A 144,179-nucleotide genomic window follows, 5' to 3' on the forward strand; every position below is an offset into this window, starting at 1 on the left:
AAGTAAAGAGTGCAGCTCTGTGTGGAGGAAGAGCGTCCTTAGCTCTGTTGGCCTCGAACGGCTTGATGCTGTAGTCAGTTGCCAGTATTAGAACTAGTAATAGTAGGCTACGTAATTCATGGAATGGCATGTTATGAAAAACAAACACAACTACAGATTAACTTCTGCCAGCTTTTATGAACTTCTGTGATATTTCACATTGTCACTAATCAATCATCACTGAACTGTATTCAAGGAAATCGACCAAAAGCATGGCCCAAACATCCTGTAAAAATGAGCAAGACTATCTTTTACAGAAGATTTTCAGAAATGGTATATGATTTTAGAATAAACAGCGCACAAATGAAAACAACACACGCTTCTCCATCACATCACAATGGGTAGGGAATGTAGATCACTCAAATAGAGTGCGTTGTGCTAACCGTATAATGTATCCCTCTATGTTAAAGCATAATTTAAATCTTAACAGCCCCCCCCCCCCCAATTACCACCCCAATACCAAGATTCAACGAAAACTTGAAACATTTATTTAAAAGCTTTCTACAAAACTAAACAAATTTCGTTGCAATAGATAATAGCTTGGTATAGTCTATCTTTTTAGGGACACATCTTTCTTTAAGAATTTTTCGAAGAACACTAGGTATTGGGGCATATATTCGTGTACCTAGTGGAGTGCCATTGTCATCAATCAAAACAATATTATTTGAATCAAACTTCGGCACTAAACTTCTTTGTTTTTGTTTGACACCAACTATTACCGCTTTCTTCTTTTGACCATTAATAGCTATCATTACCTTGTCACCTAAAAGAAAAAGAAGAATATCAGTAATTTATTTAGCTGAGCAAATTCAATACGGTCTAAAATTAAATAAAAAAATGGAAGAAGAATCGATTTATAGTTTTGAAAAGGATTAGGGTTTAGTTCGTGTTTGTCAATATTTAAGCTTATTCTAGACTTATTGGCATCACTATAACAAAAGACAAATAATAAAGCAGAATTAAAAAGTAAATGCAAGAAAACCCGCCTATTAAAGTTCTCCACTTGCTTAATATCAGATTAATTGGTCAGAAATAGAGACTACTTTTAAACTTGGATCGTGTCTTCTCAGATTCATGTCAGCGTCTCTACCGTATACGTACTTTTAATTTTGGACAGATGAGATCCAAACGGCATCTGAGTTTCTAAAGCTCAAATATTTACATTTTTTGACAAAAGCAACTCTTGTTTCTTGAAATATTTAAGCCTCCAAGCCAAAGAAAATATTGTCCTTGGCTTCCCAGAATACTTGAAAAGTTTTTACTCCATACCTAATTTTCACTTTGTGGCCGTGTGAGATTCAGAAGAGAAACAAAAAGAAACATTTGTATAATACAACGAAAACAATTTTGTTGCTGGAAATATTGGAATCCCTAAGACAAAAAAAAAATACCGATCACTTCTCCCACGCCAGCAACTCTATCAAGTGGGAATACTTTAATACGCTGAAAACCTACCAACACATATCACACGTCTTAATTTTGTCATTTGTTCTTGCTATTTTTTTACGGATGAATATATAAAATTGAATATATATATATATATATATATATATATGAATATATAAAATTGAATATATATATATATATATATATATATATGAATATATATGTATATATATATATATATATATATATATATATATATATATATATATATATATATATATATATAAATGAATACATAGAATAGTAACAGAATATTGGGAGACGGTTCATGCAAACGGGAACTGAAAGCTCTAGTGTCCTTTTTAAGTAATAAAAGAAATTTAAGAACAGTAAAGTGATCAGCACCTGAGAACCCCTGAAAATGGTGTTTTATCAATGCCCCACTCAGTGCGAATCACTAAGGTGTAGCCTTTACCAAGCTGAAGACCAAAAACAGTACAAGCAGAAAGTTTGAAGCAACAAGGTATTACTTGAGCTCTAGAACGCTCTATTCCGTTACTGTGATAATATTTGGAATGTGGTAGTCTTGAGTATACAATTGCATCCATAAAAAGTATTTAATCTGACTTGTCACAGCCCGCGGGAGGGTGGAAGGGTTTCTGGTAGCTTTTCATGGGAGAACGTGTATCGGATTTGAAGAACTTGACTCTGAGAGGGTTGTGACCATTATCATCGTTTAGTCAGAGGCTCTTATAATATTCAAAGTATAATTCCCCCCCCCCAGGCATCTATTGCCGGTTGACTGTCAAGGCGTACTCACAATTGCAGAAATCTAAGCTTCTGACTTTATTTTTCAACTTGCCAGAGTCAATCAAGGGAATCACTCTTTTATACTGAAAAATACTACGTTTACGTTTTACGTAAATACCACGATAAAAGCTTACGTTTTTATCCCTTTTGCCTGTTGAGGATGAAACGGGGCATCCCGACAAGGACAAATTACTTAACTCCATTTTGAGCACCCCATGCTTGAGAGGAAATGGCTAGTCCAGTCAAAAAAAAAAACTAAACTTTAGGAAAATCAATTTGCCCCTCTATTTTCCTTTTGGATATATTATTGGGGTACTTGCTGAATGGGGATTCGGAGCAGGGAGGATTTCGGATATCATTGTGTTAAGCTGACCTTTTTAAACATTTTGGTGGAAAAGTAATTTTTGCCAATTTCCCGAGGTCACGCCAAATTTCTGCATCACTAAGTGGTATGAAAACTGACCTATAGTTCCAACACGGGTTTTATTGTAAACGTGGATACATTTTGGTGGTCTTCCTTCCAGCATAGCTTGCTTTCCGAGTGCACTGTTGTCAACTACACGCAGTCTTGTCATATGCATTATCTGTAAAATATAATTAGATAGTAGGAAGGAAATAAAAAGCAAGACTTCGACAGTATAAAAAAAGGTTTCCTTTTCGCCATAAAGAAGGAAAAATAATCCAAATTTAACCATTTTAGTACTGATATTACCTGAAAATGAACTTATTTTTTGAACATAGCAATTAGGCAGCATTTGCCTTAAAAAAGATTTTTTATTTCATTACAATCATAAAACAAAATACAGAATAAACATTTTAGAAATATTATTAACAGTAGCAAAAACCCTACAAAAAATTACTAAACATAGTGCATAGAGTACATGACATGGCCTAGTCTTACTGAACTGTGCTAGATTTTCTCTTTCGTTTTTGTTTTTTTTATACACAACATTGATCATGGCTTATCGGTGAAATGTAAGGACATTAACTACGTTGTCGCAATGATGTGGGGAGCTCTGCCACCTTAAGTTTCCCACATTCTTTTATTATACTTCAGAGCTGTTTATTCAGAAATTTCAACACTGACTTTCTTACATTGCAGATAGATAAGGATGCTTTATTTCTCACCGTTAGTGGCATCGCAATTTTGTCTTTTCTTTGAAGGCAATTTTCCACTTCTAGTGTGGAATGGAATATCAGAAGATTGTTCATGAGGCAAGGTGTGAATATCACAAAACGAAACTCTAGACCACAATTTTGAAGTTTTTCCAGGAGGTAGAATCCCTTGGACTAATCTGAAGAATGAGGGGTCCCGTCCTCACCCTCTCCCTACCCCCCCCCCCCCGCCTCGGTTTGAAATTTGCAAAAAAAAAATGTCAATCACGAATACCGAATAGAAAGTGAAGCTTGCTTACAAGTCCAGCTAGAGAAAGTTATTCCAAGTACCAGCTGAACAGGCAGGATATTTGAAAACTGGCTATGCTTCCAATATCAAAACCTATCTAAAGAACTAACATTATTAATTGGGTTCATTCATAATTCACTTTATGATTTATTTACTTATTATTTACACTTTATGAATTATTATCACTATTTACTTTATGGAGTTAGTGATTTAGAAAATAAAAACAATAGAGAAATTTACGTGTTGTTTTAAAGCAGTGAGTGTAATAATTTGAATACGGTGCTAAAACCACAAACCAACCAAGAACACTTTCAACTATCAGCCTGGATTTGCTTTCTAAGTCTTGTCATCTTGCCAATACTGATTTAGCAGCTTTCTACTAGTCACAAGAATCAGAAGAAAAAGTGACCTAACTCGCAAATAACGCCCAAATATTTCTTACTCTAAATGGCGAAACTAACAGTTATACAAGATGGAGTGCTGCACTAGTTTACAAATTTTAACATCCCAATATTCGAAAAATTTTAAGGTAGCTGACAAATAGGTCTACTATCCCCAGTCCTCCAAAAAAATTGAGTAAGCTTTTCAAAGAGACAAGTTTATTATTCCATAATTGACCTTATTCATAACACCAAAAAAGATCAAGGAATGCTTAAAACTTATGATTGGGGTTTTAGGGATAAAACTATGTTTCTTCCCTTGACAAAATCATCGAGGGAGGGGAAAGAAATCAATTTAAATTCAGCATCACAGCTTCAAAACCTGTATTTGTGTGTGTATTTTTTTTAACTTTTATTACTCTTTGCTTTGCTAGGTTTAAGGGTAAGGTAAAAAATGCCATCCTGTGCTTTTGCACACCTTTCCTGTTTACTATTTCCAAACTTCTCCTGCTACCCATTTAGAGCTGGGTCGACTCTGGCTGAGCTTACAGAGTCACGCCACTGACCCCCGTTCCGAACCAAATGATGATCAGCGCATTAAAAAATTCAAACCAGCAATAATTTTCGTTTGTGAAATTCCCTACTGAATGTTTTACGAAAATTTCTCAAGCATCATAGATAAATCAAGGAAGGCAGAGCTAATACAAAAAATTGAAACAAACTATATTAGGATATTTAACAAGAGCTAAAAGCTCATATGGCACTTGTGACGAGGTCGGAAAAGCCAAGAGCCAAGAGCTCCTATGGCATGAGCTCTAGCAAGATTTTAAGAATCTATAGATTGCTTTAAAAGGAAAATCAGAGGCTTAATGCCGGTCGGGATTAAAAATAAGAGCTCTGAGTCACGAGGTCCTTCTAAATGTCAAAGTCCATTAAGATCTGATCACCCACTCGCAAGTTAAAAATACCTCAATTTTTCTAATTTTTCTTCTCCCTTCAGCCCCCCAGATGGTCCAATCAGGGAAAACGACTTTATCAAGTCAATTTGTGCAGCTCCCTCACACACCCACCAATTTTCATCGTCCTAGCACGTCTAGAAGCACCAAACTCGCAAAAGCACTGAATCCCAACCCCTAACTCCCCCAAAGAGAGTGGATCCAGTCCGGTTACGTCAATCACGAATCTACGACATTTATAAGCATTTTCCAAGATTTCCGGTTTCCCCCTCCAACTCCCCCCAATCTCAACAAATCTGGTCGGGATTTGAAATAAGAGCTCTGAGACATGAGTTGCTTCTAAATATCAAATTTCATTAAGATCCCGTCACCCGTTCTTAAGTTAAAAATACCTCAGTTTTTCTAACTTTTCCAAAATTAACAACCCGCAGCTCCCCAAAGAGAACGTTCCAATTATGCCAATCACGTATCTATAACTCGCGTTTATTCTTTCCTTCAAGCTTCGTCCCTATCTCTCCACTCTATGCGTTTTGCAAGATTTCTAGTCTCCCCCTCCAGCTCCCCCTAATGTCACTGGTACCGGTCGGGATTTAAAATGAGAGTTCTAAAGCACAAGACCCTTCTAAATATAAAATCTCATTAAGATCTAACCACCCATTGGTAAGTTACAAATACTTCATATTTTCTAATTTTTCAGAATTGCTCCCCCCCCCCCCCAATTCCACCAAAGAGAGCGGATACGGTCCGGTTAGGTCTGTCACTTATCTTGGACTTGTGCTTATTCTTCCAACCAAGTTCCTTCCTGGTCTGTCCGCTTTAAGCATTTTCCAAGATTCCCCCCCCCCCTCCCAATGACAATGGATCCGGTCGGGATTTAAAATAAGAGATCTGAGTTACGCGGTCCTTCTAAATATGAAATTTCATAAAAATCCGATCATTTCTTCGTAAGTTAAAAATACCTCATTTTTTAATGTTTTAGAATCTACCCTTCCCCCCCCCCCAACTGCCCCAAAGAGAGCGGATCCGTTCCGATTATGTCGTGTATCTAGGACTTGTGCTTATTTTTCCCACCAAGTTTCATCCCGATCCCTCCACTCTAAGCGTTTTCCAAAATTTTAGGCTGCCCCCCCCCAATGTCACCGGATATGGTCGGGGTTTAAAAAAAGAACTCTGAGACACGATTTCCTTCCAAATATCAAATTTCATTAAGATCGGATTACTCCTTCGTAAGTTAAAAATCCCTCATTTTTTCTAATTTTTCAGAATCAAACCTCCCCCCAACTCCCCCAAAGAGAGCGGATCCGTTCCGGTTATGTCAATCACGTATTTAGAACTTGTGATCATTTTTCCCACCAATTTTCATCTCGATCCCTCGGCTCTAAGCGTTTTCCAAGATTTTAGGTTTCCCCGCTCCAACTCCCCCCAATGTCACCTGATCCGGTCGGGATTTCAAATAAAAGCTCTGAGACACGATATCCTTCCCAACATCAAATTTCATTAAGATCCGAGCGCTCGTTCGTAAGTTAAGAATACCTCCTTTTTCTAATTTTTCTGGTTTAACTGCCCCTCCCACTCCCCCCAAGATGGTCGAATCGGGGAAACGATAATTTCTAATTTAATCTGGTCTGGTTCTTGATACGCCTGCCAAATTTCATCGTCCTAGCTTACCTGGAAGTGTCTAAAGTAGCAAAACCAGGACAGACAGACAGACCAACAGACCGACCGACAGAATATGCGATCGCTATATGTCACTTGGTTAATACCAAGTGCCATAAAAACTATAGCAATAATTTTTATGGGAATAAAATGTTAACTAAATTTGGTCTTCTTAATGGAAAAATTAAGTTCCAGTGGACAAGACCACAAGAAAATTAGGGGGTATAAGCTACAGTTCCTCCCCCGATTAGCTTCCCTTGATTGACTAGCTGAAACATAGATTAGGATTCATGAATTTTAGATCTAGATCTTGAAATAAAAAAGGAATTCAAGCTCCAAAATGAGAGCTTTATCAGCAAAATCGAGGAGTCCCCTTCCATAGAAAAATTTAAATATATATTTTTTTTTAATCTGACCAAAATCGGCAAAAAATCAACTTTTATACCCAAAGACATGCTTGTCTAAGCGTCAGATTCCTTCTTAAACATGCTCTGATCACCCTATAGAGGATTGGTATGACTATTTTTATGGCGAACAGAGTAGGAATGCATAACATAGACACTAAAATTGTATACAGAGAAAAATTTACATGATTGGCAGTAGACGTTGTCGAAAATTCATTTGCCCCTTGTAAAACTTTCTGGGCTGTCCTCAAACAGAGATTGCCTGATAAATTCCACATACCACCAAGCAAGCTGACTTCACAAACTGAAAAAGACAGGAATAATTTTAATACTGTCAATAGCGCAGTGCTACATTGTGTATGTTGTATTACACTTCAGACTTCAAAACAGCTAAAAATCTGGCTGCATTAATTTCTAATTGCTACTGTTAAATCTACAAAACCCAATAACCTAGCTCGTTTTTGCTAGTCCTAAATGGAGTAGTGTACCTCTTTTTGGACAGACAAGGCACTTGAGAAGCTAAACAAATGTGCCCCTGTACTTTCTGTACAACATACATTTTCTGAAAAAAAAACATATTCTATAAAGTTCAAGAACTATAGTTCCAACGTCTTAAAAGGGACATCATGCCTCCTCCTAAGCTTTAATACAAAATCAAAAATTTGGATTACAAATAAAATAGTATAGTTATGCTTGAACAGTTGAATGAATCATAGGCACACAAATTCAGCCCTTTCGTGAGAGTTAGAATTAAGCATCGGCACTGTTTCTGTTTTTGAGAAAAACAGAAACAGAAAAAAACAGTTAGAAAAAAAACAGAACAGAAACAGAAACAGGTCAAACAAAAACAGGTGACCTGTTTCTGTAATCTATTCTGTTTTTCGAAAAAACAGAAAACAGCTGTTTTTTAAAAAAAAACAGCTGTTTTAACAGCTGTTTTTCCTGTTTTTTCCTTACTTCTTCTATTTCTAATAGGAAAGAAAACATCTTCTTGTTAAATCCTTGTAGTCACATACAAAAGATGAGCAACTTCGTGTAATTCAACACACTAGCGTATTTTTAGGGGGGGGCGAAATTTGTCATAAAATGTGTCCAATCGGGTGATACCAACGCTATATTCCTTTCAAGCTTAAATGTCATTTATAATTGACAATTTACCCTAGTTGCTCTTAGACCGTTGCTTTAGCGGTAAACCATTGCTCAAAGCATATACCAACACTATATTCACCGCTTAAAGCACGGATGCTTTCAAGCCGAGGCTACTTAGACCGCTGCTTGCTAATATATACCAGACAGACACAGAGTCATCCCATCTAGCTTATGTCCACCGCTTAAGTTAGAGGCTATTTAAACCGTCGCTATAGCGGTAACCCATTGCTCTAAGCAAATACCAACGCTCTATAACGCTCTATGGTTAGACCATTGCTCAAGTGGTAATAACCCTCCGCTACACACATACCAAGGTGTCTAGGTTCACCGCTTAAAGTACGGATGCCTTCAAGCCGTGGCTTGTTGGACCGCTGTTCTAGCGGTAACCCATTGCTCTAAGTAAATACCAACGCTATATTCCTCTTTTATATGGGATTTCATTGAGCCCATGTTTGCCGCTTAAAGCACGAATCCTTAAAGCCGTCAATGGTTAGACCGTTGCTCAAGCGGTAATAGCCATCCGCTACACATATACCAACAGTAGAGACATTGTCATATGGGGTTCCCATCTAGCCCATGTCCACTGTATAGCGTTCAAGCTTCTCTCTCTTTCTCTATCTCTCTCTTTCGCTCAGATTTACCCCGCCGTGAATTAGCATGAGAGGTTGACTCTAGTTGAGCATTGTGGAGTGACATGCATGAGAGGAAAATTTTCAAGTAGTCAACCCGTAGTCAACGGGTTGACTCTATTTCGGCATTGTCAAGGGACATGCATGCACGGAGAGGTGTAGCATAAATGGGAGACAGTCACAACGGCAATCAAAGGGGTAAAATTAACCTTGACTGGGTTGCCCACTTAATTGGACAATCTGTCTTAGCTTTTTTCTACAATTGGCCATGACTTTGACTTTTCCCACAACTATTCCCTTTTTGTTTAAATTCAAAAATCAACGGTATCATGGTATCATGCCCGCTAGATGTGCGTTTCGGCACGGTAGGTACGGGTAGGTATCATGCGTTTCGGTATCATGCCCGCTAGATAGCGCGGCATTTGAAAAAAAAAACAGAAAAAAAAACAGAAAACAGATAAAAAAAAAACAGAAACGGAAAAAAACAGATGAAAAAAAAACAGAACAGAAACAGAAACAGGTAAAACAAAAACAGGTAGCCTGTTTCTGTTTTCTGTTCTGTTTTTTTGTAAAAACAGAAACAGAAACAGGCAGAAACAGGCAAGAAAAAACAGAAACAGAAACAGAAAACAGAAACAGTGCCGATGCATAGTTAGAATATTTTTTCCCTTAGCACGTTTTGCAAAATATTGATTTGTTCTGAAAGGGGCAGGGTTCTAATTCACGAAAATGTATGAGGTGCGAGAATTCTATATATTTTCTTGAAAATAAAAGAAAAAATTACTTTTTAAAATCTATGGGGGGGGGGCGAGACATTTTTAGGGTCCTCCCAATTTTGTAACGTAAATACCAAACAAAGATATTTTTCAAATATAAGAGAATGGGAAGACGATTACTCCCCACCCGCCTTAAGGATACTGTGGATAAACCTTGTTAGGGGGGAGGGGGGTAACCTGTGTGTGCGTATGTAAAGCCTAATGCTACCTGCTAGGTTTATATTTAAACTATGTTCTTTGTACTGAAGGATGTATTTTTCTCCAAATTAAGGGGTTCTAAGTTGACTATCCTGAAAATGCATTACCTTATATACATTAGGAGGCAAAGACTTTATTTTGTACGTGAAGCCTGAGGCTGCAAAGCATTAAACTAGAGACACCTATTAAGTGCTTGATTTGCCAGACTCCTTTAGCTTATCCACCACATTTAAACGCTTTCTTATTGGAATAAAGGTGTATTTCCCTTGTCCAATTTACTACAAACAATTTTCTTTTGACTAGATAAAAATATAAATATTGATCATTTAATAGTAATCCAGTTCTAACAGTTTATATATATATATATATATATATATATATATATATATATATATATATATATATATATATATATCATGAAAAGAGAAATCACCAATGCAACAGCACAAACACAAAAAAAAAAAAAAAAAAAAAAAAAAAAAAAAAAAAAAAAAAAAAAAAAAAAAGAGACAGAAGGAGAAAAGGAAGACTGTTTTCCTAAATTAGTGATTAATATAGACCAGCACTTGAATGAGGCCTTAACCCTACTCATCCATACAATCACATAGGTCAAACAGCATAGCCACACACAATCAACCATAAAGAATAATCCATGGACAGGCAGTCATGTCGTCAATAAGTATAAGTCGTCATTTACCAAACAATAGAAAAAATAATATAGACAAATAATTCAGAGGCAACACCCAACATAAGGGCTCATCAGGAGAATACACTGGCCTATATAGGGTTTCGCCACTCTAAATTCTCTACCCAGCACAGTGTTGTGGCTACCACAGAATATCCATGGCATCCCCGCGTCAGGTATCACCCCCAAAATACATGCCTATGAAAAAAAAAAAAAAAAAAAAACAGCAAATGTAAAACAACCAAGTAAAACCAAAACAAGCTTATCCTGTTAATATATCCAACTTGTATACTCTATGAAAAATTTATGCTGTGTGGCACTGTCTACTATAAACCACAGACGAATGATTCCCTTGATTGTACCTATCTGTGGTGACTCTTCCCAAGTGGTATTATATTGCATCTATCCTAGCAATCTCCTAGTCAAAAGGTGTGTCAAAACTCTTTTACTTAATTTTGTGTGAAGTTTTATTCTCTACTTCAACAATGAAGCCAGAGAGATCTAACATAGGACCTTATTTTCTCCAAACTGCAAATTAAGGCTATTGAGGCAATAGTATTTTACCTAATGCCTAGCAATTTTGTTATTATACCTTAGCACTTGGTTCAGTAGAAGGAACAAACTATATTCTTACCTATTTGAAAAAAAAAGAAGAAAACTGACACAACTAGCCTAGCATCATTTCTAGCAAGTCAAGTGAAACTTCATAGGTCAATACTAAACTTAGAATTTAATGATAGCCTTTTGGGTACTTGTATGATATACACCCTACTGCTCAAGTTGTTCATGCATTGACACACTGTAAACCAATTTCTTTTGCAAGTTTCTTTCAACTTAGCATGAGAAAAGACAAACATTTTTTCGGATTACTTATTTGTTAATACCATTTATGTTTTCAAGAGCTAATGAAAAAAAGAAAAAGATTTGGGATGGGAGAAACATATAGTAAATAAAATTCGACTATTTTAGTAAGCAAACAAATTCATGTAGAATCTTATATCTTTGGCAAATGGCCTTCTTATCAGTTCATATACAGAGGCTGGCAACCATTTACAGTTAAAGAAAAAAAACTTTTAAAATCATATTAGCTCAGCAGAAAAGTTAATGAGCTGTGAAGAATATTTTATGATGGTAGTGGAAAGAGAGCTTGGCTAGGGCCACTTTAATATTCGAGGAAAGTTTACTTTCTGATAGTCTTCATGTGCAGCCTTTCACAGCAAATATGATGCAGTTATATCATAAAAAAGTTTTCTGTTCTTTTCTTTCTATTATTGGATATTTATTCAATTCTAGACAAATATTATTTTTTTTTTTTAGTTTGGAGCCTGTTCAATTCGAATCATTGTACCCTTTTGTTCTCATCTTGACAGTGAAAAACCTTAAGAATTATTCCGAATATTTTCCACTAATTCCTTATGTTTAATATTTGATCTGTATTGGAATATTTAACATGTTTTGACTATATGACACAATATTTTTTGCTTCTTTTGTACATCATATTTTATTTATTTCGTACTTAATTTAGTCACTGCACTAGATTCTAGATTATTTCTGTTTGAAACACAAAACAAATTTAGCTCTCTCAGTTCTTTTCAAAATAAATATTATCTCGACCATTACTTCACATGTGCAAAATGTGCAATTACTATGCTGAAAAACAAAAATACGACCATCTTTGCAAAATTTTATCATACCCACAGCAAAGTTCTGCACATAATAAGATATGTATGTAATTGGATATATTTTGATTTATAATAGTAAAAAAAAATACATCTATATAATACAAAAGACCTAGGGTATGTTATGTGGGCGTATATTTTCAGTTGTTTTGATTGATCTGTTAGTGAAAAGATCAACTTACCCCTTAATGTTCTCTTAACCTCTCTTTCAAAATATACAGATTCTTACCAAAGCAAATTCCTTTTTGGGCCCTTAAAAGAATCACCTTGCTCCTTATTTTTTCATAGCAGAACTAACACTAAATAGTAGCCTACCATTGATTCAAAATCAAATACTGATTTTATATTTTGCAGATATCTATTCCCCATACACTGATTATTATAATCAAAACTGATCAAATTAACAATTTAGAAATCTTGTTTCTATTATTTTAAATTTTTTCAATAGTTCATAGCCAAATTCTTACCACAAATTACTATCACTACTACTACAAACAACAACTCACCACAGCAACAGCCCGCCTGAGGCCAACACAACTACGCACGCTCCTTCTCCATCCCCATCTATTCAAAGCCTCCCTCTTTAGACCCTCCCAGGAAGTTCCCATTTCCTTTAAATCTTTCTTTATGACATCCTTCCATCACAGACGACCTGCTTTCGCTTAGCCATAGACAGTTGACAGAAAAGGACTTTCTTTGGCAATCTGTCATCCTTCATCTGAAGAACATGTCCTAGCCATTTCAACCTTTTCTTTATTATAGCCCTAGAAAGCGGAATTGAACCACATTCTTTGTACAGCCTACTGTTTGAAATATAGTCAGTCAGCCAGGTACCCAGAACAATCAGTTGGCAATTTCTATGGAAACATTTATAAGACATATTCATTTGAATAACTGCTTTCATTTGACAAAATTGACAGAAAATGAATTCCATACTGCTTAAAAGCAACAGAATCGACTTTTAAACGAAGTTGAAAATAAATCTAATGCCAAAAATTAAAAAAATGGCAAAATATTAATCAAATTTTGTATTGAATAAAGTTTTATCTTAGTCATGTCATACTAAAAATTAGGAATAGGGTGCCACTATGGAAGTGGCACCATATGGAATTTCCAAGGCTTCATTATGGAATTTTCAGGTGGTTATTAATGTAAAAAAGACAAATTGAGTGGTATGCTAATCTTTTATCTAACAAATTAACTAAGACATTAAAAAAAAAAAAAAATTCCAGCATAACAACTTGGCTAAATCTAGATTGAAATTTTTTAAGAATTAAGAAATACTTTTTTAAATTAAAAAAAAAATCCAAATATTTCTACAAATCCTAATATTTCTTGAAACCCAACTCGAATTGTTGGACTTTAGATTTCACAACCTAGAGTCAAAGAAAAGCAGACTCAAACCAAAATTAAGGAATAGCTTACTTTTTTAGGTTTAGACAGGTTATAGACATGTCTTCTATACAATTTTTTAAGCCTTAGAAATACAGAAGGCATAGAAATACTAGCTTGAAAATAAATTTTTATGGTGTAATGAATGCTCTGAATTAATTCCTAATATTTTCATTTACTTAACATAGCAACTATCCACATAGCAAAAAGCTTCAAAGAAACATCAAAGAAATCATTGCATTTATAGAGACCTATAACACACTATTATATCACACATTAAATTATGGAGACTAAGTCACATGATTACATTCCATATGATTATCCAATTTCATCCCTGTACTTGAGGCAATTTCTCCAGTTTTTTGCTTCCACTATCTGAATAGTTTTTAAATATTTACAAATTAAAAAAGATTGAAGAGAAACAAAAAAATATGCTAAAAAGAATAGGCATGTTGAATACACTAGGATCTGCCCTCAAGTATTTCCAAGCATTTTGACACATGTTAAACTGGGTTCTGACTTACATCAAAAACAGGTAACTTTTTAAGTCTGTCTAAAATAAAAGTTTTGTACCCTTTTCTGATAAAATTTCAAACTTCTAATCATAAAGTTAGATTTGTAGATTTTTTCCTTCATACTGAAACCCTTTTTGAACCAAAAGTCTTTAAATTAAGCCTTCTGAAGCAGAAAAAGTGGTTTTTTACAAAAACTGTCAAATCATTGGTACCTTTACCCTAATAGCTGCTCATATAAATTTTGTTGAAATGCCACTGCTGTGGTTTTACCATATACTATAAAAGAACATGAAGGGTGGCATTCTGTATCAAACAAAACCATCCTGAATCCTAAAAATAATTGTGAGCCATGAATTCTTACAGCTGCTGTTTTCATTTAATTTTTTTTCTAATTCAAAGGCATGCAACATTATAAACCAAGAAAATGTAAAATATTTTCGAACAAAGTGGATTAAAAGCAAATAGAAGTAGAAATGCCTCAAACATGTATTAACTACAATTCTGGTGCATATTATGAAGTAAGAATTGGTTTCTTAACATGGTTCCTTTGCAAGAGAGTGACTCAGCATTAGATTCCAATGATCCCAGGGGTATGTATTTTGAAGTATCTACACCACTACCTCTTTCCCCTTGACCTTTTCCCTTACCCCTTTCCTTGCAAATTAAAACCTTGAGAAATAGATATAATGCTTTTAAGAGGAAAAAGTATTTTGAACTAGTGTTGGGCAATATTGGATATTGATATATCAGACCAAATATCAATATCAAAACTTAAATATTAATATTGAAAACAATATTTGGATATTTTTGGCTTTTTCTGGTATCTACCAACAAATGTCCAACAGAGAAGATCCAATACAGAAAATTGTTTTGCAAATGACCAAGAAGAAGAAGAAGAGTAATTTCTTCAATCTGTTGACTCATACATGCTGATGAACAGCATGCATAGCTGTATCCATAAGTTGGCATAGCCTGTTATAAAACTCAGACTACATTTAGTGAGGGTGGATTCTCTAATGTTGCTGAGGACCTCCAAAAGGCTAGGCTAGATAAAATGCTTTCTAGGCTTATAGGTCTTCTTTAGATCACATTTGTCATGATTGTCATATCCTTTGATTTGTGTTTCAAGAAATTGTATATTTCCCCAGTGGAAATGGCCTTGCTAGAATCAGTATCAACACATGCAATTGCTGTGATAGTCCATGTGATTTAGGCACAACAGAATCAAGCCAGTTAGTGGGGATCACTTGACAAACTTTCAATGGTAAATGCAAGGTAGGCTTTTCCAGCAGCCACATCTTTCATGGCTCTCCGAATTTTTATTAGAAAATCTGTAGTTCAAAAACACTGGTCTAGCCAAATTGTGGATGTCTTGTAATATTGGTCTCAGAAATTCCTGCACAAAGCTGTCATAAAATTAATGACCATACCCTCCACCAGTGCCCTTTTTGGCTGTAGACGCAAAGCCTGATCATTTGATCAAAAAATTTGCAAAACAAACTGTAAGGAAGGAGCAAGTCAGCCCAGTAGCAACCAAAACTCTGAAACAAGGAATTTTAATAACAGTACACATATCAGAAGAATTGGCCTTTAATGCTGATTCAAGATATGTAAATTCATCAAGTTTAATGTAACTATTGACAGCTAAGAGCCTGAGAAGACATTGTAAAGAAACAGTGGAAACATCCCTAAAAAGGCAACAGATCTTAATGAAAACCATCAGATTGCACTATCAGATTCAGGAAGATTAGAGAACCCTTCTGTAAAGGTTTCTAGCTTCCATTTGCAAAAATGTGGACTTTTGTATTTTTGCCAGGGTGATTGTATAAAAAAAAAACTTCTAGTTCCTCATTTTGTAGACAAAAAAATAAGAAGAACTAGACCCCCCCCTCCCATGCCCTTTTTTCCCAAAGCCATCAAACCAAAATTTTGAGATAGCCATTTCAATCAGCATAATTGGAATGTCAAATAATCATGCCTCTAGAGATGACATGACCCCCCACAGATCCCTTGGGAAAGGTTGTAAGTTATGAAATGTGTTTAAGTTTTACATACAGTATTTGTTACTGAGAAGTAAATAAACATTTTTCAAGGAGGGGGTCCATGGGGAGGGAAGTTTCTGGGATGAACTTTCAAAGAGAACCTTTACACAGGGGAATTTACAGGAATTCCTATACTAAATTATTTTTATTTGACTCACTTTCTCTTTGTCAATTTTACACATTTAAGATAAATTTTACACATTGAGATAATCCAGAGAAGTTGCCTGAGTAAAATTTTCAAAGAGGTTGAAATTATTTGGGGGATTTTTAAGCAAGGGGGGGTTCTGCAGGAGGAATTCTCAATGAAGGGATTTTCATTGGGACATTGGGAGGGTTTCCAGCATTGTTTGAAAAACAATTAGAAACTAAAAGAAAAACAAGTCTTTTTTCAAATTAAAGTAGGCCTAGGATGAAAAGAATTTTCTATGTGGAATTGTCTGTAAGAAAGTTTTGGGCAGGGATAGAGTTGTCTGGGGAAGGAAGATCACTTTCCAAGGAGGAATCTTCATGGGGGGGGGGGAGAATATTATTTTTAAAACAATAATTAAATTTTAAAAAAACAAATTTTTCAACTAAAAGTAAGGAGCAAGATTAAAACTGAAAGCAAACGAAAACCCCTTATATTAGGGGAATGCTGCCCCCTCACTCTTTATGCTAAATTTTGAATTTTTGTTTTAGTTCTTTAAGAACAGTTCCTGAAACACTGGGGCCATATAACTAGAGTTAAAAAGAAAATAAAAAAAACCTTGGCTTGAAGTGTGAGGTATTGAGAAGGGGTTGCCCCCTCATATACAGAATAAATTCTGTTTTTTAAGTTTTGATATTGCTTTTTACTTTCACTTAAAAACCTTTTTTGTTTATATTGAATCTCATGAAAGGCAGAATCAATTGACAGGGATCAATATTGCAATGTTACTGGTTTTGAGTAACCAATAGTTTACTTTTCTTTATCTTGAGCCTGAGTAATTTCAAATCTAGACTTTAGTGATATTTGTTAAGGCAATCAAAGTCCTTTTCTGTATTTTATTTACAGTTTGTAATATGTTTTGCAAAATGCTCTTTAGTTACAATATTTATGATTGAACTTTGGCAAAACCAAGAGTAATCTGAGCCTATATTGTTAGGCTACATCAAATTATTGCCCAACACTATTTTAAGCCTTGTATCTTTGCTTAATTGTAATTTATAAGGTTTTAAAGTTTTTTAAATCTGTTCTTAAATTTGGAAAAAAATTCATGGGTTTAACTAGGGCTATATTAGGCTACCTTAAATTGCAACTTGGAGCAAAGATATTCCTTGTAGAAACTCCAGAGTTGATAATACATGACACATAGTTGAATACATACACTGGTTTGATGTTGCTGATTCAAGTGCTTACCATTTATACTTCTATTCTTTTGTTGACTATTCATTGTCAAGACAGTTCTTAAAGCTGTTTATGGTTTGGGCAGCAATGGCATCTGGCAGTGATTTGTTCAAGAGGTTGGCAACACAGTTGGTAAGAAAATGGGCAAGCTGCCACTTTGAGGAGAAATGCCTGGATAACTGCAAGTTATGTCCCCTTGTATGAGAGTCCTGAGATGCCAGAGGAAGAAGATCAGGAAGTGCCTTTGAATTAATAAGTTTATGAGGCAGAATGGCATCACCCTGTCTTCTTCTATAAGCCACAGTTGGGACTTTCAGCTTGCATAGCCTGGTAGGGTAATGGAGCTCATGCAGTCCACTCACCACCTTAGTGGCTCTTCTCTGGACATCTTCAAGAATTTTAACATCTTTTTTGAAAAAGCAGGATGCAAGGACCATGCCTGTCTCAAGCCTAGGCCAAATAAGTCCTTTAGACAAAAGGCTCAGAATTTTAGGAGAATGGGAGGAAATTGTTCTTTTTATGAGCCCTGTGATGAGCTAGCTGCTGCTGCCTTCTTTGTATGAGTGCTGAATTTAAGATGATTGTTGACAATTACTCCTAGGTCAAATTCTTCCAACACTGGAGAAAGGAACTGACTGTAAAGAAAGTAAGTTGTATTGATATTCTTGTGCCCAAAGTGTAAAACATGACATTTTAACACATTGAAAGTGAGTAGCCAAGATTTCACCTACATGCTAAGGAGATCAAGGTCTTTTTCAAGTTGGGAAGTATCCTCAAGAGTGCTATCTGGACCAATTACCTTGGAATCCTCCACATATAGTGTCATCCTGCTTTTAAGCACTAGAGGAGCATCATTTATGAGAATATTGAACATGGTGGGGCCAAGAACACTACCCTGTAAATGCATGTATTTTGCATATGTATTTTGCATATGTATTTGCACATTTGGGGGAGGGCAGAGGGATAGAATACAGTGACACACTTTTATAAATAATATAAGTAAGCATATTAGAAATTATTTTAAAGTTGTTTCCATAAATTATAGCCTAGGCCTGGTGGTAAACTAGTACTAAGCCTTGATATGGCTTAGCTCTTCATGAGATAATAGGAATTATGCATTTAAAACTGGAGTCAATAGGCTACAAAAAAGTTAGCCTACCAAAGACCAAAAGCTAAGGTAAAAAGCGGTTTTGTTAATACATTGACAGGGTGATCCTATGTCACCAATGCCTTTAAACCCCTAGAAATAAGAAAAGAACAGAGATAGTAGCTTTCCAGGATATATTTCAGAATGTGTCATTGAACTGACAACTAGCCTACTTTCAAAGATAGCAAGAAGCCCCTTCAGCTAGAACTCTATGAACATTTACTTATAAAACCTCATGTTAAAATATAATTACTATGACTAGACCTTTATCCTAGCAGATAATCTACTTCAACAGCATTCAAGATTTGACTTAATTCGGCTGAAAAAAAAAATACTTTCCACTTATTTTTCTATCCGAACAAGATCGTAATATCTTTAAGTAGTTTTTACAGGAAAAGGTAGGTAGCACTAATTACTAATGTTTTGTGGCAAGTCCAGACAATAGTTTTCTGATGAAAATAGCACACCATAACCTCTATAGCTATTGCTATTTTGATGAAGCTGATGGTGAACAGTCTGGAGTTTGCAAAGTAAGAAGGTTCGACTATGTATTTAGTATCACGAGTGTCATTCAGCAGCATATCGACAAATATTTGCAAGGAGCAGTTTGAATAACGAATTATATACCTTTAGATTTAGTTGTCATAATAAATTTACCATTTGATACAGTTTTGTTTTCCTTTACATAATAGGACCAACAGTCATTCCAAGTCATTTTAAACTTCATAAAGTAACCAACTTTTTTACACAAGTCTTTATTTTCATGAATTTTGTCGTTGTTAATATGCGCACCACTTAGCATATTGAAAACTTCTCTTGATCTTAAGTGACAGCTGTGAAATTAGTGTAAACTACTTATGCTAATTAATAAAGTCAGTAGAACTATTTATTGAATAAAGGGTATCCCATCTTGCAAGAGTGGTTACTTCAGCTGGCAACAAATAACTGTCAACCTTTTATCCACTAGAAAAATTCTAGCTGATCTTTTCCCAGTCCTGTATTTACATTCGGGTATGCACATAGTGAATACACTTCTCTCTTGATGAATACATTTCAAATTAACAGAAAAAAGGAAATATGATAGCTCTAGATCTAAAAAGGCAGAATTAAAACCCTGGGCTTCATCTTAACCTGAGCTCCAGACTGTTTTTCACGCTGCAAATTCTGTCAAGGATCGAGTCTGATGAACCACACCAAAAGTTCAATTCAAGGAAAATGAATTAACAGAGTGAAAAAGCACATGAGTAAATGGGTTCACAAAAAATTTTCTGGAGGAACTCATCAATGAAACATAAAACATGTAAGCTCTTTAGGGTGAGACCAGTCAGAACTACAAAAATGGGAACACTCAATCAAAAACCTGAAAGCACTTTTTTTTTAACAAGCTACTTTGCTTGGGTAATGAAGCAAGAAATTGTTACAGATTAATAAAAAGAAGTAAAGTTTCTCACTAATTCATATCTGTACAGTTCCATAACTTTTTTTCTCACTTGTCTTAAAATCCTACCGATTTGTATGGATGTGGTGAGCAGAAGCTCGATAAGATTGAACTCAGCTCAAATAGGATTCAAAAGAGCTGAACCGCCTGAAGTAAGGTCTTAGACTTAATCCAGGTAAGGGTTCAGTGTCTGAACGCCGTTCATGGATAATAGAGCTCATATATACACCTGTTTTCATCATAGTTTATCACATTTTGCGAATATAAATATACCGTCATTATAGCATAACAATAGAAAGGGACAAAAGCGGGCTCACAGAACCGAAAATAAATACACCATGAAATTTTGCCAGTATTCAGAAAAGAATATGATACTAATATGGTAAAAAGAAAGTCTAATAAAACTTCAGCTTGATCCCCCAAAGAAAATTTGCACACCTTCTACCCCCTTTCCATGTAGATTTTCTGCAGATGGCCTTAGTATAAACTCATATACTGTCTCTATAGAAGAAGAAAAAGTGTTATTAACACATTTTAACGTGCATTTATGCATCAATTAATTCCGCACATGTCTAATTTTTGAACACGAAGACAGAGTAAAGTTCAATTTTCTTTTGTGAAATGAATGTACTAATACTAACATGGCCTTTGTAGAGCAACATTATTGAATATTAGGTTTATTTGCTCGTTTATTATTCTTCGTTAGTAATATACATATCTTGCTGTCCTATTCAATAATGATAAACCATTATTTGATAACAAAAAATTATATATATATATATATATATATATATATATATATAATTCAATCTCTTTTATGTTAGCAAAATGAATGAATTTTTAGAGGTTTTGAGAGTTTAGGGTGCAAGACTAGAATTAAAAAATAATGTTAAGAAAACTAAGTCGCTAAGACTAGGAATAAGTGAAGCTGAAGAGATGATGTTGGTCAACGAGTAGATCAATCAAGTAAACAGCTTCACTTACTTAGGTAGTATTATCAGTGAAGACAGTGGGTGTAGTGAAGGTGTTAAAATAGAATAGCCAAGGCTAACGGTGCTTTTCACAATTGAAAAAAGTTTGAAAACACCGGAAGATAAGTCTGCGAATCAAGGTTGGAATATTGGAAGCTACAGAGAAGATAGAGGTAAAGTAAGGCTCTGAGGCGTTGGCTGTCCGAAAGACCAAATAAGATTGTTAGATGCTTTCCTGAAACATTGTTTACTAACTCTATTGGGTACCCGTTAGACCAACCGTATTTCAAACAGTAAGCTATATGAAAAATATGGTTCTATCATCCTTTCGAGGACTATAATGAGAGAAAGTTTGAGATCGCTAGGACTCGTTCTGGGATGACAGAATGCTAAGATAGCCCTTGTCGGCCAACCGTCTAGGGACAAGCGAAAAGCAGGTGGTTCCCGAATGGGGTGGGAGGATGTAAGAAGTAGTAAATAGTAAGAAGAGATATAAGAGTAATAGGAACTTCTTGCGATGGTGTAAAGAGGATTTCAAATATTTTGGGACGGAAGAGGAACATGTGTAGCTCTTTTGGCATCAGGCGACTTGCTGTTCCAGTGAATTATTATTAGTAGTAGTATTAATCTGTTTTTATGCAGTGAGCTATGAAGGTTATAGCTAAAAAATAACAACAAATAATAATAATACATTTCAACCCTCGATGCAAAACATGAATGCACTTAGAAGAGTAAAAAAAAAAAAAAAATGAAAGCACTGGCAAAAATTCACAAGACAAAACTCAACTATTTAGATGCACCTAAGCTACACAGTAAACCGGAACATCCACGAGACTTTTACAACACTTACAATATCTATGAACAAGCTGGTTCATTTTCGAAGAAATGTAAAAAAAAACACCTACTGGAAACGTACTGCTTACGAGCCCAAAGCGGCAGCTTGAGAAGCTATCCACAAAAGTGGAAGAATATAACTCAAACTTGCTTCTGCTAAAAAATAAAAGTGAAAAAACTCCATAGTGGAACCAGAAAGAATACACTTAGGACTAAAAAACTTAGGAGACATGGTTGTTTTAGATTAAAAAGCTCCTAATCCTTCAAGCAACTAATGCAGAAATTTTCATGTGAAAATCTCCATGACTTCACTGCATTGATGGTGGTTGTCTTTTTTGATTACTATACCGGCGTTTTCAAGATACCTATCTAAATTCTCGAATTTGAACAAAATGAATAATACAAAGGGGCTTAATCAATTATACAGATATCAAACATGTGACTTTAGTATAAATATATAAGCTACCAGAGAAAAATAAGGCAGAGAAGAAATTTTTCTTGGAAGGACGATTTCCCATATTCACTATGCAACAAATTAACTAAATTTTTTTAAAACATACATTCTCAATCTTGGTAGAAAATTATATAAGTATCAGCAAAACCCGAAACGTTGTTGATTCTACATTCATTGGATAAAGTCAACACTGTTAGTTTTGTGGACGTAAGGAGAAGCTTACAGAGTTTACTGTTAAACAAATTCCCACAAAACATCTGAGTTTCTGGTGTCAGGTGAGAACCGGTTTTCCTGCTGCAAGCACCATTACAAGTAGTACCTTAGAAAAATCAGGGGAACTAGAACTATTACCACCTTCAGTGAACTTAGTCACAAAAGGAAATTTTGTTTTTAGTTTCCCAAAATTGTAGCCGACCGAAACGGATATAATGGAAAATCTGTAGCTAAATTGTACTCAGTTTTTACTTACTACTCAGTTTTTTTTTCTTTCAGGAGTTTACCCTATTCGTGATAACGAAGATATCCAGTCAATCTGATCGTATTATTTCCGTTTGCCCGTTTTTATTAAATCTGCTTCCGTGGTTTATGAATCAAAACATCATATCTGTTTACGGAATCCCAAAATCGCTTTAAAATTGTTGCATCTTTCTGGCAAACTACCCCACAGTACATATATCTACCCATCCGCATTGTCCTTACTCGTTTGGTGTAATTTTGTTGTTGTTGTTAGGGATTTCCCTTGTTTAAAGTGTTTGTTTCTTTTTGTAACTCCACAGTTTTGCCGTGGGTTATAAATAAATTATATGACCATAGTTATTGCACAAAGGCTCCAGGACTCGATTTCCAGATTCATACTCTGGATGCGATTTCAGGGCAAATAGGGTACCGAAGACAATGCTACGACAAAAGCGTGTATTTACAGAGCAAATTTTATAAAGACACAAAAAATGCTTTATTTGGACGGTTTTGTAGATAACAGAAAAAGTTACGACAACAACTTTGTTAAGTTAATTTAATTATTTTGTAAAACTAAATTTGTATTGTATTTCCTGAAAATTTGACAACATCAACTGAAGTCAACAGCAGTTTGGATGGCAACATCTGCACTTTCAATTCCAAAACTTGGCATTACTTCACCAAAAGCAGCAGATAACGCTGTTTGTGTCTGATTGTCCATTAACTCTCCATAGTTCTCTAAAAAAGACATACCAGTTTGTGTTTGACTGTCACAAAACCAAAGGTCTTCAAAAAGAGTTCCCTTTTCTACCGGCGTTTCGAAATCAGTCTGGGTCGACACCCCGGGTAATACACTATAGCCATCACATGGGGCTCCAATAAAGGTGCAATTATCTGTCTCCGTACTTACTGACGACTGAAGTGTTTTCTTGGGTACTTGATCAGTCTCTGTACTTGTGTTTTTCTTCGCTTTATTGCTGAAACATGTCTTAGATAGTGTACTTGATTTCATTTTTCCCTTATTAGTTCTTAGGAATGATACTTTTTTCACCTTACTACTAATGGGGATTTGAACATGAAGCACACCATTTTCGAGTTTAAAATCACTGATTTCTCCACTCGATTTTATAACGCTGCTTTCACTTTTATTGCCATCGGCACAACTTAGGTTAGACTCATTTGATGAAGCCACAAATGCTACACTGTTTTCATTCAAGGTAGATACTTCAACTTCTTGAGCGACTGAGACTAATTCGCAATCCCTTGACGAAGAAGAAGAAACAACAAGCTTCAATCCTGAATAAGGCTCATGGTAAACTAAAAAAAAAAAAAAAAAAATGAATACATAAAAGAAACCGCAGTAGAAAATAGAAAAAAACATGGTTAATTTAATTGCTACGTTGGAAATCAGATAGAAGGAAAAAGAAATATACCATTGGCTATTCATTCAATGCACTTTCAAAATATAGCAAGAAACACTATGACAATTGAATCCCCTCCCCCAGTTCCATACAATAAACAAAAGCTTGCTGATCTTGAAAGTGCCCAAGTCTTGAATGTGATCTGGTGCATATCTCAGAAGTAGTCAGTTCATAATGCCAAACAAAACCAATATTAAAAGTCAAACTTTTCTACATAACCTTGGGCTATTTTTAAAGATTTATTAATACAGATAGCGTTAAGCATAATGTTAGTCATTTGTAAAAAAAAATCAAGAAACTAGCCACGAGGAAATGGGGCGAAAAGGAGAAAATGAAAAATTGAAAGAAAATAGATACGATTTTTTTTTTTCATCGCCAAAGAGGTAAAAAATTGGTTTTACTGAAATAATGTGTTAACAACTTTATGCTTGAATGCTTGTATGTTAGTTTTTTCCACTACCTCTGATATTAAGCTATACCACTCTCCAGCAACCTAATTAATAAATGAATCCTGTTTATTTTTCTTCAATATCTAGTTAGATAAGTTTTACATTGATGTTGTCAAGCTGTAGGATAATGATCTAAATTAAGAAAAAGGTCTGTTTGAATATCATCAATCCCCTTAATAGTTGTATAAGTTTTAAGTATACTGAATCCATACAAAAAGAAAAACTTCAGCGCTTCAATGAGAATAAAAGAATATGATATCTATCACTCCTGACTGCTCTAATTTAGAATTGGACTAAAAACCAACAAGCCCAGTCCATTGTGCATTCTAGAATCTTTGGTTATTTGCTTTAAGGTACAAAACTACATACCGATATACCTCATCCACAAATATGGTGGAAATTTGACAAATAATATTTCATCTACCACTAATATCAGAACAAACTTTTACCCGGCAACTTCAAATTGTTTCAAAAGTAAATTATAGTTGCGTGTTTTGAAAACTAATCGTACTTCAAGTTCACATCTTTTAAGTATAATATGTAATTTCAGATATCATTGAGAAACATTAACCCATCAAACTTTTCAAGAAAGAAGACGCATCAAAATGCAGTAGCTGAAGGTTATCAGTCTTCTCTCCGTCCCGAGGGAACTGCTACGCAGGTTCTTCGAGGAGTGCAATTAAATAGAGGCAAAAGATGTAGCGTGTCTTTGAGGATTTCAAAATTTTCTCTTATTAAAGTATTCGAGATAAACTTGCCTCCTTTATGCAAGGTGTGTCCATAAAATCTTCGGAGTTGAGTAACCGGATGTCCTTTTCTCTGAGCTTCTTGTCCCTGTAATTGACTATTTACTCTAGAATTGCAAGGACTTTGGCATCCAAATCTGTAGCAAATGAGTAGCAGATCTTGATTTTGCTGATGGAATTATCCTGAGACAAACAAGGGCAGATTCAAGGATTTCTTACTGCAATCCAAGAGAAACCGAGTCTTTTGGAAACCAGCTCGGAAAGAAAAAAAAAAATTAATGACAGCAAGTAACTCACCGCTGTGCACACAATACGGTGGTAAAGTAATGCAGCTGGTTGGAGAATTAGGGTACCATGGATATCAAGTCCAACAAAAGTGATCCTGCAATTAGGAGGTTTAGTCTAGGATTGGTGACCACTGGACCTTTGAATTAGCTAAAACCAGTTTGGGTAAACAAAAAAAGACCCCTCTCAACCGAAAAACGATGACTGTTCATTCAGTAATGTCTTTTGGGCATTCATTTATAGCTTTTAATTCTAGAATATATATATGCAACAGGAGAAAAGGATCCTTACCTTAAAAAATAACTACATTAGCAAGATATCAGGTATAAACTGGAAAAACTACCTTACCAGCCTCATAATTAGCTTTTAAATCACCCCAGGACCTAGTAAGAGGTGTCATACGTCAACAAAGATAGCAGTACTTCCGACCTGTTATTTGATGACCAAATAAAAACCATGAAGAACGTTACCAGAAGGAACAAGGAGTAGGACAAGCCTTACAGAATAAGGATATTTTTCTTTTGTTCTTATGCCTATCTTCCAACAGGCCTTTGACGAGTAAGTAGTATTTAGCTACATTCAATCAATTATGATACATCTTTTCTTTCTATAAAGACTTTTGATTTGAAACACCGTAAATTATTGGTAAAATTTTCGTTTCTAAGCAGTTCCAAAGTTAATGCTAAGTTATAGATACACAATAGTTTCTGGTCAAAAGAAGAAACAAGGAAAAAACAACAAAAGTCGATCGTCAATAATTACTCATTCAAAACAAGGGTAGATAAATTAAAAAAATGAAACAGAACTCACGAGTAGTATGTTCGTTTAATATTTCACAATGAAGGTCTTTATCTGGAAAACGTCCATGATTCTTCCGATGCCTATAGCAAAAAACAAACAAAAAGCTGACAAAGTAGAATTTTAGACGAAAAAGAAAACAAAAAGATGTACTACTATTTATCTAGTAATAGCGACCAATAAAAAGCATTTGCAGCCTAAAGTCATAACTGACTGACGAAGTAATAGTACTTATTCATACTTACATTCAAAAAAAAAAAAAAAAGCATCAAAAAACTCACAAGCTCTTCAAGCCCTCAGCAGAGAAAATTTGTTCCCACAAAAATCCTTCTCTATATACATACTTTAATCAATCCCTCTAGCTTACCTTAAACCCCCCCACCCCTATTGCAATACTCTAGCATTAAGTATGAGGAAAAATTTACTCACTCATAAATAAGACATTTATTTTAAATTTACTCTTTTTACGGCTGTTCTGGTTTTATTCAGGCACATCTTTACCTTGGGTTTTCTTTTGTGACAACATGACAGAAATTTTAACTTTCTATTTGTTTGTTAATTCAGTTTGTTGTTTCTGCTCAGCCTTTTTAGAGTTGAATCTCCCCCCCCCCAATAAACATATTCATATCCTCTTCTGTTAAAAGACATATTTGTCTTGAAAAAAATTCTTATTCTGTAAATACCAATAAAAAGAAACTTAACATAAAATATTTCTAGGACTTTCCTAACTCCATTACATTTGTTAGTAGCATAGGGAAATGAACTGTACTTGTAACACACATTATTACTCAAATATGTGTTTATATATATGTGATATATATATATATATATATATATATATATATATATATATATATATATATATATATATATATATATATATATATATATATATATATATATATATATATATATATATATATATATATATATATAAAAATAAGTTGTCTGTCCGTTACGCCAGATTATATCTATATATATAAAAATAAGTTGTCTGTGTGTGGATCTGTGGATGGATCAGGTGACGTCACCTGAAAAAACTGGATCAGGTGACGTCAAAACTGAAAAAACTAAAAAAAGGCAAAAACTACAAAAAAAAACTAAAAACTAATAAAAAAAATAAAAAAGCTAAAAAACTAAAAAAACTAAAAAAAGGCAAAAACTACAAAAAAAACTAAAAACTAATAAAAAAGCTAAAAAACTAAAAAAACTAAAAAAAGGCAACAACTACAAAAAAAACTAAAAACTAATAAAAAAAATAAAAAAGCTAAAAAACTAAAAAAACTAAAAAAACTAAAAAAAGGTAAAAAACTAAAAAAAACTAAAAACTAAAAAAAACTAAAAAAAAGGAAAAAACCGAAAAATAAGCTAAAATAAAGGTAAAAACCAATAAAAAACTAAAAAAAAACTGAAAAAACTAAAAAAAGGCAAAAACTACAAAAAAAACTAAAAACTAATAAAAAAAGTAAAAAAGCTAAAAAACTAAAAAACTAAAAAAACTAAAAAAAGGTAAAAAACTAAAAAAAATAAAAAATAAAAAAAAACTAAAAAAAGGAAAAAACTGAAAAATAAGCTAAAATAAAGGTAAAAACCAATAAAAAACTAAAAAGAAAAAAAGGAAAAAACTAAAAAAAATTCTCATCTAAAAAACTAAAAAAAACTAAAAAAGGTAAAAACTAAAAGAACTAAAAAAGAAAAAAATAAATGACGACACTCAAAGAGAAAGCGACCAGGACAAAAGGAATGTTCGATTAGCAATCAACAAAGCACTGGGACACAGGGAGTATAAATGACGACCAGGACATAAGTAAAAAAAAAAACTATCTATATATATAAAAATAAGTTGTCTGTGGATCTGTGGATCGTGGATCAGGTGACGTCACCTGAAAAAAACTGGATCAGGTGACATCAAAACTGAAAAAACTAAAAAAAGGCAAAAACTACAAAAAAAACTAAAAACTAATAAAAAAAACAAAAAAGCTAAAAAACTAAAAAAACTAAAAAAAGGCAAAAACTACAAAAAAAACTAAAAACTAATAAAAAAGCTAAAAAACTAAAAAAACTAAAAAAAAGGCAAAAACTACAAAAAAAACTAAAAACTAATAAAAAAAAATAAAAAAGCTAAAAAACTAAAAAAACTAAAAAAACTAAAAAAAGGTAAAAGACTAAAAAACTAAAAACTAAAAAAAACTAAAAAAAAGGAAAAAACTGAAAAATAAGCTAAAATAAAGGTAAAAACCAATAAAAAACTAAAAAAAAAACTGAAAAAACTAAAAAAAGGCAAAAACTACAAAAAACTAAAAACTAATAAAAAAAGTAAAAAAGCTAAAAAACTAAAAAAACTAAAAAAAGGTAAAAAACTAAAAAAAATAAAAAATAAAAAAAAACTAAAAAAAAAGGAAAAAACTGAAAAATAAGCTAAAATAAAGGTAAAAACCAATAAAAAACTAAAAAGAAAAAAAGAAAAAAACTAAAAAAAAATTTCATCTAAAAAACTAAAAAAAACTAAAAAAGGTAAAAACTAAAAGAACTAAAAAAGAAAAAAATAAATGACGACACTCAAAGAGAAAGCGACCAGGACAAAAGGAATGTTCGATTAGCAATCAACAAAGCACCGGGACACAGGGAGTATAAATGACGACCAGGACATAAGTAAAAAAAAAAAAACTAACAAAACTAAAAAGAAGGTAAAAACTACAAAAAAACTAAAAAGAAAAAAAAAACTAAAAACTAATAAAAAAACTAAAAAATCTAAAAATCTAAATAAACTAAAAAAGAAAAAAAAAGGAAAAAAATAAAGGAGAAAAACAAAACTAAAAAACGAATGTATATACAGACCGGTACACCGGGATACAAATGACGACCGGGACACAGGGAATATAAATGACGACCGGGACACAGGGACACAACTACAACGGGGACACCGGGGGAAACAGGGGGATATAAATGACGACCGGGACAAAAAAAAACTAAAAAGAAAAAAAAACTAAAAACTAATAAAAAAACTAAAAAATCTAAAAATCTAAATAAGCTAAAAAAGAAAAAAAAGGAAAAAAATAAAGGAGAAAAACAAAACTAAAAAACGAATGTATATACAGACCGGGACACCGGGATACAAATGACGACCGGGACACAGGGAATATAAATGACGACCGGGACACAGGGACACAACTACAACGGGGACACCGGGGGAAACAGAGGGATATAAATGACGACCGGGACACCGGGACAGGGAATGGTCGATTAGCAATCACCATCAACAAAGCTCAAGGGCAATCATTAGAATCATGAGGTATAGATCTGAATACAGATTGTTTTCCCATGGACCATTATATGTTGCATGTTCAAGAGTCGGTAAACCTGACAATCTATTTATATGCAAAGACAATGGGACAGCAAAGAATGTTGTATATTCGCAAGTTTTACGTAGTTAAAACCATATATATATATATATATATATATATATATATATATATATATATATATATATATATATATATATATATATATATATATCTATCTATATTCACAGGTGGGACATAGGGACACAACTACAATGGCGCGAAACTATTATGGCGCGTAACGACTTACGCGCGCGGGGGGGCTTGGGGGGGGGGGGCGCGAAGCGCCCCCACCAACTAGGTGTTGGGGTGGCGCGAAGCGCCACCCCAACAGCTAGTATATATATATTTATATATATGTGATATATATATATATATATATATATTTGTATATATATATACATATATATATATATATATATATATATATATATATATATATATATATATATATATATATATATATATATATATATATATATATATATAAACAGCCAGATTTTGCGCCGACTGGCTCAAAATTAGATATAATGTAAATACAACAACAAGCAAAAGGCCAGGGTTAGCTGCCTTACTTTTATGACACACTCTCAAGGGACAGTGTGATAGGCTTAAAAAAAAAAAAATAGTTTTAGCAGGGCAGCAATGCCCAGTAATCTCAAATTTTATGCTTTTTAGCTTCTAGCAATTTTATTTTGCAGTATTTACAAAAAAAAATCGTGAACTGATGAGACCAATATCCGTGCACATGTCCTTAGTAATGCCAAGTCCTGAATCTAGAATATTTTAGCTCATTTCTAAGCTTCTATAAAACTTCTTAATTAAATTCTTTTGTCATTGACGGTGTTTTCAATAGTTTGAAGACAAAAGGGTTATCAGTTTAAAAAAAGGACAATAGTATGGGAAAGCACTTTCTCAAAAAGTGACGTCTCAAGTATTCCAGGTCAATGAAACATTCGGTCATGAAATGTATAGCCTCAATTCTAGGATGTGACAGTGTTTTAGAGTTTCTATCCCCTATACTAACGACAAAAAATTCTTGACTTTGTAAAAAAGAATCTTAAAAAGAATATTAAGGCTTAAAACCTGTTTTGATTCATCCACAAGCTTCTTCAAGGCAGCTACTAGGATTCTAATTTAGAGTTTTAGCACTGCTTACTTTTCCAGATTTAAGAAAGATTCGAATATACAACTTCTCATGCCTTTCCATGCCCATAATAATGTTTCCCCTCATTTGGATACTCTTGTTGCTTTTGCTAACGAGAGCGCTCTTACTATTGTTTATGGAATAGAATCGGAGGTTTCTTCAAATCTAGTGAATATGTACGAGAGGTTACTATTATGGTTCGAACCTAACTATCTTGTCCTAAAATATTTCTAAGACCCATAGTTTTCCTGAGAATTTCTGAAGCTTGTCTGAAGTTACCAGAAATCCATATACAAAATAGTTCAATCACCAGGCCAAAGAATGTCAGATTTCTAGTTACTCTTCTTGAAGAAAATGCATCCTTGAAGCACCTCAATAGTTCGATGAGAATGAAGGTCTGCAGGTATTTTTCGGTTTCTAAGAAAGTCTAAATTTACTGTCCCTGGTTAGATCTTGAGAATAAAGGCTCATTCTTCAACTATGTCATATGCCTCTTATTGTACAATAGTATGGAATGCAAGTGTTTACTCTATTCTGAAGCCGTACTGGACGCTCAGCATTTAATTTGTTTTTTGATCTTCCCAGCCGTCAATGCTGAACACCCTATCAATACCGGACAACGAGGCGTAGATACTTAACAAATATTGCATAAATAAAGTTTATGCAAATATTGTGATTAGATAAACAGTGACATTAAATGCTGAATTATTTCAAATATGGTTCTGAAGCATGGGCACTCCAGAAAGCCGATGAATATTTGCTATATGTTTTTCCAAAAAATTGTCTACTGATTGTTCTGGGTACCTGGCTGACTGACAGTATTTCAAACAGTAGACTGAACGAAAAGTGTAATTCAATCCCACTTTCTGGGGCTATAATGAGAGAAAGGTTGAGATGGCAAGGGCATGTATTGCGGATGAAGGATGACAAATTGCCAAAGATTGTTCTTTTTCTGCCAACTGTCTAGGGCTAAACAGAAAGCAGCTCAGTTCAGCAGCTAGTGTTCATTCAGAGTTCATGGTGTGAGGACCTTTTTTGGATATAAACTATTACTAAAGGATTATAGTCTCTACCTGACCTACAGCTAATATTTAATTCAGTGACCAAGGGATTATAATTTGAATAAGCGGATTATTTTTCTTCTTGAGTGAAAATTCCCTTGGGAACTATGGATTTTCTTATTGATATTCTCATGATCAGTGACCTGTATAACATATATAATTAAGGCTATCCGATATTTATAGACTTTCCGATATTTATTGGCAATTGACAATTAATTGGGTGGGAGGAGAAAAGTAAGCAGAAGAGGGGTGAGTGAGTTGTTTGCAAGAGCCGTGGTCCCCGCCGGGCTTGCCCCTTAAATTGCGGGGACAAGGTAGACAGCCTCCAACACTTCCCTTACGATTGCTTCCCTTATCCCAGTTTCAAAATGAGTCAAAATGTACCTGTCAACACCAAACCAGGGGATCTCTTTCTAGCTAGGTTCGCAGGCTACCCATTATGGCCAGTTCGGATTCTGGAGTCTGTCCCCACTTCGAAAGGGCCTAAAAAGTATCACGTTTTCTGCTATGGAAAAAAACATGATCGTCAATTAGTTACTTCTGAGCAGCTTGTCAGTTATAAAGATAATGTAACGGAAGCTTCAGCCAAGAAAACAAGAGGAGTAGATATTGCATTTGATGAATTACGTGATTATCCGGATGTTTATAAACAGTATCTGAAGGGTTCAAATACTGCTGCTGATTGTGCAGCAGAATTGCGAAATCTTGTTAATGCTACCGAGCAGGATTTGCTCGCTACAAAGAAAAATTTATCAGAGACAATTGAAAAGAAAATAGCCGAAAAACTGAAATCGACCGGGTCAACTCCAGCGGCTAGTACTGCCAAGTTTCCGACAGAGACCATGGTTTCAGAAATACACGATGCGATCATTATAGAATTTAGCCCAAAGTTTAACATCATTGAAAAACAGCTCAAAAGTTACTTGCATGCTATTGAAATCCTTGAGAACAGGGTAACTCAACTAGAGGCGAAAGTTGACGATTATGAGCAGGAAGCTAAGCTAGATTCTCTCTTATTTAACGGTGTGAAACAGAACCCATCGCAAAATCTAAATCCAGCAATTAATCATATCATACGAGACCAAATGGGCCTGTCTAGTATCGCAAATTCCGATGTTGTGAGTGTTCATCGGTTCCGTCTGGGTTCTAGTAACTCACAAAGACCGGACAAGGTGGCTCCCGTGCTCGTGAAATTTCGTTCTAAGGACATTGCTAGCGCCGTTTTCAAAGCAAAGAAGAATCTTGCAAATAGTGGAATTTTTGTATCTGAAAATCTTACAAAGAAAAAGCGTGAGTTACTGAATGATGCCAGAGATAAATTTGGAAACCGATGTGTATGGTCTGATCAGGGGAGAGTTTTTGTGCGACAGTCTAGTGTTAGTCCCATTCAGCGTATTTGGGGTATCGATGATCTTTTGTAATATCAGTGATAGTGATAATCGTTTTCATTTCCGTTCATTTTTTTTTTCTTTTTCTTGTTGGAGTTTAGAATATTTTTTAGTTTTTTCGTTATCCCTCTTCTGTATATTTCCTTACCGTCAAATGCGGTCTGTACTATATTATGAATGGCTGTTCAAGTAAATAATGATATGCAGCAGTCCCGTTTGGACTTGTTGCAAAGTTCGCCGTTTCGTATTGAAGATGTTTTGTCGTTATCGGTAGCGAAGGATTTTGTGGGTCATCCATTTAAGCCGCTGCGGAGTAGCAAATATATTCGGTTAAGTGATATTGAAATGCCTGGACAATCTGAGTCTTTGACTGTGGCTCAGTGGAATTGTCATCTGAATTCTAACCACCATGAGGTCGCCCGTCTGCTAGATCTTTATAAAAATAAAGTAGAAATATTAGGGATTTGCGAGTCGTTCGTAACCGATGACACTTTCCTCTCGTCACATTTTTTTCCAGGCTATAAACTTGTATCAAAATCAAGGAGTTCAATTAGAGGAGGAGGTTTGACTTTTCTGCTAGCAAATTCTTTGGATTACGTAATTCGAGATGATTTAACTCTCTGGAATGAAGGTAAGCTCGAAACTTTATCAATAGAAATAGAGTTAGAGAAAAATAGAAAGTTCATCATTTCTTTGGTTTACCGGCCGCCCAGCGCAAACCCAGATGATTTTTTTGGAGAATTCGATGGATTTCTTCAAAGAATGTCAAGTACTAAACTCCAATGTATTTTTTTAGGCGATTTTAACTTTGATCTTTTAAATCTAGAAGGAGTAAACCTTGATTTTTTTAACCTTATGCTTTCACATAACCTTTATCCCGCAGTTTCAATCCCAACTAGGATAACAGATCATTCGGCAACTCTGATTGACAATATCTTCCTTTCTTCGGATGCAATTGTGGAGTGCTGTGCTGACGTTGTCTTACACCCTGGGTCGGACCATCTACCATTATTTTGCACCATTAAAAGATTTGGCTGTAAACATAAAACCACTACTAAGTTTCAATTTAGAATGATGAAAGTTGAAAATCTCAGGAAATTTAAAGAAGAAATCAGCACAGTATCATGGCAAGAAGTCATGGCGGAGAAAGAAGACCCCTCGACTGCTTTTGATAAATTTATGAGTATTTTGTCTCCCATCTATGATCAGTGTTGCCCATTAAAAACTGCAACTAAGAAGAAAAACCAACCGCGGAAGCCATGGATTACGGAAGAGATACTGGAAATGATGAAGAAGAGAGACCAACTATTCTCAGATTATCTCAATTGTGAGAGTGATGACAGTTGGGAAGAGTACAGAAAGGCAAGAAATAGGGTGAATTCTGCACGTCGAGCTGCAATGAGGGAGTATTTCGGAGAGAAATTAAAATCGCAGAAAGGAAACATTAGAGGGACCTGGCTGACTATTAAAAGCGTTCTCGGCAATGGTAAGGATTCAGCATCAACTGAACAGTTAGCCATAGGTGAAAGAATTGTGAGTGGGAGGCAAGAAGTTAGTGAAGAGTTTTGTAAGTTTTTTACCAAAATAGGATCGCAAATAAACCAAGAGGCAAAAGATCAAAGCGGACAGCTAGATACTGAGGAGTTTGACGATAACCGCGGTCTTCATCACTCATTTTACTTTACCGAATGTACTATGGATGACATTACCCAAGCAGTGAAATCGATCAAATCTAATGCAGCTGGTGTTGATGGCCTAAACATTAAAGCATTTAAAGCAGTTGCTGCGTATCTCTTACCTGTGATATTATATCTAGTCAATTTATCTATTCAAAAAGGTGTGTTTCCTGACGAACTAAAGCGGGCAAAAGTTATACCCCTCCATAAAGGAGGCGATAAAAGAGATATTTCGAACTGGAGACCAATATCCATTCTACCGCTCTTCTCAAAAATTTATGAAAAAGTAGTGTATAAGAAAATATACGAGTACATGAATTCGCTTGGGTTTTTGTCAGATTCGCAGTTTGGTTTTAGAAAAGGTCATTCTACAGTGCATGCCGTTCATCACCTTTTAGATTGTGTAAATAGTGCGTTAGAAAATAATTTGATCCCTCTAACTATTTTTATTGATTTGAAGAAGGCGTTTGACACTGTGGATTTTGAAGTTCTACTGAAAAGACTGCGGAACCTTGGAATTAAAGATACAGCATTAAGTTGGTTTCGGTCTTATCTGTGTGGAAGATCAATGAAGGTGGTGATGAGTGATATATCTAGTGCAGCTATGCCTATAAATTGTGGTGTTCCCCAAGGATCAGTCCTTGGCCCGTTACTCTTCTTGGTATATGTGGATACTCTTCGATTTTATCTAAATGATTCAGTTTTAACCTCTTTCGCCGATGATACAGCTATCACAGTGTTTGCCCGGACTTCAAAAGAGGTTGTGCAAAAAGCGAACCACGTCCTTAGTCGGCTTCATGTTTTTACAGCTCTAAGCTCACTTTCAGTAAATCCAAGAAAAACAAATTTTATGGTGTTTAGTAGAACTGGTGTACCTGAACTTCTTGAAAATGTGCTTTATAACGGTGTTGGCATAACACAGGTTTTTTTTTTGTAAATATCTCGGATTTTATATTGATTGTAATTTGTCTTGGAAGAAGCATGGTGAAATAGTGTCAGCAAAAGCAGCTAGAGGATTGGGAGTGATGAGGAGGCTGAAAAAAGTGTTCCCGGTAGCAGTTGTCAAATTGTTATACAGTGCTATTGTGCACCCCTACATCACGTACGGTTGTTCTGTTTGGGCAAGCAATTTCGTGATGAATTATAAAAGAACTCAAATATTACAAAACAAAGCACTGCGTCTGATAGGAGAATTTCAAAACTGTCAGAATACTGCAGAGTGTTTTAGAAAGAACGATATTTTGAACATAGGCGAGATACGCGATTACCAGCTAGCGATTTTTGTTTTTCAAAGTGTAAATAAGGTAAGCCCTGAGTACTTTCATGATTTTTTTAAAACTAACTCGTTTTATCACCCTTATTTTACCCGAAATTCGGAGGATTTGACTCACGAGAGAAGAAATACAACGAGAGCAGGATTTGTTCTCAGGAACATAGGTGTCAGCGTCTGGAATGACCTTCCAGAATTGGTCAGAGCGGCAGTAAGTCTGGCATCATTCAAGAGAATGGTTAAATTCCATTTTTTAAAAAGGAGAGAAGTGTGATAAGAGGAAAGAGTATTTATTTATTTAGTATTTAATATTAATTATTTAGTTTTTTTTACCCCCCCCCCCCCCCAAGGATTTTTTTTCTTCAAAATCATTTGAGGAAATGATTTAGCAGATCATGGTGGTTAGAATTGCGGCCACAGTCAGGACTCTTCTGTCTTAAGAGTGGCCGTTAATGGTAAATTCTTTGTTTAATTTATACGTTTTTGATGAAAATAAAAAATGTCTATGTCTATGTCTATGTCTAGGGGTTGGGTGGGAAGGTGTCATGAAGAAAGGTTTAAAAGAAATGGGAACTTCCTGGGAAGGTGTAAAGAGCAGGCTTTCAATAGATTGGGGTGAAAGAGGAGCGTGCGTTGTTGTGTTGGCCTCAGGCAGCTTAGTACAGCGGTGAGTTGTTAGCAGTAGTAGTTTTGTTCAGTATTGGAAATAAATCTGCCAACTTTAGCTATCTAGAAAACCAAAAAATAGCTTCTTAAGACACTAATATCCTTTACAGTTAAGAAATCAGACAAGTAAGGCTTTTTTGTAATACGAGCACAAAAATATTCAAAATCTGGGATCTATTTTTTTTTTAAATAACTTCTTATTAAGGTACAAAAATTTCGTCCTCGGGATAAGATTAAAAAAAAAGCTTTTAAAGAAAAAAAGAAATAAAAAATCAACTCACTTCAGCAGAATTCGAAGATTTTTTACAAAGGGATGTCCTAGTTTATTGCAATGTGATTGATAGCTGTCAACGCTTATAAAACTCCTTCCACATTTACATTCAAATGTGATACCACAGTTTAACTTGTGAAATGATAATCGTTCTGACGTAGGAAATGTGCTACGGCATTCTTCACAAGTATACCGTTGATTCAGATGTGCTCTTTTGATATGCTGAAATTAATATAAACTTATTATAAATGGCGTGTACCAAGACTAGTTCCCAGGACACACTGAAAACACGGCTCTTTTTCAAAATACAGACCCTGCTATCTATATTCCGACTATGCAAAATATAAATAGGACTCTATACATTGGACTAAAAATAGGAAATGCATATTACTATCAGTTAAAATCTACCCTTCAAGGTATTAGAGCCTTTTTCCTAAGGGGGAGAGTATTGCGTTTCAATTTTAGCCGCTGGAATTATGCACCCTAATACCAAATATACCAATCGTCTACCCCTATGTGCCTACATATTCGGTATCAGGGTGAGGGGAGGCGGGGGGACTAGACCGAAAATAACACATCAAAGAATAAGATTTGACTGATCGTTCCCTCACTATAAATCTATAGCCAAATACTTATGAAGAATTAGGTTTCATTTAGAACCTCTAGCTTTTTTAATGTCTGAGACAAATCAAACAATCTCTTTATTGCTATTAATAGCGAAAGGAGACTTGGTTATGGTTTTATAGATAACTTTATCAAATACTTTAAGTTTAATCTGCTGATGCTAACTTGAAGATTTTTAATAAATAGCGTCGTTAAACTACTTGCATGAGAGAGATCATATGTAAAGCTTAGAAACAGAATATTCAAATAAAATCTTTCAAGCTCGTTCACAGATCAATCCATATGCTTTACTCACTGTGTAGGATAGAATAAAATTAAAACACTATGAATAGCTTCAAAGACCTTTGAATTTTTTTTTCCTTATATTTTTTTCATTCAGTTTTTTCGCTCTTTTTTTTTCGTCCAGGGTACTATGAAATTATTCTCGTTGCTGCAGAGAATACTGAACATACGGGCTCTCTAAATAAGCACAAAGCAAAGACCTGCCCCTCATTTGCATTGTGGGCAAAGACCTGCCCACACAGTGATGCCAAAGCTGAAAATACAACTACTATATGGAAAATATACAATTAGAGGATTTAATTCGCCTATATAGATCTATACAATTGAATGTTACTTGTACGATTTGATATTTTATTTCACAAAAGCAAATTGAGTTTCTTCGGTATAATTTTCTCAAACAACCTTCACTTCTCTGCATCACCGAGAACATCTCTGCAAGTATGCAGATTTGCATGTACATTCTGCCCAGTCTCAGTCATTCTTCTTAACGTGTCTCTAAGATAGGTTTCAATCTTTTTAAGGTAAAAAAACGACTTTTAGCCGTGCTAGTAGAAAGTTGAAAAATATTAATAACATTTACTACTACATGGACGTTGAAGGAGAAATTATGTCAGAAACGTCTACGGCATCTATTTGATTTCTTGGTAAAGTTGCATACTGTGGGCCGGGCTCCATAGTACTTGAGCCTGATCCAACTCTAATCTGGAACTGTGATGCCCAAGCTCCTATAATACTGTTAAACAGCTCAACCTTATTGAAAAAACCCAAACAGATTTTTTAAGCTTTTGCTATTTTCTGAAGAAAGGGGTTTATCAATAGGGAAAAGGCCTCCCTAAACCAATGAATTTATCTTCATATTTTATAGCCTATTCTCTGGACTTTTAGCTAGGCCGTCAGTAAAACTTTGAATAAGGAACAGTAGTCTTAATAATAGGAAATTTTGTTCAAATTTTGGCAAAAACTAAGAAGGAACTTGAACACGTTAACAGTCTTATAGTTAAAAAAGCTAACAAGAGCTTTTTAAAAACATAAAACGTAACGCATTACGGAATGTCAAGTAGAACACTGTCTATTCAAGGTACCTCAAGCTAAAAATAGTAAAAAATATAGAAAAATAGGGAAAAATATAGAAAAAAGGAAAAAAATAGAAAAATAGCAAAAAATATAGAAAAATAGGAAAACATATAGAAAAATAGGAAAAAATATAGGAAAATAGAAGAAATATAGAAAAATAGGAAAAAATACACAAAAAAAGGAAAAAATACAGGAAAATATGAAAACCCTGACGATGGGACCGCCAAACAAGGGAGAAGTGGGTCGTAAGTATGACAAAGAAGCCAATAAACTGAAAAAAATAATGAAAACAAGGCATATTTTAACAATAATGTGACAGTACATCCTCAGTGGGGTTAAGTCCTGTAGACGGAAGTTATATTTATCTGATGGAAAAACAAGCAACATGGCTTTGGAACTGGTTGACTGTAAAGTGGAAAACGCGGTAATTTTTTAGTTTTAAACTTAACCAAATGTTTGTTTTTCAAAGACTTCAAACCCAGAGGTGCATATACTGATTTTTACACAAATCTCTCAGGTCAAAAAAATAAAAAGGCCTTTATGATCGCAAAAAATACTCAACACCTATTTTAAAGCAGCAAAATGGCAAAAAATGCGAAATAGATGACAAGATTTATCAAAACACCCAAAATCTTTGAAGTATTTCGGCTACATCACTATTTTCCATTCTAAGACGAATTTTCAAATATTCTCTAAATTATTAAACAATAGACTCATGAGAAAAAAAGATCCTCAAAGATTCGTCAAATGAACCTTCATCAATGACAGCACAATTTCCGTGTATCTGTTTATTTTTGTTTAAAGATCCGTTGGACGCATTTCCGTATAGCCCACTTCAAAATAAAAGCGTTGGTCAAACATATACAGTAGCGGACATCGTAGATCCAACTTTATTTGAAGCAATTTGGCCTATTTGTATTGAGAAAATATGACCATATTTCAGGTAGATTTGTCCTGATATGAAATTTCATTTCGTGAATATGTGAATTTCATTCACAACATATGAATGTCGTAAATTTCATGTCGCGGGGTTGCGTTGCAGTAATTAAAAGAGTTTTAAAAGACATCATTCGTAAAAGTGTGCTTGACACATCATTCCTTTAGCCTAAATGTGTTCCAATGGTGATTCCAGTCCATTTCTTTATCTAATATAGTTCTCAGTATATTTGGGATATTCTGCTCTTTCCAGTGTTAGTTATTTCTTTTATCAGTCAAAGACTTAGTTGGGAAGTGAAAATTTTGACATTAAACATTTTTCGTTATTGTAAGCAAGTTTTTCTTTTTTATGAGATGAGCGACTTTGTAGAAATGTAAAAAATAAAAGGTAGGAAATATAATTTTTAGAAGGAATTTGTAAACAAATGAAGATTTTGGAGGGAGTACAGGACAAACCCAAAGCCCATTCCCCCCCCATGTTTGCCCGGTTGCATGTATACTGTATGTTAATAGATGGATTAGGTAGGTCAGAGGCAGTTCTAGGGAGGAGAGAGAGAGAGAGGGGGGGCACTAGCCACGGGTACAAAAATTTTAGGGACCCAAAATTTTAGATAAATAATCTAACGGTTATAATCATTTTGTAATATCATTTTTATTAAAATCAAGCAGAGGGCGCAGTTGGCAGTAAGTATAAGAAAATTGGATCCTAAATTTTAATTTTTGTGATATTTTCTTTACCATTAGTTGAAAATAAAAGTTAGTGGACCGAATTTAAGCAATTTTGAATTAAATTTTTAAAAAAAGTAAAAAGACCGAATCAAAAGCATTAGAAGTAATCAATTAGGACGAGATAATTAATAACTTTGTTGAGGCTAACGTAAGACAAATTAGATTTAAATAAAAGAAAAATTTTGTGAATAAATAAAAATCTTGTTAATAAACGAAATGCAAAAATGCCAGATATGACCTGGTACTGCTTCAAAGAATGGCTCTCTCTTAACAGACTCAGTAAGTTACAAAATAGTTCATATCAAAACAAATTCATGAATTGGCTCGATTTGGCATAAATACATTTTGTAATTTTACTATTTCTATTGTAAGTGAGCCATTTTTCATCATCATCATAAAAAAACAAAAAAAAAACTTACTGCTGACTTAACTTAGGGTACTTAAAAGATTTGGTGACCAAACAATGATGTTTACCTAGCAGTATTGGCAGAATAATAGTTGCTACATTACCTAAGAATAATGTCTTTTTTTAAACAATATCGAACTAAAACTTGTAAACTAAGTTATTTCTTACGTTTTCTAAATTTGATCTGCTGTAAAAGAAGTCTCCTCCTTTTGGGAAATCTTCACTGTAGCGACAGTCCTTAAATTTGCAGTATAACCTATCCTGTTTAACGATGGCACAGTCCTGTAAAAGTATGTATAAAAAAATTTCAGTATATAACAAACACCATGAAATTATCAGATAGGAAGAAAAATAATTCCCAATTTAACACGATCCAGTAAAACTTAATCAAAATTTTAAAATAGAATATTTATTCATTTGAAAGAGCCTTCATAGATCTGTTTTCAGCTAAAAATATTGAAGAAAGATCTTTTTGAAAAAACAGACATGCCAACTTCATTTTCCATTTTAACCTAAAGAAAAAAAAAATCCTATTTACTTTGTGGAACACGCTTAGAACACAAGCAATCTTCCGAAATCCATCAATAGCACCCATTAAGGAGTTTCAACTGCCTTGTACAGTGAGAAAATGAAGCTAATCGAACAAGAAGAACACGAAAAAAGAACTAGCATGACTAAAAAAGAAGATAGACATTGGTGCTGGTTTGGAGAATCTTGGTAGGCAATAATAAACAAATCTATAAAAGAACATTTACTGGAGAACTTACCCAACCATGAACGTTTTTGACAATTAGGAAAACCCAGTAGCTCAATTTTTAACGAAAAACACCTCCATATATAGTTATTTAGCTTCACGCTCACCGGGCAACCGGGCACCAAGTTTAAAAATAAGGATTTTGTGTCCGAAATCAGCAGAAAATGAGCAAAGAAAATTATCACTACAGAGATCCAAAAACTGTGACTTTTCTGATTGCTACAGCCAAAGACAAACACTACCATAAGACTAAATTATGCATACAAATGGATATTATTAAACCATTTAAAATTAAACACTTTAAATTATTAGTTAATTGACTTTAAAGATTATACAGTGTAGAAAATTTATATTTTCTCCGTAAAAGATTTTTGGGACAGATCAGTCTCGCTCATTTCTCATGAGTCATGAGTCCGTCTTCGCGCATGCGCAATGACAAACAATAAGAAAGGCCTATACTGCCAAGAACAGACTGAAAACATTCATTTTCATACCAGGGTATCTTGGAAATGTGCATAAATAAACTTATTTTACTTTCAAAATTTTATTTAATTTGTATTTCATCCTTATTTAAGTTTGAATAAAATTCTCTTCACAGTAGTTTAGAATTAGTATATCTTTGGCTAAAAAAACTGGAATATCTTAATTTCTTCTTTACAAAAAATGCAGAAGAGCATAGGACCCGAAGGATATTTATCCACAAAGCTGGGAGGACCATTTTGAAAAATATCAAAAAAAGGGGAATCTTTGAAGGATGGATTTTCGTCATAAGTTTTATATCTTTCTTAAGACTTTGGGTCTTGCTTATGTATTTCTGATTCCACAATGTGGGGGAGAGGATTATTTGGCCTAAGAAGATTTGCGCATATTATGTAGTTAACAATGTAAAAAACATAGATTGATCAGTCTTATTTTCAAACAGAGCAGAAAGGAAATACCCATAAAGTTCCCATCAAAATGATTTAATCCATTGCAATATCTGACATGAATCATTTGCGAGGGCAAAAGGCCTAAGCTACTACAATCTTATACAAGCAAAGTTTGACCATCAAACAGCCTGCTAGCTGGGTTTCTGCAAAAAAAGAGCCCATAAGGTGGGATATTTGTATATATATATATATATATATATATATATATATATATATATATATATATATATATATATATATATATATATATATATATATATATATATATATATATATATATATATATATATATGTATATATATATATATATATATATATATCCTCCAGAGCCATTTATGATCTATAGTGTGTCAAATCGACGTTTCAGTTGATGTTTGTTTTGTTTTTTTTACCAAGACAGGTAGGAAGCCTGTAGCCCATTCTTGTAGCAACGGGAATCCAACCCTGAACCCCATATTTCCAAGCAGAAGATCAATCCACGTTCTACCAAGAGGCATATATATATATATATACATATATAGAAAATAATGCCTATATACCACATTATTTATCACAGACTACCTGTGAAACAAAACACAAAGGGCATTTACTCTTTTTAAGTACTTTTTAGAAGAGTAAAACTCTTTTATGGATTATTTTGCTTAGTATTTTAAGTGGCGACCCCCTCTCCTTTTCAACGTTTTATTAACAGTGTTGACCTTGAAGTAGTATTAATTTAAAAAACCTTTTCCACAAACAAGTTTTTCAAGAAAAGTAAAGAGCTCAATCAAGCCAAGAATGAGCAAAAGTAAAGTCGAATAATATCCCAAGCGTAAAACTACCATGAATCACTACCAATAAATAAATGAGACTCAAAACGAACAGAAATTACAATAAATAGCCGATTCAAACACAAAACGAACAAAAATTAACATGAGTAGGGCTGAAAATCAACATGCCTTCTTAAGACCAGTACACAATATGCGATTTACTGAACAAAAAAAAACAAGACAAATGATCGTGGATGGTCAGTTTAATTGGCATATACTGACATTTCTTCCTAAGATTTTGAGAATTTTTTATTTATGAAAGGATGAGAGGTGAAAACATTTTAAACATATTTTGTTTTCAGTGGCCATATCAAAATTTCAATCAGACACATTTTGGGAAAATACGAGGTGTGAAAGGGGGAGGGGGGTTCCATCCTCTGACCACTCTGAATCTTAAAAAGGGACACAAGAACTTCTGATTAAGAATCCAAGAGGCCCCCTTCGAAGTTTATACAATCACCCTTTATATATATACCTTATATACCCCTAGGGCATAAAACACAACCCTTGCCCTGAGGGCTGTAGGGGGGTTGTTATCCTCAGATACATAATTTCTTAAACTTTAAACTATGTTGGACAAAATGGATATTTCAAAATTTTGATTGGATTTGTTTGGGGAAATGGTGGGCGTGAGAGGGGGATTATTTGCCCTCCAATCACTTTCGACTATTAAAAAGAGCAATGAACCTTTCAATTTCCTAACGATTGAGTCTTTTTTGAAGATTCTACAACGACTCCTTCGATACGAAGTGCCCTGGTCTAAAAAAAAAAAAAAAAAAAAAAAAAAACATTGTGCCAACATCGCTCTTTACTTAGGCAGCTATGAATGCAATACTATAGTCAATAAAGAAATTGATCCCCCTCCTCCTTCCTGAAAAAAACTTTCTAAATAGTAGCTACCATAAAATACATTAAAACATATTAATACCATTTTGATTTTCTTATAGAAAATTCATGCTTCCTCTGAAAGTTGTTTTTGTTTCTTGCAATCCATATAATGACAGAATACGTTATTCTTTAGAACACCAATACAGTCCTAAAACAGAAATATGTGGTATTAAATAAGCATGACTAAAAAGACATAGACTATTTTCTAGACTAACTTGATCTATAAGGCTTCTGAGCATAAGACTCAACAATCAACCAAACCATGGTATATTTCAGAACAGAATTAATAAGCCTTTTTTAACCTATGGCACATTATACATGCCATTGGTACGTATGGAGGCACATAAAGATCTAGGATAAGACCTACAGCAAAATATTCGGGGTGGGGGGGGGGGCAATGTGGCAAGGGCGCTAATAACTGACCAAATTGACAAATTTGTTTGAACAAAAAGGTGAAAAACAGGAAAAACAGGGAATGAAGGCGCCAGAAAAAAAGTCTTGGGTGGCCGGGATTCCCCGCCCTGGGATCCACCAATGTGAACATCCCACTCGTCAATTAGGCAATATAAGCCTCAAATATTACGATGTTTGGTTCCCCTTTTTTTACGGTCTTAATTTTGAGGCTAGTATACAGACATTCTAAAAGCGCTTCATCCTTTTTGCTCATAAATTTACATAAATAACTGGAAGAGAATTTATACATTTTTTTTTTCCAAAAAAGATTGGCCAGTTTGAGCAGTAAGTAAGTAAGTAAAATATTTATTACCCGTATTTTTCACATGGAACAAAACGGAGTACAATGAAAAAAACAAATAAAAGAAAAGAAAAAAAAGAGAAGAAAAACGGAGAGAAATTTAAGACACAACATGGAAAAATACATAATCAAGAACTGTAGAAATGTTTAAGCCAGGGGTGGTTCCAATTTGCCTGGAAATTAGAAATCAACTGGTTTACCGCGATACTTACCGCGAAATTTACTCTTCATATATCATGAATGAACTGCATCTTCTTTGAACTTTAATGTCTATTCAGAAGGCTATTTTTACAAGCTGATGTTTTAAGGTACAAATTAATGAAATCCTAAAACTTCAAAAATTCAGAAAACATTGCTAAAAAATAAGAGACTAAACTACCAATAGGAGAGTGCTGGTATAATATGGTATTCCAGTAACGGCCTCACTACCTAAGTCATTACCCTTTTAGGTTTTGGATTGTTATTTTTATCCTGATGAGGATAGGCTAGGTATAAAAGGTTGGGACTGTTCTGGTGCTGTCTGATAGTTTGAGGTTTCTGCTCCGCCATAAGTTCCTTTCTCTGTCCCTATTGCCGGAAGGGAAATCCTGCTTGCGTGGCCTCGTAGTGGCATCAGGTTGGACCTTTTACGAGTTTCTTTAACAAAATTTTAAACAACAAGGTATTTGCTCTGACTTCTGATTAATAGCTAATTCATTGTCTGTTTTCGTGGGCTTTTTTGGGCTGAAAAACCCTTTCCTAATGAAGTTATCTATTATGGCTTGCCTCCCCACAGTACCATAATATTTGTTGGTATGGATATATAATGAGCCAAAGGTAATAGACTTGAGATTGTCTGTACAGACATATACTTAAAAGCACAAGCTTCTCATATAATTGGAATGAAGGTACAGGTCTTCAAGAACACATTGAAAGTCTCTCCGACACCTTAAATTTGTCTTGACACAAGTTGCATAATAACGTAACAAATCTAATAACTTTTGCTTGTACAGTAAAATCCAAACAGCCTTCAACATAGCCTAGAATTACATTTTAAATTGTATCTACCAATTAAATACATGTGGATATGGCTCCAGGATTGGGCAACTTCTTCACCATTTTTTTTTCGTGAAAGTTTCTGTGGAAGAAAATATCAGCTCTAAAAGTTGAGTACTCTTGCTTTTTTTATATCAAGCAGTGAAAACAAAGGTTATACCTTGTTCAAGTTTCAACAGCTTTCAAATACAAGGGGAGTTTATTTGAGTATGGTAATCATGGTTTACTTTTATTTGTCTTATCACATACAATTGTCTTCTATAATTTAAGTTTATGTTATTACGTTAATAATATTATGTTTTATAGGCTTAGAGTTCCATAGCTTTCAAATATAATGAAATAATTAGAATTGATGTAATATAAAAAGGTATAACATATTCCTTATGTCATATGAAACTCCCATGCCAAGCTGATCCCAAGTCTAAGAGCATATATTGTGGCTTTTTAGATATTGCAGTTAGCGCAGCAGCAATTCTGGCCTCTCTTTTGCATCCAAGGCGAAATCTCTATTCGCCCCCCCCCCTGTCTCCTAAAAATTTTCAGGCCAAATGTGAACAATTTTTTTTTATTAACACAATTTTCATTTAATCATGAAATTTAAATAAAAAATATCCAAAAAAACATTAAAATTGATTAAATTTATTCTACTTACTTCTATTTTCAAGGAATGGTGATGAATATATGGAGAACATGAAAATTCTGGATTCAATTTGCTTATACTTGTTGCCAACTGCACCCTCTACTTTATCTTGGTAAAAAAAAAAATAATAATGACTATAACCATTAGATTATTTATTTGAAATTTTGCACCCATAAAATTTCTGTGCCTGGGGTAAGGGTCCCCTCTGTTCTCATAAAACCACCTCTGAATTAGTGAAAAGCTCACCAGGGAAAAAGCACCGATTTTGCCAAAATTCTACCTTTTGAGTGATGTGCATTCTATGTTTAAGGTCAATCTCCTAGGTTGAAAGCTAATTCTATTAACATAGCATTGAAACACGAACCGAGATTTCCTCCTTTCTCATTGGCTTAATTGCTCTCTTGAGGGTTGTACCAGAATATTTAAACTCTGTTGACTTCCTTGAGATATTACGACCGAATTTAAAGGGATTTTAAATTTTTCACATGTCTAATTGGTAACAGCTGACCATTGGAATTTGGTTGGTTACAAGTCAGATAACAGTTTAGCATTTGAATTTTCACAATGGGCAGAAAAAAAACAAAAACAAGAGACATTGGTAAGTTCTATCTCAACGTTATAGTAGAATATATTACTTTTATTCATTTACAAGTTACATTTTCAAACAGTTCGTGGTAACAAACTGCAGTAAGGAGCAACCAGGCTCAATAGTAACCAAAACTCTAAAAACCGAAGTTTTGGTACAAATAGTTACATCAAAAGAATTGCATTTTAATGCTGATTTTAAATATATAAGTTTCATCAAGTTTAGTCTTACCGGTCAAAGGTTATGAGCCTGAGAAACTGTGCCTCATTTTAGGAAATAGGCGGAAATACCCTCTAAAAGTCACAGAATCTTAACAAAATCACACCATCAGAGTCAGCGTATCCGAGAACCCTACTGTAGAAGTTTCAAGCCCCTATCATAAAAAAGGTGGAATTTTGTATTTTTGCCCGAAGGCAGATAACGGGTACGTATTTTTTTGTTTTTTTTTTGTTGTTTTTTTTCCTCAGGGGTGATCGTATCGACCTAGTTGTCCTAGTATGTCGCAAGAGGGTTCATTCTAACGTAAATTAAAAGTTCTAGTGTCCTTTTTAAGTGCCCAAAAAATTGGAGGGCACCGAGGCCCCCTCCAACGCACATTTTTCTCCAAGGTCACCGGATCAAAATTTTGAGATAGCCATTCTATTTAACTTAGTCAAAAACCTAATGACTATGTCTTTGGGGATGACTAAATCCACCACAGTTCCCGGGGGAGGGGTTGCAACTTATAATCTTTGACCATTGTTTACACATAGTAGTTGTTAATTATGAAGTGTACAGACGTTTTCAGGGGGACTTTTTTGTGTTGGGGTTAGGGTGGGTCGGGGGGGGGGGGGGCAGGCTACGTGGGAGGATCTTTCCATGGAGCAATTTTTCATAAGGGAAGAGAATTTCCATGAAGGGGTCGCAGGACTTTCTAGCATCATTTAAAAAAAGACAATGAGAATTTTTTTCAACTGGAAGTAATGATAAAAATTAAAACTTAAAAACGAACATAAAATATTACTTATATAAGGGGGTTCGTCTCTTCCACACTACCTTGCTCTTTACGCTAAAGTGTTTTTAGTAACTCTAACTAGTTATTCTACGGCCTTTGTGATTCAAGGGTCATTCTGAAAGATTTGGGACAAAATTCAAGCTTTAGTGTAAAGAACGAGGTATTGACGAGGGGGCAAACCCCCCTCATATACGTAATAAAAATACACAAATATATAAGTTCGTTACATAAGTTAATTCGTAAGGTATGCATGTTTGCTACTAACAAAAACGTTTGTAAAAAAAATAAAACAAATCTAGTTGTCTTTTTAAGTAACCAAAAATTGGGAGGTAACTAGGCCTCCTCTCCCACCCCCCCTTTTTTTAGCGAAATCGTCCGATCAAAACTATGAGAAAGCCATTTAGCTTGTAATTAACATAAAAATTGCTTCTCCAGACTAAACATCCGTATGATATATGGGTAGATTATTGCAAAATATATCGTGCAAAGAATACTTTCCGGCAGAATATGCTTCAATCTTTTGACGATGCCAACTCCACGTGCAGCTTTGGTAGGGATAATGTCGCTATGATGCTTCTACGATAGATTAGAAGCATTATGGAAACCGAGGTACCGCAGTGATATAACTTGTAAAATAGGCTTTTCTCCAAATAGAACTTTACTACTTACATCAACAAAATCACCCACTCTACAGAATGTCAGTAAAAATTTTTCTTTACATTCACACACAGCAAACTTACACTTGTAAACATCTCTAATCTTTTGAGAGTAATATGAGCTTTTGCTATCAAATTATCTGCGGATTTTGGAAATTTTGTTAGCAATAATGTTAGTAATATATGTATCCTTTAGATAAACGCTTCACGTAAACTAAATAAAGTAAAGGGCCCAGCACAGACATTTTGCTATTTATAATGTTAGATATTGTCGTATGAGTGTCTACACCAGGAAACTACTTTACCCCATGAAATACAAGGCTATCAAGCATGGACTCTTGATCATAATTATCAAGCTTTTTTTCTATTCGACCAATTCTCTCTTCCAAATTTTCAATTTGAAATCTCAGACTACCTAGTAGAGCCTGCTCAATTTTTGCAAACTTTGAATTAAACTCGAGCGTGATTGAATCATAAACCTGGCTAATTATCAGTTCAGTACCTTCTTTGTTCAATGAATTTGGGCCATTGAACTTTTCAGTAACTGAAAATAAATGAAAGTAAGGAGCAGCATTAAAACTTAAAACGAACAGAAATTACTCCGTATATGTAAGGGGCTTTTCCTCCTCAACGTCCCGCTCTTTACGCTAAAGTTTGACTCTTCTCTTAACTCTATTTTAAAACAGTAAGAAACTTTAGCGTAAAGAGCGGGGCGTTGAGGAGGAAAAGCTCCTTTCATATACGGAGTAATTTCTGTTCGTTTTAAGTTTTGTTGTTGCTCCTTACTTTCATTTAAAAAAACTTGTTTTTTTTATTTAATTTCTGGACGTTTTTGAATTAATGCATGTTTTGATCTTGGCTCTCCGCACATAAATAATTAAAACGAAATTTGCATATTAATTAATTGCAATTAATCGGAAGATTTTGAGAAAAAGGAGAGAGGGAGGAGGCCTAGTTGCCCTCCAAGTTTTTGATTGCTTAAAAAAGCAACTAGAACTTTTATTTTTTTACAAACGTCTTCATTGGTAAAAAATATACGTAACTTACGAATTAACTTACGTAACGAGCTTCTATATTAGTATGTTTTCATTGCGTATATTAGGGGGTTAAACCCTCGTCGATACCTCGCTCTTTACACTAAAGCTTAGATTTTGTCCCAATTCCTTAAGAATGACCTCTGAATCACAAAGGCCGTAGAATAAATAGTTGAAAATACTAAAAATACTTAAGCGTAAAGAGTGAGGTATAACGAGAAGGTAAACCCCTCATATTAGTAATAATTTTTGTTCGTTTTAAGTTTTAATGCTGCTCCTTACTTTCAGTAGAAAAAACTTTTCATATTTATTTTTTCGTTATTTTTTTCAAATAATGCTAGAAAATCCTTCGTCCCCTTCATTGAAATTCTCTTCCCCCATGAGAAGTTTCTCCATGGAAATATCCTCGCAAGTACCCCCCCCCCCTCAACTCTCCCCCCTAAGCCAAAAAAAAATCTCCCTGAAAACGTCTGTACACTTCCCAGTAACCATTACTATATGTAAACACAGGTCAAAGTTTGTGACTTGCAGCCCCTCCCACGGTGACTGCAGGGGAGTGAGTCGTCCCTAAAGACATAGTCATTAGGTTTTTCGAATATGGTGAATAAAATGGCTATCTCAGAATTTTGATCCGGAGACTTTTGGGAAAAAATGAGCGTGGGAGGGGGCCTAGGTGCCCTCCAATTTTTTGGGTCACTTAAAAAGGGCAATAGAACTTTTAATTTCCGTTGGAATGAGCCTTTTTGCGACATTCTAGGACCACTCAGTCGATAAAATCACCCCTGGGGAAAAAAAACAACAAATAAACAAATAAACACGTATCCGTGATCTGTCTTCTGGCAAAAAAAATGCGAAATTCCACATATTTGTAGATAGGAGCTTGAAACTTCTACAATAAGGTAACGGGAACAATAAGGTAACAATAAGGTTCTACGTTAAGATCCTATGACTTTTAGGGGGTGTTTCCCCCCATTTTCTAAAATGAGGCAAATTTTCTCAGGCTCGTAACTTTCGATGGGTATAACTGGTCTTGATGAAACTTATATATTTAAAATCAACATTAAAATGCGATTCTTTTGATGTAACTATTGGTATCAAAATTCCATTTTATAGAGTTTCGGTTGCTATGGAGCCGGGTCGCTTCTTACTACAGTTCGTTACCACGAACTGTTTGATTGGTTATATTTTCCAGCAGATGACTTTTTATTTTCTCCAGCTGGGCTTCAGTTTTAGCTAATTGTTCGTAAATCGGGGCGATACTTGAAGACACCGAGTTAGACCATAATTTATCTCTTGCTTTCAGGGCTTAAAAGGTCTTAGAAAAAGTTTCGTAAATTTCTGTGGTATTAACAAGTTTTTGTGGCACTTTGTATTTACGAAGTGACATATAGTGATCATAAATTTTGTCGGTCTATCTGTCTGTCTTTCCCTGTTTTACTAGTTTAGACACTTCCAGATAAGCTAGGACGATGAGATTTGGCAGGCGTATCAGGAACCAGACTAGATTAAATTCGAAATAGTCGTTTCCCGATTCGATCATCTGGGGGGAGTGGGGAGAAGGTTAATTCGAAAAAAAGACCGGGATGAAACTTGGTGGTAAAAATGAGCACAAGTCCTAGATACGTGATTGACATATTCGGAACGGGTCCGCTCTCTTTGGAGAAGTTGGGGGGAGGGTTAATTCTGAAAAATAAGAAAAATCAGTACCAGACAAGATTAAATTAGAAATAGTCATTTATCCGATTCGACCGTCTGTGGGGGGGGGGGAGTGGAGTGACGGTTAATTCGAAAAAATGAGGTGTTTTTAAGTTACGAAGGAGTGATCGAATCTTAAAGAAATCTCATATTTAGAAAGATCTTGCAACTCAGATCTTTCATTTTAGATCTGGCTGAATCCAGTTTCATTGGGGAGAGTTGTGGGGGGGGAGGGGTATCAGAAATCTCAGAAAACGCTCAGAGTGGAGAGGTCAGGATGAAATTTGGTGGCAGAATAAGCAAACATCCAAGATAAGTGACTGACATAACTGGACCGGATCCGCACTCTTTGGGAGAGTTGGGGGGGGGGGGGGGTAATTCGGAAAAATTAAAAATGAGGTATTTGTAATTTATGGACGGATAATCAGATCTTAATGAAACTTGATATTTAGAAGGATCTTGTGCTTCAGCATTCTTATTACAAATCCCAACCAGATCCGGTGAGAGTAGGCGGAGGTGGAGGGGGAAACCAAAAATCTTGGAAAATGATTAGAGTGAAGAGATCGGGATGAAACTTGGTGGGTAGAATAAGCAAATATCGCAGATACGTGATTGACGTAACCGGACTGGATGCGCTCTCTTTGGGGGAGTTGGGGGGGGGGGGTTAACTCTGAAAAATTAGAAAAAAATGAGGTATTTTTAACTTAGAAAGAGTCATCAGATATCAATGAAATTTGATGTTTGGAAGGATATCGTGTCTCATAGCTCTTATTTTAAATTCCGACCGGATCTGGTGACATTGGGGGGAAGATGGGAGGTGAAACCTAAAATCATGGAAAACGCTTAGAGTGGGGGGATCGGAATGAAACTTGGTGGTAAAAATAATCTTAAGTCCTAGATATGAGATTGACGTAACTGGAACGGATCTGCTCTCTTCAGGGGAGTTGGGAGGAGGGGGGTTAATTCTGAAAAATTAAAAAAATAAGGTATTTTCAACTTACGAAGGAAAGATTGGATCTTATTGAAATTTGATATTTGGAAGGATATCATGTCTCGGAGCTCTTATTTTAAATCTCGACCGGATCGGGTGAAGAGGAAGTTGGGGGGAGACCTAAAATCTTGGAAAACGCTTGGAGTATAGGGGTCGGGATGAAACTTGGTGGTAAAAATAAGTACAAGTCCTAGAAACGGGATTGACATAGCCGGGACGGATCTGCTCTCTTTGGGGGAGTTAGGGGGGGGGGGGGTAATTCTAAAAAATTAGACAAAATTAAGTATTTTAACTTATGAAAGAGTGATCGTACCGTAATGAAATTTCATATTTAGAAGGATCTCGAAACCCAGATCTCTCATTTTAAACCCCTACCAGATCCAGTGCCATTTGGGAGGGGGACAGGAAGTATTGGAAAACGCTTAAAGCGGAGAGATCAGGGTGAAACTTGGTGGAAAGAATAAGCACAAGTCCAAGATAGGTGACTGACATAACCGGCTCGGATCCGCTCGCTTTGGTGGAGTTGGGGGGGAGGGGGTAATTCGGTAAAATTAGAAAAAATGAGGTATTTGTAACTTGCGAACGGGTGCTCAGATCTTAATGAAATTTGATATCTAGAAGGATCTTGTGCTTTAAAACTCTCATTTTAAATCCCGACCAGATCCGATGACATTGCAGGGAGCTGGAGGGGGAAACTGGAATTCTTGGAAAACGTGAAAATCAAGGTATCTTACGAATGGGTGATCGGATCTTAATGAAAATTAATATGCAGAAGAATCTTATGTCTCAGATAATCCATTTTCAATTAGAATTAGATCCAAGGACATAGAGGGCTGGAGGGAAAAACAGAAACCTTGGAAACCGGAAATCTTGGAAAACGCTTAGAGTGGAGAGATCGAGATGAAACTTGATGGGAAGAATAAGCACAAGCTATAGATACGAGTTTGACATTATTGGTACGGATCCGTTCTCTTTGGGGGAGCTGGAAGTTGTTAATTTGGAAAAATTAGAAAAATTTAAGTGTTTTTAACTTAAGAGTGGGTGACCGGATCTTAATAAAATTTGATAATTAGGAGAAACTCATGTCTCAGAGCTCTTCTTTCAGATCCCGACCAGATCTGTTGACATTGGGAGGGGGGAGTTGAAGGGGGAAACCGGAAATCTTGGAAAACGCTTATAAACGCAGTAGATACGTAATTGACGTAACCGGACTGGATCCGCTTTCTTTGGGGGAGTTAGGTGGTGTGGTTCAGCGCTTTGGTGAGTTTAGTGCTTCTGGACGTGCTAGGACGATGAAAATTGTTAGGCATGTCAGGGAGCTGCACTAATTAACTCGTTACAGTTGTTTTCCCCGATTCGACCATCTGGAGGGCTGAAGGGAAAGGAAAAATTAGAAAAATTGAGGTATTATTAACTTGCGAGTGGGTGATCAGATCTTAATGGACTTTGACATTTAGAAGGACCTCGTGACTCAGAGCTCTTATTTTAAATCCCGACCGGCATTAAGCCTCTGATTTTCCTTTTAAAGCAATCTATTGATTCTTAGAATGTTACTACAGGTCATATCATATGAGCTCTTGGCTCCTCTTGATCTCGTCACAAGTGCGATATGAGCTCTTAGCTCTTGTTTTTGACGAATAGTATATAAATATAAGTAGTTTCAAAAATTTATTAAATACCCCTAGGGATTTCCTTCCTCTCTTACTTGTATTTATGACCCCAGGGCAAGGGTACCCAATGTTTATAATGTACCTTCTCGAATATATTACTTTAAATGACATTAATTTAGTAGTATATGCATTACTCCGTAAAGCAAAGTATATGATTACCCCGGTTCCAAACCAGGGTAATCAATCATTTATGAACGAGCCTATAAATCGTCAACTATGTGAGATGATGGGGAAAAACCAAAATATTCTAAGATACGGCACTATTAGGAATGAAATGAGATCCCGTGGAACTAAAATGGACGAATATCCTACAACTTTAGATTAAAAAAAAATAATGTTCGAATATTTTATAGGCCTACAATCAGCGTTTCTTTACTTTTAAGAGCCAATAATGTTTAAAATAATGTGTTTTAAAGAATAACGTTCTTTTTAAAAATGATATTCATACATTTTATAGGCCTACAATCGATTTTCTTTACTTTTAAAGGCCAATAATGTTTAAAATAATGTGTTTTTAAGATTAATATTCTTTTTAAGAATAAAACCCTTTTTTAAAATAATGTTCATACATTTTATAGGCCTACAATCAGTGTTTCTTTACTTTTAAAGGCCAATAATGTTTAAAATAATGTGTCTTAAAGATTATTGTTCTTTTTAAATCTAACGTTCATACATTTTATAGGCGTACAATCGGTGTTTCTTTACTTTTAAAGGCCAATAATGATTAAAATAATGTGTTTTTAAGAATAATTTTCTTTTTAAAAATAACGTTCATATATTTTATAGGTCTACAATCGGTGTTTCTTTACTTTTAAAGGCCAATAATGTTTAAAATGATGTGTTTTTAAGAATAATTTTCTTTTTAAAAATAAGGTTCATACATTTTATAGGTCTACAATCGGTGTTTCTTTACCTTTAAAGGCCAATAATATTTAAAATGATGTGTTTTTAAGAATAATGTTCATAAATTTTATAGGCCTACAATCGGTGTTTCTTTACTTTTAAAGGCCAATAATGTTATCTGCTTTGTAACAGCTTTGTAACCTAAAAAATGCCAATTCGTATGAAGTGTTAAATATGATATTGCCAAAAGGTGTTGTTGCCAATTATACATGTTTTCAACTTCCTTTTAAATCTGGTCGCAATGCTAAGGAGATGTCAACATTCTTAATGATATTCTGGCAAACCCCTCAAGGAGAGGTTAAGCCAATGAGAAAGGAGGAGATCTTGAATACTAAGAATTATTGCTAAAAATCATTCCACATAACTACAAACTTGAGAATCTTTAGGATTATTTATCGGTATAAGATCTACAAAACGACACAAAAATCAAGGCTGTATGATTAGTACAACCCTTTTAAATAGTAAAGGAAAAATATCTTAAATGGCAAATTTTAAAGGAAACTGACGATAACAAAAAAAAAAATTCACGGCCAAAAATTTTGAAATCTCGTGGCAAATCGAGAGGCTACTTTACAATTCTCTACGTCTTCTAAAATTAATTTTATTACTACTTTTAAAAATTAGAGGTGTCCCCACTAATTAATTTTTTATGAAGCTCTAAAGAAAAAAAATGCAAATTTGTTCGGCCTATTCATGTTAAAGCTTTCAATGAAGCCACAGGAATTTTTTCATCAAAGAATCTGCTCGTGTCTGTTGTTCATACGCATTTCACTGCTATAGTAAAATAGCATTGGCTTCAAACCTCGGAGATTGACCTTAAGAGCACAAGAAAAGTGTAAGTTGCTATAAATCAAAAATCTGATACGGTAAATGAAGATTCAGTTAAAATCCAATTTTCAGCTTTTTAATATTTTGTAGCTGTTGAGCTAAGTGAACAAAGCTGCCAGAAATGGATTTAAATTTGAAGTTAGGCCTGTGAAAGTGTTTTCAAGCTTGTATCTCCTTTCCTTCGCATCTTCTTATTTGGAAATAATTTAGTTACCCCATCACTCTCAACAAGAGGACCAACCAGGAATCCGCAGGTCCCACGTTGCACCAGGTGAGAGCACCAGCATTTCTTATTTATCTGTTCTGTCCAACTCTGTTCAAAGCCACTGTCCAGTCCCAAACCCTTGAAGCCTTAAAGAAAGGAATTAATCAAGAATGGGTCAATGCTGAATGGAAGCATTAATCATAACCTGAAAACAGGATGAGATGCCAGATCATAACCTGAAAACAGCACAACTGAGGTTTTCTATGGAAGGTTCAAACCACCTTATCTTGTTGGACGTGCGATTTAAGGTAAGGTAACAAAAATAAAATAAAATAGGGTAAATCCCAGCTAGCAGTAAAAAAGAGAAAACCGTAAATATTTGAGTCGAGAACTCTGCTCATCTCTCCTTGGTGCAGAAATAAGAAAAATATAGATAAAAGTCAACAGGACAATATAAAAATATAAACTTAAAAAAATAAAACTAACACAGTAAACATCCTTTTCTTAGTAGACTAATAGTGAAAAGAAAACTAGACAAAAAACCTGATACTGAATGGTAGATAAATTTTCATTTGTGGGGTTTGTTTTGTGTAAGGCTTTTTGAATTGTCAGAAATCCCAGTAGACTGCAAAATGGTTTTGTTGAAATATGGAAGATCAACATTAATATGAGCATTGTAAGTAACGCTATGATCGTGTACTGTCCTGAGGACTTTAATCTATGGTTATCTTTTTCCTATATTTAGTTTCCTGCATATGACTCATCTTGTAAAGAAACATTGGTGCTGCGAATTAACCAATGATCTTAAGATGTAAATTCCTCTCTGTACTAGGTTTGCAACATGTGGGCTAAAGGAGCCGCCTGAGCAAAACTGGCACAAAGTTTAACCGCAGTTGACACAACTGGGTACCATGGTTTTAGACAGAAGAGATCGTGTTTCAGAGGGTTGAACTTCATCACTTTGTTTTATTCTTGTTGATTTGCAGCCCATGTCACACTGGCTGAATAAAGTTGATTTGAGATCACTACTGAACTGTGGGATGACTGATTTGGCTCTTTTTTCTTTCTTCTCTTATGTTTTCTTATTTTGTTTTGTCTCAGAAATTATTTATTATGTTTTGGACTTTTGAAGTCCAATTTGGTTTATAAATTGGTATGCTATACCAAAACCAATGTTTGGGCTTTCAGTTTAGCAGTTTTTCACAAATTTTGGAAATTTACAGGGGAATTTATTTCCCCCGGGAAGAAAATGATCAGGAATGGATCTACAGTCTAAGTTTGGGCCTGTGAAACTATTTTCCAGGCTCTGTCTTTCCCTTATTCATATTTGGCAATCATTGAGAAGCATTGCTGTTTTGTTGGTCTTTTAATCTGGTTAAGCAGCTTTTTACAAGCTTGGATAGTTGTTAAGCTAGGTGAAAGAAAGTGTCAGAAACACACCTATATTCATTAAAGGTGATGTGGAAAGTATTTTAATATAACTGTCAGAAATGAATCTACAGCTTAGTCAGGTCCCAAGAAAGTGTTTTAAGGCTCCCTTCTCTTCTTTCGAGGCTTTATAGTTTACGCGAAGATGTTTATTATCTACCAATCTTAACTTAAAAAAAAACGAACAAAAAAAATAATCAAAACTGGCCTACAGTATGCTTCTCTAGTATTAAGGAAATGTCTGTTGCTGGTATGCAATATTTTCATAGATATTCTTATTGGTATGCTACCTACTAGGGCAATTCCAAAATAGATCATAATATTACTTATCTGAAAACTTTCCTAATCATTAGTATATAACTTTATAACAGTAGAGCAACAAAACATACTAACAAAAATTGCTATCAGAAGCCCTTAAAGGCTAAATTCAAAACTCAGAATCAATAATAAAACACAACAAACAAAAAACCATAATACTACTACTATTCCTAACAACTTACTGCAGCACCATCCACCTAAGGCTAACATAGCTACACATGCTCCTCCATAAGAATCCATTCAAAACCTCACTCTTTACACTCTCCCATTTCCCTTAAATCTTTTCTTACAACATCCCCCCCCCATCTAGGGACAGCCTGCTTTTTATTTTGCCGTAGATGGCTCACTGGTTGGCTGACAGGGACAATCTTTGGCAATCTGTCATATTTCATCAGCAGAGCATGTTAAAGCTATCTTATCCTTTCTCTCATTATAGCCCTAGAAACCAAGTTAGAAACCAAGATGTGGTCAATACCTAACTTTCAATCAGCCTCCCTGTTGAGTACCCAAAACAATCCATAGGAAATTTCTCTGGAGATCATCTTGCATATCCTCCTCCATTTTTTGGAGTGCCCATGCTTTGGAACCATACTTAACCACTGTCATCACCATAGCTTACAATATTCTAATCTTGTTGGAAGACTTATCTTCCTGTTTTTTGAAACTTTTTTCAACTGTGAAAAATACCCTGGGCCTTGGGTATTCATAAAACAAAATCATAAGAAAACACAAAAAACAAAAAAAAAACTTGCAAAAATTTTCACATATTTTCAACATAATTATTTTTATTAACCTATTAGAATTTCTGTCAATATCAATCTTAAAAGCCTCAACAAAGGGGAGTGGTGATATTCTGGGAAAATGTTGTCTTCTTATCTTGAAGGTTTTGTTGAAGTGAAAGGACTTTTGATATGAAAATGGAATTTAAAAGTGTATAAGTCATTATGACGTCCCCTTTCTGGTTTGTCTACATACATATTGGGAGCTTTATTTCATTAAATCAAGATGGGTAGTGAAGATAATAGCATCCATAAACGATTTTTTTCACCTGTCTTTGGATAGAGTCTATTTTCTACTGATCCCCTGTGTTGACAACACACATCCCAAATTAAACAAGATCTTAACGCAACTTGATTATAACTTTAAGTGAGCTGATATATATTGCACACTTAATTAAACCAAGGGTTTTTGGCAGCTGATATCTGAGCATGATAATAAAATTCAATTCCTTTCTAACAATAATTCCCAAATCTCACTTAGCTACTGAATAGGCAATAATTTGTCTGGAGTTATCTCCTCTTATCATAAGATGCTGCCACATTTCATTCTTAATGCCAAAAGCAGTCTTACATTTTTGGATATTGAATTCAAGGTTTCACTTGTGAGCTCAAAATGAGAGTGAAGCTCTTGTCATATATAGAAGCTCTGGTCATTATATAGACGCTTTTGTCATTAATGATTCTGCAGATCCATTAACTTTCAAACGATCAGTATAAAGATTTATCTTATTTGTTACAACATATGGAGTGACAACTTCGGGAACTTTTGAGAATAGTTGTTGCCTGTCGTCCCCAAACATAGGAAGCACTGTTGACCAGCTTTGATTATGCAAAAATTACAATCTTACTGCTATACCAACTGTAATACCATCCTGGGTAAGGGTTAATAAAGAAGCAAAAATATTTTTTTTGCAGTACAAAGAAAACACAAGATAAATAAAATAACCTACTATCTAAATGAAAAGACACTGATTGGTAGATGTGGAGGTAACTATTTCTATTTTTTATGAGTCATTGGTTTGAGATTGACTGTGCAGATTAGATTAATCATCCTGAGCATTGCATCAGTAAATTCCCCATGAGCTACCAAATTTTCTTCTTCTCTGTTTTCCAATCTCTGTATAGAAAACAGCCCATATCATTCCAATATTTAAGAAAGGTGGAAAGGGCCTTGCTGAAATTACCAACCAATTAGCATTACATCAGCAGATGTTAAGGTTCTTGAAAGAATAATCGTTACTGCAGTTATTAGACATTTTGAAGCAAATAATCTCTTGCACAGCTCATAGCATGGCTTTTGCTCTTGAAAATTTGTTGATACCAATCTCCTTGAATCATATGATCATAGCACTAAGTAATTTGATACAGGGATGCCTGCTGACATGATTCTGTTTGACTTTTCGAAATCCTTTGGCAAAGTTTGTCACAAGTGGCTTGCAATCAAATTACATACTGTCAAGCTTGACAAGAAGTCCCTTCTTTGGATCCTTGACTTTCTTTGTATACAATCTCAATGTGTTCAATTATTGATGACTCTGGTAGCTGTATTCTTTCTTTGTCTAAGCATGGTTTGAGTAGAGTTCTTAGGGAAACTGCTTTGGGTCCTAAACTTTTTCATATCTTCATCAATGATGTTCCTTCCCTTATCACCAGTATACTGACACTCTATGCTGAAAACCTGAAGTTCACTGAACCAGCTTTTCTAGTGAAGATCATGCCCTTCTACAAAATAATCTTACCTTAAATTGCATTGTCCAGTGAATAAGGTATTATCCTGTACATGCTGGTTAGTGAAGAGGTTGATTCAATGTGTCTGCTCTATCCTATTCTCAGAGCCTTGGCTTGGATAACCAATCTTTGCCCACAACTCCCCTGAAGGTCTCCCCCCTAGGGGCTGAGACTGCTTCAGAGAGTTTCAGAGCCCCATGACAGCTTCATGGTGTGTCCTCTAGTTCTTGTTGACTGGCCAGGCTCAAGCATGTTTTGTTGCAGGGACTGAGTATGCAGCATTTTGTATACCATGATGATATCCCAGTTACAAATTTACCCTCTTTGGGATAAAGTTGTAGTTTGGTGCCCTAAAGTACCTAAACTGTCACCCAACCACCACTGCTATTTTGGAGTCTGCCCCCTACCCTTAGAAAATTTTCTGCTGGTGCCCTTGATAGTCATCAAACAGTTAGGGGTAACAAACTGTAGGTAAGGAGCAACTCAGTCCAATAGAAACTGAATCTCTAAGAAATGGAATGTTGATAGCAGTAGACACATCAAAAGAATTGGCACTCCCTGTTGATTCCAAACATATAACAGGCATTAAGTAAATATAGCCCACCAAAAGCTATGAGCCTAAGAAAATTTGCCTAATTTTCAAAAATTGTAAAAGTCAGGTGATCTTAATAAAAATGACACCATCAGATTTTTTTTCTCTAGGGATAATTGTGTCAAACCAATGGTCCTGGAAAATGACAAGGGAAAGAGCTTATTCAAATGGAAATCAAAAGCTCTAGCACCCTTTTTAAGTGATCAATAGGATTGGAGAGTGGGTAGTCCTGGCTTCTAAAAACCTCTATTAATGTAGTTGCTCACCTATGGACACTCTTAAGTTTTTCTTGTCACTTTTATTTAATGGGGTTGCCACACACATACCAAATTCCAGTTTTGGTCAAACAAGTCCTTTATAGAGCTCTGACATCCACTTTGGTGACCTACTGCAGAATGTTCTTTTTACAATTCTCAGGGTCTGGAGTGCTTTGGAGGCAACTGACTGAGTATATTGCTCAAACTTTCATCCACATGTATACCAAGGTCTCTTTCAGCATGGAAGGAATCAACCATCTCTAACACTTTCTATTCCACTTGTCATACTGACCCATCATATTTGTTCAGCCAATATGAATTGTATTGCATTTCTTAATTATGGATTCTAGCCTAAAGAGTTTTGCCCAATCCAACAGTTTGTATAGGTTGGCTTGTAATAAGGCTTGCTCTTTGGCAGTTTTAGCAGGGCTGATGATTTTCAAATTATCAGCATTTAGGTTCATTTTATTTTTGACAGATTGTGGGACATTGTTGATATAGATGTTAAATAATGCTGGACCAAGGATTGTTCCCTGTGGGACTCTACTTTCCACTTCAGTACTATCTGAGTAAAATGCCTAACCCTTTTTCTCCAAGCACTTTTACACTTGGCCTTCTATCTTTCCAAAAAAGGGTCTTTGTTGAAAAGTTAGATTTGTGTGTTGATATTATTACTTTTAAGTCCCAAATGTTGGAATTTGCATTACTGGTGATAAGAATGATCTAAGAATTGAAAGCTTCCTCAGAAGTCAAGGACTCAACCAGATAGTGAAGTTTCCAACTACTAAAGATAATACTAAATTCAACTTACTTTGCACAAATTTATCAGAATATTATAATGAACCTCAAGACCTACCTCCCCTTGGTGGTAGCTACCAGTACATGACAAAGTGGGCTCTGCTACCTTTGTATAAAGTAAAATATGTAGTTGAGAAAGTTTCCTACCAGCTTCTTTCATATAGGGGTCTATTAGAATTTGGACATTGGACTACATCTGAGTCCTGGGATGAGGTTGCAATTCTAAAGTCCTTGGATGAGAAAGCTAAATTTCTGCAAGATAAATTAAGAAACAAATGTGAAGAATACTTCCCTGAGAAAACTTCCAAGCAGTGCAACACAGATCATCCTTACATAACCCAAGAAATTAAAGATTTGATTCAGTATAAAATTCAACTAAGAAAAGAAGAGAAAATGGGAAATGCTAATATGCTCTGCAGCAAAGTATGTAAAAGGACAAGAAAATCTGCAGCTGAGTACTACCAAAAAAAATTGATAAGCTTTTTGAATCAAAGCCTAGCATGTAGTATAAGAAAATAAAACAAATTTGTGGAAAATCCCCTAGTGGTGTTAATTTTTGTTCAGAATCCAATGATGAAACAGCTGCTAACCAGTTAAATGGTCATTTGGCCAGAATAATTCAGTCTTTGCTGCCTCTTGACGTAAATAAGACAAACCAAGAGTATCAGAAAATTCCACATGATGACCTTTACCTACTATTTCTGAGGATCAAGTTTTTAGTAAAATAAAAAAACTTAAACAAACTAGTATAACTCCCATATATATTTCAATTGCACTTATAAAAGCATTTCTTCCTGATAAATTGACTAAGCCACTAACCAAATTTTTAATTGCATTTCAACTTCTTTAGTTTATCAACCAGAAATGGATGCACTTCTATAGAATTAGCATTTGTAAGTGCTCTAAACTGGAAACTAAACATTTACCAAAAATAGATTGTTTTACTGTTGGATTTGTCTAAATTTCCTTAATAAGAATATGATGGACTTGAATATTTTGCTATGAACAAAGCTGAATACTTTAAGTGGGCTACATTGATAGTCATTAGGTAAGCCAAATCTTGGACACGTATTTGAGGCTTGATCATAACCTTTAAAAATGTACTTTTATCTTGTATTAATGTCAGAACGATGTCCCTGACTCATAGAAAGACCCATCCTGGACATATTTAATCTAAGACAAGTGTCCATCTACACCTAAGCGCATCATGTCCAATATTAAGAATCAGCTTTATATTTCAAGAAATCCATTTTAATCTAGAAACAATATATGTCTGAATAAAAGCAATGTCAGATTCCTAGGGTTTTACCAGTTCCAATTCCTGGGTCTTACCTTTTCCTGGTTTTTCGCATTTATACTTGCTGCTAAAATTATATGTCAGTGTTGACAGCAATGCCGGACAAGCCGTTTTTCCCTAATAGTAAAAAAGGATCGGCATTCTTTTCTTTACAACCTTTTTTTGTGAAAAGTTTTAAAATTAATTTTGGTTTGTTTTAATTGACAAAAGTATTTTCTATTGGTTAAGAAAAGAATATTAAAATGAAATCGATCTTTCTTATCACGAATAGTAATACGCGTTACCAACAACAGGTTAATATATGGAAAACCACTAGGAAAATTGTTTCTAACGATTTAGTAATCATTTACCACAAGTTGGGTGCAATAATATAGATTCACAAACAAATTATGGAATAGATGTGACTTTATTTTGGCCGCTTTATTAATTGCCGAAAAATGTAGTGTTAAAAAATCGGCAACTCATGCCCACGGACTTGCAACCAGAGTGTTGGGTTGGTATTTAGATACATAATCGTAAGTACGTACTTAAGCAAAGTTCTAATTATATCAATACATACTTGACGACATTTTTGAAAAATAATTGAAGTACATACTTAAATAAATTTTTCGTGTACTTATTGCTACTTAAGTACTTGGTATATTTTTGTCTTGAACTTCTCTAAAGTCGTCTAAATATTAGAATAAATTTCAAAACTTTGGGCTAATTATAAATGAAGAATAGGATTTTTATTTAGAACTGCTAAGTGGCTATTTTTGAAGCCGTGAATTTTAATGCAAATCAATGGTGATGCTAAAGAAGTTAAAGAAGTAAAATCTAGTCCAAATACGAAATATCTCATACAATTTTTAAAATTAGAAATTTGAGTTGCCATCTTTATAACGTGAATTGGGTAAGCCATTTTTTGTGGCATGTTTACCCTCGCTCGCATCTGGCATATAGCACATAGGGTCAAATTTAAGAACGAAGCAGAAAAACAGCATTCTGAAAGAAAAAAAACTCTTAATGGATGATTAAGTAAATGATGAAAGCTTGGAAGAGGGGGCACCGCAAGATTCGTGTTTTCTTCCAAGTACAAGAAACTATGACAAGCTGTTCAATTATGAAAGCGGAAGAACCCCAAGTGGAGAAATTTTTCGAGAGAAGACTGGTAAAACTGAGTAAAAGCCAAATTGATGATTTGATAGTCATTTATGTAATTGAGTCTACTTGGCCTTCAAGCAGAGTTGAGAAACCTACCTTCATAAAATTGGTTCAAGGATTAGGCCCATTTGCAACCGTAATGACACAAAAAGTGTTATATTCATATGTTGAATCGAAATATATAACAATGGAAAGATCCAGGACTGAACTATATCGTGAAACTGTATCTTTGCACGACTGCTAACATTTTCAGCACAAATTAAAAAGCTACATAGGTGTTACGATCCATTGGCTTGACACTGATTATGGAAAGAAGTCGGCTGCAGTTTCTTGCAGGTTTTTTATTGGAACCTATGATTTTCCTGCTTATACTTCCCACCTAAACTTAATCAATGAAGACTTTATCTTATGCCAGAGAAAAATAGTCAAAACAGTCACGGATAATGGCAACAATTTTTTTAAAGCATACAGGGAGTGTGGTGCCCCATCAATGACAGACAAAGAGTGAACTGCCAATTTTTAGAGTTCCGGAAGATTTTAGGATGGGTTTTACTGCGATAGAGGCACTGTTACCATAAAATATTTTGGTCTCATTTTTGAAAACAGCATAAAGGAGATTGACAGTGAAAATTTTTATCTCCCAGATCATTTGAGATGCTACAGTCATACTCTGAACCTGGTTGCACAAAACTATAGCGAGCAAGTGCTTGTTAATGTTTCATTTCAAAGACTTTATCAATCCACCATGTCCAAGTGTAAAACCATATGGAATGCGACAAAGCATAGCACAAAAGCTGCCGACGAGGTTTTGGAAATTACTGGTAGATGCCTAGTCATATCAAATGCTACACGGTTAAACTCTCTCTAAGATGTAGTAAAGCATATTGTAGACATATTTGATGCTGAAAAGTTACCCAGTGCCAGTGATGAACTGAAACTTTCAAAGTTGATGCCAGTGGAGAGGGATCTTCTTAAGGAGTATGTGCTTATTACAGATCCATCATGCCAAGCCTTGAATTCTTTGCAAGGCAACAAAAATTGTTGTCTTGGTGCTGATTCGCCAGTAATTTATGGTTTGGAGGTTAAACTAAAAGGATTTAAGGATATCCGTCTTCTCAAGCATGCTTTTCCATCAGTATTCTCAAGCATGCTTTTCCATTTTAGATGGTTTGCATTAACAGTTCTTGCGTGTTTCCTCAGTGGAATTTCAATAGAAAACCTTCAGTGAACTAGTCATAGCTACTTGTTTTCACCCGATGCTTGTCTCCAGCGATAAGCTGGCTGAAGGTGCTGGAAAGTCTGTTACAAATGATGCTAATAATTTTTTTTTCGTTTATGGAAGATGATGATTCTGTGAGTGATCGAGATGTAAATATGGACACTAGTCTCAAAAGCTGAATTCTCTAAATTTAAATATTTGCAATTTGTATCTATAATAATAATCTATACGTTTAAATGCGTTGCATGATTCCTGTTTTAATAAAATGCAACATTCCCACCTTTTTTACTAATATATATTTATTAGTATAGCTTTAGTTAATCCTGTCTCATACTGTGTAGGTCGTATCCTCTTTACGGGGTGAATTTTTGGATCTTTCGAACATTCTTGGTGAAGTGGGTCCATAAAAATTGTGATGTGACTCCGTTAGGGGTCTGGTCGCCTTTCAACCACTTTCGACCCTAAAAAAAGTTCCTATACGTTTCAAGTTACAAATGACTAAGGCCCTCTGAAGTTTCCATATCCATCTGTTCTATATAAAGCGCCAGGGAAACAGAAAGTGAAAAAATGCTTCTTATTAAGTCAACGTAACTGTGTCGACCTTATTATAATACATGGATTATTCTTCATTTCAAAGAAAATATGAACCAAAGATTCTCTTTTTGTCATTCAAGTAAAAATACAAAAACTTGTGTAGGACTAAAGAGTCATTACAACTTACATGCACCCATATGTTAACATAATCACATTAAAAAAAAAAAGAAAAAAATAAGAGGGATTATATTCAATAAATGAAAACGAAATAAAACATGTGTTCTTTAAATAGAAGGAACTGGTCTTTTCGGCAATTGTAATAGCACTACAGGTCGATCTTTTTCATGTTTCTCTTTAACAGCACGGACAAAGTCTTCAACCTCTTTTTCAATGTCAACGTCTCTCAGAGGTGGGCACTAGAAGAAAGAATACAAGTAATTATGAAATTTACTAAAAACAAAAGAATGATAAAAGATTACCAACAAATACTGTTTACGCTCACTTTTGGCAAGTTAATTTATGTTTAAGTGCGAACTATTGTCAAAATAAAAACAACTGGTTCAAATTTATATATTTCCGTAAAATTCTAAATATAACCAAATGTCTCACGTAGGGCTCATTGCCCACTACAACAGAAGGTGCATTATCAAATGACAATTGACGTAACGAAGTCGCTTACATTTTATAAATAAGAAATAACGAAAAGCTCATAACCTAACAGTTTTTGTCGTAACATCAAAACCGTTACCCCTGAAAAACGTTCTGACACTTTCAGAAACGTTCAGAACGAAAAACGTTCTAATAAACAGTATTCTGGTTCGGTCTGAGACGTGATCTAACGAATGGGGTTAGCCCCCCCCCCCCAATCTCTAGTGGCTAATAGCTTGTCTCATGGTTTTTCTATTTTTCTCCATAAAAATGCTTTTCGTTTCCTCTTCTTCTTCGCTTTATTTCTTCGCAGCTATCGCTGCAACCATGATTCGCCCTCCATTCCATCTGCACCGAAATCTGGCTGAATCGCATTGGGCCGGTCAACTCAGTAGCTTCAATACTAATATCCATTCACAGAATTTAAAAATTAAAATTCGAATTAGTGACTGTAGGTAATTAAAATTAAAGACACTTCTTAGTATTTCATTTGTACTATTTTTACCAGTTTCGGGTTTGCTGCATTTTAACGTTAGAGTGGGATAACAAAATGAGCCGAAATAAAGTGTCATAGTAGGATTAGGTAATTTCATTCACCAGGAACTATCATTTTAGCTTACTCAACCATAAGGCTTAAGACTTTCAAAAAAATGAAACATCTATTATCACAACAAGATAACAATTGCTAATTCCAGTGTTTTAAGAGCTACCAGAGCTTTGTGACGACAGGTACAACTTTAGAAATACCCATTATGACACAGATAGGAATTTTGACAGTAAATATTTCCGACTTTCGGCTACAACTCAATGTTTTACCTTCAAACAACATGATCAGTTTCAAAAACCTCGTTATTAATAGGAGTGTAAAGATTTATTGCTGACAAAAGCACTTAGCCTAAATCGTTTCTCTGAAAATCTGCGTGATACTAAGGAAGAAAAAGTCGAAGCATGGCACTAATACATCTACGTTAAGGGGAATCAAGGCGGGGCAAGCACATGGCAGAATATTGGTGGAACTTGGCAAGAATCTTTTTTGGCTAAATTAGAAGTTTCCAAGCTGTGGAAAAAGAAGTTTCCAAGCTGTGGAAAGACAAAATAATCTCACTATCTTTAACGCACATTTACTAGCAAACAAATTAGAAACGTAAGTGATCACAAGTCAGAGCCAAGGGGGAGAGAGGATCCAAGGCAAAAAAAAAAAAATCCTGGACTGACTCAGAGGAAGGGAGATGCCGTCCATATGTTGGTGTGATTATACAATATGCCTTAAATATATTACGCCTATGAACCTGGGTAAAAAAAAACAAAACAAAAACAAGTTATTCTAGTCTATATTTTAGACTAGAATGACGCATTTCGTACAACAGAAAAATCTCAACAACTAGACCAGATAAGAAAGAGCTAAGCGTAAATTTGAAAGAAAAAGGTCAGTCTGAGTGTTCCATCATCGAAAATAAATCACACACACATGATTATTTTATATAAACTAGGCAACTACAATAGAACCATTAAATATGGCTAAAACTATGCCTAATGATAGACGGGATTATATTGGTTTTCCACGACCGGTCACTTTTGAAAAGCTTTTGCAATTTAAAAAAAATGGAGTTTTATCGTTTCAGACAAAACTCGTACTTTTTATGAAAGTAAAGCTAGTGGGAATAAGATATATTATGGCTCTTCTTATGTTGTTCAGTTAGATTATTATAAAAAGAAATACCATAAAGTAAGAATACAGGTAATTTCTTATTTATAGGATATGGCATAAATAATCTGTGTTAAGTCATATACCTTCTTATATCTCAAAGGGTATTGCTCCTGACACCGAAAAAGAATGATGTAACTTCTAGCAAAAGACTCAACGGACGAAAAGCGATGGGTTTTCTCCATAGTAACTTGCTATCACAAAATGTCATTACGATATTCACCCTATTTAGTATTTATATAAGCTTAACAATTTACAAAACTAAATAAACATGATACATCCCCCATAATCTACACACACAAATAGCTTCCTTCTTGATAAAAATATCATCTAAAAAGACTTGTTCCTAGGCATAATTTATTGTAAGTTCTCACTGACTCGGAACAACTCGTAAGGAGCGACTCGGCTCAATAATAACCGAAACTCTAAAAAAGTGAATTTTAATATCAATAGATACAACAAAAAAATCAAATTATTATGTTGATTCCAAATATATAAGATTTATCAGGTTTAGTGTTGCCCATGAAGAGTTACGAGCCTGAGAAAATTTGCCTGATTTTTGGAATAAGGAGGAAACCCCCTAAACTTCAAAATAATCTTAATGAAAATCACACCATCATACCCAGCGTACCAGGGAAACCTACTATAGAAGTTTCAAGTTCCTATCTGCAAAAATGTGGAATTTTACTATATTTGCCAGAAGACAGTTAACGTATGCGTGTTTATTTGCTGTTGTTTTTTCCAGGGGTGACTGTATAGAAATAATGGTCCTAGAGAGCCGGGAGAATAGAAATTAAAATTCTAATGCCCTTTTTAAGTGACCGAAAAGATTAGAGGGCAACTTGGCCCCATCCGACGCCCATTTCCCCCGAGTTTATTTCATTAAAATTATGAGATATCTATTTTGTTAAGTATAGTTGAAAGATCAAATAATTATGACTTTAGGTGTAAAATGACCCCCCCCCCACAATCCGTGGGGAGAGGCCCGTAAGTTATAAAATTTGCCCGTTTACGTAAAGTATTTGTTATTGGGAAGTAAACAAACATTTTTAAGGTGGGGAGGGGGTTGTGGATTTCAATAGGGAGAGTATTCCTTGGAGAGGGAAATTTCTGGGGGGTAAATTTTCCACGGGAAATGTTACACTGGGGAGACTTGATACAATTACTATCCGAATTTCTTTTTAATTGTCTTACATTCTCTTTTCCAAATTTTTCATGTGAAGATGTTCCGGGGGAATCACCCGGGGGATATTGTCCGAGTATTTTGATTTCTAGGAAATGATTCCCACGGAAGGGAACATTTCAGGAGTGATCGAGAAACCGATTAAAGTCTTATTCAAATGAGAGAATACTAAGGAGAATTTATGCGGCCTAATCGTCCGCAAGCAATTTTATAGATGGGGGATTCTCAACGAGGATGGCACTGTCTAGAGGGAATTTGACTAGAGGGGTGCACTTTGCGTTGGATGAAATTTCCACGGAGTTGTTTTCCGTGAGGAGGAGGGGTATATTCTTAGAGGGTGAGCCAGATTTACCGGTATTATTTGAAAAACGAACAGAAATCATTCAATATATGAATGGTTGCCCCCTCCTCAATACCTTGATCTTTACGCTTACGTTTGACCTTTGTCCCAATTTTTCAATAGCGGCTACGGAAACATTGGGGCCGTTTAATTAGAATAGGAAATTTTTTTAATAGGGCTAACAAATTTAGCGTAAAAAACAAGGTATTGAGGAGAAGGCAATTCTTAATAAACGAAATAAATCTGCCAAAATTATATGCAAATTTTGCTTTAAGTTTTCATGTATTGTGAGCCAAATTAGAACCTGCAATAGTTGAAAAACGTCGTGAAATTAAATAAAACAAAAAAGTTTTTTTTAACTAAAATTAAGAAGCGACAATAAAATTTGAAATGGTCAGAAATTATTCCGCATATGAAAGGGGCTGTCCCCAGCTCAACGCCTCGCTCTTTACGTTAAAGTTTGACTCTTTGCCACATCTCTACTTTTTAAAACAATAAACACTTAGCGTAAAGAACGTGGCGTTGGGAAGGCCCTTACTTTCAGTTAAAAAAAAAAAAAATTTTATTTAATTTTCACTCAAATCAGAGGGTCTCCATAGAGGCTGAAGAAAGGTTCGGCCAGCGTTGAATTCCCTAGCATATGCTATGGGTTCCAAGGATTTCAATTCGTATTCAATAACCAAACCATTATTTAGAGTATAAGCTTAACATTTCACCTAACTTAATCCATGGAAAAAGAATGAAAATGTCTTTGATTTTATTACATATATGAGCGGGTTTGTCCCCTCTTTAATACCTTGCTCTTTACACTAAAGCTTAAATTTTGTCCCAATTCTTTAAGAATGACCCCTGGATCACAAAGGAAACAATTGCAAACAATTTCTCTAAGAAATTGTTCTAAGAATAGTATAGAGAATTGAAATATTCTCCAAGAATAGAACTTTATTTCATTAGAAGCAATCCATGGGAGATAAATCCTCCATCTCCGTTCTTTTAATACTCCCTCCCCCCCCTTACCGTACAAAAATCCTGGATACGACCAGGGCCAGGGTTAGACAAAATCACAAAGAAGAAAGGAAAGAAAGAAGAAGAACAAAAAATATTACCGTTCAAGCACTACTTTCAAGACCCTCTAAATGATCTCTACACGTGTCATTAGCTGGATGCGTTGAAATCCATTCAGGCATCTCGATTCCTATTTCGACATCCTCCATGAGTCGCATCTTCTCCCAAAATACTGCACCATATCTGGAATCATAACATGCCTGTAAAAACTGAACTAGAAACAAATAGTCAATACCGTATATAAAAAATCTGAAATGTGTTCCTCAGTGTAGAAGATGAACTTGTCACGAAAGGAGCTCATTTGATAGGAAGTTGAAAGTTCTAGTGGTTTTCTTAAGAGTAAAAAGTGATTGGAGATCAACAGGCCCCCTTCAAATTTTGAGATATCTGTCTTTTTCAAAATGGTTGAAAGGCGAAATAACTATGCCTTTGCGGATGACATGACCTCTTACAGACCCTGAGGCAAGGGCCATAAGTTATGCAAGTTGTAAATTGCATAAACATAAGTTTTTTTCTATTAGGAAAAGGGTCATGTCTTATCCTGGGTCTCCAAAATGCTAAAGATCTCAAGGTCAAACTTTTAGGAAATGTTGAGGGGGATGTTGCACTAAACCAAAACACACTTTGTGCATGCCGGTTGTCAAACGGGCGCAATATTTCAGGAGCGGCTTAGAGCATTTAGCTCAAGTTTTCAGGGCCTATTGAAGGGCATGTTGAACCAAGTAGAAGAAACTATGTGCACTGTGACCACAACAGTGACTACTTGCGACTGCCCATACTTGCAAAAGCGACCGTGACTACTTATGTCTGCTTCTACTTGCCACCATTATCGCAATTACGCCTGTGATTGCGACTGCTATGGCAAATTCTACTGCCTTAGTTATTACTGCTATTACTTCTACAACTATTGAACTAGATCAAAAGTTTTTGAGTGCATGAAAATATCCAAATGCGACTGCGATCAATTGGGATTGCAACTGTGACTACTTGTGACTATGACTACTTTCAACTACTCAACTTTCTACTACTTTCATCATCTACTCAACTTTCTACTACTACCAACTACTAAAATCATGACTGGGACCGCTTAAGTTATTTCTACTGCTAGTGCTAGTACAACAACTATTACTACAAGTGCTTCAGCTATTGAACTAAATTCAGCTATTGAATAAAGAGTAAGTGCACCCAGGTTGTCAAAATGGCATAGGCACAATATCTCAGGAACGGGATAGGGTATCAAGTTGAAACTTTCAGTGAATGTTGAGGAGGATGTAAGACTTTTGCATCCAGATTGCAAAAAAGGCGCCTAGCTACCTAGCCATCTTGAACCAAGGTATCTTGAACCAAACGAAGAAGAAACTGTTTTATTTTTTATTTTTGGGGCTCTAGTAGAATAATTGGGGATGTCTGAAGAGTGAACGGGGGAGGGGTCCAAAGGGCTGTCTGGATCATTATTCTGGGAACTAGACAGGGAAAGAGCAGTAGACTCAAAAGAGCAGTTGCTACTTCTACAATTTTTCAACCTAAAATCACGCCATACATCTTTTTTATTTTACAAAAACCACTCTAAGCATGCAAGGTTGCTTGTGTGTCTATCAGATTAATTTGTTGTATCTTAAGGTATTTTTGGACCACTCTCAAATATTCAATTACTTCCAAATTTGATAGATGTAGGGACTTCTGGTAACAGTGTAAAAATATAGATATAGATAGGTGTATTTCAAAATCCCATGGGTCATATACACACAAAAATATAAATAAATCACAAACAAGCAAGGAAATTAACAACACGCACAAAAAAGAGAATTCAACGCAAAAAGTGCCTAATCTAACAACAAAAGAAAATAGTCACATAAAACTTTTCCTTCTTATTAAGGATTTATCTATATATACTCCCACTCGAAATATTGTGGTTGGGTTACTATTTTGTAGAATACCCGGAAGCATCAAATTAATCCCATGCAAATAAATTTCCTGTAAATCCAAGAGCACCGGGCATTTCCGGAGAAAATGATCCAAGTCTTCATCACCATCATTACAAAGGGGACAAACATACCGCCTATCAGGACCAACTATCATTTTATTTTGTCGAAAGTTTTTTGCCTGTTCTGGATTGGAAGACAATTCGCCCTAAGCTGAATCCAACGACGTAGAATCATAGCCGGTAAATTAAATTTAAAATAAACTTCCTTTCCAAAATTAGGTTTTGCCTAATTATAATGTTGTAGGGTTGTAGAATCTAAAACCAGCCCTTGCCAATGCTGAATTTCCTGATTCTCTAATATAAATTTTACCTGGCTTTCTAAATTTGTTGGTAAATCACTAGAGCAAAGACCATTATTCCATAAATAAGGCATTCCCACGTTTTTCTAGTAATGATTTAATTTGGGATGACCACGAGGTTTTTAAACCACATTTCAACATCTCTTCATATGCCGCTCTTACTAGTCTGCCTTCATTACTCTTAGTTAACTTCAACCAGAATCTAAGCTTTAAAATATACCAACGTAGCTTTAAAGAAAACAGGCCCATATCACCTTTCAGAATCTGTGAATGAGTTGTCTGATGTAGACCAAACACTCTTTTATAATACTGGAGCTGAAGGGACTCCAGTTACTGCACCGTTTCTCCACCCCATATCTCTGCTCCATATTCCATGTTCTACATGTAAAAATTTACACTTCTTTTTTATTTTACAAAAACCACTCTAAAAAAATCTACATAGCATGCAAGGTCGCTTGTGTGTCTGTCACATTAATTTGTTGTATTTTAAGGTATTTTTGGATCACTCTCAAATGTTCAATTACTTCCAAATTTGATGGATGTAGGGACTTCTGGTAACAGTGTAACAACACGATGAAAGGAAATCCCCACCATTGTATGCCCCCTTTATTTAAATTCACTGTTACTGTTACTAGGTTACAGTTCATTGTTACTTCATTGTTGCTAGGTTACTAGCTACCGCTGCAACCTGGATAAAACAACGTAAACGGGGGTGACTGGACAAGGCAAAAAGAATAAAACAACATATATTATACAAGACCCGATAGCGCACTGGTAAGAAAAACTTGTCTGTGGCCGTGGAAACTTAGGGTCGAATCTTAGATAACACAAATCTTTTTCTTAGAGAAGACTAAAGTTTTTTTTAGCATTAAAGAAGACTATAAAGTTGAAAATAACAAATATAAAAATTAAAAAAAAACTTATTTTCAAAATGGACCAAACAGTAGAAAATATTTATTTTTAGAATCTATGAATATCAGTAAGAAGTAGGGGTAAAAAACGGATTGGGCTTTGCATAATTTGATCTTTTTAACTCGTTTACCTCAACTCCAGACTTTTTTCCCCTTTATGGCATTATAACTTATATCAATTTGATTTTTATGTTATGTAAAGCTCGTCCCTCTTTTTCACTTATATTTATAGATTCTCGAAGAAAAAGTTATTTTGTACTTTCAGTTCATTTTCAAAAAAAGTTTAAACAAAGTCATATTTATACTTAGTTCCAATCTTTCCGTGTTGAAGAGCTGAAGAAACAACTCTCAATAGTTTACTATTCTCTTTTCCAGAATCGCTAAGCTAATTATGTAGAAAAGTAAACTTGATTGTACAGTACTGTTGGTAATAAAATGAATACTTTAGGAAATAATATATATATATATATATATATATATATATATATATATATATATATATATATATATATATATATATATATATATATATATATATAAATAAGTTGTTTGTCTGTGTGTCTGTCTACTGACGTCATGTTTGTCAACTGACGAAATTACAAACCGGGGCATCGGGACACAAATGACGACTGGGACACCAGGACACAGGGAAAGTAAATGACGACCGGGACACTCAAAGAGAAAGCGATCGGGACACAAGGAATGTTCGATTAGCAATCACCATCAACAAAGCACCGGGACACAAATGACAACCGGGACACAGAGAATATAAATGACGAGCGGGACACTCAAAGTGAAATTACAGACCGGGACACCGGAACACAAATGACGACCGGGACAAATTAGCAATCACCATCAACAAAGCTCAAGGGCAATCATTAGAATAATGAGGTATAGATCTGAATACAGATTGTTTTTCCCATGGACAATTATATGTCGCATGTTCAAGATTCGGTACACTCAAAGAGACACTCGACCGGAACACTCAAAGAGAAATTATAAACTGGGACGGGACACAAATGACGACCGGGACACAGGGAATATAAATGACGACCGGGACACAGGGACACATCATTAGAATAATGAGGTATAAATCTGAACACAGGGATACAACTACAATGGCGCGTAACTAATATGGCGCGTAAGGACTTACGCGCGCGGGGGGGCGCAAAGCGCCCCACCAACTATATATATATAGCCATCTTTCCTCTATAGCCAATAAGAGAATTTGGGAAAAGATAACTCTTATAAACTATAATCATATTTTTATATGCCAGCAAATTTTTTACACTTAGCTAGGTAGTATTGTACTGAGAAGAATTACCTCTTGGTACAAAGAAAATACTTGAATATGATATTACGTCTTAAATATTTTCAGTAATCAATAACTATAAAGGAAACTGTAGAAACCCGGATGTCTGGCGCTTTACCTTGGCTGTTATTTCAATTAGATATCTATTAGCACCACTCCTCCTCCCCATTCTCAGAAAAAACCTGTGATAATCTTAATATCTCAAAATTTAGCCGTGTATAAGCAGAAAAATAATAACCAAGACGACATTTATTACCCTTGCTACAAGAGTAAGTCCAACTTAATCAGCTTCTCGTTCCAATTCACGTCCATATGGTAGTTCAAAGGCTTCAGTACGCGTTCCAATTCCAAAGAGATACGATAATATTCCTTCCATATCTGTCAGTAACAGTGCCATACAAAACCCCTTCAACACAATTATGATTGCATTCAGGACACTAGTACAAGAATAAAGCTCGGCCTAAAATAAAAGACCAATTTCAAACACAAATTTGTTTCATATAATACATTTCGCAGCCCCAACTACACCAACACAGCCTGAAATTCTAATGTTCGTTAGCCAAGTTTTACCAGTCAATTCTATATATCTGTTGAACACTCGCTTGAAGAGGCAGCGATGATGAAACAAATGCCCAAGGGAGACGGTTACAGATGGACATGTACTGCTAATCAAAGCTAATTTTCCTGCAATATTTCCTAAATTTATCTTTGTTTTAGGTAGTTAGAGAAAGCTACATTCTTAGGTATTTGTCTCGATGCCTAGACAAATGATGGGACAAAATGAGAAAGCTACCGAAAAAGAAGCAAATTTATTAGTTTGAGAGGTATTCGTCGGTCTTTTGCGTGTAGCAGTTGGCAGCTGAAAAATGGTGGCCCCTGGAATAGACCAAACAAGCTTACATAATAAAAGTTATTAATATCGTTGAGGTCAGTGTTTTAGGCTCGTAGAAAAAAGACAAACACACAATGTGTTGAAAAGTCGGCGAATTCGTGTGATTTCTGTAGAGATCTTGAAACAGTTTGTCTCCAGCTGTATGATTTTTGAAGAATAGATAAAAGAAATTTCATTCGCTCTCAAATTCCCATAAAAAAAAAAACGGGGTGGAAATAGGCGTTTTTAGGGTGTGTCAGCAGGTGGAATGAAAAGTTGGTGCGACCAGGAGTAGGGCTTTTCTTTTCTTTCTTTTCTCTTATTTAAATTTTATTCGTACGTTTAAAGGGTTACTCCAAGCAAGCAAAAGCTTAAAAAGGGTTAATTTTTCGGTTGTATTGCTTTTTTTAGTGTTTTCTTTGTGTTTCGTTGTTGTTTGTTTACTTAAATAAATCCCGTTGTTAAATTGAAATTTAATTGAATGAGGGAAAAACTTCTTACGTAGATCTGACATCAATATTCTAAAAAAAGATAAAAATATTTCTGCTGAAATATGCAAACCCCTTACTCGTATAATTAATTCGTCTTTAACTTTCCTTCATGTCCATCTGGATGTACAAGGGATCCGATGAATCCAATGTACAAGAAAGGGTCCATATCAGAGTTTAATTATGGGCCAATTTCATTGAATCAACAATTTGTCATTTTCAGGGAATACTGATGGCAGCTCGAAATTAAAGGCATTTTTCTGACGAGTCCTGTATATGGAGCCCTGCTCCACATGTTTTTCTAAGATACTATAATTTTGTTTCTCTAACATTAACTATAAGCTATAGAGCCCTGCTCCACATATTTTTCTTTAAGAGCAGCTAACGTAGAACTAAGCTTCTTAAGACTTCCTGAGTGTTCTTTTATATAGCTGGAATAAGGGAGGCATATTCAGCTCAAAAAGTGTTGACTCAAGGAAAAGAAAAAAAATAGTGTCCCAAACAAGAATCATACGTAGCTTTCCCAAATGTAATATCACCTTTATCCATCGTACCTTAAGTTCACGCTTTCTTAAAAAAAACTACAGTTGTTAAACCTTTCCTATTTTCTAAACATAAGCTGAAACTAGCTGCACAGAAAATTAAAAAAAAAAAAAAAAAACCAAATTGTTGCTCTCGCACCACAATTAAAGCATTCTCCATAATATCCAAGGTAATATATACAATATACCAACAAAGTTACATCTAAGGAATTATAAAAAAAAGCAATTAAGAAAGGTGATTCCAGTTAAAAAAAAGAGAAATATAGCCTAACGGAAAAAGTAAAGTCCCAAGGAGAAATTTGTCCTGAAAAACAAAAGCCTATGACAAGTTCCTTCAGTTAGCTCTTAAAATTCGCTCTATCTGCTTAATACATACTTTATTCTCTATTTCCAGACACCGAATCAATGTTTTTACCTTTAGGATACACCATATATACAAGCTAATGCTATATTACTGTGTCCATGAATATACACCTAACCAAATCCATCTTGTTATTTCTATATTCCCAAATTTTGCAAAAAAAAGTTTCTCGAAGAAAATAGACGCCATCTAATTTCTCAGGATTGTAAAATACCGGAAAATCCTTAGTGACTATAAAGTACCAAGAACAAGCTATGGTTGAGAGAAAGTACCTTGCCCAGAGTTCATATAACATAGACTCCGATGAGACAGCTTGAGAAAGTTGTTTGTATCTATCTTCTTCAGTTAACTAAGTTTTAGTTTTCTCTTTTCCACCATCTATAGCACTGCCAGGCTTATATCTGGCAGTTAGCCGTCACTGTACTGTATTACCATGAGCTAAAAAGACAAACAACAAAATTTCAAATTATCGCTAGAATGTAAAAAGTCTCCGTCTTCACAGTGGATTAAGATTGACTAGTTACGGTGATTAATAACGACATTTCATTTGGTGAGATTACTTTTATTATTTTACAATATGTAATGTTTCTCTGTTCATACGATAGCATTTCTTTTTTTTCTGTAGGGAAAAAATATTCTATTTTTTGTCCCTCTGTAGCTTATTATGTGTTTATTCTATGTCTTTTTCTTTCTTTTTTTGTGTGTGTTTCTATTTATATGAAGTAATTGAGTGCAATAATTTTTCAGTGTCCGCATTTCATCTTACAATGAATATGTTCCATTTCTGTCTCATGTTTCTATTTATTTTCAAGCAGTTTCTTTTTCTTTCATTATTTTCGAGTTCTCACTGGTTCAGTTGTTTTTGCTACTTTAAGACTCAGACGGTATGCATTTTGCGAAAGTTTCTGCTAGTTCGGATCATAATTCTGATTTTGTACATTGGATGATAATTGTATTGGGGATAGACTGAGATACCTTGAGTCTAACCCTTTTGATTTTTCCATATTCCAGAGCCATGATAAATTTTCAGGAAATAAGATAAATGACGGTGGGCTAATTAACTTTTCAAATTGTAAATATAAATTACCTTCCGAAGTTTCTGATCTTCCCAGTACAGGTGTTGTGAGAACAGGAATTTTAAATTGTAGGGGTTTTTTTAGTTCACAGAATGATCTTGTCGATGTAGTTCATAAACTATCTTGTCATGTCGTTGGATTCTGTGAGACTTTTCTTACAGACCTGACTCCTCAGGTTGTTTTTCCTGGATATCAATTTATTTTTAAAAACCGATTGACTAGGCGCCAGGGTGGTTTAGCAGTACTAGTTAAAGAAGGTATCTCTTTTCGACGCATTGCAGATCTGGATGTTTCTCATGAGGAAATACTTTTTGAAGTAATGGTGACTGAAATTAGTCTTGGAAAAAAAGATGTTTTTTTTTGCGTAGTATACCGACCACCTTCTTCTCCAGCCAAATCTTTCCTCTCTAAACTCCATGATTTTTTCCATCAACCCTATCTTCAAAATAAAGATGTAATCCTTTCCGGAGATTTCAATATTGACCTTCTAGAAGCTTCAAATGAATCCTCTGTTGAGTTATTGTCTTCTTGCTTTTCTGCGTGTCTGCTTCCTACTTGCCTGATACCTACAAGAATTTCACCTAGTTCTGCTTCTCTCATTGATAGTATTTTTACATCTTTACCTATTCAAGCAAATTTTGCTGTTTTGAGTGATATATCGGATCATTTCCTGCTGGTTTCAGATTTAGCTCTTACTTATAAAATACCACAGGTAAGTAAGGAACGTCAAGGACGGTTAATAAATAAAATAACATTAAAACACCTGAATGAAAACCTTGGACTATTGGATTGGCAGGAGGTAATATCCAAGGAGGATTCAGATATGCCAACTGATAATTTTCTAAGAAATTTCAATTTCTTGCTGCCTTGATTCTAGTTGCCAATTTGTTACGATTAAAATTTGCAGGGAAAAATTTCCTATAAGGCCATGGATAACGTCTGGAATTTTGATATCGGTTAAGAAAAAGAATCAGTTATTTAAAAAGCAGTTAAAGAATCCAACTGATTATAATATTAAAAATTTTAGAATTTTCAAAAATAAATTAACCACAATGATACGTTTGTCAAAACAATTGTATTATAAAAAAGTCCTTCGAAGAAGCTCAAAATTCTCCTCGCAAAACGTGGTCTTTAATTAATTATTTTATAAAAAAAGAAAGTAAGTCGAATTTTTCTGAAGTTATTAGATTAGAAGATGGTTCGACTACTAATAAATCGGAGAAAGTGGCTGATATTTTGAATACTTATTTTGCTAAAATAGGAGAGAAAATTGTTTCATCAGTAATGAACCAGTTTGATTCACGTAGTAATAAACATTTTTCTTCATACCTTCCATCTCCTCAAAGTAATTCAATTTTTCTCCGGCCTATTTCTCATTCTGAAATAACAAAAATAGTATGTGATCTAAATCCAGGTAATTCAGCGGGAATTGACGGTTCTAGTTCTAAAATTGTTAAAGAAATACTGTCTGCAATAATATTACCATTACAGCATATAATTAATCTTTCATTTAAAACTGGAGTTTTCCCATCTGCTTTTAAAGAACGCGGATAGTTCCGCTTCACAAAGGTGACTCTCCTGAAAACCCATCAAATTACCACCCTATTTCTATTCTGTCAGCATTTTCTAAAATACTTGAGAAGGCAATTTATAAGAGGTTTTATGACTTTCTTAAATCGTCTAATTTCTTCACAAATTCCCAGTTTGGTTTCCGGTCTGGACACAACACTGAACATGCTATCGTTGCTCTCATCCAATATATTCATGAATGCTTAGATAGAGGTGAAATTCCAGCAACAATATATTTAGATTTTAAAAAAGCATTCGATACAATATCCCATTGTATTCTTTTTAGTAAATTGGATAATTGTGGTGTGCGTGGACCGGCGTTGGATCTAGTTAAATCTTATCTTGATAAGAGAAAGCAACGATTAGATGGAGGCAATTTCCTCTCTTCACCTGTACCTCAGTCTTCGAAGGTTGGGGTACCTCAGGGCTCTGTCCTAGGTCCTCTCCTTTTTTTAATTTATATAAATGATTTTCACCGCGCTTTTACATCCCCGTGTCTCAACACACCTTTTGCTGATGATACGGCAGTTTCAATTTCTGAAAAGAATGACGAGGAGCTGGAGGCAAAACTGAATACTGCATTTTCTAATGTTCTTGATTGGTGTTCTTCAAATTTTATTGCTTTGAATGTATCAAAAACTAATTTCATAATTTACGGCAGAAAGTCAAATATCTGCCCTCGTATTACCCGAGTTACTTCTTCAAAGTATCTATTATCAATATCTCGTGTGAAAATGATCAAGTACCTTGGACTTGTGATTGACGAAAGCTTATCTTTTAAAACACACATTCAAAATCTACGATTAAAGATTTCAAGGTATGTTGGTTTAATGCGAAGGTTGAAGCTTTGTTTGCCCTACTCTGCTTTACGAAGTATTTATTTTGCTCTGATTCAGACTAATATTAATTATTGTTCTCTAGTATATTTATCTACATTTAAAAGCCATATTAAACCAATACAGATTTTACAAAATAAAGCCCTAAGAATCCTTAAACTGTTTATTCCATCACCTTTGAACTTCCAAATAAGTCTTCTACTGCATCTTTATATACTTATCTAGATGAACTTCCAGTCTCTCAACAATTTGCTTTTGGAGCAATTCTTTTCAAAATCAATTATGACATTAAGAAATTACCGCCATATTACCTTCATCAAAGTTTGTTCTCCCAATCACAAGATTTACATAATTATAACACTCGACAAAAAAAGGATATCTACATTGACAAGTATAATACTGAGAGATCTAAATTTGCTCCGTTTGTGTCAATAGCTCGGTGCTGGGATGCTCACAAGACTCTTATTGATAAATTTTCCTCTATCCATTTAATAAAAAGGAAACTTAAATTTCATTTAGTTCAGGATTATTTTTAATTAAGTATCTTTTTAGTAAGGCAAAGTTTTTGTATGATTCGTTGCTCTGGGTGATTATGGGCCTCTCAGCTATCTTCCAGTATTAATTTACATTTAACAATATGGACATTTTTAATTTCTTCAATAGTATTGAATGATCCTGGGCTAGCTGCTACTTTCATATTATTGTTGTGTTATTGTATCTTTGCCGTCATGTTTATCTTTGTATTGTAGTGTGTTATTGTTTTATCTTTGTCTAGGCATAGTTTTTCGAGCTTGTCTCCCCATGGGCCGATGTCATTTATATATATATGTATGCGAGATTAATAAATAAATGAACTTGAACTTGAACTTCAACGAATTTTATGTTAGCAATTTTACAAATCTGCTTAAATAAGCATATTCTAACGAAAACTAATCATATCACATTTTTTTGTGCTTACACCATTGAAAATAAAAATAAATTTGCAGTAAAAAAAATTCTTTAATTCCTGAGATTCCAGCAATTAATTTCATAGTAAATCAAATATTCAGTTTATTAGCTCTTTCCGAGGACTTTTCAAGACACACAGGCTTAGAGTTTTCAATAAAACACAACTTTATACGGATGGAGTGGCTGTAAAAGTAAACATTGGGGAGGACTTATTTAATTGTAAATTGACACTTTCAGTTCCTTTTTTAAGATTTAAAAGGGACTTTTATCACTCTTATAGTATGTCTTTAAAGGATAAACAGAAAGAGGAATGGAATTCAAGCCACAAATTCCTTAATTCTACTGCAATTGCTGATTTGTTACCCTATGCCATTGAAACTAATGAACAAAGGCATAATTATGCCTTTGCAGAATGTAGATACTTCAAAAGGCATAGGCATTGTAACATTGCTGATGGTTACTGAATTATGTGAGAGCGCAATTAAAGCAGAAATACAACGACAAGGGAAAAGTTGGGAAAGAAGTTTTTGGATATCTATGACGTCATGGGAAATTACGCTTGATTTCAAATGGATCTGAAGAACTAAGCAAGAGGCCTGGAAAAAGTCTGCAGGCCATGATACACGAAAATGGAGCACCAAGAACGACTAGAAGACGTGGGACAATAAGCGTTAAAACAAATCCCAAAAAAAAACAGTGGACAAAGAAATTCACGGTTAGAAGAACAACAGGGATGATCACATCAAATTGTAGATGATATTTACGGTCAAACGATCTGCGGTTACGCTCAAATGGCTCTTTTTGGTACAAGAAAGTTGCTGCTGGCCAGGGAGTTATAAGCTTCATAATTCTCGAAATTTTTTTTTTCATATACAGGGTCCCAAAACGGGTCCAATGTTCTGAAGAATGCTCAAAGTATTGTCGACCCTCATTCTTCAAACATAAAATTAAGAAAATAAGTTATTTCATTTCTTGAAACTGCCCCTTTTTTGGATTTCTAATTTTCTATTTATTATTCAATGAAAACACTTTAGCAATGGGGCCATGAACCAATACACACACAGTTTTATAGATTTTTGTCTCAGTTCAATTCGTAACGAGAGCCTACTTAATCATCAACTTCCACAGAGATTATCTATGAGATTTTCAAAGAAAAGAGAGCTTGAGAGAACGGCTGGAGCAAGACATCTGTAATTGCCATTTCTCTTATAATTAAAATATAATATAATTTAAACGTCATCTCTTATAATTCCTGGAGCTGCGGCAGCTCGGATTGAACCCCGTGTCTCATATTGCCAGTAGAAATCAATCAGCTGTGTCACCAGAGTTTGCTTAAGTTCATATCAGTTCACGATTAATAGAGCATGTATATACAATCATGACACATGACATGACATACTTACATTATGACCAACAATGCAGTGGGACAAATGGTTGTTTTTTGTTCCTTTAAGTGATTTAGTCTGAAAGTTTGAGCTAGTAAGAAAAACCTAAGCTTTACTTTAAAGAGGGCCTCTCCTTCACCCTCCCTGATGGATCGGGATTAAAACTCGCTTTGTATGCCTTGCTTGAGCTTCTAAAAACAAGGCTCAAAAGTCAAACTCGTATAATAAAATGGTAAGTTCATTAAACTAAGAAAAATAAGCATTATATAATTTCCAATAAATCTCAGGATGAAAGGAAGACAAATTAGCACAAATGTATCAATACCAACCAATTTATTTTTCCACTGAATACTTTCAGTGAGCGGTTTTAGCAAAAACATTTTTTTTACTAATAGTTTTGTTGGAGAAGGGTGACGGGGAGGGGGGAGGGGTGGAATTTTCTCCCTCTAGAAAGTTTAACTCCCTCTCCCCCTTTCTCTCTTTTAGTTTTCGAGAAATTTCTTTTTTTTTGGTATTTTATTGAAAAACACCCTTTGTGGAACCTTTATGGAATTAAAAAGAAAGAAAAAAAAGCCGCACCATACATTTTTAAATACATTAGGCACATTTGCCCCCCCCCCTCTCCAGCATTTTTGAGAATTGGGACCACTTTTTTATATGATATATTCTGCAACATCACCACTAGCAAAATCAAACCATTTTTTTTTCATTCACATTTTCCCAAAAATGATCCATTTTTTAAAGTGTTTTGGGAGTATTTCGAGACTATTCATGAAAGGAATAAGCCTACAAAGTTTGAACAAAGTCCATGAAAATAAGTTTCATGGTTGGTTCTTTGTCTTTAAAAATCTTCCCTGCACCCACCATTTTTGCTAACAACACTACCCAGTTAAGTGAGGTTGTCCACTTTGATTAGTCTTTTCAAACAGTTCGTGGTAACGAACTGTAGCAAGGAGCGATCCGGCTCAATAGTAACCAAAACTGTAAAAAATTGAATTTTGATATTAATAGCTACATCAAAAGAATCGCATTTTAATACTGATTTTAAATATATAAGTTTCATCAAGTTTAGTCTTAGCCATCAAAAGTTACGAGCCTGAGAAAATTTGCCTTATTTAGGAAAATAGGGGGAAACACCCCCTAAAACGCTAAAGTTTTTAATTGTTTTAAAAAGTAGAAGTGTGGCAAAGAGTCAAACTTTAGCGTAAAGAGCGAGGGACTGCGGAGGGGACAACCCATTTCATATACGGAGTAATTTCTGTTCGTTTTAAGTTTTAATGTCGCTCCTTACTTTCAGTTAAAAAAACTAGTTTTTTTTTATTTAATCTTTAACAAAAGTCACCTGTTCATCTTCACTTATTCTTAGCCTTAGGGCCTTAGTATTCTTAACATTAATTTTCAAACCTAATATTGGGTTTGACAAACAAACATAATTTTTGGGAATCCTCCCAAAAATGCAGGCTCAAGGCATTACAAATTTTGAAGTTAAGCTGTGATTGATTTCTAATTAATTATTTTCATCATAAACTATATGTAACATCAAATGTGATAAGCTGAAGTAGCTCAGTTGGGAGAGCGCTACACGGAATGTATGAAAATACATGGAATCCGAGATTGTAGAGGTCCCCGGTTCGAGCTCGGGTTTCGGCAAATTTTTTAGCTTTTTTTTGTCTTGTGTCAGACTTTGTGATAAGCACTTAAACAACTAAAATCTGTATATACAAAATTATAGTGTCTGAAAAAAAAAAAAAAAAAAAAAATTGAAAAAAAGAAGAAACTAAAAAAAAATTAAAAAGAAACAAGTAAAAAAAAAAAGAAACTAAGAAAATAAAAAGAAAAAAACTAAAATCTATATATCTGTATCTTCTATATATATATGTATATAAAAATGTAGTGTCCGTCTGACCGTTACACTATCTTCAATAAAAAAAGGAAAAAATAGGGGGAAATACCCCCTAAAAGTCATATATTCTTAACGAATTTCACATCTTCAGATTCAGCGTATCAGAAAACTCTGCTTTAGAAGTTTTAACCTCCTATCTACACAAACGTGGAATTTTGTATTGTTGCCAGAAGACATCACGGATGACAGTTTATTTATTTTTTCAGGGGTGTTAGTAACGACCCAGTGGTTCTAGAATGTCGCGAGAGTGCTCATTCTAATGGAAATTAAAATTGCTAGTGTCCTTTTAAGTGACCAAGAAATTGGAGAACACCTAGGCCCCCTCCCACCCAGGTCCCCCCCCCAAAAAAAAACAACATCAAAATAATAGCTGAGGATTATAAGATTAAAGTTTCAGTGCATGTTGAAGAGGAAGTTAAAAAGTGGTCGGAAAAAGACCAATCCCCCTATTCCCTTTTTAGCTGCTCTTGCCACGACAGCAATATCTAAGGACGGCTAAGGGTATTAAGTTGAAACTTTAGAGGCATGTTGAGACGAATGTTGAAAAAAGAATGGCGGGCATCTTCCCCCTCTTGCCCTTTTAAATACTTCCTTAACACTGATAAAGATCTTAAAAAAACATTTGATTTGAAATAGCATAAACCCTAACAGCTGTGCTTCTGGGATGACATACCTCCGACAGCCCCGGGCAAGGAATGTAAATTATCTGATTTGTACATTTTTAATCCGGGGTATATCAGAAAAGGCTAAGGTTATTGAATTTCGGGAAATGTTGAGCTAAAAAAAGAAACTATTTGTATCAAAATTATACAAAAGGCCTACCTCTTATGTTTTAGGAACCAGTAAGGATATTCACTTGAAACTTTCAGTACCAATGCTAATACTGCTACTATTGCAGCTACAATTGAGACTGGTTACGACTGCAAATGGGACAACTTCAAACTTTGGCTGCGACTGCTTGCAACTGCTACTACATCTACTTGTGACTACTTTCAACCAATGTTCAGGGGGATATTGAGCTTTGAAACTTTAATGCTGAAAAAAAAAAAAAACACTTAAATGTTAGATGTTTTGATACTTTGATGAAAATTTGATTTTGAAATGGGAAATATCGACAAACTTGAAAATTTAGCAATAAAAAAAGAATAAAATTACTTACAAAAAAAAAATTCCAAAAAAGCAGTTTCTCAAAGAAAACTAAAGAGCCATATTAATTTTGACTATCAGAAATAAATTACTATAATGATTCAAACTCAAGACAACCAGAAATTACTATTAAAGATTAAATAAAACCAAAAACCAACAGAAATCAAATAAACGATCATAAAAAGCAAACAAACAACAAGTACTAATATAAATGAATAAATAAATCTTAAAACGAGCAAAACTTAAATTGAATTATTAAAACGAAACTTTAAACAAACAAAAATCACAACAAACAAGAATTTGGTAACTGCCAGCTTCCCCTTCCTCTATCTGTAAAAGTCTAAGGCTTACTGGGTTATTTTTGGTTTACTGAAAACTAATCATATCACAAATCATATCACATTTTTTTGTGCTTACACCATTGAAAATAAAAATAAATTTGCAGTAAAAAAATTCTTTAATTCCTGAGATTCCAGCAATTAATTTCATAGTAAATCAAATATTCAGTTTATTAGCTCTTTCCGAGGACTTTTCAAAACACAGGCTTATAGTTTTCAATAAAACACAACTTTATACGGATGGAGTGGCTGTAAAAGTAAACTTTGGGGGGGACTTATTTAATTGTAAATTGACACTTTCAGTTCCTTTTTTAAGATTTAAAAGGGACTTTTATCACTGTTATAGTATGTCTTTAAAGGATAAACAGAAAGAGGAATGGAATTCACGCCACAAATTCCTTAATTCTACTGCAATTGCTGATTTGTCACCCTATGCCATTGAAACTAATGAACAAAGGCATAATTATGCCTTTGCAGAATATAGATACTTCAAAAGGCATAGGCATTGTAACATTGCTGATGGTTACTGAATTATGTGAGAGCGCAATTAAAGCAGAAATACAACGACAAGGGAAAAGTTGGGAAAGAAGTTTTTTGGATATCTATGACGTCATGGGAAATTACGCTTGATTTCAAATGGATCTGAAGAACTAAGCAAGAGACCTGGAAAAAGTCTGCAGGCCATGATACACGAAAATGGAGCACCAAGAACGACTAGAAGACGTGGGACAATAAGCGTTAAAACAAATCCCCCAAAAAAAACAGTGGACAAGGAAATTCACGGTTAGAAGAACAACAGGGATGATCACATCAAATTGTAGATGATATTTACGGTCAAACGATCTGCGGTTACGCTCAAATGGCTCTTTTTGGTACAAGAAAGTTGCTGCTGGCCAGGGAGTTATAAGCTTCATAATTCTCGAAATTTCTTTTTCATATACAGGGTGCCAAAACGGGTCCAATGTTCTGAAGAAAGCTCAAAGTATTGTCGACCCTCATTCTTCAAAAATAAAATTAAGAAAATAAGTTATTTCATTTCTTGAAACTGCCCCTTTTTTGGATTTCTAATTTTCTATTTATTATTCTATGAAAACACTTTAGCAATGGGGCCATGAACCAATACACACAGTTTTATAGATTTTTGTCTCAGTTCAATTCGTAACGAGAGCCTACTTGCTCACCAACTTCCACAGAGATTATCTATGAGATTTTCAAAGAAAAGAGAGCTTGAGAGAACGGCTGGAGCAAGACATCTGTAATTGCCATTCCTCTTATAATTAAAATCTATATATATATAAATAAGTTGTCTGTGGATCTGTGGATCGTGGATCAGGTGACGTCATGTTTCGGCTGACGTCATGAAATTAGTTGCCATCATTTTTGCTTTGAAGGTGACGTCATTCAAGTTATATAAGACATATGTTCGCGTAGAATTCTATTAATGTTTAAGTTTACAATGACTGATGAAGATGCTCAAAGAGTCTATGCCAAAAAACTTGCTGCTGATAGAGAAAGTCAGAAAAGAAAGCGTGCCGAGGAATCAAAAGAACAGCAAGGAAACAGGCTTGAGGCTAAAGAACGCAAAACCGCGCAGTTAGATGAAGATCCACCTGGACAGCGAGAGTCAAAACATATTAAAACTGAAAATGATAGCGATGATGATTGGGATTTTGACTTGGATAAGGTCATCAATGACCACCAGATTTTAGTTAAAAAAACAAAGGTTCGGCGATATGTATTTCATAGTGAAGCTGAAAAATAAAGAAGAAAAAGAAAACTGAAAAAAGAAAAAAGAGAAATTACAGACTGGGATACCGGGACACAAATGACGACCGGGACACAGGGAATATAAATGACGACCAGGACATAGGTATTTAAGAATATCGTTCAAAGACAAATTTTTAATTGTAAGAAGACCGTTGAAAGAGAAATTTCTAATTGTAAAATGACTGAAAAACCTACAATGGCAACGGTACCACCATCGAAGTAGATAACCAGTGGGTTTACGGCCAACCTACCATCTTCAAAGATACCACGATAGGAAGACTCTACACCGTTCACCCCAATCAACATGAATGCTTCTTTCTACGCCTGCTTTTGGTGAATGTACCCGGTCCGACATCCTTTGAGTATTTGAGAACTGTAAACGGTACTATACATGACACTTACCGTAGTGCATGCCAAGCTCTGAATTTATTGGAGAATGACCAACACTGGGATAACTGCATCAATGACGCGTGCGAAACGTCAACCCCAAGTCAAATTCGTACACTTGCTCTCCATAAGCTCCTACAGAGTTATGGGAAAAATATAAGTCAAAAATGTCCGAAGATATACTCCATCGAAAACAGTTAGAGACGTCAGAAATGACTTTTGATTTTACATCAGAAATTTATAACGACACTTTAGTTATTATAGAAGATTTGTGCGTACGTATGGCAAACAAACCTCTTCAGGATTTGGGAATGCCTTCACCTAACCGTATCGCTGCTGTTTCGACATGTGTAGAATTGGATCGTGAACAAAGTTACAGTACGAGTGATCTATTGTCGTATGTACAAAATAACATTTACAAGTTAACGTCGGAACAAAAAGACATTTATGATACGATAGACTCAATTTCAGGACGTATACAACTACCTGCTGATTTCTGTAGTTTAGTGACGTCCAAAAATGAATTGATTGAAAAAGTATTTCCGAATATTCTAAAAAATTATAAAAATAATAAATGGCTTTTAGTTATTATAGAAGATTTGTGCGTACGTATGGCAAACAAACCTCTTCAGGATTTGGGAATGCCTTCACCTAACCGTATCGCTGCTGTTTCGACATGTGTAGAATTGGATCGTGAACAAAGTTACAGTACGAGTGATCTATTGTCGTATGTACAAAATAACATTTACAAGTTAACGTCGGAACAAAAAGACATTTATGATACGATACACTCAATTTCAGGACGTATACAACTACCTGCTGATTTCTGTAGTTTAGTGACGTCCAAAAATGAATTGATTGAAAAAGTATTTCCGAATATTCTAAAAAATTATAAAAATAATAAATGGCTAAGTGAAAGAGCGATTCTCGCACCCAAAAATATAGACGTCCACGAAATCAACAATATTGTTTTGACCAAGATTCGAGACCAGGCAGTCCTTTGCAAGTCAGTCGACACAGTTTTGGAACCAAATGAAGCGGTTAATTATCCATCTGAATTTTTAAATTCCATATATCTTTCAGGGTTTCCACCACACGTGCTACAACTAAAAATAGGCGTACCAATAATACTTTTAAGAAATATCAACCCACCAAAGCTTTGCAATGGCACGCGACTTGCCGTAAAAAAAAACAATGGAAAGCCTAATAGAGGGAACAATCTTGACAGGGCCTTTGTATCCATCTATCTATCTATCTATATAAAAACGAGTTGTGTGTATGCATGTTTGTTTGTTTATAAAAAGAGCGTTTGCATATGACGTCATTATTAGTGCATACGGCTTTGTATATGCACAGACAATGGGAAAGCCAAGAATGTTGTATATTCGCAATTTTTACATAGTTTAACTCCTACAGACGAAATGAATGCTTGCCTGAAAAATTCTAATTTATGGGCACAAGTAAAAATATTAAAATTAACTACAAATATGCGTGTCCGATTGCAAAATGATGATTCTGGTCAAACATTTTCAGATCAATTGCTGGCAATTGGAAACGGAAAGCTTCCAGTAGTGGGAAAGCCAAAAATGTTGTATATTCGCAATTTTTACGTAGTTTGAAACACATATATAAATCTATCTATATTCACAGGTGGGACACAGGGACACAACTACAATGGCGCGTAACTAATATGGCGCGTAACGACTTACGCGCGCGGGGGGGCTTGGGGGGGCGCGAAGCGCCACCCCAACAGCTAGTATAATATAATTTAAACGTCATCTCTTATAATTCCTGGAGCTGCGGCAGCTCGGATTGAACCCCGTGTCTCATACTGCCAGCAGAAATCAATCAACTGTGTCACCAGAGTTTGCTTAAGTTCATATCAGTTCACGATTAATAGAGCATGTATATACAATCATGACACATGACATGACATAATTACATTATGACCAACAATGCAGTGGGACAATTCATGAGCTAATACAAATGCAAATTCATCTTCATTTGCGCATCTGTCCAAAAGACCAGAAAATACTAGAATTGTACCAGACTGAAAAAAAAATTGAAGCTAAAATGGAACTAACTACTGAAGCACCTTTAAATAAAAAAAATTGTTGTCACCTAGTTCTGAAAACTTTCCAATCAATCTTTTTCTATTAAGATGAATACATGAAAAATTAAAAATAAGAATATATAAATATATTCTACTGAGATAAACATAGATTTATCATTCCTGAACCACCTTTAAATGATAATTTCCTCTGTCGATAGTTTTTTTTCACAAATTGCGTTTTCAAGACTGTGGTTACTATGGACTACAGTTCACTTATTGCTAAATTAAAAAAGAAAAACAAGTTCTTGTGTGCTGTTTCAAAAGTTCCTCAAACGCCATGCGTTCTTAATGAAATTCTTGAGATTCTTGCACTTTTTGAAAAGATTATAATATTCTAAATAAAATTTTTCTATTTATTGCACTTCTTCTTGGACCATTGGCCCCCTTCCCCAAAAGAAACTACAACGCCCTGAATTGTGTGTTTTCTTACTTACTTGAACATGAAGTCGCTAAATTCCTCTCATCTTCACTTGTCATTAACTTGAAACCATTCAGGTTTCGATTGTTTTTTTTGTTTTTTTATTCTGACATGTGAGTGGAAAGACAACAGATTTACCTGAATATTAATAAAAATTAGTGATTTCTTGCTGAAATTAATTCGAACCACAGTCATTATAGTTAACAGGCAATAAAAATAGATCGAAGCAGTTTTAAGACAGTTATATATTTAAAAGAATACAACTGACTGGGTTTTCAATTAAGTCTTGAGCTAACTAAGATGAAAGGGACAGACAGGAGTTCTAGGCAAAATACCCATATACAAACAAAACAGACTTGTGGGTTTTAAGTAATTCATCAGCCTTCCATGTTTAAAAATGTTTAAAACATACATTGGTTGTTTTTTGTTACTTTAAGTGATTTAGTCTGAAAGTTTGAGCTAGTAAGAAAAACCTAAGCTTTACTTTAAAGAGGGCCTCTCCTTCACCCTCCCTGATGGGTCGGGATTAAAAATCGCTTTGTATGCCTTGCTTGGGCTTCTAAAAACAAGGCTCAAAAGTCAAACTCATATAATAAAATGGGAAGTTCATTAAACTAAGAAAAATAAGCATTATATAATTTCCAATAAATCTCAGGATGAAAGGAAGACAAATTAGCACAAATGCATCAATACCAACCAAATTGTTTTTCCACTGAATACTTTCAGTGAACGGTTTTAGCAAAAACATTTTTTTACTGATAGTTTTGTTGGAGAAGGGTGACGGGGAGGGGGGAGGGGTGGAATTTTCTCCCTCTCCCCCTTTCGCTCTTCTAGTTTTCGAGAAATTTCCTTTTTTGTTATTTTATTGAAAAACACCCTTTGTGGAACCTTTATGGAATTAAAAAGAAAGAAAAAAAGCCGCACCATACATTTTTTAAATACATTAGGCACACTTGCCCCCCCCCTCCAGTGTTTTTGAGAATTGGGACCACTTTTTTTATATGATATATTCTGCAACATCACCACTAGCAAAATCAAACCATTTTTTTTTTCATTCACATTTTCCCAAAAATGATCAATTTTTTAAAGTGTTTTGGGAGTATTTCGAGACTATTCATGAAAGGAATAAGCCTGCAAAGTTTGAACAAAGTCCATGAAAATAAGTGTCATGGTTGGTTCTTTGTCTTTAAACATTTTCCCTGCACGCACCATTTTTGCTAACAACACTACCTAGTTAAGTGTTGTTAGCGAACGAACTAAGAAAAACGAACTAAGAGATGGAAGGGGCCCAGAGAAAAAATATAATCCTTTTTCAATTTTGAGCCTAACTTCCGCAAAGGAGTAATAATGTCAGAAGCCCCGAAATACCGAATTATTTTCTTTTCAAACAGTTCGTGGTAAGGACCTGTAGTAAGGGGCGACAAGGCTCAATAGTAAACGAAACTCTAAAAAACGGAATTTTGATGCTAAAAGTTACATCAAAAGAATCGAATTTTTACACAAATTCCAAATATATAAGTTTCAATTAATTTAGTCTTTGTCATCAAAAGTTATTTGCCCTGAGAAAAATTGCCCTATTTTGGAAAAAAGCGGGAAACACTCCCTAAAAGTCACAGAATCTTAACGAAAATCACACTATCGCATTCGGTATATCAGAGAACTCTATAGCAAAAATTTCAAGCTCCTATCTTAAAAAATGTGGAATTTTGTATTTTTTGCCAGAAGGACAAATCACGGGTACGTGTTTATTTGTTTGTTTGTTTTTTTTGTTTTTTTTTTCCAGGGGTCATCTTATCGACCAAGTGGTCCTAGAATGTCGCGAGAGGGCTCATTCTAACGGAAACGAAAAGTTCTAGTGCCCATTTTAAGTGACCAAAAAAATTCGAGGGCAAATAGGCCCCCTCCCATGTTCATTTTTTTCCAAAAGTCAACAGATTAAAATTTTAAGATAGCCATTTTGTTCAGCATAGTCGAAAACTATAATAACTATGTCTTTGGGAATGACTTACTCCCCCACAATCCCTGAGGGAGGGGCTGCAAGTTACAAACTTTGACCAGTGTTTACATATAGTAATAGTTATTGGGAAGTGTACAGACGTTTTCATGGGGATTTTTTGGTTTGGGGGTTGGGTTGATGGGAGAGGGCTTTGTGGGAGGATCTTTCCTTTGAGGAATATGTCATGGGGGAAGAAAAATTCAATGAAAAGGGCGCAGGATTTTCTAGCATTACTATAAAAAAAAACAATGAAAAAATAAACATGAAAACGTTTTTTCAAATAAAAGTAAGGAATAGCATTGAAATTTAAAACAAACAGAGATTATTACGCATATGAGGGGTTCTAAAAATACTTTAGCATAAAGAGCGAGGTATTTTGGAGGAGATAAATACCTCGCTCTTTATACTAAAATATTTTTAGTGATTTCAACTATTTATTCTACGGCCTATTTGATTCAGGGGTCATTCTTAAAGAATTGGGACAAAACTTACGATTTAGTGTAAAGAGCGAGGTATTAAAGAGGGTACAAACCCCCTCGTACACATAATAAAAATAAGAATATAAAAGTTTGTCACGTAAGTTAATTCTCTGCAGCACCAAGCCGGCTGAGGCCAACACAGCTACGCACGCTGCTCCTCCAACCTAGTCTATTTAAAGCCTCCCTCTTTATACCCTCCCAGGAAGTTCCCATTTCCTTTAAATCTCTATTTATGACATCCTCCCAACCCAGACAAGGACGACCTGCTTTCCATGTAGCCCCAGACGGTTGGCCAAAAAGGACAATCTTTGGTAATCTGTCATCCTTCATCTGTAGAACGTGGCCTAGCCATCTCAACCTTTCTTTCATTATAGCCCCAGAAAGCGGATTGAACCACACTTTTCGTACAACCTACTGTTTGAAGTACGGTCAGTCAGCCGGGTACTCAGAACAATCCGTAGACAATTTCTCTGGAAAACATCTAGTAAATTTTCATCTGCTTTTTGGAGTGCCCATGCTTCAGAGCCATATTTGGCCACTGTCATCACTGTAGCTTCCAATATTCTAATCTTGGTTTGTAGACTTATCTTTCTATTCTTTCAAACTTTTTTTTAACTGTGAAAAAACACCCTGAGCCTTAGCTATTCTACTTTTAATATCTTCACTGCTCCCACCATCTTTACTAATAATACTACAAAGGTAACTGAAGCTCCCAATCTGATCAATCTTTTCGTTACCTAGAATTTATGCGGCCCAATCGTCCGCAAGCAATTTTATAGATGGTGGATTCTCATTGAGGATGGCACTGTCCTGTAGGATACAACATAAAGACAAACAACAGCTAAAAAGACAAACAACAAAATTTCAACGAATTTTATTTTAGCAATTTTACAAATCTGCTTAAATAAGCATATCGAATAGGGGAGAATATTCGCAGCAAGTGTAGTTTTACCAGTCAAAATTGGAACCTCCTTTAGACTTCAGAGAATGGATAGCTGGAACTGACACTTCCATTGCTTTGTTTGACTATTCGACTGCTTATTAGTGCTTTCAACTTCCATTACAACTTTCAAACCAGTATACAACGCTGTGCTGAATTCTGTCTATCGTTCAATGCAAGTTGCCGTGAAATCTGGTCTGTTTATACTATAGTGTGTTATTTTTGGAGAAATGTGTTATTTTGAAAGCGAAAATGATTCTCTATGATAAAGTTTAAAAATATAGCGAGACATTGAAAAAGGGCCAGATATAAAACAAAATTGGCAAAAATGTGAGAAAGATCTTAAACGGTTACAAAAATTTGTATTTTCGACCCTTCCAAAGCTCTGATCCTATCGAGGGCCCCCTCCTCCACGCCCTTTGTTCCCCAAACGTGCCAGATCAAAATTTTGTTATAGCCATTTTGTTCAAAATAGTTTAAAAAAAAATAAGACTATACCCCCAACCTCCTGGGCAAGGGCTATAAGTTATGCAAGTTGCCCATTGTAATTATACAGGGACGGTGTGTTAGATCCTGGGTCTTCAAAAAAGAATAGGGTATTAAGGTGAAACTTTAAGAAAATGTCGAGGGGAATACTGAACACAATCAAAACTCACTATGTACTTTCTGAGGTTAAAAAAGGGAATACCTGAAAATTTTTAAGAAATAACAAGGGTATTAATTTGATACTTTTTCAAAATTTGATACTTGAAAATTTTCAAGAGAGATTAGAGTGCAACCAGCCCCCTCTCCTTGCCCTTTTAAGGTGCTCCGCTGCTACACACTGAATTTAAATTTTGGAATTGTTATTTTGTTCAAACTAATTAAAAGATCTAGTCGCTGAATTCCAGGGACACCACAACCCCCTAGCTCTGGGGGCGAGGATTGTAAATTATGCAATTTGCCCAATCGCGGGATTTATCATTAGGAATAGAGGAAATATGTCATCCTGGGAGTATCCAAAAAGGCTAAGGGTCTTGAGATGAATTTTGGAAAACATTGAATGTTATATGGGTGTGCTATGCACAAAGTGGTATGTTAAGAGACACTAGGTGGATAGCGTTTATCAAAAAAGAGGACCTGCAGTATTTTAAGGATGGCTGAGGGTATTAAGCTGAAACTTTTCAGGATATGTTAAGAGGGATTTTAAGACTTGGCTGGAGGTCCCAGCCCTTCCATTCTCTTTTTTGTTACCCTCCTTCCAATTAAATTTGATCAAATTTAATCCTGGCCCTTCAGGCCCTTCCAATTAAATTTGATCAAATTTAATCCTGGCCCTGGCCAATTAAATTTGATTCAAATTTAATCCTGGCCCTTCAGATCTAGAACGTTGTGTGCTAAACCTGCTTTATCTAAAATTCAACAAGTATGACGGAGATCTCTGCGCTGTTATTTTATTGCATTTCCCTTTAAAAACATGTAGTTGCTTGTTTAGCTTCTTAATGTGAAATCATTGTTACTCCTTAGATTTAGCTTGACCTTTTTGGGAATTAGAATTATTAGTTTAAAACAAATAGCTTTTATTATTTTAATACATTTATTTTTGATTGTATCTGTTATTGTCTTCCCATTGTTAGCTTTTTAATTCTTACAATGTGGGTTGTTTTGAATGCTATTCAAGGAGTTTGACACATGGTTATTCTCTTGTATCCCAAGATTACTAGAAATTAAATTGTATGCTATAAATCAGGTTGAGGAGAAAGGTTGATTTATATGGGTCTATACTCCAAATCGTAAAACGATGGTGGTCAAAATAGATGCGACTCTATAAAAGTCCGAAGTTTACAGATCATTTAAATCCTTTCATCATAATATCTAAAGTACACATACATCCAAACTTTTATAAATATAATAAGGTATATTTTCAACATACAGACAAGAAGACATTATAAAGAAATTTACCCTTATCGCAACCCTGAAACCGCATAAAGAAATTTACATAAAGAAATATATACGATAAAACTACAATAGCTATTTTCACAAATTTTTCACTTAAGAGAGATAGCTAACCATAGGTGAAATTCTTCAAAAGTGAAATAAAAGATAATTACAGATATTTGTTTCCTCGAGCGAACAAGACATTTATTGATATCTATGGATTACCAAAAGAAATTAAACTGTGAGACTTTGGGCATCTTGATGGGGATGGTCAATTCATGTAAGTCCATCCTTAGGATTGTAGGATGATTATTCTCAGGTATCCATATAGTCTATACAAGTCTAAAGTTTAAAGACATCTTCAGTCTGTTTGTCTTAATAAAATTTGACAATGTTTGAATAGTAAATTATAAACAATTATATTTGAAGAATAGATTTATATCGATAGTTCCTTTCCACTAGATACTATGCACAATCTATGCTACCTAATAAGCATTCAAACTTGTATAAATTAAACAAACAGCAGCCTTACAAGACATAATCATAAAGCAATTATACAATACTCATCCTACACTGATAACACTGTTATACATTTTTTTCTAGATTTTCTACAAAATTTAAGTAGCAATCCAAAGATTCTTGATAGAATTACAAAAGCTTGCTTATAGCTATTTTTTTTAACAACATATAAAAATTGTGCCAGTCAAGTAACGAGGTAAACTAAGTTTGTAGGAAAAAACTTTTCCTATAAAACATGTTTTCAGCAGAGCTTAGGAGCTACAATAAATTTAAGACAAGCAAAAATAAATCAAATAGTAAATTATTGTAAAATTTGAGTAAGGGAAATCCAAAAACTTATAGATATTAAATAATTAGTCAAGTTTAGCTTAATATGAACAAAAATAACCATATGCTGAATTGGTACTGACATAAGTCTTAAAAAGTCACAGTCTCAAATAAAGACATTGTTGCAGACATGCTGATGAGGAGTTGCTGGCACTTGCTGCCACAGTCACAAGTATTAGTATTTGCAAGAAGTTGAAATCTACACTACTTTCTGTTGTAAGTAGTTGCAGTCAAATCTGAAATTAATAGCAGTCACATGTAAAAAAAAGTTACAAGGAGTCACCACTGCAATGATTTGCAATTTCAAGAAGTCGAAGTTTCAAGTTACTGCAGTTGTAAGGAGGCAAAAGTGCAAGTTGTCGCAGTTAAAAGCATTCGCAGGCCCAAGTAGTCACAGCCACAGTCAAAAGCAGTTCTGATGAAATAAGTTTCACACATGGTCTAAAGTGCTCGCAGTCTCAGTTACAAGAATTTTCTGTTGTAAACTAAGCTTGCAATAGTTGAGTTGAGCTTATCAAGTTTAGATTAAAGTTAAGTTACAAGAGATAAATTATGTTAGAAAAGTTAAGCTTATCAAGATACGATGGTTTAGTTAAGTGAAATCGACAACAAGTCAAGCTTAAAATGAACAGATATTGCTAGAAACAGGATTAGGGCCAACAGAAGTCTTAAGAAGCTTCTCAAGTGGCCATTGTCGTAGTCCTACCTGGGTGCAGTTGCTGTTACTTGCAACTGACAACAAAAAGAGTTGTAATCCCAAAAAGTTAGAGCCTCCAGTAGTTCCTATCGCAAGCAGTTCCAGTCAAAGTTGAAACTAATAGTAGTCATAAGCACACAGTCACAGTAACAAGGTGTCACCCCAGCCAAAGTATGCAGTCTCCAGAAGTCAGTTTGTAGTTGTCGCAGTCTTAAGCACTTAGAAGTGCAAGTTGTCCAGGTCACAAGCAGTTGTATTCCCATGTACTAATAGTCACATCCACAAGCAGTGGTTAAAAAAAAAAGTTGCAGTCAAGGTCAAAAGTACTTACAGTTGTAAGCAGTCAAAGTAAGGAAAAGTTGCTGTCGTAAGTCGTCGCAGTCAGAAAAGGTTAAAGTTTTTAAATTGTTACATTTGCAATCACAATCACAATTGGCTTCAGTGATGGCTATAAGGAGTCACTATTTCTCGTGGTCGTAGAATTTGCAGTAGCTAGTAGTACATACAGTATTATTAATAGTAATATTAGTAGAAGTAATAGCAAAAGTAACTACAGTAAGACTAACAACATCATAAATTCTAACTCTAAGTGTAACTATTTACATATGTACAATATAGAATACATGTATATGAGTATAACTAACACTCCCAACACTAACTAACGCTCCTTACATTTTGTAGAAATCTCCACATCCATAAACATCCAATTTTTTTGTTTCATTTTTCATTCAATAAATTTGGATGTCTTGATGTTAAGAGATCATGCGAATTATACTATGGTGACAAATTGGTGTGCATCCACATGAACCAAAACCTCCGTTATCGACTATATATTTGGTAATCTTCAGTCTATCATCGTCGCTTAGTTTTCCATTTCTGTTCACATAATCTAAAGGTGTAAGACCTCTATCCTTAGCATTGAACAGATTCTTTTTCATCTTTGGATCCTCTATAGCATTTAGGATAGCTTTAATCACTTCAAGCCGCCCATTCCAAAAAAAATAAGAAAGTAGCCTTGCTGCATAACTTAAACTGAGTTCAGAGGCTGGACTTGGATCTTGTAATAATAATTTCTCTTCTATCGATCTTAGCTTGTGATCTTCCCAAGCATAGGGTGCACGAACTTTTTCCATAACATATGATACTAATGTTTTTATGTTCAAGTTGTTGCTATCAGCACCTTTCAATAATAAATCGCAAGCAATTTTTAGTCTATTGTTTTCGATAGCATAATAGAGAGCAGTTTTACCATAAATATCCTTTTGGTTTACAAAACAAACTAAATTTGACGTTCTATATTCCTCTTTTTTAAAGGTTCCATGCTCTAAAATATTCTCTTCTGGAATGTCATTATAATAACTTAATAAATACGTCATAATATTGCAATGATCATTTTGAACAGCATAATGCAAAGGTGTTTTCCCATCCTTGTCAGGCTGTGGCCAAGTCAACAAAGCAAGAATTTCTGTTCTTTTTGTACTTTCTATTTGCTTAATTATGCTGTTGATAAAAATACGAGAGGTATGAGGTAACATTTTGTTAATGATTTCCAGTGTCCCACTAATATCAGCGACCATTTTTTCAGCAAAAGCAGAAGCAGCAAAATATTCAGCAAAGGTAGCATGGGTAAATTGAGGTTTGTCACCCATGATTTGATTGATAATACCTTCATTTTCACCCCCACTTCTAATATCTTCTATCCAACCATTGATCTCCTCTTGATTTGTAGAAGACACTTTTTTAAAATCATCATTATTCAACAATGTGTATAATGCTAGCTCTTGTTTTTGTTTTTTAAACTTTTGGTACTCTTGTTCAAGTAACTTCTTATTCCTTGGTTTTGTGAAATCTATTTCTTGTTTCTTTTTAAAATGTATATCATAGAATATTGTTTCTACGAACCTTTCATATAAATCTGCAATGTTAAGTTGACTTGGTAGGGCTGGTTTTTTATTCTGAATCTTAGTAGCACATAAAAATTCTTTACATCCTTGCCATTGTTTTGTTTGGTTTCTCTCTTTATTCTCATAAAAAATGTTTGCTACCATCCAGGTGTGTAACGGAATGCTAGTAAATTCTGTCTCTAAATTGCGAGTTGATGCAGAAAATCGTGTAATTAACTCATGTCCATAAATTTCAAGCTGTTGATAATTAACCTGAGAAACTTTTTCTTCCTTGAGTTTTTGTTTCCAAAATTTAGCTAAAAAATTTAATTGATCTGAATCCTCAGAAAATGGCTTTAGATCATAAGCAAGAACACCAAACTTATTTTCTAAATCCATCTTCATATTTGGCCTGGTAGTTACCAGCAATCTTTCTATCTTGGTTTTTTTTAACACCGCAAGCCAATCAATTACTATTTTTTTATATTCGGGCACAATTTCATCAAAACCATCGACTAAGATTACTATCTGCATTGCATTTTCAGAACCCATACGAAGATTATAATCTAATAACTTCTTCTCTAGACCATCCTCTAGCTGTAATAATTTGCTGAGTAAAAAATCTATAGCTTGATTCTCATTTAATAGGCCTGTAGTTGCCAAGTCATTTAACTGACCTGTATGCTTGATTAAATTAATTCTTATTATCCATCTATCAGAATATTTTTCCTTTATTTTCTTAGATAGGCTCGTTAGAACTGTTGTCTTCCCCATCCCTGCAGTATCAGAAATGATTATTAATTTATTTTCTTTACACTGGTCTACAAACTCTGACTCCGAATAATAATCAGTACAACTTCCTTTAGACTTGACATATGTACGTAATTGTGACAATGAGCCTTGCGATTTCTGCCAAATTAATTTTCCAGGCTCACTTTTTAGCCAGTGGACGTTAGCATCAGGGTTTCTTTCACATATACAGTCAAAATGTTCCTTTGTATACACTAGCTTATCCTGGAACGATCTATCATTTTCTATTTGTATTTTGGAATGATCTATCAAAAGTTGATTTATTTTACGATTTATATAGCAATGCTTGATTTCACCTAAATCAGTCAGTTGAGAACCTATATTTATCTCTTTGCCTCGGACAAGATCAGCAAATACATTTATATCTATAATATCTCGCGGAAATGGATGTAACAATTGATTTAAACTTGTCTTTTCTCCTTCGCCTTGAAGAAGTATTAGCTTTTTCTCCAAAGGGTCTTTGAATGGTTTAAAATCCTGAGTATCAATTTCATCATTGAGTTCATAATAGTTTAGTACATTTGTAAATCGAAAATGTTCATTTAAAGCATTCGTTCTTTCTTTATGATTAACTAAAATGATCTTTTTCTTAGAACCTAGTTGGGTTAGGCTAGACAATAAGGAATTATATAGATCAAATAATTTTTCTTGACTAAAAGACCGATCATTACATTCTATTATCAGTAAGGTTGTGGCTGAGCCCTTGAATGTGTTTACTACAGCTTTTTTATGTTCATCACTTCGTAAAACTTCTTCTAGGGTTACGGAAATTCTATTACTTTTATCTAGACTATAGTCGGTTCTGGTGTTTAGGTACTGCAAAAGTTTTATGCTACTGAATAGAGGTTCTAAAGTTTTTAGATGCAATACAGATCCATTAACATCATCTAAAAATCGATCTAATCCAGTTAATATATGTAAGTTTTCAAATGTACCATACGAAAGGGTTTGTTTGTCATACATTATAGTCATGCTAGCTACTATTATGGACGTGCGGATTTTGTTTTCCAATTCTTTGAAGTAACTTACGGCATTTTCCCCATCAATCCAGCCAGAAGGACGACCCCCTTTTCTAAATAGGTCCTTTTCTAAATTTTGTCGATAATGTTTAAATGAATCACCAAGTATTTCATTGAAAGGAGTACCTGCAAATATTTCTTGCTGATATAGACCCGAAAGTTTCAACTCTAAAAAATCTGCGTTGGGTTGATTAATTACGAAAACTAACCGATTTAAAAAGTTATTTATTTCGTTTTCTTGTTCGGATACTGTTGAACGTAGGTTGTTATTTTGACTTTCAAAATCAGAAATCGTTTGCAATAGACTCCTTTTTAGTTTATCACTTATCACATTAAGTTGTTTATAGTTTTTATAGCTATGTTTCTTAGGTCCTCCTGACGACAAATCAAAAATATCTATAATACCTAAAGGTGCATCCTCTTTGAATTTAAAGTTTGCTTCCTCTAACCGTCGAGTGTCGAAATTTGCACTGGTAAACAACACTACATACTGAATCTCACAATCTTCGAAATACAGTCTTTTCTTAGCTTCTTTGTTATCCTCTGCATTAAAACTCTTTTTGTCTGTAAATTTTTTAATATCCAGTTTAAGGTCAAGATAAGAAAGGAAGTATTTTTGTATACCAAAGTCACCCTTAGTTGATTCTAAATCAAAATTGTCAATTTTTTTAGTTACTGTACTGTGTTTAACCTGAACTGGAATGATATATTTCTTGTCACTTTCTTTATAGCTAAAAACTGTATCATCAAACTTCTGATTACTTGTTTCTCTTGTTTTAACTTCTCTACCAATCTTAAATTCACTATTCTGAAATTTGGTTCGTCCTGCTCTTTCCATCATACAAAAAACCATATCTTCAAATTTGTCCGCCATTTCACCTCTTAATGTGTCATCAGTTTTTTCAACAAAGTCAACGTCACAATGATGTTCCAGGTTTTTTTTTATATCCTCATAAATATTCCTGTTTTTCAATTTTTTGTTTTTTAGTATTTTTTCTACTAGATCCAATGTGGTTTGACCCTTGTCATTTTTGATGTCAGTTTTTATGTCAGGATAACCTAGAAGATATGTTACAACACTTTTATAGCCATTCTGAGTAGCAATATGTAATGGAGTGTTTTTGTTTTCACTAGTATTGGTGCTTGGTGCATTGACGTCTGCCCCTTTCTTAACGACGTTCTTCACTTCATGCAATCGATTCTCTTCAGATTTTTGTATTTTAGGTGATAAAGCATCAAATAACGCTTTGGTTTCACTGGAAAGTTTTTTGACATTAGATCTGGAATCTACACTTTGGTTTAGCATCTGGGATTCTCACTCAGTTAATAAAGGGTTGACTGTTCTGACTATTGTGTATTAATATTTTTCTTTCTGACTATATTAATAAAATTTTTTCTTTTTAGTTTTTTTTGTAGTTATTACTTTAATCTATTGTCAAAATATATAGAAATATTTATGCAATTACCAGTTTCTACATTTTTAGTTTCAGTTTGCTTTTCAGTTTAGTTTCATTTTTATATATATTTAAGATATAATCTGGCGTAACGGACAGACAACTTATTTTTATATATATAGAAGATAGATTTTTATATATATAGATAGTTTCTTCTTTAGTTTTTTTTCTTTTTTAGTTTTTTCTTTTTTTAGTTTCTTCTTTTTATTGATTTGTTTTCTTCAATTTCTCAATGTTCATTCTAACATTGACACTTGGAAAAATCTTTACGTGCCAAGCATGCTAAAGCTCCAACAAGAAACTATCTATATATATAAAAATCTATCTTCTATATATATAAAAATAAGTTGTCTGTCCGTTACGCCAGATTATATCTTAAATATATATAAAAATGAAACTAAACTGAAAAGCAAACTGAAACTAAAAATGTAGAAACTGGTAATTGCATAAATATTTCTATATATTTTGACAATAGATAAAAGTAATAACTACAAAAAAAACTAAAAAGAAAAAATTTTATTAATATAGTCAGAAAGAAAAATATTAATACACAATAGTCAGAACAGTCAACCCTTTATTAACTGAGTGAGAATCCCAGATGCTAAACCAAAGTGTAGATTCCAGATCTAATGTCAAAAAACTTTCCAGTGAAACCAAAGCGTTATTTGATGCTTTATCACCTAAAATACAAAAATCTGAAGAGAATCGATTGCATGAAGTGAAGAACGTCGTTAAGAAAGGGGCAGACGTCAATGCACCAAGCACCAATACTAGTGAAAACAAAAACACTCCATTACATATTGCTACTCAGAATGGCTATAAAAGTGTTGTAACATATCTTCTAGGTTATCCTGACATAAAAACTGACATCAAAAATGACAAGGGTCAAACCACATTGGATCTAGTAGAAAAAATACTAAAAAACAAAAAATTGAAAAACAGGAATATTTATGAGGATATAAAAAAAAACCTGGAACATCATTGTGACGTTGACTTTGTTGAAAAAACTGATGACACATTAAGAGGTGAAATGGCGGACAAATTTGAAGATATGGTTTTTTGTATGATGGAAAGAGCAGGACGAACCAAATTTCAGAATAGTGAATTTAAGATTGGTAGAGAAGTTAAAACAAGAGAAACAAGTAATCAGAAGTTTGATGATACAGTTTTTAGCTATAAAGAAAGTGACAAGAAATATATCATTCCAGTTCAGGTTAAACACAGTACAGTAACTAAAAAAATTGACAATTTTGATTTAGAATCAACTAAGGGTGACTTTGGTATACAAAAATACTTCCTTTCTTATCTTGACCTTAAACTGGATATTAAAAAATTTACAGACAAAAAGAGTTTTAATGCAGAGGATAACAAAGAAGCTAAGAAAAGACTGTATTTCGAAGATTGTGAGATTCAGTATGTAGTGTTGTTTACCAGTGCAAATTTCGACACTCGACGGTTAGAGGAAGCAAACTTTAAATTCAAAGAGGATGCACCTTTAGGTATTATAGATATTTTTGATTTGTCGTCAGGAGGACCTAAGAAACATAGCTATAAAAACTATAAACAACTTAATGTGATAAGTGATAAACTAAAAAGGAGTCTATTGCAAACGATTTCTGATTTTGAAAGTCAAAATAACAACCCACGTTCAACAGTATCCGAACAAGAAAACGAAATAAATAACTTTTTAAATCGGTTAGTTTTCGTAATTAATCAACCCAACGCAGATTTTTTAGAGTTGAAACTTTCGGGTCTATATCAGCAAGAAATATTTGCAGGTACTCCTTTCAATGAAATACTTGGTGATTCATTTAAACATTATCGACAAAATTTAGAAAAGGACCTATTTAGAAAAGGGGGTCGTCCTTCTGGCTGGATTGATGGGGAAAATGCCGTAAGTTACTTCAAAGAATTGGAAAACAAAATCCGCACGTCCATAATAGTAGCTAGCATGACTATAATGTATGACAAACAAACCCTTTCGTATGGTACATTTGAAAACTTACATATATTAACTGGATTAGATCGATTTTTAGATGATGTTAATGGATCTGTATTGCATCTAAAAACTTTAGAACCTCTATTCAGTAGCATAAAACTTTTGCAGTACCTAAACACCAGAACCGACTATAGTCTAGATAAAAGTAATAGAATTTCCGTAACCCTAGAAGAAGTTTTACGAAGTGATGAACATAAAAAAGCTGTAGTAAACACATTCAAGGGCTCAGCCACAACCTTACTGATAATAGAATGTAATGATCGGTCTTTTAGTCAAGAAAAATTATTTGATCTATATAATTCCTTATTGTCTAGCCTAACCCAACTAGGTTCTAAGAAAAAGATCATTTTAGTTAATCATAAAGAAAGAACGAATGCTTTAAATGAACATTTTCGATTTACAAATGTACTAAACTATTATGAACTCAATGATGAAATTGATACTCAGGATTTTAAACCATTCAAAGACCCTTTGGAGAAAAAGCTAATACTTCTTCAAGGCGAAGGAGAAAAGACAAGTTTAAATCAATTGTTACATCCATTTCCGCGAGATATTATAGATATAAATGTATTTGCTGATCTTGTCCGAGGCAAAGAGATAAATATAGGTTCTCAACTGACTGATTTAGGTGAAATCAAGCATTGCTATATAAATCGTAAAATAAATCAACTTTTGATAGATCATTCCAAAATACAAATAGAAAATGATAGATCGTTCCAGGATAAGCTAGTGTATACAAAGGAACATTTTGACTGTATATGTGAAAGAAACCCTGATGCTAACGTCCACTGGCTAAAAAGTGAGCCTGGAAAATTAATTTGGCAGAAATCGCAAGGCTCATTGTCACAATTACGTACATATGTCAAGTCTAAAGGAAGTTGTACTGATTATTATTCGGAGTCAGAGTTTGTAGACCAGTGTAAAGAAAATAAATTAATAATCATTTCTGATACTGCAGGGATGGGGAAGACAACAGTTCTAACGAGCCTATCTAAGAAAATAAAGGAAAAATATTCTGATAGATGGATAATAAGAATTAATTTAATCAAGCATACAGGTCAGTTAAATGACTTGGCAACTACAGGCCTATTAAATGAGAATCAAGCTATAGATTTTTTACTCAGCAAATTATTACAGCTAGAGGATGGTCTAGAGAAGAAGTTATTAGATTATAATCTTCGTATGGGTTCTGAAAATGCAATGCAGATAGTAATCTTAGTCGATGGTTTTGATGAAATTGTGCCCGAATATAAAAAAATAGTAATTGATTGGCTTGCGGTGTTAAAAAAAACCAAGATAGAAAGATTGCTGGTAACTACCAGGCCAAATATGAAGATGGATTTAGAAAATAAGTTTGGTGTTCTTGCTTATGATCTAAAGCCATTTTCTGAGGATTCAGATCAATTAAATTTTTTAGCTAAATTTTGGAAACAAAAACTCAAGGAAGAAAAAGTTTCTCAGGTTAATTATCAACAGCTTGAAATTTATGGACATGAGTTAATTACACGATTTTCTGCATCAACTCGCAATTTAGAGACAGAATTTACTAGCATTCCGTTACACACCTGGATGGTAGCAAACATTTTTTATGAGAATAAAGAGAGAAACCAAACAAAACAATGGCAAGGATGTAAAGAATTTTTATGTGCTACTAAGATTCAGAATAAAAAACCAGCCCTACCAAGTCAACTTAACATTGCAGATTTATATGAAAGGTTCGTAGAAACAATATTCTATGATATACATTTTAAAAAGAAACAAGAAATAGATTTCACAAAACCAAGGAATAAGAAGTTACTTGAACAAGAGTACCAAAAGTTTAAAAAACAAAAACAAGAGCTAGCATTATACACATTGTTGAATAATGATGATTTTAAAAAAGTGTCTTCTACAAATCAAGAGGAGATCAATGGTTGGATAGAAGATATTAGAAGTGGGGGTGAAAATGAAGGTATTATCAATCAAATCATGGGTGACAAACCTCAATTTACCCATGCTACCTTTGCTGAATATTTTGCTGCTTCTGCTTTTGCTGAAAAAATGGTCGCTGATATTAGTGGGACACTGGAAATCATTAACAAAATGTTACCTCATACCTCTCGTATTTTTATCAACAGCATAATTAAGCAAATAGAAAGTACAAAAAGAACAGAAATTCTTGCTTTGTTGACTTGGCCACAGCCTGACAAGGATGGGAAAACACCTTTGCATTATGCTGTTCAAAATGATCATTGCAATATTATGACGTATTTATTAAGTTATTATAATGACATTCCAGAAGAGAATATTTTAGAGCATGGAACCTTTAAAAAAGAGGAATATAGAACGTCAAATTTAGTTTGTTTTGTAAACCAAAAGGATATTTATGGTAAAACTGCTCTCTATTATGCTATCGAAAACAATAGACTAAAAATTGCTTGCGATTTATTATTGAAAGGTGCTGATAGCAACAACTTGAACATAAAAACATTAGTATCATATGTTATGGAAAAAGTTCGTGCACCCTATGCTTGGGAAGATCACAAGCTAAGATCGATAGAAGAGAAATTATTATTACAAGATCCAAGTCCAGCCTCTGAACTCAGTTTAAGTTATGCAGCAAGGCTACTTTCTTATTTTTTTTGGAATGGGCGGCTTGAAGTGATTAAAGCTATCCTAAATGCTATAGAGGATCCAAAGATGAAAAAGAATCTGTTCAATGCTAAGGATAGAGGTCTTACACCTTTAGATTATGTGAACAGAAATGGAAAACTAAGCGACGATGATAGACTGAAGATTACCAAATATATAGTCGATAACGGAGGTTTTGGTTCATGTGGATGCACACCAATTTGTCACCATAGTATAATTCGCATGATCTCTTAACATCAAGACATCCAAATTTATTGAATGAAAAATGAAACAAAAAAATTGGATGTTTATGGATGTGGAGATGGAAATTCTGGTTTGCATATAGCCCTGGCGCATGGAAATTATGAAGTTGCTAATATATTACTAGCTTCTGCTAAAAACTTCAACGATAATTATACAACGCTTGAGTAACTTATCGAAACTGCTAACCATGATTCTAAGAAACCGTTTGACTTATCTACTGATAAAAACAAAGCAAAAGAAATTACTGAAGCAATGTTTAATTAAGTTTAGCAAGCATGTTGTTAATGAATGTTACTACTTTATTTTAAACTAGTTTCAATAATTAATTCAAGCTCTGGAGTTGTATAAACTCAACAAAAATATAAAGAAAATCATAATATGAGTAGCGATTGTAGAAAGGCCTAATGAAGTACTGATTAGCTGCATTAATTGTATCAACGTTAACTCTTAAAAGTCGGTATAATATTTTATTTATTAATCTGAAAAATGGATATCTTTGTAAATGTATTTGTTTTCAGTAAAATATAATAAAGTTTTGGTTTCTACAAAATGTAAGGAGCGTTAGTTAGTGTTGGGAGTGTTAGTTATACTCATATACATGTATTCTATATTGTACATATGTAAATAGTTACACTTAGAGTTAGAATTTATGATGTTGTTAGTCTTACTGTAGTTACTTTTGCTATTACTTCTACTAATATTACTATTAATAATACTGTATGTACTACTAGCTACTGCAAATTCTACGACCACGAGAAATAGTGACTCCTTATAGCCATCACTGAAGCCAATTGTGATTGTGATTGCAAATGTAACAATTTAAAAACTTTAACCTTTTCTGACTGCGACGACTTACGACAGCAACTTTTCCTTACTTTGACTGCTTACAACTGTAAGTACTTTTGACCTTGACTGCAACTTTTTTTTTTAACCACTGCTTGTGGATGTGACTATTAGTACATGGGAATACAACTGCTTGTGACCTGGACAACTTGCACTTCTAAGTGCTTAAGACTGCGACAACTACAAACTGACTTCTGGAGACTGCATACTTTGGCTGGGGTGACACCTTGTTACTGTGACTGTGTACTTATGACTACTATTAGTTTCAACTTTGACTGGAACTGCTTGCGATAGGAACTACTGGAGGCTCTAACTTTTTGGGATTACAACTCTTTTTGTTGTCAGTTGCAAGTAACAGCAACTGCACCCAGGTAGGACTACGACAATGGCCACTTGAGAAGCTTCTTAAGACTTCTGTTGGCCCTAATCCTGTTTCTAGCAATATCTGTTCATTTTAAGCTTGACTTGTTGTCGATTTCACTTAACTAAACCATCGTATCTTGATAAGCTTAACTTTTCTAACATAATTTATCTCTTGTAACTTAACTTTAATCTAAACTTGATAAGCTCAACTCAACTATTGCAAGCTTAGTTTACAACAGAAAATTCTTGTAACTGAGACTGCGAGCACTTTAGACCATGTGTGAAACTTATTTCATCAGAACTGCTTTTGACTGTGGCTGTGACTACTTGGGCCTGCGAATGCTTTTAACTGCGACAACTTGCACTTTTGCCTCCTTACAACTGCAGTAACTTGAAACTTCGACTTCTTGAAATTGCAAATCATTGCAGTGGTGACTCCTTGTAACTTTTTTTTACATGTGACTGCTATTAATTTCAGATTTGACTGCAACTACTTACAACAGAAAGTAGTGTAGATTTCAACTTCTTGCAAATACTAATACTTGTGACTGTGGCAGCAAGTGCCAGCAACTCCTCATCAGCATGTCTGCAACAATGTCTTTATTTGAGACTGTGACTTTTTAAGACTTATGTCAGTACTAATTCAGCATATGGTTATTTTTGTTCATATTAAGCTAAACTTGACTAATTATTTAATATCTATAAGTTTTTGGATTTCCCTTACTCAAATTTTACAATAATTTACTATTTGATTTATTTTTGCTTGTCTTAAATTTATTGTAGCTCCTAAGCTCTGCTGAAAACATGTTTTATAGGAAAAGTTTTTTCCTACAAACTTAGTTTACCTCGTTACTTGACTGGCACAATTTTTATATGTTGTTAAAAAAAATAGCTATAAGCAAGCTTTTGTAATTCTATCAAGAATCTTTGGATTGCTACTTAAATTTTGTAGAAAATCTAGAAAAAAATGTATAACAGTGTTATCAGTGTAGGATGAGTATTGTATAATTGCTTTATGATTATGTCTTGTAAGGCTGCTGTTTGTTTAATTTATACAAGTTTGAATGCTTATTAGGTAGCATAGATTGTGCATAGTATCTAGTGGAAAGGAACTATCGATATAAATCTATTCTTCAAATATAATTGTTTATAATTTACTATTCAAACATTGTCAAATTTTATTAAGACAAACAGACTGAAGATGTCTTTAAACTTTAGACTTGTATAGACTATATGGATACCTGAGAATAATCATCCTACAATCCTAAGGATGGACTTACATGAATTGACCATCCCCATCAAGATGCCCAAAGTCTCACAGTTTAATTTCTTTTGGTAATCCATAGATATCAATAAATGTCTTGTTCGCTCGAGGAAACAAATATCTGTAATTATCTTTTATTTCACTTTTGAAGAATTTCACCTATGGTTAGCTATCTCTCTTAAGTGAAAAATTTGTGAAAATAGCTATTGTAGTTTTATCGTATATATTTCTTTATGTAAATTTCTTTATGCGGTTTCAGGGTTGCGATAAGGGTAAATTTCTTTATAATGTCTTCTTGTCTGTATGTTGAAAATATACCTTATTATATTTATAAAAGTTTGGATGTATGTGTACTTTAGATATTATGATGAAAGGATTTAAATGATCTGTAAACTTCGGACTTTTATAGAGTCGCATCTATTTTGACCACCATCGTTTTACGATTTGGAGTATAGACCCATATAAATCAACCTTTCTCCTCAACCTGATTTATAGCATACAATTTAATTTCTAGTAATCTTGGGATACAAGAGAATAACCATGTGTCAAACTCCTTGAATAGCATTCAAAACAACCCACATTGTAAGAATTAAAAAGCTAACAATGGGAAGACAATAACAGATACAATCAAAAATAAATGTATTAAAATAATAAAAGCTATTTGTTTTAAACTAATAATTCTAATTCCCAAAAAGGTCAAGCTAAATCTAAGGAGTAACAATGATTTCACATTAAGAAGCTAAACAAGCAACTACATGTTTTTAAAGGGAAATGCAATAAAATAACAGCGCAGAGATCTCCGTCATACTTGTTGAACTTTAGATAAAGCAGGTTTAGCACACAACGTTCTAGATCTGAAGGGCCAGGATTAAATTTGAATCAAATTTAATTGGCCAGGGCCAGGATTAAATTTGATCAAATTTAATTGGAAGGGCCTGAAGGGCCAGGATTAAATTTGATCAAATTTAATTGGAAGGAGGGTAACAAAAAAGAGAATGGAAGGGCTGGGACCTCCAGCCAAGTCTTAAAATCCCTCTTAACATATCCTGAAAAGTTTCAGCTTAATACCCTCAGCCATCCTTAAAATACTGCAGGTCCTCTTTTTTGATAAACGCTATCCACCTAGTGTCTCTTAACATACCACTTTGTGCATAGCACACCCATATAACATTCAATGTTTTCCAAAATTCATCTCAAGACCCTTAGCCTTTTTGGATACTCCCAGGATGACATATTTCCTCTATTCCTAATGATAAATCCCGCGATTGGGCAAATTGCATAATTTACAATCCTCGCCCCCAGAGCTAGGGGGTTGTGGTGTCCCTGGAATTCAGCGACTAGATCTTTTAATTAGTTTGAACAAAATAACAATTCCAAAATTTAAATTCAGTGTGTAGCAGCGGAGCACCTTAAAAGGGCAAGGAGAGGGGTGGTTGCACTCTAATCTCTCTTGAAAATTTTCAAGTATCAAATTTTGAAAAAGTATCAAATTAATACCCTTGTTATTTCTTAAAAATTTTCAGGTATTCCCTTTTTTAACCTCAGAAAGTACATAGTGAGTTTTGATTGTGTTCAGTATTCCCCTCGACATTTTCTTAAAGTTTCACCTTAATACCCTATTCTTTTTTGAAGACCCAGGATCTAACACACCGTCCCTGTATAATTACAATGGGCAACTTGCATAACTTATAGCCCTTGCCCAGGAGGTTGGGGGTATAGTCTTATTTTTTTTAAACTATTTTGAACAAAATGGCTATAACAAAATTTTGATCTGGCACGTTTGGGGAACAAAGGGCGTGGAGGAGGGGGCCCTCGATAGGATCAGAGCTTTGGAAGGGTCGAAAATACAAATTTTTGTAACCGTTTAAGATCTTTCTCACATTTTTGCCAATTTTGTTTTATATCTGGCCCTTTTTCAATGTCTCGCTATATTTTTAAACTTTATCATAGAGAATCATTTTCGCTTTCAAAATAACACATTTCTCCAAAAATAACACACTATAGTATAAACAGACCAGATTTCACGGCAACTTGCATTGAACGATAGACAGAATTCAGCACAGCGTTGTGTACTGGTTTGAAAGTTGTAATGGAAGTTGAAAGCACTAATAAGCAGTCGAATAGTCAAACAAAGCAATGGAAGTGTCAGTTCCAGCTATCCATTCTCTGAAGTCTAAAGGAGGTTCCAATTTTGACTGGTAAAACTACACTTGCTGCGAATATTCTCCCCTATTCGATATGCTTATTTAAGCAGATTTGTAAAATTGCTAAAATAAAATTCGTTGAAATTTTGTTGTTTGTCTTTTTAGCTGTTGTTTGTCTTTATGTTGTATCCTAAAGGACAGTGCCATCCTCGATGAGAATCCACCATCTATAAAATTGCTTGCGGACGATTGGGCCGCATAAATTCTAGGTAACGAAAAGATTGATCAGATTGGGAGCTTCAGTTACCTTTGTAGTATTATTAGTAAAGATGGTGGGAGCAGTGAAGATATTAAAAGTAGAATAGCTAAGGCTCAGGGTGTTTTTTCACAGTTAAAAAAAAGTTTGAAAGAATAGAAAGATAAGTCTACAAACCAAGATTAGAATATTGGAAGCTACAGTGATGACAGTGGCCAAATATGGCTCTGAAGCATGGGCACTCCAAAAAGCAGATGAAAATTTACTAGATGTTTTCCAGAGAAATTGTCTCACTGCAGCACCAAGCCGGCTGAGGCCAACACAGCTACGCACGCTGCTCCTCCAACCTAGTCTATTTAAAGCCTCCCTCTTTATACCCTCCCAGGAAGTTCCCATTTCCTTTAAATCTCTATTTATGACATCCTCCCAACCCAGACAAGGACGACCTGCTTTCCATGTAGCCCCAGACGGTTGGCCAAAAAGGACAATCTTTGGTAATCTGTCATCCTTCATCTGTAGAACGTGGCCTAGCCATCTCAACCTTTCTTTCATTATAGCCCCAGAAAGCGGATTGAACCACACTTTTCGTACAACCTACTGTTTGAAGTACGGTCAGTCAGCCGGGTACTCAGAACAATCCGTAGACAATTTCTCTGGAAAACATCTAGTAAATTTTCATCTGCTTTTTGGAGTGCCCATGCTTCAGAGCCATATTTGGCCACTGTCATCACTGTAGCTTCCAATATTCTAATCTTGGTTTGTAGACTTATCTTTCTATTCTTTCAAACTTTTTTTTAACTGTGAAAAAACACCCTGAGCCTCAGCTATTCTACTTTTAATATCTTCACTGCTCCCACCATCTTTACTAATAATACTACAAAGGTAACTGAAGCTCCCAATCTGATCAATCTTTTCGTTACCTAGAATTTATGCGGCCCAATCGTCCGCAAGCAATTTTATAGATGGTGGATTCTCATCGAGGATGGCACTGTCCTTTAGGATACAACATAAAGACAAACAACAGCTAAAAAGACAAACAACAAAATTTCAACGAATTTTATTTTAGCAATTTTACAAATCTGCTTAAATAAGCATATCGAAAAGGGGAGAATATTCGCAGCAAGTGTAGTTTTACCAGTCAAAATTGGAACCTCCTTTAGACTTCAGAGAATGGATAGCTAGAACTGACACTTCCATTGCTTTGTTTGACTATTCGACTGCTTATTAGTGCTTTCAACTTCCATTACAACTTTCAAACCAGTACACAACGCTGTGCTGAATTCTGTCTATCGTTCAATGCAAGTTGCCGTGAAATCTGGTCTGTTTATACTATAGTGTGTTATTTTTGGAGAAATGTGTTATTTTGAAAGCGAAAATGATTCTCTATGATAAAGTTTAAAAATATAGCGAGACATTGAAAAAGGGCCAGATATAAAACAAAATTGGCAAAAATGTGAGAAAGATCTTAAACGGTTACAAAAATTTGTATTTTCGACCCTTCCAAAGCTCTGATCTTATCGAGGGCCCCCTCCTCCACGCCCTTTGTTCCCCAAACGTGCCAGATCAAAATTTTGTTATAGCCATTTTGTTCAAAATAGTTTAAAAAAAATAAGACTATACCCCCAACCTCCTGGGCAAGGGCTATAAGTTATGCAAGTTGCCCATTGTAATTATACAGGGACGGTGTGTTAGATCCTGGGTCTTCAAAAAAGAATAGGGTATTAAGGTGAAACTTTAAGAAAATGTCGAGGGGAATACTGAACACAATCAAAACTCACTATGTACTTTCTGAGGTTAAAAAAGGGAATACCTGAAAATTTTTAAGAAATAACAAGGGTATTAATTTGATACTTTTTCAAAATTTGATACTTGAAAATTTTCAAGAGAGATTAGAGTGCAACCAGTCCCCTCTCCTTGCCCTTTTAAGGTGCTCCGCTGCTACACACTGAATTTAAATTTTGGAATTGTTATTTTGTTCAAACTAATTAAAAGATCTAGTCGCTGAATTCCAGGGACACCACAACCCCCTAGCTCTGGGGGCGAGGATTGTAAATTATGCAATTTGCCCAATCGCGGGATTTATCATTAGGAATAGAGGAAATATGTCATCCTGGGAGTATCCAAAAAGGCTAAGGGTCTTGAGATGAATTTTGGAAAACATTGAATGTTATATGGGTGTGCTATGCACAAAGTGGTATGTTAAGAGACACTAGGTGGATAGCGTTTATCAAAAAAGAGGACCTGCAGTATTTTAAGGATGGCTGAGGGTATTAAGCTGAAACTTTTCAGGATATGTTAAGAGGGATTTTAAGACTTGGCTGGAGGTCCCAGCCCTTCCATTCTCTTTTTTGTTACCCTCCTTCCAATTAAATTTGATCAAATTTAATCCTGGCCCTTCAGGCCCTTCCAATTAAATTTGATCAAATTTAATCCTGGCCCTGGCCAATTAAATTTGATTCAAATTTAATCCTGGCCCTTCAGATCTAGAACGTTGTGTGCTAAACCTGCTTTATCTAAAGTTCAACAAGTATGACGGAGATCTCTGCGCTGTTATTTTATTGCATTTCCCTTTAAAAACATGTAGTTGCTTGTTTAGCTTCTTAATGTGAAATCATTGTTACTCCTTAGATTTAGCTTGACCTTTTTGGGAATTAGAATTATTAGTTTAAAACAAATAGCTTTTATTATTTTAATACATTTATTTTTGATTGTATCTGTTATTGTCTTCCCATTGTTAGCTTTTTAATTCTTACAATGTGGGTTGTTTTGAATGCTATTCAAGGAGTTTGACACATGGTTATTCTCTTGTATCCCAAGATTACTAGAAATTAAATTGTATGCTATAAATCAGGTTGAGGAGAAAGGTTGATTTATATGGGTCTATACTCCAAATCGTAAAACGATGGTGGTCAAAATAGATGCGACTCTATAAAAGTCCGAAGTTTACAGATCATTTAAATCCTTTCATCATAATATCTAAAGTACACATACATCCAAACTTTTATAAATATAATAAGGTATATTTTCAACATACAGACAAGAAGACATTATAAAGAAATTTACCCTTATCGCAACCCTGAAACCGCATAAAGAAATTTACATAAAGAAATATATACGATAAAACTACAATAGCTATTTTCACAAATTTTTCACTTAAGAGAGATAGCTAACCATAGGTGAAATTCTTCAAAAGTGAAATAAAAGATAATTACAGATATTTGTTTCCTCGAGCGAACAAGACATTTATTGATATCTATGGATTACCAAAAGAAATTAAACTGTGAGACTTTGGGCATCTTGATGGGGATGGTCAATTCATGTAAGTCCATCCTTAGGATTGTAGGATGATTATTCTCAGGTATCCATATAGTCTATACAAGTCTAAAGTTTAAAGACATCTTCAGTCTGTTTGTCTTAATAAAATTTGACAATGTTTGAATAGTAAATTATAAACAATTATATTTGAAGAATAGATTTATATCGATAGTTCCTTTCCACTAGATACTATGCACAATCTATGCTACCTAATAAGCATTCAAACTTGTATAAATTAAACAAACAGCAGCCTTACAAGACATAATCATAAAGCAATTATACAATACTCATCCTACACTGATAACACTGTTATACATTTTTTTCTAGATTTTCTACAAAATTTAAGTAGCAATCCAAAGATTCTTGATAGAATTACAAAAGCTTGCTTATAGCTATTTTTTTTAACAACATATAAAAATTGTGCCAGTCAAGTAACGAGGTAAACTAAGTTTGTAGGAAAAAACTTTTCCTATAAAACATGTTTTCAGCAGAGCTTAGGAGCTACAATAAATTTAAGACAAGCAAAAATAAATCAAATAGTAAATTATTGTAAAATTTGAGTAAGGGAAATCCAAAAACTTAGAGATATTAAATAATTAGTCAAGTTTAGCTTAATATGAACAAAAATAACCATATGCTGAATTAGTACTGACATAAGTCTTAAAAAGTCACAGTCTCAAATAAAGACATTGTTGCAGACATGCTGATGAGGAGTTGCTGGCACTTGCTGCCACAGTCACAAGTATTAGTATTTGCAAGAAGTTGAAATCTACACTACTTTCTGTTGTAAGTAGTTGCAGTCAAATCTGAAATTAATAGCAGTCACATGTAAAAAAAAGTTACAAGGAGTCATCACTGCAATGATTTGCAATTTCAAGAAGTCGAAGTTTCAAGTTACTGCAGTTGTAAGGAGGCAAAAGTGCAAGTTGTCGCAGTTAAAAGCATTCGCAGGCCCAAGTAGTCACAGCCACAGTCAAAAGCAGTTCTGATGAAATAAGTTTCACACATGGTCTAAAGTGCTCGCAGTCTCAGTTACAAGAATTTTCTGTTGTAAACTAAGCTTGCAATAGTTGAGTTGAGCTTATCAAGTTTAGATTAAAGTTAAGTTACAAGAGATAAATTATGTTAGAAAAGTTAAGCTTATCAAGATACGATGGTTTAGTTAAGTGAAATCGACAACAAGTCAAGCTTAAAATGAACAGATATTGCTAGAAACAGGATTAGGGCCAACAGAAGTCTTAAGAAGCTTCTCAAGTGGCCATTGTCGTAGTCCTACCTGGGTGCAGTTGCTGTTACTTGCAACTGACAACAAAAAGAGTTGTAATCCCAAAAAGTTAGAGCCTCCAGTAGTTCCTATCGCAAGCAGTTCCAGTCAAAGTTGAAACTAATAGTAGTCATAAGCACACAGTCACAGTAACAAGGTGTCACCCCAGCCAAAGTATGCAGTCTCCAGAAGTCAGTTTGTAGTTGTCGCAGTCTTAAGCACTTAGAAGTGCAAGTTGTCCAGGTCACAAGCAGTTGTATTCCCATGTACTAATAGTCACATCCACAAGCAGTGGTTAAAAAAAAAAGTTGCAGTCAAGGTCAAAAGTACTTACAGTTGTAAGCAGTCAAAGTAAGGAAAAGTTGCTGTCGTAAGTCGTCGCAGTCAGAAAAGGTTAAAGTTTTTAAATTGTTACATTTGCAATCACAATCACAATTGGCTTCAGTGATGGCTATAAGGAGTCACTATTTCTCGTGGTCGTAGAATTTGCAGTAGCTAGTAGTACATACAGTATTATTAATAGTAATATTAGTAGAAGTAATAGCAAAAGTAACTACAGTAACACTAACAACATCATAAATTCTAACTCTAAGTGTAACTATTTACATATGTACAATATAGAATACATGTATATGAGTATAACTAACACTCCCAACACTAACTAACGCTCCTTACATTTTGTAGAAACCAAAACTTTATTATATTTTACTGAAAACAAATACATTTACAAAGATATCCATTTTTCAGATTAATAAATAAAATATTATACCGACTTTTAAGAGTTAACGTTGATACAATTAATGCAGCTAATCAGTACTTCATTAGGCCTTTCTACAATCGCTACTCATATTATGATTTTCTTTATATTTTTGTTGAGTTTATACAACTCCAGAGCTTGAATTAATTATTGAAACTAGTTTAAAATAAGTAGTAACATTCATTAACAACATGCTTGCTAAACTTAATTAAACATTGCTTCAGTAATTTCTTTTGCTTTGTTTTTATCAGTAGATAAGTCAAACGGTTTCTTAGAATCATGGTTAGCAGTTTCGATAAGTTACTCAAGCGTTGTATAATTATCGTTGAAGTTTTTAGCAGAAGCTAGTAATATATTAGCAACTTCATAATTTCCATGCGCCAGGGCTATATGCAAACCAGAATTTCCATCTCCACATCCATAAACATCCAATTTTTTTGTTTCATTTTTCATTCAATAAATTTGGATGTCTTGATGTTAAGAGATCATGCGAATTATACTATGGTGACAAATTGGTGTGCATCCACATGAACCAAAACCTCCGTTATCGACTATATATTTGGTAATCTTCAGTCTATCATCGTCGCTTAGTTTTCCATTTCTGTTCACATAATCTAAAGGTGTAAGACCTCTATCCTTAGCATTGAACAGATTCTTTTTCATCTTTGGATCCTCTATAGCATTTAGGATAGCTTTAATCACTTCAAGCCGCCCATTCCAAAAAAAATAAGAAAGTAGCCTTGCTGCATAACTTAAACTGAGTTCAGAGGCTGGACTTGGATCTTGTAATAATAATTTCTCTTCTATCGATCTTAGCTTGTGATCTTCCCAAGCATAGGGTGCACGAACTTTTTCCATAACATATGATACTAATGTTTTTATGTTCAAGTTGTTGCTATCAGCACCTTTCAATAATAAATCGCAAGCAATTTTTAGTCTATTGTTTTCGATAGCATAATAGAGAGCAGTTTTACCATAAATATCCTTTTGGTTTACAAAACAAACTAAATTTGACGTTCTATATTCCTCTTTTTTAAAGGTTCCATGCTCTAAAATATTCTCTTCTGGAATGTCATTATAATAACTTAATAAATACGTCATAATATTGCAATGATCATTTTGAACAGCATAATGCAAAGGTGTTTTCCCATCCTTGTCAGGCTGTGGCCAAGTCAACAAAGCAAGAATTTCTGTTCTTTTTGTACTTTCTATTTGCTTAATTATGCTGTTGATAAAAATACGAGAGGTATGAGGTAACATTTTGTTAATGATTTCCAGTGTCCCACTAATATCAGCGACCATTTTTTCAGCAAAAGCAGAAGCAGCAAAATATTCAGCAAAGGTAGCATGGGTAAATTGAGGTTTGTCACCCATGATTTGATTGATAATACCTTCATTTTCACCCCCACTTCTAATATCTTCTATCCAACCATTGATCTCCTCTTGATTTGTAGAAGACACTTTTTTAAAATCATCATTATTCAACAATGTGTATAATGCTAGCTCTTGTTTTTGTTTTTTAAACTTTTGGTACTCTTGTTCAAGTAACTTCTTATTCCTTGGTTTTGTGAAATCTATTTCTTGTTTCTTTTTAAAATGTATATCATAGAATATTGTTTCTACGAACCTTTCATATAAATCTGCAATGTTAAGTTGACTTGGTAGGGCTGGTTTTTTATTCTGAATCTTAGTAGCACATAAAAATTCTTTACATCCTTGCCATTGTTTTGTTTGGTTTCTCTCTTTATTCTCATAAAAAATGTTTGCTACCATCCAGGTGTGTAACGGAATGCAAGTAAATTCTGTCTCTAAATTGCGAGTTGATGCAGAAAATCGTGTAATTAACTCATGTCCATAAATTTCAAGCTGTTGATAATTAACCTGAGAAACTTTTTCTTCCTTGAGTTTTTGTTTCCAAAATTTAGCTAAAAAATTTAATTGATCTGAATCCTCAGAAAATGGCTTTAGATCATAAGCAAGAACACCAAACTTATTTTCTAAATCCATCTTCATATTTGGCCTGGTAGTTACCAGCAATCTTTCTATCTTGGTTTTTTTTAACACCTCAAGCCAATCAATTACTATTTTTTTATATTCGGGCACAATTTCATCAAAACCATCGACTAAGATTACTATCTGCATTGCATTTTCAGAACCCATACGAAGATTCTAATCTAATAACTTCTTCTCTAGACCATCCTCTAGCTGTAATAATTTGCTGAGTAAAAAATCTATAGCTTGATTCTCATTTAATAGGCCTGTAGTTGCCAAGTCATTTAACTGACCTGTATGCTTGATTAAATTAATTCTTATTATCCATCTATCAGAATATTTTTCCTTTATTTTCTTAGATAGGCTCGTTAGAACTGTTGTCTTCCCCATCCCTGCAGTATCAGAAATGATTATTAATTTATTTTCTTTACACTGGTCTACAAACTCTGACTCCGAATAATAATCAGTACAACTTCCTTTAGACTTGACATATGTACGTAATTGTGACAATGAGCCTTGCGATTTCTGCCAAATTAATTTTCCAGGCTCACTTTTTAGCCAGTGGACGTTAGCATCAGGGTTTCTTTCACATATACAGTCAAAATGTTCCTTTGTATACACTAGCTTATCCTGGAACGATCTATCATTTTCTATTTGTATTTTGGAATGATCTATCAAAAGTTGATTTATTTTACGATTTATATAGCAATGCTTGATTTCACCTAAATCAGTCAGTTGAGAACCTATATTTATCTCTTTGCCTCGGACAAGATCAGCAAATACATTTATATCTATAATATCTCGCGGAAATGAAAGGCATTCCCACTTTTTCTAGTAATGATTTAATTTGGGATGACCACGAGGTTTTTAAACCACATTTCAACATCTCTTCATATGCCGCTTTTACTAGTCTGCCTTCATTACTCTTAGTTAACTTCAACCAGAATCTAAGCTTTAAAATATACCAACGTAGCTTTAAAGAAAACAGGCCCATATCACCTTTCAGAATCTGTGAATGAGTTGTCTGATGTAGACCAAACACTCTTTTATAATACTGGAGCTGAAGGGACTCCAGTTGCTGCACCGTTTCTCCACCCCATATCTCTGCTCCATATTCCATGTTCTACATGTAAAAATTTGCACTTCTTTTTTATTTTACAAAAACCACTCTAAAAAAATTACCTTCCGAAGTTTCTGATCTTCCCAGTACAGGTGTTGTGAGAACAGGAATTTTAAATTGTAGGGGTTTTTTTAGTTCACAGGATGATCTTGTCGATGTAGTTCATAAACTATCTTGTCATGTCGTTGGATTCTGTGAGACTTTTCTTACAGACCTGACTCCTCAGGTTGTTTTTCCTGGATATCAATTTATTTTTAAAAACCGATTGACTAGGCGCCAGGGTGGTTTAGCAGTACTAGTTAAAGAAGGTATCTCTTTTCGACGCATTGCAGATCTGGAAGGTTCTCATGAGGAAATACTTTTTGAAGTTATGGTGACTGAAATTAGTCTTGGAAAAAAGATGTTTTTTTTTGCGTAGTATACCGACCACCTTCTTCTCCAGTCAAATCTTTCCTCTCTAAACTCCATGATTTTTTGCATCAAACCCATTTTCAAAATAAAGATGTAATCCTTTCCGGAGATTTCAATATTGACCTTCTAGAAGCTTCAAATGAATCCTCTGTTGAGTTATTGTCTTCTTGCTTTCCTGCGTGTCTGCTTCCTACTTGCCTGATACCTACAAGAATTTCACCTAGTTCTGCTTCTCTCATTGATAGTATTTTTACATCTTTACCTATTCAAGCAAATTTTGCTGTTTTGAGTGATATATCGGATCATTTCCTGCTGGTTTCAGATTTAGTTCTTACTTATAAAATACCACAGGTAAGTAAGGAACGTCAAGGACGGTTAATAAATAAAATAACATTAAAACACCTGAATGAAAGCCTTGGACTATTGGATTGGCAGGAGGTAATATCCAAGGAGGATTCAGATATGGCAACTGATAATTTTCTAAGAAATTTCAATTGCTGCCTTGATTCTAGTTGCCAATTTGTTACGATTAAAATTCGCAGGGAAAAATTTCCTATAAGGCCATGGATAACGTCTGGAATTTTGATATCAGTTAAGAAAAAAAATCAGTTATTTAAAAAGCAGTTAAAGAATCCAACTGATTATAATATTACAAATTTTAGAATTTTCAAAAATAAATTAACCACAATGATACGTTTGTCGAAACAATTGTATTATAAAAAGTCCTTCGAAGAAGCTCAAAATTCTCCTCGCAAAACGTGGTCTTTAATTAATTATTTTATAAAAAAAGAAAGTAAGTCGAATTTTTCTGAAGTTATTAGTTTAGAAGATGGTTCGACTACTAATAAATTGGAGAAAGTGGCTGATATTTTGAATACTTATTTTGCTAAAATAGGAGAGAAAATTGTTTCATCAGTAATGAACCAGTTTGATTCACGCAGTAATAAACATTTTTCTTCATACCTTCCATCTCCTCAAAGTAATTCAATTTTTCTCCGGCCTATTTCTCATTCTGAAATAACAAAAATAGTATGTGATCTAAATCCAGGTAATTCAGCGGGAATTGACGGGTCTAGTTCTAAAATTGTTAAAGAAATACTGTCTACAATAATATTACCATTACAGCATATAATTAATCTTTCATTTAAAACTGGAGTTTTCCCATCTGCTTTTAAAGAAGCGCGGATAGTTCCGCTTCACAAAGGTGACTCTCCTGAAAACCCATCAAATTACCGCCCTATTTCTATTCTGTCAGCATTTTCTAAAATACTTGAGAAGGCAATTTATAAGAGGTTTTATGACTTTCTTAAATCGTCTAATTTCTTCACTAATTCCCAGTTTGGTTTCCGGTCTGGACACAACACTGAACATGCTATCGTTGCTCTCATCCAATATATTCATGAATGCTTAGATAGAGGTGAAATTCCAGCAACAATATATTTAGATTTTAAAAAAGCATTCGATACAATATCCCATTGTATTCTTTTTAGTAAATTGGATAATTGTGGTGTGCGTGGACCGGCGTTGGATCTAGTTAAATCTTATCTTGATAAGAGAAAGCAACGATTAGATGGAGGCAATTTACTCTCTTCACCTGTACCTCAGTCTTCGAAGGTTGGGGTACCTCAGGGCTCTGACCTAGGTCCTCTCCTTTTTTTAATTTATATAAATGATTTTCATCCCCGTGTCTCAACACACCTTTTGCTGATGATACGGCAGTTTCAATTTCTGAAAAGAATGACGAGGAGCTGGAGGCAAAACTGAATACTGCATTTTCTAATGTTCTTGATTGGTGTTCTTCAAATTTTATTGCTTTGAATGTATCAAAAACTAATTTCATAATTTACGGCAGAAAGTCAAATATCTGCCCTCGTATTACCCGAGTTACTTCTTCAAAGTATCTATTATCAATATCTCGTGTGAAAATGATCAAGTACCTTGGACTTGTGATTGACGAAAGCTTATCTTTTAAAACACACATTCAAAATCTACGATTAAAGATTTCAAGGTATGTTGGTTTAATGCGAAGGTTGAAGCTTTGTTTGCCCTACTCTGCTTTACGAAGTATTTATTTTGCTCTGATTCAGACTAATATTAATTATTGTTCTCTAGTATATTTATCTACATTTAAAAGCCATATTAAACCAATACAGATTTTACAAAATAAAGCCCTAAGAATCCTTAAACTGTTTATTCCATCACCTTTGAACTTCCAAATAAGTCTTCTACTGCATCTTTATATACTTATCTAGATATACTTCCAGTCTCTCAACAATTTGCTTTTGGAGCAATTCTTTTCAAAATCAATTATGACATTAAGAAATTACCGCCATATTACCTTCATCAAAGTTTGTTCTCCCAATCACAAGATTTACATAATTATAACACTCGACAAAAAAAGGATATCTACATTGACAAGTATAATACTGAGAGATCTAAATTCGCTCCGTTTGTGTCAATAGCTCGGTGCTGGGATGCTCACAAGACTCTTATTGATAAATTTTCCTCTATTCATTTAATAAAAAGGAAACTTAAATTTCATTTAGTTCAGGATTATCTTTAATTAAGTATCTTTTTAGTAAGGCAAAGTTTTTGTATGATTCGTTGCTCTGGGTGATTATGGGCCTCTCAGCTATCTTCCAGTATTAATTTATATTTAACAATATGGACATTTTTAATTTCTTCAATAGTATTGAATGATCCTGGGCTAGCTGCTACTTTCATATTATTGTTGTGTTATTGTATCTTTGCCGTCATGTTTATCTTTGTATTGTAGTGTGTTATTGTTTTATCTTTGTCTAGGCATAGTTTTTCGAGCTTGTCTCCCCATGGGCCGATGTCATTTATATATATATATGTATGTGAGATTAATAAATAAATGAACTTGAACTTCAACGAATTTTATGTTAGCAATTTTACAAATCTGCTTAAATAAGCATATCGAAAAGGGGAGAATATTCGCAGCAAGTGTAGTTTTACCAGTCAAAATTGGAACCTCCTTTAGACTTCAGAGAATGGATAGCTGGAACTGACACTTCCATTGCTTTGTTTGACTATTCGACTGCTTATTAGTGCTTTCAACTTCCATTACAACTTTCAAACCAGTACACAACGCTGTGCTGAATTCTGCCTATCGTTCAATGCAAGCTGTCGTGAAATCTGGTCTGTTTATACGATAGTGTGTTATTTTTGGAGAAATGTGTTATTTTGAAAGCGAAAATGATTCTCTATGATAAAGTTTGAAAATATAGCGAGACATTGAAAAAGGACCAGACATAAAACAAAATTGGCAAAAATGAGAGAAAGATATTAAAGGCATACGAAAATTTGTATTTTCGACCCTGCCAAAGCTCTGATCCTGTCGAGGGCCCCCTCCTCCACGCCCCTTGTTCCCCAAATGTGCCAGATCAAAATTTTGATATAGCCATTTTGTTCAAAATAGTTAAAAAAAAACACAAGACTATACCCCCGACCTCCTGGGCAAGGGCTATAAGTTATGCAAGTTGCCCATTGTAATTATACAGGGAGGGTGTGTTAGATCCTGGGTCTTCAAAAAAGCTTAGGGTATTAAGGTGAAACTTTAAGAAAATGTTGAGAGGAATACTGAACACAATCAAAACTCACTATGCGCTTTCTGAGTTTGAAAAAGGGAATACCTGGAAATTTTAAGAAAAAACAAGGGTATTAATTTGATACTTTTTCAAAATTTGATATTGAAAATTTTCAAGAGAGATTAGAGTGCACCCAGCCCACTCTCCTTGCCCTTTTTAGGTGCTCCGCTGCTACACACTGAATTTAAATTTTGGAATTGTTATTTTATTCAAACTAATTAAAAAATCTAGTCGCTGAATTCCAGGGACACCACACCCCCCTAGCTCGGGAGGCAAGGATTGTAAATTATGCAATTTGCCCAATCGCGGGATTTATCATTAGGAATAGAGAAAATATGTCATCCTGGGAGTATCCAAAAAGGCTAAGGGCCTTAAGATGAATTTTGGAAAACATTGAATGTTATATGGGTGTGCTATACACAAAGTGGTATGTTAAGAGACACTAGGTGGATAGCGTTTATCAAAAACGAGGACCTGCAGTATTTTAAGGACGGCTGAGGATATTAAGCTGAAACTTTTCAGGATATGTTAAGAGGGATTTTAAGACTTGGCTGGAGGTCCCAGCCCTTCCATTCTCTTTTTTGTTACCCTCCCTCCAATTAAATTTGATCAAAATTTTTAAATAGACATCTTGTTCAAAATAGTCAATAGGTCAAACAACTTTGCCAATGGGGATGATATTACCGCCTAGAGCTTTGGAGAGGAATGCCTAAGATACTGTGTGCGGGTCGTTGTCAGAAGGACGCGTAATCAATATCTAATTAACAGCTGACGATATAAATTTGAAAATATCAGGATATTTAAGAGCAATCGAAAGACAGCCAGCCTCTTTTACCCTTTTTAGATGCTCCCTTCCCTCATCATCGGCCAAAATTTTGAAAAAGTGATCCCCATAACCCCTAGGGCAATTGTTGTAGAACATAACATTTTCCCTTTATTTTATGCAGAATTTATCAGCAGTAAAAGGGGGGATCTTTAATTCTAGGTGTGTCCGAAAAGGCTAAGGATGTGAAGGTAAACTTCGGGGAATGTTGAGGGGCATATTAAAACAAATCTAAAGATAATATGTGTACCCTTTTCACCAAAAAGGGGTATCTGCAACATCAAAATAATATCTGAGGGTTATAAGATTAAAGTTTCAGTGCATGTTGAAGAGGAAGTTAAAAAGTGGTCGGAAAAAGACCAATCCCCCTATTCCCTTTTTAGCTGCTCTTGCCACAACAACAATATCTAAGGACGGCTAAGGGTATTAAGTTGAAACTTTAGAGGCATGTTGAGACGAATGTTGAAAAAAGAATGGAGGGCATCTTCCCCCTCTTGCCCTTTTAAATACTTCCTTAACACTGATAAAGATCTTAAAAAAACATTTGATTTGAAATAGCATAAAGCCTAACAGCTGTGCTTCTGGGATGACATACCTCGGACAGCCCCGGGCAAGGAATGTAAATTATCTGATTTGTACATTTTTAATCCGGGGTATATCAGAAAAGGCTAAGGTTATTGAATTTCGGGAAATGTTGAGCTAAAAAAAGAAACTATTTGTATCAAAATTATACAAAAAGCCTACCTCTTATGTTTTAGGAACAAGTAAGGATATTCACTTGAAACTTTCAGTACCAATACTAATACTGCTACTATTGCGGCTACAATTGAGACTGGTTACGACTGCAAATGGGACTACTTCCAACTTTGGCTGCGACTGCTTGCAACTGCTACTACATCTACTTGTGACTACTTTCAACGAATGTTCAGGGGGATATTGAGCTTTGAAACTTTAATGCTGAAAAAAAAAAACACTTAAATGTTAGATGTTTTGATACTTTGATGAAAATTTGATTTTGAAATGGGGAATATCGACAAACTTGAATATTTAGCAATAAAAAAAGAACAAATTACTTCCAAAAAAAAATTCCAAAAAAGCAGTTTCTCAAAGAAAACTAAAGAGCCATATTAATTTTGACTATCAGAAATAAATTACTATAATGATTCAAACTCAAGACAACCAGAAATTACTATTAAAGATTAAATAAAACCAAAAACCAACAGAAATCAAATAAACGATCATAAAAAACAAACAAACAACAAGTACTAATATAAATGAATAAATAAATCTTAAAACGAGCAAAACTTAAATTGAATTATTAAAATGAAACTTTAAACAAACAAAAATCACAACAAACAAGAATTTGGTAACTGCCAGCTTCCCCTTCCTCTATCTGTAAAAGTCTAAGGCTTACTGGGTTATTTTTGGTTTACTGAAAACTAATCATATCACAAATCATATCACATTTTTTTGTGCTTACACCATTGAAAATAAAAATAAATTTGCAGTAAAAAAAATTCTTTAATTCCTGAGATTCCAGCAATTAATTTCATAGTAAATCAAATATTCAGTTTATTAGCTCTTTCCGAGGACTTTTCAAGACACATAGGCTTATAGTTTTCAATAAAACACAACTTTATACGGATGGAGTGGCTGTAAAAGTAAACTTTGGGGAGGACTTATTTAATTGTAAATTGACACTTTCAGTTCCTTTTTTAAGATTTAAAAGGGACTTTTATCACTCTTATAGTATGTCTTTAAAGGATAAACAGAAAGAGGAATGGAATTCACGCCACAAATTCCTTAATTCTACTGCAATTGCTGATTTGTCACCCTATGCCATTGAAACTAATGAACAAAGGCATAATTATGCCTTTGCAGAATGTAGATACTTCAAAAGGCATAGGCATTGTAACATTGCTGATGGTTACTGAATTATGTGAGAGCGCAATTAAAGCAGAAATACAACGACAAGGGAAAAGTTGGGAAAGAAGTTTTTGGATATCTATGACGTCATGGGAAATTACGCTTGATTTCAAATGGATCTGAAGAACTAAGCAAGAGGCCTGGAAAAAGTCTGCAGGCCATGATACACGAAAATGGAGCACCAAGAACGACTAGAAGACGTGGGACAATAAGCGTTAAAACAAATCCCCAAAAAAAACAGTGGACAAAGAAATTCACGGTTAGAAGAACAACAGGGATGATCACATCAAATTGTAGATGATATTTACGGTCAAACGATCTGCGGTTACGCTCAAATGGCTCTTTTTGGTACAAGAAAGTTGCTGCTGGCCAGGGAGTTATAAGCTTCATAATTCTCGAATTTTTTTTTTCATATACAGGGTCCCAAAACGGGTCCAATGTTCTGAAGAATGCTCAAAGTATTGTCGGCCCTCATTCTTCAAACATAAAATTAAGAAAATAAGTTATTTCATTTCTTGAAACTGCCCCTTTTTTGGATTTCTAATTTTCTATTTATTATTCAATGAAAACACTTTAGCAATGGGGCCATGAACCAATACACACACAGTTTTATAGATTTTTGTCTCAGTTCAATTCGTAACGAGAGCCTACTTGCTCACCAACTTCCACAGAGATTATCTATGAGATTTTCAAAGAAAAGAGAGCTTGAGAGAACGGCTGGAGCAAGACATCTGTAATTGCCATTTCTCTTATAATTAAAATATAATATAATTTAAACGTCATCTCTTATAATTCCTGGAGCTGCGGCAGCTCGGATTGAACCCCGTGTCTCATATTGCCAGCAGAAATCAATCAGCTGTGTCACCAGAGTTTGCTTAAGTTCATATCAGTTCACGATTAATAGAGCATGTATATACAATCATGACACATGACATGACATACTTACATTATGATCAACAATGCAGTGGGACAAATGGTTGTTTTTTGTTCCTTTAAGTGATTTAGTCTGAAAGTTTGAAATAGTAAGAAAAACCTCAGCTTTACTTTAAAGAGGGCCTCTCCTTCACCCTCCCTGATGGATCGGGATTAAAAATCGCTTTGTATGCCTTGCTTGAGCTTCTAAAAACAAGGCTCAAAAGTCAAACTCATACAATAAAATGGGAAGTTCATTAAACTAAGAAAAATAAGCATTATATAATTTCCAATAAATCTCAGGATGAAAGGAAGACAAATTAGCACAAATGTATCAATACCAACCAATTTATTTTTCCACTGAATACTTTCAGTGAGCGGTTTTAGCAAAAACATTTTTTTTACTGATAGTTTTGTTGGAGAAGGGTGACGGGGAGGGGGGAGGGGTGGAATTTTCTCCCTCTAGAAAGTTTAACTCCCTCTCCCCCTTTCTCTCTTTTAGTTTTCGAGAAATTTCTTTTTTTTGGTATTTTATTGAAAAACACCCTTTGTGGAACCTTTATGGAATTAAAAACAAAGAAAAAAAAGCCGCATCATACATTTTTAAATACATTAGGCACATTTGCCCCCCCCCCCTCTCCAGCGTTTTTGAGAATTGGGACCACTTTTTTATATGATATATTCTGCAACATCACCACTAGCAAAATCAAACCATTTTTTTTTCATTCACATTTTCCCAAAAATTATCAATTTTTTAAAGTGTTTTGGGAGTATTTCGAGACTATTCATGAAAGGAATAAGCCTACAAAGTTTGAACAAAGTCCATGAAAATAAGTTTCATGGTTGGTTCTTTGTCTTTAAACATCTTCCCTGCACCCACCATTTTTGCTAACAACACTACCCAGTTAAGTGAGGTTGTCCACTTTGATTAGTCTTTTCAAACAGTTCGTGGTAACGAAATGTAGCAAGGAGCGATCCGGCTCAATAGTAACCAAAACTGTAAAAAATTGAATTTTGATATCAATAGCTACATCAAAAGAATCGCATTTTAATACTGATTTTAAATATATAAGTTTCATCAAGTTTAGTCTTAGCCATCAAAAGTTAAGAGCCTGAGAAAATTTGCCTTATTTAGGAAAATAGGGGGAAAACACCCCCTAAAAGTCGTAGGATCTTAACGAAAATGACACCATCAGATTCAGCGTATCAGAGAACCCTACAGTAGAAGTTTCAAGCTCCTATCTACAAAAATGTGGAATTTTGCATTTTTTGCCAGAAGACAAATCATGGGTGCGTGTTTATTTGTTGTTTTTTTTTTTTTTTCCAGGGGTCATCGTATCGACCAAGTGGTCCTAGAATGTCGCAAGAGGGCTCATTCTAACGGAAATGAAAAGTTCTAGTGCCCTTTTTAAGTGACCAAAAAATTGGAGGGCATCTAGGCCCCCTCCCACGCTCATTTTTTCCCAAAGTCAACGGATCAAAATTTTGAGAAAGCCATTTTGTTTAGCATAGTCGAAAATCATGATAACTATATTTTTGGGATGACTTACTCCCCCACAGTCCTTGGGGGAGGGGTTGCAAGTTACAAACTTCAACCAGTTTTTACATATAATAATGGTTATTGGGAAGTGTACAGACGTTTTCAGGGGGATTTTTTGGGTTTTGGGGGTAGGGTTGAGGGAGGGGGCTATATGGGAGGATCTTTCCTTGGAGAAATATGCCATTGGGAAAAAAAATTCAATGAAAAGGGCGCAGGACGAATCTGGTCACGTTAGAAAAAAACGTCAAATTAAGAGCTTAATATACAATGCTGGGTTTTCGGAGCCTCTCTATTATGGAGTATAATTTGAAAATAACACAACTATACGAGCGATAAAACATATATACCACAACCATAACTCAACTAACGAAAGAACTGCTAAGAGATAACACAACTATAAAGCGAAAACAGGTGAAAACTAACGGGAAAATAAACGAACTAAGAGGTGGAAGGGGCCCAGAGAAAAAATATAATCCTTTTTCAATTTTGAGCCTAACTTCCGCAAAGGAGTAATAATGTCAGAAGCCCCGAAATACCGAATTATTTTCTTTTCAAACAGTTCGTGGTAAGGAACTGTAGTAAGGGGCGACAAGGCTCAATAGTAAACGAAACTCTAAAAAACGGAATTTTGATGCTAAAAGTTACATCAAAAGAATCGAATTTTTACGCAAATTCTAAATATATAAGTTTCAATTAATTTAGTCTTTGTCATCAAAAGTTATTTGCCCTGAGAAAATTTGCCCTATTTTGGAAAAAAGGGGGAAACACCCCCTAAAAGTTACAGAATCTTAACGAAAATCACACTATCGCATTCGGTATATCAGAGAACTCTATAGCAAAAATTTCAAGCTCCTATCTTAAAAAATGTGGAATTTTGTATTTTTTGCCAGAAGGACAAATCACGGGTGCGTGTTTATTTGTTTGTTTGTTTTTTTTGTTTTTTTTTTCCAGGGGTCATCTTATCGACCAAGTGGTCCTAGAATGTCGCGAGAGTGCTCATTCTAACGGAAACGAAAAGTTCTAGTGCCCTTTTTAAGTGACCAAAAAAATTCGAGGGCAAATAGGCCCCCTCCCATGTTCATTTTTTTCCAAAAGTCAACAGATTAAAATTTTAAGATAGCCATTTTGTTCAGCATAGTCGAAAACCATAATAACTATGTCTTTGGGAATGACTTACTCCCCCACAATCCCTGAGGGAGGGGCTGCAAGTTACAAACTTTGACCAGTGTTTACATATAGTAATAGTTATTGGGAAGTGTACAGACGTTTTCATGGGGATTTTTTGGTTTGGGGGTTGGGTTGATGGGAGAGGGCTTTGTGGGAGGATCTTTCCTTTGAGGAATATGTCATGGGGGAAGAAAAATTCAATGAAAAGGGCGCAGGATTTTCTAGCATTACTATAAAAAAAAACAATGAAAAAATAAACATGAAAACATTTTTTCAAATGAAAGTAAGGAATAGCATTGAAATTTAAAACAAACAGAGATTATTACGCATATGAGGGGTTCTAAAAATACTTTAGCATAAAGAGCGAGGTATTTTGGAGGAGATAAATACCTCGCTCTTTATACTAAAATATTTTTAGTGATTTCAACTATTTATTCTACGGCCTATTTGATTCAGGGGTCATTCTTAAAGAATTGGGACAAAACTTACGATTTAGTGTAAAGAGCGAGGTATTAACGAGGGTACAAACCCCCTCGTACACATAATAAAAATAAGAATATAAAAGTTTGTCACGTAAGTTAATTCTTAAGTTGCGTATATTTTTTACTAATAAAAACGTTCGTTGAATATTAAAAGTTCTAGTAGCCTTTTTAAGTAACCGAAAAATTGGAGGGCAGCTAGGCCTCCTTCCCCGCCCCTTATTTCTCAAAATCGTCTGATCAAAACTAAGAGAAAGCCATTTAGCCAAAAAAAAATTAATATACTAATTTCATTTCAATAATTTATGTGCGGAGAGCCAAAATCAAACATGCATTAATTCAAAAACGTTCAGAAATTAAATAAAAAAAACTAGTTTTTTAACTGAAAGTAAGGAGCGACATTAAAACTTAAAACGAACAGAAATTACTCCGTATATGAAATGGGTTGTCCCCTCCGCAGTCCCACGCTCTTTACGCTAAAGTTTTTAATTGTTTTAAAAAGTAGAAGTGTGGCAAAGAGTCAAACTTTAGCGTAAAGAGCGAGGGACTGCGGAGGGGACAACCCATTTCATATACGGAGTAATTTCTGTTCGTTTTAAGTTTTAATGTCGCTCCTTACTTTCAGTTAAAAAAACTAGTTTTTTTTATTTAATCTTTAACAAAAGTCACCTGTTCATCTTCACTTATTCCTAGCCTTAGGGCCTTAGTATTCTTAACATTAATTTTCAAACCTAATATTGGGTTTGACAAACAAACATAATTTTTGGGAATCCTCCCAAAAATGCAGGCTCAAGGCATTACAAATTTTGAAGTTAAGCTGTGATTGATTTCTAATTAATTATTTTCATCATAAATTATATGTAACATAAAATGTGATAAGCCGAAGTAGCTCAGTTGGTAGAGCGCTACACGGAATGTATGAAAATACATGGAGTCCGGGATTGTAGAGGTCCTCGGTTCAAGTCCGGGTTTCGGCAAATTTTTTAGCTTTTTTTTTGTCTTGTGTCAGACTTTGTGATAAGCACTTAAACAACTAAAATCTGTATATACAAGATTATAGTGTCTGAAAAAAAAAAAAAAAAAAAAAAATTGAAAAAAAGAAGAAACTAAATAAAAATTAAAAAGAAACAAGTAAAAAAAAAGAAACTAAGAAAATAAAAAGAAAAAAACTAAAATCTGTATATCTGTATCTTCTATATATATATATGTATATAAAAATGTAGTGTCGGTCTGACCGTTACACAATCTTCAATAAAAAAAGGAAAAAATAGGGGGAAATACCCCCTAAAAGTCATATATTCTTAACGAATTTCACATCTTCAGATTCAGCGTATCAGAAAACCCTGCTTTAGAAGTTTTAACCTCCTATCTACACAAACGTGGAATTTTGTATTTTTGCCAGAAGACATCACGGATGACAGTTTATTTATTTTTTCAGGGGTGTTAGTAACGACCCAGTGGTTCTAGAATGTCGCGAGAGTGCTCATTCTAATGGAAATTAAAATTGCTAGTGTCCTTTTAAGTGACCAAAAAATTGGAGAACACCTAGGCCCCCTCCCACCTAGGCCCCCTCCCACCCAGGTCCCCCCCCCCCAAAAAAAAAAACAACATCAAAATAATAGCTGAGGATTATAAGATTAAAGTTTCAGTGCATGTTGAAGAGGAAGTTAAAAAGTGGTCGGAAAAGACCAATCCCCCTATTCCCTTTTTAGCTGCTCTTGCCACAACAGCAATATCTAAGGACGGCTAAGGGTATTAAGTTGAAACTTTAGAGGCATGTTGAGACGAATGTTGAAAAAAGAATGGCGGGCATCTTCCCCCTCTTGCCCTTTTAAATACTTCCTTAACACTGATAAAGATCTTAAAAAAAACATTTGATTTGAAATAGCATAAACCCTAACAGCTGTGCTTCTGGGATGACATACCTCCGACAGCCCCGGGCAAGGAATGTAAATTATCTGATTTGTACATTTTTAATCCGGGGTATATCAGAAAAGGCTAAGGTTATTGAATTTCGGGAAATATTTAGCTAAAAAAAGAAACTATTTGTATCAAAATTATACAAAAGGCCTACCTCTTATGTTTTAGGAACAAGTAAGGATATTCACTTGAAACTTTCAGTACCAATGCTAATACTGCTACTATTGCAGCTACAATTGAGACTGGTTACGACTGCAAATGGGACTACTTCCAACTTTGGCTGCGACTGCTTGCAATTGCTACTACATCTACTTGTGACTACTTTCAACCAATGTTCAGGGGGATATTGAGCTTTAAAACTTTAATGCTGAAAAAAAAACACTTAAATGTTAGATGTTTTGATACTTTGATGAAAATTTGATTTTGAAATGGGGAATATCGACAAACTTGAAAATTTAGCAATAAAAAAAGAATAAAATTATTTACAAAAAAAAATTCCAAAAAAGCAGTTTCTCAAAGAAAACTAAAGAACCATATTAATTTTGACTATCAGAAATAAATTACTATAATGATTCAAACTCAAGACAACCAGAAATTACTATTAAAGATTAAATAAAACCAAAAACCAACAGAAATCAAATAAACGATCATAAAAAGCAAACAAACAACAAGTACTAATATAAATGAATAAATAAATCTTAAAACGAGCAAAACTTAAATTGAATTATTAAAACGAAACTTTAAACAAACAAAAATCACAACAAACAAGAATTTGGTAACTGCCAGCTTCCCCTTCCTCTATCTGTAAAAGTCTAAGGCTTACTGGGTTATTTTTGGTTTACTGAAAACTAATCATATCACAAATCATATCACATTTTTTTGTGCTTACACCATTGAAAATAAAAATAAATTTGCAGTAAAAAAAATTCTTTAATTCCTGAGATTCCAGCAATTAATTTCATAGTAAATCAAATATTCAGTTTATTAGCTCTTTCCGAGGACTTTTCAAGACACATAGGCTTATAGTTTTCAATAAAACACAACTTTATATGGATGGAGTGGCTGTAAAAGTAAACTTTGGGGAGGACTTATTTAATTGTAAATTGACACTTTCAGTTCCTTTTTTAAGATTTAAAAGGGACTTTTATCACTCTTATAGTATGTCTTTAAAGGATAAACAGAAAGAGGAATGGAATTCACGCCACAAATTCCTTAATTCTACTGCAATTGCTGATTTGTCACCCTATGCCATTGAAACTAATGAACAAAGGCATAATTATGCCTTTGCAGAATATAGATACTTCAAAAGGCATAGGCATTGTAACATTGCTGATGGTTACTGAATTATGTGAGAGCGCAATTAAAGCAGAAATACAACGACAAGGGAAAAGTTGGGAAAGAAGTTTTTGGATATCTATGACGTCATGGGAAATTACGCTTGATTTCAAATGGATCTGAAGAACTAAGCAAGAGGCCTGGAAAAAGTCTGCAGGCCATGATACACGAAAATGGAGCACCAAGAACGACTAGAAGACGTGGGACAATAAGCGTTAAAACAAATCCCCAAAAAAAACAGTGGACAAAGAAATTCACGGTTAGAAGAACAACAGGGATGATCACATCAAATTGTAGATGATATTTACGGTCAAACGATCTGCGGTTACGCTCAAATGGCTCTTTTTGGTACAAGAAAGTTGCTGCTGGCCAGGGAGTTATAAGCTTCATAATTCTCGAATTTTTTTTTTCATATACAGGGTCCCAAAACAGGTCCAATGTTCTGAAGAATGCTCAAAGTATTGTCGACCCTCATTCTTCAAACATAAAATTAAGAAAATAAGTTATTTCATTTCTTGAAACTGCCCCTTTTTTGGATTTCTAATTTTCTATTTATTATTCAATGAAAACACTTTAGCAATGGGGCCATGAACCAATACACACACAGTTTTATAGATTTTTGTCTCAGTTCAATTCGTAACGAGAGCCTACTTGCTCACCAACTTCCACAGAGATTATCTATGAGATTTTCAAAGAAAAGAGAGCTTGAGAGAACGGCTGGAGCAAGACATCTGTAATTGCCATTTCTCTTATAATTAAAATATAGTATAATTTAAACGTCATCTCTTATAATTCCTGGAGCTGCGGCAGCTCGGATTGAACCCCGTGTCTCATATTGCCAGCAGAAATCAATCAGCTGTGTCACCAGAGTTTGCTTAAGTTCATATCAGTTCACGATTAATAGAGCATGTATATACAATCATGACACATGACATGACATACTTACATTATGACCAACAATGCAGTGGGACAAATGGTTGTTTTTTGTTCCTTTAAGTGATTTAGTCTGAAAGTTTGAAATAGTAAGAAAAACCTCAGCTTTACTTTAAAGAGGGCCTCTCCTTCACCCTCCCTGATGGATCGGGATTAAAAATCGCTTTGTATGCCTTGCTTGAGCTTCTAAAAACAAGGCTCAAAAGTCAAACTCATATAATAAAATGGTAAGTTCATTAAACTAAGAAAAATAAGCATTATATAATTTCCAATAAATCTCAGGATGAAAGGAAGACAAATTAGCACAAATGCATCAATACCAACCAATTTATTTTTCCACTGAACACTTTCAGTGAGCGGTTTTAGCAAAAACATTTTTTTTACTGATAGTTTTGTTGGAGAAGGGTGACGGGGAGGGGGGAGGGGTGGAATTTTCTCCCTCTAGAAAGTTTAACTCCCTCTCCCCCTTTCTCTCTTTTAGTTTTCGAGAAATTTCTTTTTTTTGGTATTTTATTGAAAAACACCCTTTGTGGAACCTTTATGGAATTAAAAAGAAAGAAAAAAAGCCGCATCATACATTTTTAAATACATTAGGCACATTTGCCCCCCCCCCCTCTCCAGCGTTTTTGAGAATTGGGACCACTTTTTTATATGATATATTCTGCAACATCACCACTAGCAAAATCAAACCATTTTTTTTTCATTCACATTTTCCCAAAAATTATCAATTTTTTTAAAGTGTTTTGGGAGTATTTCGAGACTATTCATGAAAGGAATAAGCCTACAAAGTTTGAACAAAGTCCATGAAAATAAGTTTCATGGTTGGTTCTTTGTCTTTAAACATCTTCCCTGCACCCACCATTTTTGCTAACAACACTACCCAGTTAAGTGAGGTTGTCCACTTTGATTAGTCTTTTCAAACAGTTCGTGGTAACGAAATGTAGCAAGGAGCGATCCGGCTCAATAGTAACCAAAACTGTAAAAAATTGAATTTTGATATCAATAGCTACATCAAAAGAATCGCATTTTAATACTGATTTTAAATATATAAGTTTCATCAAGTTTAGTCTTAGCCATCAAAAGTTACGAGCCTGAGAAAATTTGCCTTATTTAGGAAAATAGGGGGAAAACATCCCCTAAAAGTCGTAGGATCTTAACGAAAATGACACCATCAGATTCAGCGTATCAGAGAACCCTACTGTAGAAGTTTCAAGCTCCTATCTACAAAAATGTGGAATTTTGCATTTTTTGCCAGAAGACAAATCATGGGTGCGTGTTTATTTGTTGTTTTTTTTTTTTTTTTTCCAGGGGTCATCGTATCGACCAAGTGGTCCTAGAATGTCGCAAGAGGGCCTATTCTAACGGAAATGAAAAGTTCTAGTGCCCTTTTTAAGTGACCAAAAAATTGGAGGGCATCTAGGCCCCCTCCCACGCTCATTTTTTCCCAAAGTCAACGGATCAAAATTTTGAGAAAGCCATTTTGTTTAGCATAGTCGAAAATCATGATAACAATATTTTTGGGATGACTTACTCCCCCACAGTCCTTGGGGGAGGGGTTGCAAGTTACAAACTTCAACCAGTTTTTACATATAATAATGGTTATTGGGAAGTGTACAGACGTTTTCAGGGGGATTTTTTGGGTTTTGGGGGTAGGGTTGAGGGAGGGGGCTATATGGGAGGATCTTTCCTTGGAGAAATATGCCATTGGGAAAAAAAATTCAATGAAAAGGGCGCAGGACCAATCTGGTCACGTTAGAAAAAAACGTCAAATTAAGAGCTTAATATACAATGCTGGGTTTTCGGAGCCTCTCTATTATGGAGTATAATTTGAAAATAACACAACTATACGAGCGATAAAACATATATACCACAACCATAACTCAACTAACGAAAGAACTGCTAAGAGATAACACAACTATAAAGCGAAAACAGGTGAAAACTAACGGGAAAATAAACGAACTAAGAGGTGGAAGGGGCCCAGAGAAAAAATATAATCCTTTTTCAATTTTGAGCCTAACTTCCGCAAAGGAGTAATAATGTCAGAAGCCCCGAAATACCGAATTATTTTCTTTTCAAACAGTTCGTGGTAAGGAACTGTAGTAAGGGGCGACAAGGCTCAATAGTAAACGAAACTCTAAAAAACGGAATTTTGATGCTAAAAGTTACATCAAAAGAATCGAATTTTTACGCAAATTCTAAATATATAAGTTTCAATTAATTTAGTCTTTGTCATCAAAAGTTATTTGCCCTGAGAAAATTTGCCCTATTTTGGAAAAAAGGGGGAAACACCCCCTAAAAGTCACAGAATCTTAACGAAAATCGCACTATCGCATTCGGTATATCAGAGAACTCTATAGCAAAAATTTCAAGCTCCTATCTTAAAAAATGTGGAATTTTGTATTTTTTGCCAGAAGGACAAATCACGGGTGCGTGTTTATTTGTTTGTTTGTTTTTTTTTTTGTTTTTTTCCAGGGGTCATCTTATCGACCAAGTGGTCCTAGAATGTCGCGAGAGGGCTCATTCTAACGGAAACGAAAAGTTCTAGTGCCCTTTTTAAGTGACCAAAAAAATTCGAGGGCAAATAGGCCCCCTCCCATGTTCATTTTTTTCCAAAAGTCAAGCATAGTCGAAAACCATAATAACTATGTCTTTGGGAATGACTTACTTCCCCACAATCCCTGAGGGAGGGGCTGCAAGTTACAAACTTTGACCAGTGTTTACATATAGTAATAGTTATTGGGAAGTGTACAGACGTTTTCATGGGGATTTTTTGGTTTGGGGGTTGGGTTGATGGGAGAGGGCTTTGTGGGAGGATCTTTCCTTTGAGGAATATGTCATGGGGGAAGAAAAATTCAATGAAAAGGGCGCAGGATTTTCCGCAAATTCTAAATATATAATTTTTACGCAAATTCTAAATATATAAGTTTCAATTAATTTAGTCTTTGTCATCAAAAGTTATTTGCCCTGAGAAAATTTGCCCTATTTTGGAAAAAAGGGGGAAACACCCCCTAAAAGTCACAGAATCTTAACGAAAATCGCACTATCGCATTCGGTATATCAGAGAACTCTATAGCAAAAATTTCAAGCTCCTATCTTAAAAAATGTGGAATTTTGTATTTTTTGCCAGAAGGACAAATCACGGGTGCGTGTTTATTTGTTTGTTTGTTTTTTTTTTTGTTTTTTTCCAGGGGTCATCTTATCGACCAAGTGGTCCTAGAATGTCGCGAGAGGGCTCATTCTAACGGAAACGAAAAGTTCTAGTGCCCTTTTTAAGTGACCAAAAAAATTCGAGGGCAAATAGGCCCCCTCCCATGTTCATTTTTTTCCAAAAGTCAAGCATAGTCGAAAACCATAATAACTATGTCTTTGGGAATGACTTACTCCCCCACAATCCCTGAGGGAGGGGCTGCAAGTTACAAACTTTGACCAGTGTTTACATATAGTAATAGTTATTGGGAAGTGTACAGACGTTTTCATGGGGATTTTTTGGTTTGGGGGTTGGGTTGATGGGAGAGGGCTTTGTGGGAGGATCTTTCCTTTGAGGAATATGTCATGGGGGAAGAAAAATTCAATGAAAAGGGCGCAGGATTTTCTAGCATTACTATAAAAAAAAACAATGAAAAAATAAACATGAAAACATTTTTTCAAATGAAAGTAAGGAATAGCATTGAAATTTAAAACAAACAGAGATTATTACGCATATGAGGGGTTCTAAAAATACTTTAGCATAAAGAGCGAGGTATTTTGGAGGAGATAAATACCTCGCTCTTTATACTAAAATATTTTTAGTGATTTCAACTATTTATTCTACGGCCTATTTGATTCAGGGGTCATTCTTAAAGAATTGGGACAAAACTTACGATTTAGTGTAAAGAGCGAGGTATTAACGAGGGTACAAACCCCCTCGTACACATAATAAAAATAAGAATATAAAAGTTTGTCACGTAAGTTAATTCTTAAGTTGCGTATATTTTTTACTAATAAAAACGTTCGTTGAATATTAAAAGTTCTAGTAGCCTTTTTAAGTAACCGAAAAATTGGAGGGCAGCTAGGCCTCCCTCCCCGCCCCTTATTTCTCAAAATCGTCTGATCAAAACTAAGAGAAAGCCATTTAGCCAAAAAAAAATTAATATACTAATTTCATTTCAATAATTTATGTGCGGAGAGCCAAAATCAAACATGCATTAATTCAAAAACGTTCAGAAATTAAATAAAAAAAACTAGTTTTTTAACTGAAAGTAAGGAGCGACATTAAAACTTAAAACGAACAGAAATTACTCCGTATATGAAATGGGTTGTCCCCTCCGCAGTCCCACGCTCTTTACGCTAAAGTTTTTAATTGTTTTAAAAAGTAGAAGTGTGGCAAAGAGTCAAACTTTAGCGTAAAGAGCGAGGGACTGCGGAGGGGACAACCCATTTCATATACGGAGTAATTTCTGTTCGTTTTAAGTTTTAATGTCGCTCCTTACTTTCAGTTAAAAAAACTAGTTTTTTTTATTTAATCTTTAACAAAAGTCACCTGTTCATCTTCACTTATTCCTAGCCTTAGGGCCTTAGTATTCTTAACATTAATTTTCAAACCTAATATTGGGTTTGACAAACAAACATAATTTTTGGGAATCCTCCCAAAAATGCAGGCTCAAGGCATTACAAATTTTGAAGTTAAGCTGTGATTGATTTCTAATTAATTATTTTCATCATAAATTATATGTAACATAAAATGTGATAAGCCGAAGTAGCTCAGTTGGTAGAGCGCTACACGGAATGTATGAAAATACATGGAGTCCGGGATTGTAGAGGTCCTCGGTTCAAGTCCGGGTTTCGGCAAATTTTTTAGCTTTTTTTTTGTCTTGTGTCAGACTTTGTGATAAGCACTTAAACAACTAAAATCTGTATATACAAGATTATAGTGTCTGAAAAAAAAAAAAAAAAAAAAAAAATTGAAAAAAAGAAGAAACTAAATAAAAATTAAAAAGAAACAAGTAAAAAAAAAGAAACTAAGAAAATAAAAAGAAAAAAACTAAAATCTGTATATCTGTATCTTCTATATATATATATGTATATAAAAATGTAGTGTCGGTCTGACCGTTACACTATCTTCAATAAAAAAAGGAAAAAATAGGGGGAAATACCCCCTAAAAGTCATATATTCTTAACGAATTTCACATCTTCAGATTCAGCGTATCAGAAAACCCTGCTTTAGAAGTTTTAACCTCCTATCTACACAAACGTGGAATTTTGTATTTTTGCCAGAAGACATCACGGATGACAGTTTATTTATTTTTTCAGGGGTGTTAGTAACGACCCAGTGGTTCTAGAATGTCGCGAGAGTGCTCATTCTAATGGAAATTAAAATTGCAAGTGTCCTTTTAAGTGACCAAAAAATTGGAGAACACCTAGGCCCCCTCCCACCTAGGCCCCCTCCCACCCAGGTCCCCCCCCCCAAAAAAAAAACAACATCAAAATAATAGCTGAGGATTATAAGATTAAAGTTTCAGTGCATGTTGAAGAGGAAGTTAAAAAGTGGTCGGAAAAGACCAATCCCCCTATTCCCTTTTTAGCTGCTCTTGCCACAACAGCAATATCTAAGGACGGCTAAGGGTATTAAGTTGAAACTTTAGAGGCATGTTGAGACGAAAGTTGAAAAAAGAATGGCGGGCATCTTCCCCCTCTTGCCCTTTTAAATACTTCCTTAACACTGATAAAGATCTTAAAAAAACATTTGATTTGAAATAGCATAAACCCTAACAGCTGTGCTTCTGGGATGACATACCTCCGACAGCCCCGGGCAAGGAATGTAAATTATCTGATTTGTACATTTTTAATCCGGGGTATATCAGAAAAGGCTAAGGTTATTGAATTTCGGGAAATGTTTAGCTAAAAAAAGAAACTATTTGTATCAAAATTATACAAAAGGCCTACCTCTTATGTTTTAGGAACAAGTAAGGATATTCACTTGAAACTTTCAGTACCAATGCTAATACTGCTACTATTGCAGCTACAATTGAGACTGGTTACGACTGCAAATGGGACTACTTCCAACTTTGGCTGCGACTGCTTGCAATTGCTACTACATCTACTTGTGACTACTTTCAACCAATGTTCAGGGGGATATTGAGCTTTGAAACTTTAATGCTGAAAAAAAAAACACTTAAATGTTAGATGTTTTGATACTTTGATGAAAATTTGATTTTGAAATGGGGAATATCGACAAACTTGAAAATTTAGCAATAAAAAAAGAATAAAATTATTTACAAAAAAAAAATTCCAAAAAAGCAGTTTCTCAAAGAAAACTAAAGAGCCATATTAATTTTGACTATCAGAAATAAATTACTATAATGATTCAAACTCAAGACAACCAGAAATTACTATTAAAGATTAAATAAAACCAAAAACCAACAGAAATCAAATAAACGATCATAAAAAGCAAACAAACAACAAGTACTAATATAAATGAATAAATAAATCTTAAAACGAGCAAAACTTAAATTGAA

At 34.5% G+C, this 144,179-nt stretch overlaps 3 protein-coding genes across 11 annotated transcripts; all 3 read right to left on the bottom strand.

Annotated features, from left to right (window-relative positions):
- Positions 1–511: 511 nt before the first annotated feature.
- On the bottom strand, positions 512–18,977 carry LOC136034894 (large ribosomal subunit protein uL14m-like). The gene is made up of 4 exons (XM_065716390.1): positions 18,954–18,977; positions 7,222–7,340; positions 2,699–2,819; positions 512–802 (listed from the first exon to the last, which is right to left on the bottom strand). Exons 2-4 carry the CDS (start codon positions 7,312–7,314, stop codon positions 549–551), a joined length of 468 nt encoding a protein of 155 aa, XP_065572462.1. The 5' UTR covers positions 7,315–7,340; positions 18,954–18,977; the 3' UTR covers positions 512–548.
- A 4,232-nt stretch (positions 18,978–23,209) lies between these two features.
- On the bottom strand, positions 23,210–64,067 carry LOC136034891 (uncharacterized). 9 transcript variants are annotated; one of them, XM_065716383.1, is made up of 7 exons: positions 63,941–64,018; positions 56,745–56,854; positions 44,758–44,865; positions 41,506–41,619; positions 37,297–37,508; positions 26,479–26,549; positions 23,210–24,084 (listed from the first exon to the last, which is right to left on the bottom strand). In XM_065716383.1, the coding sequence occupies exons 3-7, from the start codon at positions 44,758–44,760 to the stop codon at positions 23,378–23,380; spliced, it is 1,107 nt and encodes a 368-aa protein (XP_065572455.1). In that variant the 5' UTR covers positions 44,761–44,865; positions 56,745–56,854; positions 63,941–64,018; the 3' UTR covers positions 23,210–23,377. The 9 variants fall into 9 exon arrangements, with proteins under 9 accessions (XP_065572455.1, XP_065572451.1, XP_065572456.1 ...); XM_065716379.1 differs by having other exon boundaries at positions 56,718–56,854; XM_065716384.1 differs by having other exon boundaries at positions 63,918–63,986.
- A 35,907-nt stretch (positions 64,068–99,974) lies between these two features.
- On the bottom strand, positions 99,975–104,289 carry LOC136034889 (uncharacterized). The gene has a single exon (XM_065716376.1). It carries the CDS (start codon positions 104,287–104,289, stop codon positions 100,024–100,026), a length of 4,266 nt encoding a protein of 1,421 aa, XP_065572448.1. The 3' UTR covers positions 99,975–100,023.
- Between the last annotated feature and the right edge of the window lie 39,890 nt (positions 104,290–144,179).

This window comes from Artemia franciscana, chromosome 13 (genome assembly GCF_032884065.1).
Source record: "Artemia franciscana chromosome 13, ASM3288406v1, whole genome shotgun sequence".
Lineage (NCBI taxonomy): Eukaryota > Metazoa > Arthropoda > Branchiopoda > Anostraca > Artemiidae > Artemia > Artemia franciscana.

What these genes read in the sequence shown, in the direction of transcription:
- LOC136034894 (XM_065716390.1), bottom strand. Translation starts at nt 7,314, where the DNA reads ATGTGGAATTTATCAGGCAATCTCTGTTTGAGGACAGCCCAGAAAGTT. An exon ending in CAACGTCTACTGCCAATCAT is followed by an intron (nt 2,820 to 7,221) that starts GTAAATTTTTCT and finishes TATATTTTACAG; the next exon opens with ATAATGCATATGACAAGACT. An exon ending in AACCCGTGTTGGAACTATAG is followed by an intron (nt 803 to 2,698) that starts GTCAGTTTTCAT and finishes TTTTTCTTTTAG; the next exon opens with GTGACAAGGTAATGATAGCT.
- LOC136034891 (XM_065716382.1), bottom strand. An exon ending in AATCTTCGAATTCTGCTGAA is followed by an intron (nt 26,550 to 37,296) that starts GTGAGTTGATTT and finishes TTTTTGCTATAG; the next exon opens with GCATCGGAAGAATCATGGAC. An exon ending in ATTAAACGAACATACTACTC is followed by an intron (nt 24,085 to 26,478) that starts GTGAGTTCTGTT and finishes TTTTTTTTTTAG; the next exon opens with TTTACCATGAGCCTTATTCA.
- LOC136034889 (XM_065716376.1), bottom strand. Translation starts at nt 104,289, where the DNA reads ATGCTAAACCAAAGTGTAGATTCCAGATCTAATGTCAAAAAACTTTCC.